The sequence below is a fragment of the Coregonus lavaretus genome, assembly GCF_964263955.1.
Source record: "Coregonus lavaretus genome assembly, chromosome: 3".
Lineage (NCBI taxonomy): Eukaryota > Metazoa > Chordata > Actinopteri > Salmoniformes > Salmonidae > Coregonus > Coregonus lavaretus.
Genome location: NC_139990.1, coordinates 41737577 through 41849416, shown reverse-complemented (window position 1 = coordinate 41849416; position 111840 = coordinate 41737577). Strand labels below are relative to the sequence as shown.

General features: G+C 45.2%; 3 protein-coding genes across 4 annotated transcripts; 2 read left to right on the top strand and 1 right to left on the bottom strand.

The window, feature by feature from the left end:
* The first annotated feature begins 3121 nt into the window (after nucleotides 1-3121).
* On the top strand, nucleotides 3122-43530 carry LOC311125758 (transcription initiation factor TFIID subunit 2). The gene is made up of 27 exons (XM_084158435.1): nucleotides 3122-3274; nucleotides 3417-3471; nucleotides 3836-3996; nucleotides 4359-4477; nucleotides 4801-4942; nucleotides 5232-5463; nucleotides 9942-10126; nucleotides 10652-10765; nucleotides 13638-13737; nucleotides 16105-16190; nucleotides 17134-17269; nucleotides 17857-18011; nucleotides 18485-18599; nucleotides 18793-18902; nucleotides 19053-19118; nucleotides 20782-20883; nucleotides 25487-25637; nucleotides 27044-27184; nucleotides 27434-27544; nucleotides 31381-31574; nucleotides 33212-33351; nucleotides 35217-35286; nucleotides 35663-35772; nucleotides 39998-40230; nucleotides 40626-40808; nucleotides 41670-41772; nucleotides 41952-43530. Exons 1-27 carry the CDS (start codon nucleotides 3210-3212, stop codon nucleotides 42224-42226), a joined length of 3654 nt encoding a protein of 1217 aa, XP_084014561.1. The 5' UTR covers nucleotides 3122-3209; the 3' UTR covers nucleotides 42227-43530.
* Nucleotides 43531-45448: 1918 nt separating this feature from the next.
* Nucleotides 45449-78293, top strand: LOC311108895 (autotaxin-like). 2 transcript variants are annotated; one of them, XM_084151688.1, is made up of 25 exons: nucleotides 45449-45582; nucleotides 45785-45890; nucleotides 48211-48366; nucleotides 48716-48841; nucleotides 48960-49020; nucleotides 49112-49209; nucleotides 49337-49416; nucleotides 49533-49652; nucleotides 52018-52073; nucleotides 56190-56255; nucleotides 56669-56741; nucleotides 57410-57518; nucleotides 62269-62397; nucleotides 62867-62898; nucleotides 63084-63211; nucleotides 64342-64429; nucleotides 64522-64609; nucleotides 64784-64953; nucleotides 67787-67832; nucleotides 68055-68194; nucleotides 71744-71879; nucleotides 72124-72201; nucleotides 75273-75405; nucleotides 76408-76561; nucleotides 77649-78291. In XM_084151688.1, the coding sequence occupies exons 1-25, from the start codon at nucleotides 45553-45555 to the stop codon at nucleotides 77817-77819; spliced, it is 2574 nt and encodes an 857-aa protein (XP_084007814.1). In that variant the 5' UTR covers nucleotides 45449-45552; the 3' UTR covers nucleotides 77820-78291. The 2 variants fall into 2 exon arrangements, with proteins under 2 accessions (XP_084007814.1, XP_084007813.1); XM_084151687.1 differs by having other exon boundaries at nucleotides 45512-45582; nucleotides 67697-67832; nucleotides 77649-78293.
* Nucleotides 78294-83621: 5328 nt separating this feature from the next.
* LOC311117090 (CCN family member 3-like) lies at nucleotides 83622-85813 on the bottom strand (the record flags this gene model as incomplete). The annotated part of the gene is made up of 5 exons (XM_084157482.1): nucleotides 83622-83915; nucleotides 84148-84374; nucleotides 84947-85201; nucleotides 85424-85652; nucleotides 85772-85813. The coding sequence occupies 5 exons, from the start codon at nucleotides 85811-85813 to the stop codon at nucleotides 83622-83624; spliced, it is 1047 nt and encodes a 348-aa protein (XP_084013608.1).
* Between the last annotated feature and the right edge of the window lie 26027 nt (nucleotides 85814-111840).

Below are 111840 nucleotides of genomic sequence, written 5' to 3'. Positions count from 1 at the left end.
CCTCTCTGTGCTAGTGATGGCTGTTTAACAGTCTGATGGCCTTGAGATAGAAGCTGTTTTTCAGTCTCTCAGTCCCAGCTTTGATGCACCTGTACTGAACTCGTCTTCTGGATGATAGCAGGGTGAACAGGCAGTGGCTTGGGTGTTAATTGTCCTTGATTATCTTTTTGGCCTTCCTGTGACATCGGGTGCTGTAGGTGTCCCGGAGGGCAGTTAGTTTGCCCCCGGTGAGGTGATGCGTTGTGCAGACCGCACCACCCTCTGGAGAGACCTGCGGTTGTGGGCGGTGCAGTTGCCGTACCAGGTGGTGATACAGCCCGACATGATGCTCTCAATTGTGCATCTGTAAAAGTTTTTGAGGGTTTTAGGTGACAGGCCAAATTTCTTCAGCCTCCTGAGGTTGAAGAGACGCTGTTGCGCCTTCTTCACCACGCTGTCTGTGTGGGTGGACCATTTTAGTTTGTCAGTGATATGTATGCCGAGGAACTTAAAACTTTCCACCTTCTCCACTGCTGTCCCGTCGATGTGGATAGGGGGGTACTCCCTCTGCTGTTTCCTGAAGTCCACGATCATCTCCTTTGTTTTGTTGACGTTGAGTGAGAGGTTATTGTCCTGGCACCACACTCCGAGATACCTCACCTCCTCCCTGTAGGCTGTCTCATCGTTGTTGGTAATCAAGCCTACTACTGTTGTGTCGTCTGCAAACTTGTTGATTGAGTTGGGAGGCGTGCATGGCTACGCAGTCATGGGTGAACAGGGAGTACAGGAGGGGGCTGAGCACAAATCCTTGTGGGGCCCCAGTGTTGAGGATCAGTGAAGTGGAGATGTTTCCTACCTTCACCACCTGGGGGCGGCCCGTCAGGAAGTCCAGGACCCAATATCGCCTATTATTGTAGGCCTCTTTATTAATCTAAGCCAGTTCATTCTGACAATTTCGTTGGCAAAATTATACTGAACAGAAATATAAAGGGAACATGCAACAATTTCAAAGATTTTACTGAGTTACAGTTCATAGAAGGAAATCAGTCAATAGAAATATATTAGGCCCTAATCTATGGATTTCATGGGTGGGCCTGGGAGGGCATAGTCCTACCCATTGTGGAGCAAGGCCCAGCCAATCAGAATGGGCTTTATTACAGACAGAAATACTCCTAAGCAACCCACCCCCCCAGACGACCACGCAGGTGAAGAAGCCAGATGTGGAGGTCCTGGGCTGGTGTGGTTACACGTGGTCTGCGGTTGTGAGGCCGGTTGGACGTACTGCCAAATTCTCTAAAACGACAGCTCTGGTGGACATTCCTGCAATCAGCATGCCAATTGCACGCTCCCTCAGAACTTGAGACATCTGTGGCATTGTGTTTTGTGATAAAACTGCACATTTTAGAGTGACCTATTATTGTCCCCAGCACAAGGTGCACCTGTGTAATGATCATGCTGTTTTATCAGCTTCTTGATATGCCACACCTGTCAGGTGAATAGATTATCTTGGCAAAGGAGAAATGCTCACTAACAGGGATGTAAACAAATTTGTGCGCAAAATTTGAGAGAAATACGTTTTTGTGCGTATGGGACTTTTCTGGGGACTTTTATGTCATGAAACATGGGACCAACACTTTACAGGTTGTGTTTATATTTTTGTTCATTATATATTAGAGATGGCCTTAGCCACTTATAAAGTCCATAAACGGCATAGAACACGCCCCCGACACGCCCCATGACTCCTCGGCCAATCAGAGCAATGCGTGGTCCTCTGTAGCTCAGCTGGTAGAGCACGGCGCTTGTAACGCCAAGGTAGTGGGTTCGATCCCCGGGACCACCCATACACAAAAAAAAAATTTATGCACGCATGACTGTAAGTCGCTTTGGATAAAAGCGTCTGCTAAATGGCATATTATATTATATTATATTATATATTATTATATTATTATATTATTATATTATATTATATTACAATGAAAAATTAGACTTGGATCTTGGCCCTTACGAGGTCCAGAAACTGCATAGGACACGCCCCAGACACGCCCCCCAGACTTCTCGGCCAATCAGAGCATCCATAGATTAGATTTGGCATTGGACCCTTACTAAATCCATCCCTACACTTACTATATGCTGGAGGACTGAGTGGAGCGCCCCCTAGAGGCAAAAACAGCATGTACACTTTGAAATTGGACTTCCATATTGGCGGTCCCATGACTACATTTATGTTAAGCACAGGCATGGATGTGACATCCAAAACCCCATTTTGCCATCCATTCCCACATCTATTTAATGTTAAAAAAGTCAAAAACCCTTACCTTAACCATTTTAAATGTCAAGTTCAATGGGGTAGGGAGTCCGAGGGACCCCAGATAGCACGGACCGAATCACAACCGGTTTCCACTAGATAGTACAGCCACAAAGTGTAAAACGGCTATATCGTTAAAATTCATCGTTAAAATTTATCGTTAAAAACCTTTTATGTTTGATCTTAATTTAAGGTTAGGGTTAGGTATAAGGTTAGCAGTGTGGTTTAGGTTAGGGTTGGGTTTAAAATCAAATTTTAAGAAGGTAAATTGTCGAAATGGGCGGGGTTTACGATTTTGTGGATTTGGTAACTAGTGACGACCGCTCAATGATCACAACACTTCGATCATTAAAGTGTAGTGGATTTACACTCCAGTCCAGTTGGTGGCGGTAATGCACCTTTTGGTTGTCAACAGCCATTTAAAAATCACAGAAGAATAATTACTTTGAGCAGTCGGACGGAGAGGATATAATTTAATGGTTTTGGAGCTCAACACTGACAAAATTGCTCATTTGAAGCCGAATTGATTCTTGCAAGGCTGAAAGTTAGTCTTTGGTGGCGTGCATGTCTGGAAAAAGCGTATGAGACACTGATAGCATTGCACAGACAGCTGGCGGGGAAGAATGTCTGGAAGTGTTGTGTTAGCTGTTATCTAGCTAACGTTAGCACTAGCCAACTGACTAGCTAACTAAATCGTCACATTCACTGAGCAGGAACTCATTGCCTTGGGATTTATTAGGACTGGAAATATAGCTAGCAAGATAGTCACTTAAATTATTACACTTGTCTTGCAACATTTAATTCGTGGAAACGTTCGAGCATCACTGGTGCTTTTTTTGTGGATACAGGAAGAACTTTCCAATCCACACGACCATTGCCTCAAACCTGTAGTTCACGAACATGATCAAATTCATTTACCGTATCAATGCATGAAATCAAGATGAACAGGAAGAAGGACAAGGGATTTGAGAGCCCGCGGCCTTTTAAATTATAAGTATTTTCTATTACCTTTGGCTTAGTTAGCTGTGCACACACGTTTGTCCGTAAGTTATTACTTGGCACATGATATAATACTGTAGCTAAGTTATATCTCAATGTGTTAACCTGTTATATGTCATGTTTATTCCTACACGACTCACCAGGTTGTCTGCATCAACAACATCAACTTCCAAAGAAAGTCTGTGATTGTAAGTATATCGTAGTAAATATACTCAATAACTATAGTTCCCCCGCAAGTACCTCAATAAAATGCTGTTTCTCATCACCATCACTTTGGTTAAATCTCGGTTGTTGTATCTGTAGAACCTAGCCGTAGGCTAAATCTTGGTTGTTGTATCTGTAGAACCTAGCCGTAGGATAAATCTCGGTTGTTGTATCTATAGAACCTAGCCGTAGGCTAAATCCCGGTTGTATCTGTAGAACCTAGGCGAATGTCTAAGAACCAAACATATTTCTACTAAGAGACATTGAAAACAACAGCAGAAATTGGCCATGTAGAACCACAGTCTAGTTTCTCATCCTTGTCAACTGACACACCCCTCTATTTGACAGGGCTATGTGGAGCTGACCATCTTTCCAACTGTGGTCAACCTGAACCGGATCAAGCTCAACAGCAAGCAGTGCAGGATCTACAGGGTCAGAGTCAACGACCTAGAAGCACCATTCATTTACAATGACCCTACTCTAGAGGTCTGCCACCATGAGTCCAAGCAGTAAGTGTTGTACTCATACACACATGGTCTAGTATTCATGTGTTGAACTTGGGAGGTCATAACTCACCATGAAGGAAACAGAAAACAGCAGTTCATCTTATCCTCCAATGCTCTCCTTGCTTCTTTCTGATGTTTTCAGAAGAAGCAACGACTAAGATATGTGGTTGTTTTATCTACCTTAGTTGAATGCACAGTAAGATAGATGCTCTGGATAAGAGTGTCTGCTAAATTACCTAAATGTATGTAAAGTCGAGGGAAGAGGACAGGAAGAATCAAGGAGAAGACTTGAGATTCACCCCTGTATTACACAGCTACTTGCAGTAACTTTTCACCTCTTCCTCTCTCTGCCCTGTCCCTTGCAGGAGGAACCTGAACTATTTCTCCAGTGCCTACACAGCAGCAGTCAGTGCTGTGGACCCAGACGCAGGACACGGGGAACTGGTCATCAAAGTGCCCTCTGAGCTGTGGAAGCAAGGAGACGGTAATACAGAACTTCATCTTGTTCAAGTGAAATGTTGTCTCTAAATTGGGTTAATCTACATTATGACCTTCGGTGAATGACTGACCTCTGTTGCATCTGACAGTGGTTCTTGGGTCTGTAGTTTGAATATAAAGGTTCAAGGCATATTCTGATAGCCTGGCTGGTCCCAGATCTGTTTATATGGCACAAACACACCTGGGACCAGGCTAATGTTCTGCAATGCTCTTACCTTAATGCATAGCATCGGAAGCTTAAAGTATTGTTTATGTACAATTTAACTTACTGCCCTCTAATAATTGACTGTTTCTATTTCTTGTCTCCAGAGATGAATGTGCTGAAGGTGTACATAGAGTTCTCTCTAGACCAGCCTAAAGGAGGCCTTCACTTTGTGGTGCCTGACGTAGAGGGGAGCATGGCTGAGAGAGGAGCACACGTCTTCTCCTTCGGATACCAGAACTCCACAAGGTGAGGAGGGAGACATTGATGGATGTCATATTGAGGCATTTATTCACTGTGCTGTCTAGGCTGGCCTAGTCTCTCTCTCTCTCGCTCTCTCTCTCTCTCTCTCTCTCTCTCTCTCTCTCTCTCTCTCTCTCTCTCTCTCTCTCTCTCTCTCTCTCTCTCTCTCTCTCTCTCTCTCTCTCATATTCACTTACTTACTTTCATATAATACGATCAGATATGTTATCACAAGCCTCATCCCTCCTTGCTACTTGACTACCTACACTGTTGTCCACCTGTCTTCCTCTCCCAGGTTCTGGTTCCCCTGTGTGGACTCGTACTCTGAGCTGTGCACCTGGAAGCTGGAGTTCACAGTGGATGCATCTATGGTGGCTGTGTCCTGTGGGGACTTGGTAGAGACTGTCTACACCCATGACATGAGGAAGAAGACCTTCCACTATGTCCTCCCCATCCCCACCGCGGCCCCCAACATCTCACTGTCTGTCGGGCCCTTTGAGATCCTGGTTGACCCCTACATGCATGAGGTACTGTGTGTGGAAAAGCATTGCATAGAAATCCAGCATTACCAATCACAATGTGTTCTGGAAGGAGAATGTGTTTAGTATAAGCCCATAGAGTAGTGTGCTCTGTAAGGAGAATGTATTTAGTAGAAGCCCATAGAGTCGTGTGTTCTGAAAGGAGAATGTATTTAGTAGAAGCCCATAGAGTAGTGTGCTCTGTAAGGAGAATGTATTTAGTAGAAGCCCATAGAGTCGTGTGTTCTGAAAGGAGAATGTATTTAGTAGAAGCCCATAGAGTAGTGTGCTCTGTAAGGAGAATGTATTTAGTAGAAGCCCGTAGAGTAGTGTGCTCTGTAAGGAGAATGTATTTAGTAGAAGCCCATAGAGTAGTGTGCTCTGTAAGGAGAATGTATTTAGTAGAAGCCCATAGAGTAGGGGTTCTTAAACTTATTCAGCCTGGGACCCAAATTAGAAATTCTGTGTTTTCCTGGGACCCAAGCTTATGAAAATATGCAACTATATGTAAATATTGGTACATTTCATTGCCCTTATGTCTAAAACAAATGCAATATAGACAAAAACAAATAACAATGAAATACCCATATAAATAAATAGCTGTTCATGTTTATTTTCCCCCCTTTAAAAACACTCTTACATATATGTCTAGGTTGGAACTGTTGCTGTTAAAATGCAAGAAATCATTTTCATTCTGAACTGGAATAAACTGATCACATCACACAGATGTGTAACAGAACACAGGCTGAGTTCTTGATAGTGCAACCTTAAGTTACAGTAGGGATGAAAGATGATCAGGCCTACTGTACATATTACTGTAGAAAGTATTGTTGAAAAAAGTCTACGTTGGATCTGTTGCTGTTAAAATACAATCAATATTTTTTATTCTGAACTGGAATAAACTGATTGATCAAATCACACAGGTTGAAGTTTTCTACAAGCATGTCTATTCTGAGCTCAGTTGTTGACAGTGCAACACGGAGGTCAAGCTCAGCGTTGAGTCTGTTTCCGTACTTGTTTTTTAAGTACGCCAGAGTTGAGAACCCTGACTGGCATTGGTATGTGGTGCCAAACTGGATCAGAACATCTACTGCTTCCTGCTGTAGATGAGCAACCCAGAACTGTGTGAGTGTTTGCCTCAAAAAACACCTTGCTTCAATCAGTTTATTCCAGTTCAGAATAAAAATGATGACTTGTATTTGAACAGCAACAGTTCCGATCTAGACTTGTTTTCAACAATAATTTCTACATTAAGATGTACAGGAGGTCTGATCATTTTTTATATTTTCTCTACTGTTACTTAGGGTTGCGCTATCAGTAGCTAGCTAGCTTGCTTTGGCTAACGTTAGCTATTAGCTGTGTACAAGGCCAGGGGATTGTTTGAAAGAGAAACTCACATCTACTACTATGAGAGATAGTACTCCCTTATTTCTGCTTATCATCACCTGTTATAAAATGACAACAATGTCTTGCTAGCTGACTTACTTTTCCACTGTCGAAGCACAGTTTCCTGAAGCATTGTGCCCTGTTCTGAAAGAACTCCCTGGGTTTACCGTCATGCTGTGGATGTTTGGTCAGGACGTGTCGTTTTATTAATTACAGTGAGGGAAAAAAGTATTTGATCCCCTGCTGATTTTGTACGTTTGCCAACTGACAAAGAAATGATCAGTCTATACTTTTAATGGTAGGTTTATTTGAACAGTGAGAGACAGGATAACAACAAACAAATCCAGAAAAACGCATGTCAAAAATGTTATAAATTGATTAGCATTTTAATGAGGGAAATAAGTATTTGACCCCCTCTCAATCAGAAAGATTTCTGGCTCCCAGGTGTCTTTTATATAGGTAACGAGCTGAGATTAGGAGCACATTCTTAAAGGGAGTGCTCCTAATCTCAGCTTGTTACCTGTATAAAAGACACCTGTCCACAGAAGCAATCAATCAATCAGATTCCAAACTCTCCACCATGGCCAAGACCAAAGAGCTCTCCAAGGATGTCAGGGACAAGATTGTAGACCTACACAAGGCTGGAATGGGCTACAAGACCATCGCCAAGCAGCTTGGTGAGAAGGTGACAACAGTTGGTGTGATTATTCACAAATGGAAGAAACACAAAAGAACTGTCAATCTCCCTCGGCCTGAGGCTCCATGCAAGATCTCACCTCGTGGAGTTGCAATGATCATGAGAACGGTGAGGAATCAGCCCAGAACAACACGGGAAGATCTTGTCAATTATCTCAAGGCAGCTGGGACCATAGTCACCAAGAAAATAATTGATAACACACCATACCGTGAACGACTGAAATCCTGCAGCGCCCGCAAGGTCCCCCTGTTCAAGAAAGCACATATACATGCCCGTCTAAAGTTTGCCAATGAACATCTGAATGATTCAGAGGAGAACTGGGTGAAAGTGTTGTGGTCAGATGAGACCAAAATGGAGCTCTTTGGCATCAACTCAACTCGCCGTGTTTGGAGGAGGAGGAATGCTGCCTATGACCCCAAGAACACCATCCCCACCGTCAAACATGGAGGTGGAAACATTATGCTTTGGGAGTGTTTTTCTGCTAACGGGACAGGACAACTTCACCGCATCAAAGGGACGATGGACGGGGCCATGTACCGTCAAATCTTGGGTGAGAACCTCCATCCCTCAGCCAGGGCATTGAAAATGGGTCGTGGATGGGTATTCCAGCATGACAATGACCCAAAACACACGGCCAAGGCAACAAAGGAGTGGCTCAAGAAGAAGCACATTAAGGTCCTGGAGTGGCCTAGCCAGTCTCCAGACCTTAATCCCATATAAAATCTGTGGAGGGAGCTGAAGGTTTGAGTTGCCAAACGCCAGCCTCGAAACCTTAATGACTTGGAGAAGATCTGCAAAGAGGAGTGGGACAAAATCCCTCCTGAGATGTGTGCAAACCTGGTGGCCAACTACAAGAAACTTCTGACCTCTGTGATTGCCAACAAGGGTTTTGCCACCAAGTACTAAGTTATGTTTTGCAGAATACTTATTTCCCTCATTAAAATGCAAATCAATTTATAACATTTTTGACATGCGTTTTTCTGGATTTTTTTTGTTGTTATTCTGACTCTCACTGTTCAAATAAACCTACCGTTAAAAATTATAGACTGATCATTTCTTTGTCAGTGGGCAAACTTACAAAATCAGCAGGGGATCAAATACTTTTTTCCCTCACTGTAGTTTGTTTTGAGAGACTCGTTACTAAGCACTTCCCGCACAAAACACATTGTGGGCACTCCTCCTTATTTCTCAACATTTGTATGAAACCAAGAGAGAGAAACTAATCGCTGTGTTTGCGTTTCATGACGATTGAGCTCAGTCAGAACTTGTGGCTAGTTTGAGTCAATTCGATGACAGTGGTAAGTGATGGCGAGTGGGAATGACAAGTCAGTGGCTGACAGCGCATCATCTGCTGCTGAACGACAACGCTGCAGCGTGTGGGACGCGGAGTGATCTACAGGAAAACTGCAGAAAAAAATATCTGGTAAACAGCGAAGCACACGGGCGTCTCCCACTCGCACAGCTGCCAAACTGATCTGAGACCGCTGCTAAGCAGAGAGCACAGCACACTGATCAGTGAGCGCAGTTGCACTTGGCCAAATCAATTCCAGTAATCAATTAAATAATTATACATTTACTCTGACACGTTGCGACCCACCGTTAACCGGGTCGCGACCCATACTTTAAGAAAGGCTGCCAGAGAGAGTAGAGGCAGGCAACCATGTAATGTAAAATATGTTGACATATACACTGAGTGTACAAAACGTTAGGAACACCTTCGTCGGGGCATGGACTCTACAAGGTGTCGAAAGCGTTCCACAAGGATGCTGGCCCATGTTGACTCCAATGCTTCCCACAGTTGTGTCAAGTTGGCTGGATGTCCTTTGGGTGATGGACCATTCTTGATACACACAGGAAACTGTTGAGCGTGAAAAACCCAGCAGCGTTGCAGTTCTTGACACAAACCGGTGCGCCTGGCACCTACTACCTTACCCTGTTCAAAGACACTTAAATATTTTGTCTGGCCCATTCACCCTCTGAATGGCACATACAATTGTCTCAAGGCTTAAAAATCATTTTTTAACCTGTCTCCTCCCCTTCATCTACACTGATTTGAAGTGGATTGAACAAGTGACATCAATAAGAGATCATAGCTTTCACCTGGATTCACCTGGTCAGTCTGTCATGGAAAGAGCAGGTGTTCCTAATGGTTTGTCCACTCAGTGTATATTTAAGCAGGTTTCCTTTCCACCTACGACCACTAGGTGGAGTATGACTGTTATTGTGAATCAGTCTTAAGAACCCAATGTGCTATGTTGACATATTGTCGAAGATGGTTCTCTTCAAATATACTTTTGATAGAATAGAATACAACAGAACAGAATAAGTGTATTTTTCCTAGAGGGAACTTCTGTACTGTTGCTTTACTGACACTTTAAATATAGTTTTATTTTTATTTTTCCAGGTGACCCACTTCTGTTTGCCCCAGCTCCTGCCCCTGTTGAAACACTCCATGTCGTACCTGCATGAGATCTTTGAGTTCTACGAGGAGATCCTGACCTGTCGATACCCCTACTCCTGCTTCAAGACTGTGTTTGTGGACGAGGCCTACGTCCAGGTGTCTTCGTACGCTTCTATGAGCATCTTCAGGTGGCTACAGTCTGGCTTGTCTAGTCCTAATACCGTTATTTTGTGGCTTTGCACATTTTAGTTTAGAACAATGTTTCACAACATTTAAATATCACATTGTATTGTGGAAACTTCTTGCTGTTTGTTTTAACGTTTCCATTTTCCATGCGTTTGTCATGGAAAATACCTCAATTGGTAGGCCAATTAAATTCAGATTTATTACGTCAACATTGATGCTGTTTAGATAAGACATGCACCTCAGGAGCTTTTGCAGTTTCCCAAAGAACAGCTCTCCTCATCCGTTCATTTCTCTCTTTCAGTTTTCATAATGCTGAGTTGTTTTGGCACAAGTCAAACTTTACCTCTCTCTTTACTCTCCCCCCTCTCTCTCTGCCCTCTCTCTCTCCCCTCTCTCTCCCCTCTCTCCGCCCATTCTCTCTCTTCCTCTCCTCTGCCCTCTCTCCTCTCTCTTTACTCTCCCCCCTCTCTCTCCCCTCTCTCTCTCCCCTCTCTCCGCCCATTCTCTCTCTTCCTCTCTCTCCTCAGTACTAATCTGCTGCACAGTGCCATGATCATAGACCAGACCCCCCTGACCAGACGGTGTTTAGCTCAGGCCCTGGCACAGCAGTTCTTTGGCTGCTTCATCTCCAGGATGTCATGGTGAGTAGTGGACTGAGTAATACCAGACAGAATATAGTGGAGTTGTGGAGAGATCTACAGAGACCACACACACATTTACACACATTTACACACACACACACTCACATACATTCACTCACACACACATTTACACACACACACACACATTCACTCACACACACATTTACACACACACACACACTCACTCACACACACATACTCACTCACATTCACTCACACACATTCACACACACTCACACACATTCACACACACTCACACACATTCACACACACACACACACATTCACACACGTCAAACGTGAAAATCACTCCTGGTTCAACCTTGGAGGTTGTCAGTGGTTTAGAGATTGTCAGTGGTTTGGATGTTGTTGGTGGTTTGGAGCTTGTCGGTGGTATTTTGATTTGTTGTTTCATAAGAACAGAGTGGTAACTGTGGGTTCCTATCCAGATTTCTACCTTGGAGTACAGAGAGATTATTGAAATTATATTTTGTCATCATATTTATTACCAGGCAGAAATTGAGCAAAGCTTTGGCCTAGCTGAGAGAATCTCAGCATGATAAATCTGTGCATTAGTGTTTGGCAACGTTTCTACAGCCAAGGTGTGTGTGTGTGTGTGTGTGGGGCCCTTGGCAATAGTGCGGCTGTTGTCAGTTGGGGAGGCTGAGGTTTCACGACGGCTTCAAAGGATCACTGCAAACAATGGACCCCCCTGTCTTATTAAGTGTTTAAAACTAAGTCAGATGTGGAAGCTTGACTTACTCTTATTTATTTGGCTTGTATAAGCCACAGTTGTGTAAGAGCACAGAGAAATCAAACAGACATTTCTCTTTTGATATGAAGACCCGTCACCTGCTTGCAATTAATTGTGTGGTTTAATTTCTGTTCAAGCCTGTAATTGAAGTCAGCTTGTTTTATGAAACTGAGCTCATGTTCAGCTTGTAGAGGTTTAGCACTTTCTGTGTGTTACAGCTTTACACATGATTTCATCTCTTAGTTGGGTCACTTCATGAAGCTACGGCCAGTATTCATTAAATTACTCTCAGAATTAAAAACCACCTACTACAGCCAGTATTCATTAAATTACTCTCAGAATTAAAAACCACCTAGGTTGAATAAAGTATCTTGTTTCTTTTTTTATGTGCAATAAATGGTAAGTTAGTAAACGTGTGCCAAACTGGTTAAACGTCATTACATTCAGGTGTTCTGCCAGCATGCCTGCTTTTTATACAAACTGTTGTTATGTCCTGTACAAGATCAGCTTACAAACTGTTGTTATGTCCTGTACAAGATCAGCTTACAAACTGTTGTTATGTCCTGTACAAGATCAGCTTACAAACTGTTGTTATGTCCTGTACAAGATCAGCTTACAAACTGTTGTTATGTCCTGTACAAGATCAGCTTACAAACTGTTGTTATGTCCTGTACAAGATCAGCTTACAAACTGTTATGTCCTGTACAAGATCAGCTTACAAACTGTTGTTATGTCCTGTACAAGATCAGCTTACAAACTGTTATGTCCTGTACAAGATCAGCTTACAAACTGTTGTTATGTCCTGTACAAGATCAGCTTACAAACTGTTGTTATGTCCTGAACAAGATCAGCTTACAAACTGTTGTTATGTCCTGTACAAGATCAGCTTACAAACTGTTGTTATGTCCTGAACAACATTTCCTTATATGTTGCCTGTCTGGTTGCCTTACCTGTTGTCTGGCTGGTTGCCTTACCTATTGTCTGGCTGGTTGCCTTACCTGTTGTCTGGCTGGTTGCCTTACCTGTTGTCTGGCTGGTTGCCTTACCTGTTGTCTTGCTGGTTGCCTTACCTGTTGTCTGGCTGGTTGCCTTACCTATTGTCTGGCTGGTTGCCTTACCTATTGTCTGGCTGGTTGCCTTACCTGTTGTCTGGCTGGTTGCCTTACCTGTTGTCTGGCTGGTTGCCTTACCTGTTGTCTGGCTGGTTGCCTTACCTGTTGTCTGGCTGGTTGCCTTACCTATTGTCTGGCTGGTTGCCTTACCTGTTGTCTGGCTGGTTGCCTTACCTGTTGTCTTGCTGGTTGCCTTACCTGTTGTCTGGCTGGTTGCCTTACCTGTTGTCTGGCTGGTTGCCTTACCTGTTGTCTGGCTGGTTGCCTTACCTGTTGCCTGGTTGGTTGCCTCACCTGCTGTCTGGCTGGTTGCCTCACCTGTTGCCTGGCTGGTTGCCTCACCTGTTGCCTGGCTGGTTGCCTCACCTGTTGCCTGGCTGGTTGCCTCAACTGTTGCCTGGCTGGTTGCCTCCTTCTGTTGTCTGGCTGGTTGCCTCCAACTGTTGTCTGGCTGGTTGCCTCAACTGTTGCCTGGCTGGTTGCCTCCTTCTGTTGTCTGGCTGGTTGCCTCCAACTGTTGTCTGGCTGGTTGCCTCACCTGTTGCCTGGCTGGTTGCCTCACCTGTTGCCTGGCTGGTTGCCTCACCTGTTGCCTGGCTGGTTGCCTCAACTCTTGCCTGGCTGGTTGCCTCCAACTGTTGTCTGGCTGGTTGCCTCCAACTGTTGTCTGGCTGGTTGCCTCCAACTGTTGCCTGGCTGGTTGCCTCCTTCTGTTGTCTGGCTGGTTGCCTCCAACTGTTGTCTGGCTGGTTGCCTCCAACTGTTGTCTGGCTGGTTGCCTCAACTGTTGCCTGGCTGGTTGCCTCCTTCTGTTGTCTGGCTGGTTGCCTCCAACTGTTGCCTGGCTGGTTGCCTCACCTGTTGCCTGGCTGGTTGCCTCACCTGCAGCCTGGCTGGTTGCCTCACCTGCAGCCTGGCTGGTTGCCTCACCTGCAGCCTGGCTGGTTGCCTCACCTGCTGTCTGGCTGGTTGCCTTACCTGTTGCCTGTCTTGTCTGTGTTCTGTAGGGCTGATGAGTGGGTGCTGAAGGGGATCTCTGGCTACATCTATGGTCTGTACCTGAAGAAGACCTTTGGAGTGAACCAGTACCGCCACTGGATCAAAGAGGTATGGAGTGAACCAGTACTGCCGCTGGACAAAAGAGGTAGGGAGAGAACCAGTACCGCCACTGGATTAAAGATGTAGGGAGTGGACCAGCACCGCCTCTGGATTAAAGAGCTTTGACCAGTACCACCACTGTATTAAAGAGGTAGGGAGTGAACCAGTACCTCCACTGGATTAAAGAGGTAGGGAGTGAACCAGTACCTCCACTGGATTAAAGAGGTAGGGAGTGAACCAGTACCTCCACTGGACAAAAGAGGTAGGGAGAGAACCAGTACCGCCACTGGATTAAAGATGTAGGGAGTGGAGCAGTACCGCCTCTGGATTAAAGAGCTAGGACTAGTACTGCCACTGGATTTAAGAGGTAGGGAGTGAACCAGTACCTCCACTGGATCAAAGGTAATATATACATTGCGAGATGCAGGTTACCTAAACATATGAGCATGCTTCTGCCTGCCCCTCCTCTCTCCCTCGCGTTGGCCTGCCTGCTCCTACTCCTTGCTAATGATGCAAGTGTGTGTACAGTCTAAGGTCTGTTTCGTGTAGAATATCCTAGCCACCGACGTCGCCTGCATACAGAGGTGTCTTCGGGCCAGTCTTGCGAGCACAGGGTAGCCTACTCTTTGTTTTTGCCTCATGAAATTACAGTTGGCTACCGGTAGCCTTTATCGATGACCCTTTTCAGATATAATGGAATGTGGCCCCTTGAAAGCGCCTCGGTTACGCCATGATTGGGTAGGCTACACTACGGATTTTTAAATGCTGACAGGAAACCTCTGGAGATTTGAACGTGCATTTTACTGGTCTGTAAAGGAATGATGCTTCTGAAGTGGGACTAACGTCCATCACTAGGCGACCAGAACTGTCAATCAAATAATCTTGAGCTGCTTTGCGCAGCCTGCCTACAGCCTGCGCACAGACCAATATCTCCTAAAAAAGTACTCTAAAGTTTGTTAATTACGCAACTTACCAATACATTTAATATAAATAAAACAGATCTAGCTACCATACCATAAACAACACATCTAGCTACCATACCATAAACAACACATCTCGCTACCATACCAGAAACAACGCTTCTAGCTAGCATACCATAAACAACGCTTCTAGCTAGCATACCATAAACAATGCTTCTAGCTAGCATACCATAAACAACGCTTCTAGCTAGCATACCATAAACAACGCTTCTAGCTAGCATACCATAAACAACGCATCTCGCTACCATACCGTAAACATCGCTTCTAGCTAGCATACCATAAACATCGCTTCTAGCTACCCTACCATAAACAACTCATTTAGCTACCCTACCATAAACAACTCATTTAGCTACCCTACCATAAACAACTCATTTAGCTACCCTACCATAAACAACTCATTTAGCTACCCTACCATAAACAACGCATTTAGCTACCCTACCATAAACAACGCATTTAGCTACCCTACCATAAACAACGCATTTAGCTACCCTACCATAAACAACGCATTTGGCTACCCTACCATAAACAACGCATTTGGCTACCCTACCATAAACAACGCATTTAGCTACCCTACCATAAACAACTCATTTAGCTACCCTGCCATAAAATACTCATTTAGCTACCCTACCATAAACAACGCATTTAGCTACCCTACCATAAACAACGCATTTAGCTACCCTACCATAAACAACGCATTTAGCTACCCTACCATAAACAACGCATTTAGCTACCCTACCATAAACAACGCATTTGGCTACCCTACCATAAACAACGCATTTGGCTACCCTACCATAAACAACGCATTTAGCTACCCTACCATAAACAACGCATTTAGCTACCCTACCATAAACAACGCATTTGGCTACCCTACCATAAACAACGCATTTGGCTACCCTACCATAAACAACGCATTTGGCTACCCTACCATAAACAACGCATTTGGCTACCCTACCATAAACAACGCATTTGGCTACCCTACCATAAACAACTCATTTAGCTACCCTGCCATAAACTACTCATTTAGCTACCCTACCATAAACAACTAATCTAGCTACCCTACCATAAACAACGCATTTAGCTACCCTACCATAAACAATGCATCTAGCTACCCTACCATAAACAATGCGTCTAGCTACCCTACCATAAACAATGCGTCTAGCTACCCTACCATAAACAATGCGTCTAGCTACCCTACCATAAACAATGCGTCTAGCTACCCTACCATAAAAACAACACATCAGCACATCAATCAGCAACGTTTATTGTTGTCAGGGAAACAATACAGAACATTTTAATACCGGAGCAGAATTCTACTTTTTTTAATTGTCTGAAAAGTTATGGTGGTCCCACACTGCCTAATAAACACATTACTATATGAAGTGTGGTTTTCTCTCAGGAACTGGACAAGATGGTGGAGTATGAGCTGAAGATGGGGGGAGTTCTGTTACACCCAACCTTCGGTGGAGGCAAAGACAAGGACAAGTGAGAGCAGCTCCCTGTTGGTTTAAAGATCATTTAACATGGATGATGTATTGCATGATAACCTCCTACTTTCAGTGTCAACACTCTTTGATATGTGGCTCCAATGAGGATGAATGTGTTTTCTGTTATACCAGTCTAAACCACCTAAGTAGCAAGTAAATGACAGGATAGACATTCCTGTTGCTACTGTTTTTGAGGGTCTTGGTCTACAAACCTACATCTCACACAAAGATGTGGTGTTCTAGTTTTAATTAAAAACTTATATATGCCGATGTGAAGGTTTCCAACTCCAAACACTGCTGCAGAGAAGAAACATGTGAAGAGTGGGTTTATTCATTCTAGCCCAATAAACCGCTGGCACCATCTCAAGTGTTTGTCTTAAATCAGACCTCTCTCTCCTCTCCTGGAGTGGGCTTGGAGAGCTATCCACACATTATGCAAACACTTATGCATGTTTGTGTGCTGCCTGTCAACGACTTGGCTAATAACTCCACGTTGTAGTTTATCTTAAAGTTGCTAGTGTTTGCAAGTTGAGGAGAGAGAGGATGGAAGATGGAGTGAGTTGTTGTTGAGAAGTTGTTGAGTTTTTTCTCTGATTTTACTCTTCCTCTCTCTCTCTTTCTCCCCACTCTCATCTCTCTTTCTCCCCCCTCTCATCTCTCTCTCTCCTCATACCTCACTCTCCTCATATCTCTCTCTCCCCACTCTCTCTCTCCTCATCCCTCACTCTCTCCTCATCCCTCACACTCTCCCCACTCTCTCTCTCTCTCCTCATCCCTCACTCTCTCCCCACTCCCTCTCATCCCTCTCTCTCCTCATCCCTCTCTCTCTCTCTCTCCTCATCCCTCACTCTCTCCCCACTCCCTCATCCCTCGCTCTCTCTCTCTCTCTCCTCATCCCTCACTCTCTCCCCACTCTCTCTCGCTCTCTCTCTGTCTCTCAGCCCAACCCCTCACCTCCACTTCTCCATCAAGCACCCTCACACCCTGTCCTGGAAGTACTACAAGATGTTCCAGTGTAAAGCCCACCTGGTCATGAGGCTCATCGAGAACAGGATCAGCATGGAGTTCATGCTGCAGGTGAGCAATTAATAATCAATTAATAATCCATCAATCAGCATCATCAATCACCTAGTATGCAGGCTGGTTCCTGTAAACATCTGGCCACACTTGAAGTCTATTTGTTTAAACACTAATACCTACAGGGATTCAACACTTGAGTTTATTATTACTGCACTACATTGTAGAGTCTGGGTCATTCCAGTTCAATTCCTAGCAGTTTCATGGAATTTCTCTAGAGCAGGGTTTCCCAATCTCGGTCCTCGGGACCCCAAGGTTTGCACGTTTTGGTTGTTGCCCTAGCACTACACAGCTGATTCAAATAATCAACTAATCATCTAGCTTTGATTATTTGAATCAGCTGTGTAGTGTTAGGGCAAAAACCAAAACGTGCACCCCTTGGGGTCCAGAGGACCGAGATTGGGAAACGCTGCTCTAGAGGAATACATTTAGAATCCTCAATTCATTGGACCACAGATCCGAGCACCACATTGACTCTTCCCCTGTTAAACTCCTGAGTCTGACCAGTTCAGCCTCCTCCCAGAAGTACCAGTCACACATGTGGAGCCAGATACATTAACTCCATTATTCTGTTTCCTATGTGCTAGGTGTTCAACAAGTTACTAAGCCTGGCCAGTACAGCCTCCTCCCAGAAGTACCAGTCACACATGTGGAGTCAGATGCTGGTATCCACCCACAGCTTCCTCAAGTCCATCTCCAACGTGTCGGGGAAGGACATAGGGCCCCTCATCAAGCAGTGGGTGTATCCTTTAACCTGGAGGGACTGGTTGTAACATGACTAAAACAATGTAATAGCAGATTAATAGTTAGTTAGGACATAGGGCCCCTCATCAAGCAGTGGGTGTGTCCGTTCAGCTTCCTCAGCCTGCTTAGCAGAACACTGGAGAGACCGGCCTGGTTAGAACACTGGTGAGAGAGTCTGTATGTAATATCAAGACTTTGGATGATTTAATATCCACTATACAACTAGAATTATAAACTGGGTGGTTCGAGCCCTGAATGCTGATTGGCTGACAGCCGTGGTATATCAGACCATATACCACGGGTATGACAAAACACTTATTGTTACTGCTCTAATTACGTTGGTAAGCAGTTTATAATAGCAATAAGGCACCTCTGGGGTTTGTGATATATGGCCAATACCATTGTGCCCCTGATTGTGATCAGTACTGTAATTGTTTCAGTTTAGATATTAGCCTTAATTCAAACCCACAGAGACCAGAGTGCAGTGGTGAAGTTCTTTGGTAGTTTTGCCTTCAACAGGAAACGGAACGTTCTAGAACTGGAGATCCGACAGGACTACACCTCCTCTGGAACACAGAAATATGTGGTAGGTCCTCTTTGAGCTGAGTTGGTTTAACTTTACTGGTGTGCAGGATGCGCGCAGTTAGCACTTTTGGGACTATTCCATTGGTTCCATTGTACCAGCAAAGCTAAATCAAGCTACCGCAAGTATTTGACATTTGTGTTTGACCCAAGTCTGAGGTTTAGTAGTAAGGTGATTCACTGTCTTTGTTCCGTAGGGCCCCATCAAGGTGACAGTCCAGGAGCTGGATGGATCCTTCAACCACACTCTACAGATAGAGGAGAACAGCCTGAAGCACGACATTCCCTGCCACTCAAAGAGCAGACGGTAAACTCAAGCTTGCATCTGTTTTTGTTGCTATACAAACACATTTCAATAAGCCTAATGCAATGCCATCTTAGCTGTAGTTTGGAGGATCAAGTTTTTGTCCCTCAGTTTAGCTCCACCTCCTTAGTTACTAATTTCTTCCTTCTCCAGAAACAAGAAGAAGAAGATACCTTTGATGAACGGGGAGGAGGTTGACATGGACCTGTCTGCTATGGAGTAAGACTTTATGCTGCTTTATACAGCTCCCACTCTCTCTCACTCACTCACCTGTCTGTTATGGAGTCAGACTTTCCACTGCTTTATACAGCTCCCACTCACTCACCTGTCTGTTATGGAGTCAGACTTTCCATTGCTCCCACTCTCTCTCACTCATCTCCTCAGAACTCTGAGGCCTCAGTGCTGCCCAGCCCAGGGTGTCTCTGTCTCCTGGCCCCGCCCCTCTGTTCAGTCTACCTCTGATCTGGTTTGATGTCTGACTGTCTGCTCACTGACTGTCTGCTCCAGCTTGTTTTCTCAGTGGCCAGTGAAGTAGAGGCAGGAACAGGGACAGCAGCACTGATACTACAGAGTTAGGGAGAACAACACTGATACTACAGAGTTAGGGAGAACAACACTGATACTACAGAGTTAGGGAGAACAACACTGATACTACAGAGTTAGGGAGAACAACACTGATACTACAGAGTTAGGGAGAACAACACTGATACTACAGAGTTAGGGAGAACAACACTGATACTACAGAGTTAGGGAGAACAACACTGATACTACAGAGTTAGGGAGAACAACACTGATACTACAGAGTTAGGGAGAACAACACTGATACTACAGAGTTAGGGAGAGCAACACTGATACTACAGAGTTAGGGAGAGCAACACTGATACTACAGAGTTAGGGAGAGCAACACTGATACTACAGAGTTAGGGAGAACACCACTGATACTACAGAGTTAGGGAGAACACCACTGATACTACAGAGTTAGGGAGAACAACACTGATACTACAGAGTTAGGGAGAACAACACTGATACTACAGAGTTGGGGAGAACAACACTGATACTACAGAGTTAGGGAGAGCAACACTGATACTACAGAGTTATGGAGAGCAACACTGATACTACAGAGTTAGGGAGAGCAACACTGATACTACAGAGTTAGGGAGAGCAACACTGATACTACAGAGTTAGGGAGAACAACACTGATACTACAGAGTTAGGGAGAACAACACTGATACTACAGAGTTAGGGAGAACAACACTGATACTACAGAGTTAGGGAGAACAACACTGATACTACAGAGTTTGGGAGACCACCACTGATAGTACAGAGTTAGGGAGAACACCACTGATACTACAGAGTTAGGGAGAACACCACTGATACTACAGTGTTAGGGAGAGCAACACTGAAACTACAGAGTTAGGGAGGGCAGCTATGGCAGTTACCGAGCAGTGAGAAACTAACCAACAACCCAGCAGGCAGTTACAACTGTCTACAACCCTCGTGCCAAGTCTTTGGCAACTTTAACATCGCTCCAGCCAGACAGGCCTCCTACATCCCCTCTGGTGTGGCTGCCTCTCTCTGCCTCTCTCTCCACTGTTTAAACTGCAGCGGGTGTTGGCTTCAGTCAATCACTTCTGTTTGGTTTAGATTTGGGCCATCCTACCCTCAGAGGGAACATCAGGTTGTGACATCATTTCAGACCTATATCACAGCCTCAGAGGGAACAAAGGATCTAGCCATTAAAATATAATAATCAACATTCTTCAGTGTTAAAAGTTTGTCAAATCAGTTCAATTCAGACAAGCCACTCTCATTAACAGAAAAGTATAACGTTCGTTCCATTCCACAAAGAAACTATAACTAACTAACTCTGTTTCTCACGCAGTGCGGATTCTCCCTTGCTGTGGATCCGGATCGATCCGGACATGTCCATCCTGCGTAAGGTGGAGTTTGAGCAGGCAGACTTCATGTGGCAGTACCAGCTCCGGTACGGGGCGCTTCACGTTTTACTTTTATGAATTTGCCTTTGCATGGATTTGTTTCTTCATGTATTCTTGCACACAAGTTAAAAAAGACAATCCTTATTTCCAAACATGAAAAAGATGACAACAGATCACACCACAGAGCCATGACAACTGATCACACCACAGAGCCATGACCGCAGATCACACCACAGAGCCATGACAACAGATCACAGCACAGAGCCATGACAACAGATCACAGCACAGAGCCATGACAACAGATCACAGCACAGAGCCATGACAACAGATCATACCACACAGCCATGACAACAGATTACACCACAGAGCCATTTTTCAAAAAAAAAAATTATGGCCAAGATAAAGCAAAGCAGTGCGATAAAAACAACAACACAGAGTTACATATGGGGTAAACAAAACATTAAAAAATACAAACAGAAAATATATATACAGTGTGTGCGAATGTAGTAAGTTATGGAGGTAAGGCAATAAATAGGCCATAGTGCAAAATAGTTACTATTTCGTATTAACACTGGAATGATAGATGTGCAAAAGATGATGCGCAAATAGAGATACTGGGGTGCAAATTAGCAAAATAAATAACAATATGGAGATGAGGTAGTTGGGTGGGCTAATTTCAGAATGGCTGTGTACAGGTGCAGTGATCGGTAAGCTGCTCTGACAACTGGCACTTAAATTTAGTGAGGGAGATAAGTCTCCAGCTTCAGAGATTTTTGCAGTTCGTTCCAGTCATTGGCAGCAGAGAACTGGAAGGAATGGCGGCCAAAGGAGGTGTTGGCTTTGGGGATGACCAGTGAGATACAGTGGGGGAAAAAAGTTTTAGTCAGCCACCAATTGTGCAAGTTCTCCCACTTAAAAAGATGAGAGAGGCCTGTAATTTTCATCATAGGTACACGTCAACTATGACAGACAAAATGAGATTTTTTTCCTCCAGAAAATCACATTGTAGGATTTTTAATGAATTTATTTGCAAATTATGGTGGAAAATAAGTATTTGGTCAATAACAAAAGTTTCTCAATACTTTGTTATATACCCTTTGTTGGCAATGACACGGGTCAAACGTTTTCTGTAAGTCTTCACAAGGTTTTCACACACTGTTGCTTGTATTTTGGCCCATTCCTCCATGCAGATCTCCTCTAGAGCAGTGATGTTTTGGGGCTGTCGCTGGGCAACACGGACTTTCAACTCCCTCCAAAGATTTTCTATGGGGTTGAGATCTGGAGACTGGCTAGGCCACTCCAGGACCTTGAAATGCTTCTTACGAAGCCACTCCTTCGTTGCCCGGGCGGTGTGTTTGGGATCATTGTCATGCTGAAAGACCCAGCCACGTTTCATCTTCAATGCCCTTGCTGATGGAAGGAGGTTTTCACTCAAAATCTCACGATACATGGCCCCATTCATTCTTTCCTTTACACGGATCAGTCGTCCTGGTCCCTTTGCAGAAAAACAGCCCCAAAGCATAATGTTTCCACCCCCATGCTTCACAGTAGGTATGGTGTTCTTTGGATGCAACTCAGCAATATTTGTCCTCCAAACACGACAAGTTGAGTTTTTACCAAAAAGTTCTATTTTGGTTTCATCTGACCATATGGCATTCTCCCAATCCTCTTCTGGGTCATCCAAATGCACTCTAGCAAACTTCAGACGGGCCTGGACATGTACTGGCTTAAGCAGGGGGACACGTCTGGCACTGCAGGATTTGAGTCCCTGGCGGCGTAGTGTGTTACTGATGGTAGGTTTTGTTACTTTGCTCCCAGCTCTCTGCAGGTCATTCACTAGGTCCCCCTGTGTGGTTCTGGGATTTTTGCTCACCGTTCTTGTGATCATTTTGACCCCACGGGGTGAGATCTTGCGTGGAGCCCCAGATCGAGGGAGATTATCAGTGGTCTTGTATGTCTTCCATTTCCTAATAATTGCTCCCACAGTTGATTTCTTCAAACCAAGCTGCTTACCTATTGCAGATTCAGTCTTCCCAGCCTGGTGCAGGTCTACAATTTTGTTTCCGGTGTCCTTTGACAGCTCTTTGGTCTTGGCCATAGTGGAGTTTGGAGTGTGACTGTTTGAGGTTGTGGACAGGTGTCTTTTATACTGATAACAAGTTCAAACAGGTGCCATTAATACAGGTAACGAGTGGAGGACAGAGGAGCCTCTTAAAGAAGAAGTTACAGGTCTGTGAGAGCCAGAAATCTTGCTTGTTTGTAGGTGACCAAATACTTATTTTCCACCATAATTTGCAAATAAATTCATTAAAAATCCTACAATGTGATTTTCTGGATTTTTTTTCCTCAATTTGTCTGTCATAGTTGATGTGTACCTATGCTGAAAATTACAGGCCTCTCATCTTTTTAAGTGGGAGAACTTGCACAATTGGTGGCTGACCTAAATACTTTTTTTCCCCACTGTATACTTGCTGGAGCGCAGACTATGGGTGGGTGTTGCTATGGTGACCAGTGAGCTAAGGTAAGACGGGGATTTGCCTAGCAGTGATTTATAGATGACCTGGAGCCAGTGGGTTTGGCGACGAATATGTAGTGAGGGCCAGCCAACAAGAGCGTACAGGTCACAATGGTGGGTAGTATATGGGGCTTTGGTGACAAAACGGATGGCACTGTGATAGACTACATCCAATTTGCTGAGTAGAGTGTTGAAGGCTATTTTGTAAATGACATTGCCGAAGTCAAGGATCGGTAGGATAGTCAGTTTTCCGAGGGCATGTTTGGCAGCATGAGTGAAGGAGGCTTTGTTGCGAAATAGGAAGCCGATTCTAGATCTAACTTTTGATTGGAGATGCTTAATGTGAGTCTGGAAGGAGAGTTTACAGTCTAACCAGACACCTAGGTATTTGTAGTTGTCCACATACTCTAGGTCAGACCCGCCGAGAGTAGTGATTCTAGTCGGGTGGGCGGGTGCAAGCAGCGTTCGGTTGAAGAACATGCATTTAGTTTTACTAGTGTTTAAGAGCAGTTGGAGGCTACGGAAGGAGTGTTGTATGGTGTTGAAGCTCGTTTGGAGGTTTGTTAACACCGTGTCCAATGAAGGGCCAGATGTATACAAAATGGTGTCGTCCGCATAGAGGTGGATCCGAGCTTCACCAGCAGCAAGAGCAACATCATTGATATACACAGAGAATAGAGTCGGCCCGAGAATTGAACCCTGTGGCACCCCCATAGAGACGGCCAGAGGTCCAGACAACAGGCCCTCCGATTTGACACATTGAACTCTATCTGAGAAGTAGTTGGTGAACCAGGCGAGGCAGTCATTAGAGAAACCAAGGCTATTTAGTCTGCCAATAAGAATGCGGTGGTTGACAGAGTCGAAAGCCTTGGCCAGGTCGATGAAGACGGCTGCGCAGTACTGTCTTTTATCGATCGCGGTTATAATATCGTTTAGGACCTTGAGCGTGGCTGAGGTGCACCCATGACCAGCTCGGAAACCGGATTGCATAGCGGAGAAGGTACGGTGGGATTCGGAATGGTCGGTGATCTGTTTGTTAACTTGGCTTTCAAATACTTTCGAAAGGCAGGGCAGGATGGATATAGGTCTGTAACAGTTTGGATCTAGAGTGTCACCCCCTTTGAAGAGGGGGATGACCGCGGCAGCTTTCCAATCTCTGGGGATCTCAGACGTTACGAAAGAAAGGTTGAACAGGCTAGTAATAGGGGTTGCGACAATTTCGGCAGCTAATTTTAGAAAGAAATGGTCCAGATTGTCTAGCCCAGCTGATTTGTAGGGGTCCAGATTTTTCAGTTCTTTCAGAACATCAGCTGTCTGAATTTGTGTGAAGGAGAAGCGGGGGGCGCATGGGCAAGTTGCAGCGAAGGGTGCAGAGCTAGTGGCCGGGGTAGTGGTAGCCAGGTGGAAAGCATGGCCAGCCGTAGCAAAATGCTTGTTGAAATTCTCGATTATTGTAGATTTATCGGTGGTGACAGTGTTTCCTAGCCTTCAGTGGGCAGTTGGGAGGAGGTGCTCTTATTTTCCAATGACTTTACAGTGTGCCAAAACATTTTGGAGTTAGTGCTACAGGATGCAAATTTCTGTTTTAAAAAGCTAGCCTTTGCTTTCCTAACTGATTGTGTATATTGGTTCCTGACTTCCCTGAAAAGTTGCATATCGCGGGGGCTGTTCGATGCTAATGCAGTACGCCACAGGATGTTTTTGTGCTGGTCAAGGGCAGTCAAGTCTGAGGAGAACCAGGGGCTATATCTGTTCTTAGTTCAGAATCTTTTGAATGGGGCATGCTTATTTAAGATTGAGAGGAAAGCACTTTTAAAGAACAACCAGGCATCCTCTACTGACGGAATGAGGTCAATATTCATCCAGGATACCCGGGCCAGGTCAATTAGAAAGGCATGACAACAGATCACACCACAGAGCCATGACAACAGATCACACCACACAGCCATGACCGCAGATCACACCACAGAGCCATGACAACAGATCACGCCACAGAGCCATGACAACACAAGCTGTAGATCTGACATGTCAACATGAAGCTCAAAGCAAACTAAAAAAGATACATTTTCCTGAAGAAGATGTGTGTGCTTGCTTGTCTTGAAGTATTTTTCATGGTTCATAACGATCTTTCTCAGGTATGAGCGTGACGTAGTGGCCCAGGAGGAGTCTATTTTAGCCCTGGAGAAGTTCCCCACCCCAGCCTCCCGTCTGGCCCTCACTGACATCCTAGAACAGGACCAATGCTTCTACAAGGTCCGCCAGGGTGCCTGCTTCTGCCTCGCCAAGGTAAGAAGTACACTTAGGCCACCCACCCATCCAACTTTAGCCCCCCATTGATTCATTACCCATGGTAGGATGTTAGTGTGATGACGGAGAGTTGAGCACACCAGTCCTTTATTCTAAGCCAAGGGGACTGCTGTGTCATTAGGCTATCCACCTTCCTAGTATTCATTCTTCTTTAAAACCCAATTCAACAACCCCTGTAGAACTTTTTTTGTTGTTGTTGCTTTATCTGTCAACCCCCCCCCCCCCCCATATCCGATTGATTTCCTACATTTATAATATTTTCACCTGAATCAATATTTTTGTAAAATCAAAATGAATGTGGAGTTACATCAGGCTCTGTTTGGTTTCGTTGGCTTCCAGAATTTAATGTAGCTAGTTGATGGTCTTTCAGACCACAGGATGTTACACGGGTAACCCTGATAGACTTGGCAGGCCAGTGATAGGCTGTCTTTGTTGAAAGAGTGGGAGCCGGCAGGAAAGGGGCAAGTCCAAGCAGAGTCCACACACCCACACTCGCATACACACACACACCCGTCCACCCCAGGGCCATGTGTTTACCTAGCTGAAAAATGACAACATCCTGACTGCTAGCCCCAGCGCTGTAGAGGGACATTCAGCTCTGTCTTTCCCCCTAATATCCTGCTGAGAGAGAGTAGGGAGACATTCAGCTCTGTCTTTCCCCCTAATATCCTGCTGAGAGAGAGTAGGGAGACATTCAGCTCTGTCTTTCCCCCTAATATCCTGCTGAGAGAGAGTAGGGAGACGTTCAGCTCTGTCTTTCCCCCTAATATCCTGCTGAGAGAGAGTAGGGAGACATTCAGCTCTGTCTTTCCCCCTAATATCCTGCTGAGAGAGAGTAGGGAGACATTCAGCTCTGTCTTTCCCCCTAATATCCTGCTGAGAGAGAGTAGGGAGACGTTCAGCTCTGTCTTTCCCCCTAATATCCTGCTGAGAGAGAGTAGGGAGACGTTCAGCTCTGTCTTTCCCCCTAATATCCTGCTGAGAGAGAGTAGGGAGACGTTCAGCTCTGTCTTTCCCCCTAATATCCTGCTGAGAGAGAGAGTAAGGAGTTCCCTCAGCTCAGTCACTTCCTCATGTAACAGGCCAGAAGCCAATTGTTCTGAACTCTAGAAAATCTAATCAAAGTCGCACTCTCTTGTCCCCTTGCAGTGAACTTTCAAATGAATAGCACAACACTTTGGCTAGGAAGCCTTATTCAGTGTCATGTGCCATCCTAGTTAGAATACAAGCTAATATGTCTATTATTTAGTATCTTCTGTGTCTAGATAGCAAACTCTCCTCCTCCATGAAGTCCCTGTTCACCAGGATAGCTAGCTATCGCACATCAACTCAAATTGAGCAGTAGGAGTCAGCTATATCCCGTATTTACTGATTTATATTTATAGATTGCTAACTCCATGATGAGCACATGGACGGGTCCTCCAGCCATGAAGTCTCTGTTCACCAGGATGTTCTGCTGTAAGAGCTGTCCCAACATCGTCAAGACCAACAACTTCATCAGCTTCCAGAGCTACTTCCTACAGAAGGTACTTAACCATGGCGCATCACCTCAACACAGAGCAGTAGACTAAGGCTGTTGGTTAAATATCTACCGTCATGGTGTACATGTTACACGCTGTGGACTGTTTCAGTTAAACCTTTAGGAGACAATGGTGGCAGAAATATGAATTAGTTTCCATGGAAATTGCAAGAAATATGTAAACATTGATGAAGCTGATTACTGTAGTAGAGTATTTTGACCTCTGTAATGACCTCTGTGTTTGATCTATTCCTAGACCATGCCTGTAGCCATGGCTCAACTCAGAGACATCCAGAACCTCTGTCCCAAAGATGTCCTCAACTTCATCCTGGACCTCATCAAGTACAACGACAACAGGAAGAACAAGGTGAGATGGGTTTGTTTTGTTGTGACCAGTGAATAAAGCACAGGACACAAACATATCACCCACCACCCTCCCTCGTCCCTCCACCCTATGGCAACCCTTCCCACAGAAATGAGCAGAAAGTAAAAAGTCATGAAAACTTAACACAGACTGTACAAATAAACTGAAAACAGATTGCCAGTATGATTGGTGGAGTTAATATAACGATTCAGTTAGTGAGCTGGGTTTCATAACTTTACTAGATTACATCCTAGCTGATGATTTGGTCCTGTGGGTTTCCCTAAGTCCTTATGGTTATGTTCAGAAACAGCATGACAACACCAGTGGAGAGGACAGGACAAGAGGACAACAGAGTTGTGTGTTAATGACTGTAATCTTGTTGTTCTCCATTTTCTATGTTTATACGTTGATTAGACATTTGGTAATGGGAAGTTGACAGGGTAAAGGAGAGGAACCGTTCAGAGAGTGGTGGACCAGGGTTCCCCATCGTTGGGAATACTGTCTGAGTGATCTGGAGTTGGCTTTGCCGACCACTAGGCCAGACTCTGACTGGTACTAATGAGTGATCTGGAGTTGGCTGTGCCGACCACTAGGCCAGACTCTGACTGGTACTAATGAGTGATCTGGAGTTGGCTATGCCGACCAGTAGGCCAGACTCTGACTGGTACTAATGAGTGATCTGGAGTTGGCTATGCCGACCACTAGGCCAGACTCTGACTGGCACTAATGAGTGATCTGGAGTTGGCTGTGCCGACCACTAGGCCAGACTCTGACTGGCACTAATGAGTGATCTGGAGTTGGCTGTGCCGACCACTAGGCCAGACTGTGACTGGCACTAATGAGTGATCTGGAGTTGGCTGTGCCGACCACTAGGCCAGATTCTGACTGGTACTAATGAGTGATCTGGAGTTGGCTGTGCCGACCAGTAGGCCAGACTCTGACTGGTACTAATGAGTGATCTGGAGTTGGCTGTGCCAACCACTAGGCCAGACTCTGACTGGTACTAATGAGTGATCTGGAGTTGGCTGTGCCGACCACTAGGCCAGACTCTGACTGGTACTAATGAGTGATCTGGAGTTGGCTGTGCCGACCACTAGGCCAGACTCTGACTGGTACTAATGAGTGATCTGGAGTTGGCTGTGCCGACCACTAGGCCAGATTCTGACTGGTACTAATGAGTGATCTGGAGTTGGCTGTGCCGACCAGTAGGCCAGACTCTGACTGGTACTAATGAGTGATCTGGAGTTGGCTGTGCCAACCACTAGGCCAGACTCTGACTGGTACTAATGAGTGATCTGGAGTTGGCTGTGCCGACCACTAGGCCAGACTCTGACTGGCACTAATGAGTGATCTGGAGTTGGCTGTGCCGACCACTAGGCCAGACTGTGACTGGCACTAATGAGTGATCTGGAGTTGGCTGTGCCGACCACTAGGCCAGATTCTGACTGGTACTAATGAGTGATCTGGAGTTGGCTGTGCCGACCAGTAGGCCAGACTCTGACTGGTACTAATGAGTGATCTGGAGTTGGCTGTGCCGACCACTAGGCCAGACTCTGACTGGTACTAATGAGTGATCTGGAGTTGGCTGTGCCGACCACTAGGCCAGATTCTGACTGGTACTAATGAGTGATCTGGAGTTGGCTGTGCCGACCAGTAGGCCAGACTCTGACTGGTACTAATGAGTGATCTGGAGTTGGCTGTGCCGACCACTAGGCCAGACTCTGACTGGCACTAATGAGTGATCTGGAGTTGGCTGTGCCGACCACTAGGCCAGACTGTGACTGGCACTAATGAGTGATCTGGAGTTGGCTGTGCCAACCACTAGGCCAGACTCTGACTGGTACTAATGAGTGATCTGGAGTTGGCTGTGCCGACCACTAGGCCAGACTCTGACTGGTACTAATGAGTGATCTGGAGTTGGCTGTGCCGACCACTAGGCCAGACTCTGACTGGTACTAATGAGTGATCTGGAGTTGGCTATGCCGACCAGTAGGCCAGACTCTGACTGGTACTAATGAGTGATCTGGAGTTGGCTATGCCGACCACTAGGCCAGACTCTGACTGGCACTAATGAGTGATCTGGAGTTGGCTGTGCCGACCACTAGGCCAGACTCTGACTGGCACTAATGAGTGATCTGGAGTTGGCTGTGCCGACCACTAGGCCAGACTGTGACTGGCACTAATGAGTGATCTGGAGTTGGCTGTGCCGACCACTAGGCCAGATTCTGACTGGTACTAATGAGTGATCTGGAGTTGGCTGTGCCGACCAGTAGGCCAGACTCTGACTGGTACTAATGAGTGATCTGGAGTTGGCTGTGCCAACCACTAGGCCAGACTCTGACTGGTACTAATGAGTGATCTGGAGTTGGCTGTGCCGACCACTAGGCCAGACTCTGACTGGTACTAATGAGTGATCTGGAGTTGGCTGTGCCGACCACTAGGCCAGACTCTGACTGGTACTAATGAGTGATCTGGAGTTGGCTGTGCCGACCACTAGGCCAGATTCTGACTGGTACTAATGAGTGATCTGTAGTTGGCTGTGCCGACCAGTAGGCCAGACTCTGACTGGTACTAATGAGTGATCTGGAGTTGGCTGTGCCAACCACTAGGCCAGACTCTGACTGGTACTAATGAGTGATCTGGAGTTGGCTGTGCCGACCACTAGGCCAGACTCTGACTGGTACTAATGAGTGATCTGGAGTTGGCTGTGCCGACCACTAGGCCAGACTCTGACTGGTACTAATGAGTGATCTGGAGTTGGCTATGCCGACCAGTAGGCCAGACTCTGACTGGTACTAATGAGTGATCTGGAGTTGGCTATGCCGACCACTAGGCCAGACTGTGACTGGCACTAATGAGTGATCTGGAGTTGGCTGTGCCGACCACTAGGCCAGACTCTGACTGGCACTAATGAGTGATCTGGAGTTGGCTGTGCCGACCACTAGGCCAGACTGTGACTGGCACTAATGAGTGATCTGGAGTTGGCTGTGCCGACCACTAGGCCAGATTCTGACTGGTACTAATGAGTGATCTGGAGTTGGCTGTGCCGACCAGTAGGCCAGACTCTGACTGGTACTAATGAGTGATCTGGAGTTGGCTGTGCCAACCACTAGGCCAGACTCTGACTGGTACTAATGAGTGATCTGGAGTTGGCTGTGCCGACCACTAGGCCAGACTCTGACTGGTACTAATGAGTGATCTGGAGTTGGCTGTGCCGACCACTAGGCCAGACTCTGACTGGTACTAATGAGTGATCTGGAGTTGGCTGTGCCGACCACTAGGCCAGATTCTGACTGGTACTAATGAGTGATCTGTAGTTGGCTGTGCCGACCAGTAGGCCAGACTCTGACTGGTACTAATGAGTGATCTGGAGTTGGCTGTGCCAACCACTAGGCCAGACTCTGACTGGTACTAATGAGTGATCTGGAGTTGGCTGTGCCGACCACTAGGCCAGACTCTGACTGGTACTAATGAGTGATCTGGAGTTGGCTGTGCCGACCACTAGGCCAGACTCTGACTGGTACTAATGAGTGATCTGGAGTTGGCTGTGCCGACCACTAGGCCAGACTCTGACTGGTACTAATGAGTGATCTGGAGTTGGCTGTGCCGACCACTAGGCCAGACTGTGACTGGCACTAATGAGTGATCTGGAGTTGGCTGTGCCGACCAGTAGGCCAGACTCTGACTGGTACTAATGAGTGATCTGGAGTTGGCTGTGCCAACCACTAGGCCAGACTCTGACTGGTACTAATGAGTGATCTGGAGTTGGCTGTGCCGACCACTAGGCCAGACTCTGACTGGCACTAATGACTTTAATATTGTTGTTGTCTTTTTCCTAGTTCTCTGACAACTACTACCGTGCTGAGCTGATTGATGCTCTGACCAACTCCCTGACCCCGGCCATCAGCATTAGTAACGAGGTCCGCACCGTGGACAACCTCAACGGAGACGTACGCCTCATCCTGGAGGAGATCACACGCTTTCTTAACATGGAGAAACTACTGCCCAGCTACCGCAACACCATCACTGTCAGGTAGAGATATCACTACTATAGATACCACTATACATTATACTATACACTATATAAACTAAACATCCTGGAGGAGATCATCACTACTGCCCAGCTACCACAACACCATCACTGTCAGGTAAAGATATCACTACTATAGATACCACTATACATTATACTATATAAACTAAACATCCTGGAGGAGATCGTCACTACTGCCCAGCTACCACAACACCATCACTGTCAGGTGTAACACAATTTAGGATGAAGTGGAGTACTAGTGCATGGTAAGTGCTGGTGGTAAATGCTGGTGCTTGGTGTCAGTGTTTTGATTTGCCGGTGTTAGTGGCTGGTTTTACATTGTGTTGATAGATAAAAGATTGACCAAATAGTGGTTGACCCAAAGGGTCATTGTTGAGCTGGCTGGCGTGGAAGCTTTTTGGCCCTTGTACCCTCTTCCCAGATATTTCCAAACACGTCCCGTACAAGAAGCTAGTTGAGTGCCAGGGTAAACTTTCCCACCTACATGATCTTATCAATGAAAATGCCTTAAAGGCACAATCTGCGACTTTGATTTCCAGTTGTAACACTCCAAATCTTTTTAACCCTAAAGGGTGTTGGCGTGTAAAAAATCATAGAGGAACTTTGATTTAGGGTTATAGATGAGTGATCTTTATCTCTCTCCTCCATCTCTCTCTCTCTCTCCCTCTCTCTCTCCTCCCTCCCTCTCTCTCCTCCATCTCTCGCTCTCTCTCTCTCTCTCTCCTCCATCTCTCTCTCTCTCCTCCATCTCTCTCCCTCTCTCTCCTTCATCTCTCTCCCTCTCTCTCTCCTCCATCTCTCTCCCTCTCTCTCCTCCATCTCTCTCCCTCTCTCTCCTCCATCTCTCCTCCATTTCTCTCCCTCTCCTCTATCTCTCTCTCTCCTCCATCTCTCTCTCCTCCATCTCCCTCTACCTCTCTCTCTCTCTCTTCCATCCCTCTCTCTCTCCTCCATCCCTCTCTCTTCCATCCATCTCTCTCTCCTCCATCCCTCTCTCTCCTCCATCACTCTCTCTCTCCTCCATCCCTCTCTCTCTCCTCCATCCCTCTCTCTCTCTCCTCCATCCCTCTCTCTCTCCTCCATCCCCCTCTCTCTCCTCCATCCCTCTGTCTCTCCTCCATCCCTCTCTCTCTCCTCCATCCCTCTCTCTCTCTCCTCCATCCCCCTCTCTCTCTCTCTTCCATCCCCCTATCTCTCTCTCTCTCTTCCATCCCCCTCTCTCTCTCTCTCTCTTCCATCCCCCTCTCTCTCTCTCTCTCTCTTCCATCCCCCTCTCTCTCTCTCTCTCTTCCATCCCCCTCTCTCTCTCTCTCTTCCATCCCCCTCTCTCTCTCTCTCTTCCATCCCCCTCTCTCTCTCTCTCTTCCATCCCCCTCTCTCTCTCTCTCTTCCATCCCCCTCTCTCTCTCTCTTCCATCCCCCTCTCTCTCTCTCTCTCTCCTCCATCCCCCTCTCTCTCTCTCTCTCCTCCATCCCCCTCTCTCTCTCTCTCTCTCCTCCACCCCCCCCCCTCTCTCTCTCTCTCTCTCTCCTCCATCCCCCTCTCTCTCTCTCCTCCACCCCCCCCTCTCTCTCTCCTCCATCCCCCCCTCTCTCTCTCCATCTCTCTCTCTCTCCAGTTGTCTCAGAGCTATCCGGATGCTTCAGAAGAATGGCCATATTCCCAGTGACCCCTCTCTGTTTAAGTCCTATGCAGAATACGGACACTTTGTGGATGTGCGTGTCGCAGCACTGGAAGCTGTGGTGGACTACACAAGAAGTATGCACCAAACTAGCAGTAGTGAAGTTAGTAGGACACACCCTATTCCCTATGTAGTGCACTACATTTAGCCAGAGCCACATAGGGTTATAATTAGTCAAAAGTAGTGGACTTGACTACAGTGCATTCGGAAAGTATTCAGACCCCTTGACTTTTTCCATAATTTGTTTCGTTACATCCTTATTTTAAAATGGATTTAAAAAATTCCCCCTCATCAGTCTACACACAATACCCCATAATGACAAAGCAAAAACTGGTTTTTAGATTTTTTAAAAACATTTATATACAAATAAATATCAAATTTACATAAGTATTCAGATCCTTTACTCAGTACTTTGTTGAAGCACTTTTGGCAGCGATTACAGCTTTGAGTCTTCTTGGGTATGACGCTACAAGCTTGGCACGCCTGTATTTGGGGAGTTTCTCCCATTCTTCTCTGCAGATCCTCTCAAACTCTATCAGGTTGGATGAGGAGCGTCGCTGCACAGCTATTTTCAGGTCTCTCCAGAGATGTTCGATCGGGTTCAAGTCCGAGCTCTGGCTGGGCCACTCAAGGACATTCAGAAACTTGGCCCAAAGCCACTCCTGCGTTGTCTTGGCTGTGTGCTTAGGGTCGTTGTCCTGTTGAAAGGTGAACCTTCGCCCCAGTCTGAGGTCCTGAGCGCTCTGGAGCAGGTTTTCATCAAGGATCTCTCTGTACTTTGCTTCGTTCATCTTTGCCTCAATCCGGACTAGTCTCCCAGTTCCTGCCGCTGAAAAACATGCTGCCACCACCATACTTTACCGTAGGGATGGTGCCAGGTTTCCTCCAGACGTGACGCTTGGCATTCAGGCCAAAGAGTTCAATATTGGTTTCATCAGAACAGAGAATGTTGTTTCTCATGGTCTGAGAGTCCTTTAGGTGCCTTTTGGCAAACTCCAAGCGGGCTATCATGTGCCTTTTACTGAGGAGTGGCTTCCGTCTGGCCACTCTACCATAAAGGCCTGATTGGTGGAGTGCTGCAGAGATGGTTGTCCTTCTGGAAGGTTCTCCCATCTCCACAGAGGAACTCTGGAGCTCTGTCAGAGTGACCATTGGGTTCTTGGTGACCTCCCTGACCAAGGCCCTTCTCCCCCGATTGCTCAGTTTGGCCGGGCGGCCAGCTCTAGGAAGAGTCTTGGTGGTTCCAAACTTCTTCCATTTAAGAATGATGGAGGCCGCTGTGTTCTTGGGGACCTTCAATGCTGCAGAAATGTTTTGGTACCCTTCCCTAGATCTGTGCCTCGACATAATCCTGTCTCGGAGCTCTACGGACAATTCCTTCGACCTCATGGCTTGGGTTTTTGCTCTGACATGCACTGTCAACTGTGGGACCTTTATATAGACAGTTGTGTGCCTTTCCAAATCCTGTCCAATCAATTGAATTTACCACAGGTGGACTCCAATCAAGTTGTAGAAACATCTCAAGGATGATCAATGGAAACAGGATGCACCTGAGCTCAATTTCGAGTTTCATAGCAAAGGGTCTGAATACTTATGTAAATAAGGTATTTCTGTTTTTAATTTTTAATACATTTTCAAACATTTCTAAAAACCTGTTTTTCACTTTGTTTTTATGCGGTATTGTGTGTATATTGCTGAGGAAAAACATTTATTTAATCCATTTTAGAATAAGGCTGTAACGTAACAATATGTGGAAAATGGGAAGGGGTCTGAATTCTTTCCGAATGCACACTACATGGAGACTAGCGTGCCATTTTGGACACACCCTAGTTCTCTGGGGTGAACACCTTGACCCGGGGGGGGGGGGGTGGGTGCCTGCCTGCCTGCCTGCCTGCCTGCCTGAGGTGTGTGTGGTGTGTTTTAACATGCTGTTTATTGCTAGTTGACAGGAGCTCCGTGGAACTGCAGTGGCTGCTCAACATGGTCCAGAATGACCCCGCTCACTACATCAGGTACTGTGTGTGTGTGTCAGGTATGTCTGTTGGGTTGGCTGCCTCATACATAAAGATACATCATAATTTATCTCTCTGGCTTCAGGATATGGGGACATTTTGTCAAAGTCAGCAAGAAAACAGGGTGGTTATTTATTTAGTGCTGTGTAAAAACAAGGAATGTCACAGTGAATTTATCAATTGATGTATTTATGTATTGTATACAAAATGTATTGATGATACTCAATGCTCAGCAGTTTGAATCTAAATACATGAATCCTGATTGTGTCCCAGGAAAGGTGTTTATGTTATGGTCTGTCCCAGGAAAGGTGTTATTGATGGTCTGTGGCTGTGAAGTAACAGGATGTTAACCTCCACTTCCTCTATGTTCATTCAGACACAAGATCCTGAGCATGCTGGGTAAAAACCCTCCCTTCACCAAAGCAGCCGAGTCTCCACTCTGCAACGAGGCTCTGGTTGACCAGCTGTGGAAACTCATGAACTCAGGTGAGACCTTAGTGCATCTTAAATGGCACCCTATTCCCTATGTAGTGCACTACGTTGGACCAGAGCCCACATAAAGCTTCCACATAGGGCTCTGGTCAAAAGTAGTGTACCATGTAGCGAATAGGGTGCCATTTCAGATAAGACATAACTAATCAAACCTGATGAGACATAGTACAGACAGAGACCCCCAGGCCTGGCTAGTCAAACCCCCACCTGGAACTGGTGTGATATCCACTCAGGCCTGGCTAGTCAAACCTCCACCTGGAACTTGTGTGATATCCACTCAGACCTGGCTAGTCAAACCCCCAACTGGAACTGGTGTGATATCCACTCAGGCCTGGCTAGTCAAACCCCCACCTGGAACTGGTGTGATATCCACTCAGGCCTGGCTAGTCAAACCCCCACCTGCAACTGGTGTGATATCCACTCAGGCCTGGCTAGTCAAACCCCCACCTGGAACTGGTGTGATATCCACTCAGGCCTGGCTAGTCAAACCCCCACCTGCAACTGGTGTGATATCCACTCAGGCCTGGCTAGTCAAACCCCCACCTGGAACTGGTGTGATATCCACTCAGGCCTGGCTAGTCAAACCCCCAACTGGAACTGGTGTGATATCCACTCAGGCCTGGCTAGTCAAACCCCCACCTGGAACTGGTGTGATTTCCACTCAGGCCTGGCTAGTCAAACCCCCACCTGGAACTGGTGTGATATCCACTCAGGCCTGGCTAGTCAAACCCCCACCTGGAACTGGTGTGATATCCACTCAGGCCTGGCTAGTCAAACCCCCACCTGGAACTGGTGTGATATCCACTCAGGCCTAGCTAGTCAAACCCCCATCTGGCGCTGGTGTGATATCCAGCTAGGGACAGAGTTACTGCTAGGGACAGACAGACAAGAGACGGCGATACTGCCAGAGACGGAGATACTGCCAGAGACGGAGCACTGTTCACAAATCAAATCCATATGTGTAGCTAGCTAACCCCAACAGTCATTTATCAATGTTTGTGATGGTAAGAGTTGCACAACTGTCTAATTCGATGTTTGCACTTTAACCTCATAGTTATTGTATCATTTAAAATCCAAAGTGCTGGAGTACAGAGCTAAAACAACAGAAAATGTGTCACTGTCCCAATACTTTTGGACCTCCCTGTATTACATTATGTCCATGGTCCTAACTTCAACTGTCTGTCTCTGACTCAATATTACACTACATGAAGAAACTAGGAACAAGTGTTCTGCGTCATCACGTTACATTTACATCCCCCAGCAGTCTTATATAAACCTTGTTTCAAAAGGTGCCAAACGTTGTGAAAGTCTTTCAAAGAGAGAACAGATTTCTCTAACAGTCGTAAACATCTGTTTCTCTCCCAGGGAAGAGAAGGATCATGTTTTATAATGTTTCTAGGTTTTTCCATGTCTTGGGGGATATCGGGGCCTGCTGGCACAGGCCTCAATACGGCTGTGTCCCAATATATATATATATATATATATATATATATATATATATATATATATATATATATATATATATATATACACACACACACACACACACACACACACACACACACACACACACACACACACACACACACACACACACACACAATGGGGGAAAAAAGTATTTAGTCAGCCACCAATTGTGCAAGTTCTCCCACTTAAAAAGATGAGAGGCCTGTAATTTTCATCATAGGTACACGTCAACTATGACAGACAAATTGAGGAAAAAAAATCCAGAAAATCACATTGTAGGATTTTTAATGAATTTATTTGCAAATTATGGTGGAAAATAAGTATTTGGTCACCTACAAACAAGCAAGATTTCTGGCTCTCACAGACCTGTAACTTCTTCTTTAAGAGGCTCCTCTGTCCTCCACTCGTTACCTGTATTAATGGCACCTGTTTGAACTTGTTATCAGTATAAAAGACACCTGTCCACAACCTCAAACAGTCACACTCCAAACTCCACTATGGCCAAGACCAAAGAGCTGTCAAAGGACACCAGAAACAAAATTGTAGACCTGCACCAGGCTGGGAAGACTGAATCTGCAATAAGTAAGCAGCTTGGTTTGAAGAAATCAACTGTGGGAGCAATTATTAGGAAATGGAAGACACACTGATAATCTCCCTCGATCTGGGGCTCCACGCAAGATCTCACCCGTGGGGTCAAAATGATCACAAGAACGGTGAGCAAAAATCCCAGAACCACACGGGGGGACCTAGTGAATGACCTGCAGAGAGCTGGGACCAAAGTAACAAAGCCTACCATCAGTAACACACTACGCCGCCAGGGACTCAAATCCTGCAGTGCCAGACGTGTCCCCCTGCTTAAGCCAGTACATGTCCAGGCCCGTCTGAAGTTTGCTAGAGTGTATTTGGATGATCCAGAAGAGGATTGGGAGAATGTCATATGGTCAGATGAAACCAAAATAGAACTTTTTGGTAAAAACTCAACTCGTCGTGTTTGGAGGACAAAGAATGCTGAGTTGCATCCAAAGAACACCATACCTACTGTGAAGCATGGGGGTGGAAACATCATGCTTTGGGGCTGTTTTTCTGCAAAGGGACCAGGACGACTGATCCGTGTAAAGGAAAGAATGAATGGGGCCATGTATCGTGAGATTTTGAGTGAAAACCTCCTTCCATCAGCAAGGGCATTGAAGATGAAACGTGGCTGGGTCTTTCAGCATGACAATGATCCCAAACACACCGCCCGGGCAACGAAGGAGTGGCTTCGTAAGAAGCATTTCAAGGTCCTGGAGTGGCCTAGCCAGTCTCCAGATCTCAACCCCATAGAAAATCTTTGGAGGGAGTTGAAAATCCGTGTTGCCCAGCGACAGCCCCAAAACATCACTGCTCTAGAGGAGATCTGCATGGAGGAATGGGCCAAAATACCAGCAACAGTGTGTGAAAACCTTGTGAAGACTTACAGAAAACGTTTGACCTGTGTCATTGCCAACAAAGGGTATATAACAAAGTATTGAGAAACTTTTGTTATTGACCAAATACTTATTTTCCACCATAATTTGCAAATAAATTCATTAAAAATCCTACAATGTGATTTTCTGGATTTTTTTTCTCAATTTGTCTGTAATAGTTGACGTGTACCTATGAAGAAAATTACAGGCCTCTCTCATCTTTTTAAGTGGGAGAACTTGCACAATTGGTGGCTGACTAAATACTTTTTTCCCCCACTGTATAGTGCACTATTTATGACCAGGCCTCTGTGTATTGCACTATATAGGGAATCAGGTGCCTTTTGGGATGCAGACCATGTCTTGGGGACATGGGTGCCTCCTGGCACAGGCTACAGTTTAGAATGAGGTCAAACACAGCTGAGAGAGCATCAGAGAACGCTAACCTGCTCAAACACAGTCTGTCAGGGGTGACCTGGAAACACAGAGCTGGGGGGGTTGAGTCTGAGACAGACAGACAGTGTGGCCAATGGACATGTTATGTGTTGTTGTTGCATCAATCCAGTTTGAGTGGTAAGCTGCGCCCCCAACAGAAATCTGTTACTTGGAAAACGTTTGGAAGAATTGGCACCTTTTGAAACGAGGTTTATATTTGAATGGACTGCTGGGGGATGTAGGTGTGAGGAGGCGGAACACTTGTTCTGTTTCTTATTGTAAGCATAATATTTCATATGTTTGAGTGTACTTCTGTGCTCTGAGATTGGCTGTGACTGTTGGCAGTGTAACGCCACTCTCGTTGCCAACCCAGTTTATGACTCACAGTAATAAACTGTTCATAATCTGTTGTTATTTTATTATTTCATGCAACATAACATCAGTGATTACGTTCACGCCACTTATTATCACTGGCTTGGCTTGGAAAACAATTGAGAAAGTCTTGCAATGATCTATTATGTTAAATTCAAACCCGTTAATATCAGTTAATCTCTATTTTATCAGATGTTATGTACATGATAACACGAACTATGACTGGAAACTGAATAAGATACTGTAGCTTTATGCACAATGGCATTTCTAGTTTTCTCAAAGCTTTTCTAAGACAAACTAAGACCCTATTCTTAAACCCCTTCCTCTGAGTTTTTATGGATTTAACTTGACACAGTATCAGTGATTACATTCATGCTAATGTTATTACTATCACTGGCTTGGCTTAAAAAACAATTGTGAAACTTTACAATGATCTGAACATGACTTTTGTCCAGCTGTAAAGTTGAATGTGTTTAGACCCTCTCGTTTCACTGTTCCCCCAGGTACGTCTCATGACTGGCGATTGCGGTGTGATGCGGTGAACCTTTACTACACTCTGTTTGGTCTGACGCGCCCCTCCTGCCTGCCCCTGCCCGAGCTGGGCCTGGTACTCAACCTCAAGGAGAAGAAGGCCGTCCTCAACCCCACCATCAAGCCTGAACAGGGGCCAGGCACCACAGAGATAACTGGCAACACCATGGGGGTTCACATCCCCGTCATGGGCTTTACTAGCAGTGTAAGGACCCCCTGATGCTGATAATAATATATTTTAGTTGGGACTTGGGCCTTCTTGTGTCTTAGTAAATCCTCACTAAGAATCTTTTTTGTCAACCTCATCTGAACTTTGTTATAACACTAATTTCTCTCTCTTCCCTCCCCCTCTCCCCCCCTCCATCTCTTCTCTCCCCCCTCCATCTCTTCCCTCCCCCCTCCATCTCTTCCCTCCCCCTCCATCTCCTCTCTCCCCCTCCATCTCTTCCCTCCCCCTCTCTCCCCCTCCATCTCTTCCCTCCCCCTCTCTCTTCCATCCCCCTCCATCTCTTCCCTCCCCCTCTCTCCCCCTCCATCTCTTCCCTCCCCCTCCATCTCTTCCCTCCCCCTCCATCTCTTCCCTCCCCCTCCCCCCTATAGCTGGATGAGGGCCTGATCGCCATGGAGACAGTGTCCAGCGTGTCTATGTCCAGTGGTGTCGCCCCACTTCCTCAGGGTCTGAAGAGAAAGTTGGACAGTGGAGTTGGACCACTGGGCTCCTCTCCACCGGAGCCAGGCCAGGTACTGCAGGAAGAGGACAGCAGTAAAAAATTCAAGATCAGAGTAAGGATCTGGAGCGCCGTGGGGAGGCTGGGGGGGATGCGCTTATACTTGTCTGGGCTTTCACTACAGGCTTTCACCAATAATGTGTGTGTGAACCATTTCAGGCTCCCCTGAGGACTGAAGCAGTGCCACTATGGACTCTAGTGTGTCTGGCTTAATCTAGCTCTTTGTTTTAAACTGATACAATCTAACTGGTGCAATCACAATCTAACTGGTGCAATCACATTGCTGATCGTATTTGAGTTAACGTGAATCACTGTGATTGAACAATCTTGTGAGGGTGTTGGATGATGTTTCAGTTCAACTCCATGGAGGAGGATCAGATCAGATGGTTATGACTGATGATGATGATTCAGTTCAACTCCATGGAGGAGGATCAGATCAGATGGTTATAACTGATGCAGTATGAAAAATGTATGCACTCACTAACTGTAAGTCGCTCTGGATAAGAGTGTCTGCTAAATGACTAAAATGTAAATGCTGATGACATTGTTTCAGTTCAACTCCATGGGGGAGGATCAGATGGTTATGACTGATGTTGTTTCAGTTCAACTCCATGGAGGAGGATCAGATCAGATGGTTATGACTGATGATGATGATGATGATGTTTCAGTTCAACTCCATGGAGGAGGATGAGATCAGATGGTTGACTGATGATGATGATTAAGTTGTTTCAGTTCAACTCCATGGAGGAGGATCAGATCAGATGGTTATGGCTGATGATGATGTTTCAGTTCAACTCCATGCATGAGAATCAGATCAGATGGTTGACTGATGATGATGTTTCAGTTCAACTCCATGGAAGAGGATCAGATCAGATGGTTATGACTGATGATGATGATGATGATAATGATGTTTCAGTTCAACACCATGGAGGAGGATGAAATTGACATGGAGAGTCCCCATGACAGTCAGGCGTTCATCCACCACCACCTCAACATCCTGGAGAGGCCTTCCACACCAGGTCAGCACCCCATCAATCATTGTCCTGCAATTATCATACTTGTTCACACCTGGGGTTGATTCATGCTTTCAGACAATCCTAAGAAATGATTCATTTTTGAAGAACATAACAGACTTCTAGATGATTTGCATTCAGTATTTTAAATCTGTCTCTTCCGGTCTCCTCTCTCCCTTCCTCAGGTAAGGAACCTCCAGTCGTGGACCAGGCTGTCCTCTCCCTGCCTGTCACCCCCTTACCTTCCTTCAGCAAAGAGTCCACTTCTTCCTCCAAACACAGCACTGACCACCACCACCACCACCACCACGAGCACAAGAAGAAGAAGAAGAAGAAGCACAAACACAAACACAAGCACAAGCACGACAGTAAAGACAAGGACAAGGAGAGGGACTCCCATGCCTTCAGTAACAGCCCTGCTAGTGGACGCTCCATGAGGTCTCCATCCATGTCTGACTAGAACACAGCGCTGCTTCCTGGTTGGTCCTTCAGTAACAGCCCTGATAGTGGACGCTCCATGAGGTCTCCATCCATGTCTGACTAGAACACAGCGCTGCCTCCTGGTTGGTCCAGAGCTATGAAACACAGTATCACCCGCAAGAGAGACTGAGCTGTAAAACATCACCCTCAAGACTACAGACTCCAGCTGTCAGTCAGTGTTCCAACTCCTCTGAATAGAGCTTACTGGTTTACTGCATGTCAGTGCACTTCAGTCGGCTAGCCTGGAATCCACACTAAATATTGTTCTGTTTCACTGTTTGAATCTGAGCTATATTTAGTTTGGATTTGGAAAATGGAGCAATATTCAGTGTGGATTCAAGGCTAGTCAGTGTAGGTGGAGGGGGAAACGTGTGTAGCCTAACCTACATTCTGTGACGTCATCATTAACCACACAGAGAGGCAGACCTGTGGGCCTCTCCAGAAGGAGCCCTTTAGTTTTAAAAGTCTCCCATCACCACACACACACACACACACACACACGCACACACTTCTGGCTATGCCTGAGCCTTTCTGTCTGCTACCATCATCAACAACATGTTCAGTTAGTGGCTGGGCTCACAAGGGAACCTCTTCAGCCTGTTGAGGACGTAACCGGTCTCAGACTGCCACTAGTCTTTCCCCAGGTTTTATAACGTCACCCTGGACATTGAATTACAGGTTTACTGTAATTAACCCTGCTATTAAACTAAGAGGGGAAATTCCACTCTTATTCAGAGAGCCAATCAATTCAAAGGTGGAAGAATCAAGAATGATAAACATTTAGGATGTAAAGTGTAAGCTGTCTAATTAGGCTGACCTGCGGTAGACCATGGCTGTCTGCGTTCTGAACAGTACCCTATTCCTTTCATAGTGCACTACTTTTCACCAGGTCCCATACGGCCCTGGTCAAAAAGTAGTGCACTTTATTGGGAATAGGGTGCAGTTTTGGATGCAGCCATGACTAATACCCTCATTGCTGGCCTGTATGACATGACCATACTGAAGAGTCATTGGGTTTTTCTATACTTTTTCTATTGCATTCATATGGCGCTGTTTCTAACCATGCATGTTTTAACTGTTCATGTTTTTATTGTTAAGTAGTTAGATTGTGGCCTCCTTGTCCCTGACCCAATCAGTAACTAGATTGTGGTCTCCTTGTCCCTGACCCAATCAGTAACTGTTCTATATATTCATTATGTACTGCAGTTTTGTTAGAACATTTTGTTTTTTGTAGGATAGGACTACATTATCATAAAGATGTTGGAAAATAAAGCTTCTGAAACCAAGAATGTGTGTTTTTATTCGTTTAACTTTTCTTCAATAACGCTCAATATATGATACCAATAAAGCTTTGAAATGTTTACATTTTGTATACCAAGAATGTAATAACAAAGAGCATAAACTTTGAATAATTGCACCTACCACAAAAGGCAGATGGACGTTTACCCTTACAACTGCCTCATTGCCAGCAGTAACAACTTCCTCATTGCCAGCAGAAACAACTTCCTCACTGCCGGTAGTAACAACTTCCTCATTGCCGGCAGTAACAACTTCCTCACTGCCGGCAGTAACAACTTCCTCACTGCCAGCAGAAACAACTTCCTCATTGCCGGCAGAAACAACTTCCTCATTGCCGGCAGAAACAACTTCCTCATTGCCGGCAGAAACAACTTCCTCATTGCCGGCAGAAACAACTTCACCTCCAGCCCAGTAACAACTTCCTCACCGACAGCCCAGTAACAACTTTCAGTGCTCTGTTTCTTGACCTAATCTCCTCACTGTGACCTGGCCTGGCCCTCCTCACTGTTGAATTTGGACCACATTGATGGGGTGTTTTTTGGGGGAATTATGCATTTAAGCAGCAACAAATGGTAATTCTAAACTGTTTAAAACATGTCCCTATTGGTGAGTTTCTTGTCATGTTTGCACCATTTCCATTTGAACTCAGTAATCATATTCTTGCCAGATTGAGCATAGTCTACTGTATGGAATGTTCCCATATCTGCAACAATATATTTATATTTTATGATTGTATCCCTCATCAAACCCTGGATGGCAAAACAAATATCTGCATTGGCAACAAACCAATGGCACTCCTGTCCTCCACTGACTCTGCTAAACCCTGTGTGGTCTGCCCGGGAGTCAGAAAGCACCAGGATTAGTTAGGGTTTAACTCACTCCGGGGTTAGTTAGGGTACAACTCACTCCAGGGTTAGTTAGGGTTTAACTCACTCCAGGGTTAGTTAGGGTACAACTCACTCCAGGGTTAGTTAGGGTAAAACTCACTCCGGGGTTAGTTAGGGTACAACTCACTCCGGGGTTAGTTAGGGTAAAACTCACTCCAGGGTTAGTTAGGGTAAAACTCACTCCGGGGTTAGTTAGGGTACAACTCACTCCGGGGTTAGTTAGGGTACAACTCACTCCGGGGTTATTAGGGTACAACTCACTCCGGGGTTAGTTAGGGTAAAACTCACTCCGGGGTTAGTTAGGGTACAACTCACTCCGGGGTTAGTTAGGGTACAACTCACTCCGGGGTTAGTTAGGGTACAACTCACTCCGGGGTTAGTTAGGGTACAACTCACTCCGGGGTAAGTTAGGGTACAACTCACTCCGGGGTTAGTTAGGGTACAACTCACTCCGGGGTTAGTTAGGGTATAACTCACTCCAGTCGAGCGGACTAGGTGCAGGCAGCACTCGGCAGAGGATCATGTGTCTTTGGAAACTGGTCCAGTAAGACAGCTCTTGCAAGGTTTCAAGATTCATGCAAATGCGTTGTGTGCGTCTGCATGTGTCCCTGTTCGTTTACAATGAGAACTTATGTTTTGCGAATAGGCTACCATGGCTATTATGCGTTTATTACTGGTTCTCAGACGTTTTCAGGGCTCTCAGCAAGGAGGTTTACTATCCTTTTTGTTTTCTAAAATCATTAACATTGTCATTTGCAGTACAAGGGGATGATGATCATTTCAAAGTGGCGACCCATTTGAAAAGTATCAAAGGGGATTGTTATGCATTCACCGGGGTGGTCTCCACTTGCATTCATTAATTAGTAGGCTGCCGTAGCCTACCGCGCAGTAAAATCAAACAGCAGCATACGCACATTTACTTGATTTATTGGATTGAGAGCTGGAAGGAAGCTCCCTTTGCACGGTGAACAGGTGTTAATCTGAAATCACAAAACTTGCCCACCACACCGCTCTGCGCGCAGTCTTGGTGATAGTCGGGTTGCAGTCGGGACGCACAGTCACGGACCGAATAGGGACTACTGAGATAAACACATGCATTCTGTAGGACGGACCTGACATAATGGGGAAATATAATGTATCATTTAAACAGGTATGATCGATATTACCAAAGATGGTTTAGAAACTCTGTGATATTACAATGTAGGATGTTCAATGGGTAATGATGGATTGTTCTGGCATGCTCCGTTATATTTATTGTGGGAGACTGTCGTCATCGCCTCATATCTTTCGCGTTTAATTTTGTACTTTTGTAGAATTGTATCATTTATCTGTTGTTTCATTCATTTCCTAAGATTTTCTGTGTCCTCTCCATCGTCTGTGGTTCGGATATCTGCTCGGGATATGTTCATGACCGTCCTAAAAGGTCTGTAGAGGAGGCTGCTTCATCAAGGACAGACAGTAAGTAAGATTGGACAACTATTTTGCATAAAAAATATATATTTTTGGGGACTACCATCTCTCTCTCACTCTGACAATAGTTGATGGGTATTATTGTAGTTTATTACAGTGAGTGCATTGTTCATTTTATTTTTTATTTTTATAATGACGTATTGGGACAAGTTGTTCTGCACTAACATTATGCATGGGATACTGCAAGCACAGCAGAATCATTTTCTCTGTAATTTAGTTCCTAAAATAAGCTTTACAGTATATTTTGGAAACGCCTTTATGTATTTTGGCTGTAAATGTATATAAAGCCAACTTTCCTTTTGCCATTTTAAACAAGTCAGACAAAAAACAGTCTTTGATTCCAGAGGTATTAAACTAAATCTTAAACTGACTTAGGGGCAAAGCAATCAATCATTCAACAATCTGTTGACTGACATGGAATCCATTTACCATCTAAATGATCATTGCTTTAAACATGAGTAACATGCATTATATGGAACTTACTTACTTTGTTCCCTTAGGTAACTGTAGCGATTGGAATTCAAAATTCCGTTTATTTGCAGATTATTTTCTATCAGATGTGTCTGCCTGTGCACACAAAACTAATAAGCAAAAGCATTTAAATGTAACAAACGATTACTGCTGCTGTCCTTTTCACCAGTGATCGGCCTGTTCGTGTATATTTGGGGTTTGTTTGTTCAGCTCTACCTTGTGTCAATATCAACAGAGCTTTTCAGCTGTTTCTGCTCCACATTTTCTGACCCGGTAAAAACGCAGAGGTTTGAATATACCACTGCACAGCTGTGAAAGGAAATTGTAATCTTTCTTTCACAGGTAGTTTGTTTCCTTTTATTCAGTTCATTCACTGTGTCTGGAATGGGTTTGACATCAAGTAAAGTATTTATTATATGCCTTAACTCATACAGCTATTCCTGTGCAGTAAACTGAGTTTGAAACTTCACAGAATTCTTCCACATGCTTCTCCTGGCGTTGCCCAGGTTTTCCTGCTGGAGGTTTTTTCCTGAATGCACAAGGAACATCTTGTTATGTACTGTATGTTACACAGGCTTAGTCCCCTCTGTTCCTCTCCCCAACCTCAGGGAAGTGTCCTCTCCCCAACCCCAGGGAAGTGTTTCCTCTCCCCAACCTCAGGGAAGTGTTTCCTCTCCCCAACCTCAGGGAGGTGTTCCTCTCCCCAACCTCAGGGAGGTGTTCCTCTCCCCAACCTCAGGGAAGAGTCCCTCTCCCCAACCTCAGGGAAGAGTCCCTCTCCCCAATCTCAGGAAAGAGTCCCTCTCCCCAACCTCAGGGAAGTGGTCCTCTCCCCAACCTCAGGGAGGTGTTCCTCTCCCCAACCTCAGGGAAGTGTTCCTCTCCCCAACCTCAGGGAAGTGTTCCTCTCCCCAACCTCAGGGAAGTGTTTCCTCTCCCCAACCTCAGGGAAGTGTTTCCTCTCCCCAACCTCAGGGAAGTGTTCCTCTCCCCAACCTCAGGGAAGAGTTCCTCTCCCCAACCTCAGGGAAGTGTTTCCTCTCCCCAACCTCAGGGAAGTGTTCCTCTCCCCAACCTCAGGGAAGAGTTCCTCTCCCCAACCTCAGGGGAGAGTTCCTCTCCCCAACCTCAGGGAGGTGTTCCTCTCCCCAACCTCAGGGAGGTGTTCCTCTCCCCAACCTCAGGGAAGAGTCCCTCTCCCCAACCTCAGGGAAGAGTCCCTCTCCCCAATCTCAGGAAAGAGTCCCTCTCCCCAACCTCAGGGAAGTGGTCCTCTCCCCAACCTCAGGGAGGTGTTCCTCTCCCCAACCTCAGGGAAGTGTTCCTCTCCCCAACCTCAGGGAGGTGTTCCTCTCCCCAACCTCAGGGAAGAGTCCCTCTCCCCAACCTCAGGGAAGTGTTCCTCTCCCCAACCTCAAGGAAGTGTTGGGTAGTAGAGACGTTTTTTTAACCCAAATGCAACTGTCTTAGTAGCAGCTTCGGATCCATAGTGACTGAATCCATACTCCCTTTTCAATAGTGAAACAGAGCATGGATTCAGAGTGTATTCCAAGCTACTATTGCAATACACTCTCAGAAAAAAGGTGCTACCTAGAAGTAGAACCATGAAGGGTCCTACGGAACCCTTTGAGAACCCCTTTTTTTCTCACAGTATACCTCCAGTAGATATTAACAGTTGTCTCTCTCTCCCTGCCAGCTCCCTCAGTAGATGTTAGCGGTTGTCTCTCTCTCTCTCCCTGCCAGCTCCCTCAGTAGATGTTAGCGGTTGTCTCTCTCTCTCTACCTGCCAGCTCCCTCAGTAGATGTTAGCGGTTGTCTCTCTCTCTCTCCCTGCCAGCTCCCTCAGACTCCCCGTGGATCAGCACGTCAGGATCCTGCAAGAACAGATGCTTTGAATTGGACGAGGCTGAACCTCCCAACTGCCGCTGTGACAACTTATGTAAAACTTATAACAGCTGCTGCCAAGATTTTGATGAGCACTGCTTGAGAACAGGTAAGCCTGAAGCCTGCCTGCCTGTCTGTCTGTCTGGGTTGGTGGTCCCCTGCTCCCTTTCATGTTCCCTCAACAAATTCAACCCCTCTCTCAGTCCAAGTTGAACATGTTCCAGAATGTTCAGTATGTTGTATTACATTAATGTAGGGTTCAAAATGAACACACACTTTACTACATACTTAATCACCATCACCATCTCTGTCAGTTTCTACCTCATGTATATGACCTTATGGTAACTTGACTCATTGCTGAATGGGACACTCTGATGCAGTTTTAATGGGTCGTTATTAGCTATGTAACATCCTCTCTCATTAATTTATTGATTGATTGATTGATTGATTGTGTCCAGAGGGTGGTTTTGAGTGCAGTAAGGAGCGCTGTGGTGAGACCAGGAATGACCAGCATGCCTGTCACTGTTCTGAGGACTGTCTGGCCAAAGGAGACTGCTGCACCAACTACAAAACACTCTGTAAAGGTTAGACAGTGAAACTAGATGTCTCTCAAGCTGATCTCTGGCTGTATACTACACAGTGGTATTGGAAGGTTTATTGAACCCTCACATGAACTCTAAATTGGACCACTTTCTTTGGAAGGGGACACTACTTGGTTGCAGGATGACTGTGAAGACATTAGAACCCATGAATGTCCTGCTGGGTAAGATACCTTTTTTACCTTTCACAACTATTTCACTGCGATTCACAAACGTGAGAACCTTGGAGATAGTCTAATGGTCTTTTCTCCCCAGGTTTGTCCGCCCCCCTCTCATCATGGTGTCAGTGGATGGTTTCAGAGCCTCCTACATGAAGAGGGGAAGCACAGTGATCCCCAACATCGAGAAACTCAGTAAGACATTCTGAATCATCCATAACAGGGCTTGAATACTCATTTGACTGGGTCTACTTACTGTATTCAAATGTATGTCCAAATGGTTTCCATTGCATCATATCTGTTTGTGCCTTTTTACCTCTAGGAGCCTGTGGTACCCATGCTCCTTACATGAGACCGATGTACCCCACTAAAACGTTCCCCAATCTATATACTCTTGCAACGGTACGTACTGGTCAATCATCCTTTTTCTTCCCTGTCTTCCTCGCTGAACTCAACTGAACATTTTAGCTTCAATTTTGCCCCAGAAGGGTTAACGCCTCAGTTCTGACCTCCTGTAGGGTCTGTACCCTGAGTCCCATGGCATAGTTGGCAACTCCATGCATGACCCCGTGTTTGATGCCAACTTTAACCTGCGGGGTCGAGAGAAGCTGAATCATCGTTGGTGGGGAGGTCAGCCGGTGAGTCCTACTCTCTCTGTTCTGTTCTGTGGTTTAGACATACATTACCTTCAGAAAGTATTCACACTCCTTGACTTGTTACACATTTTGTTGTGTTACAGCCTGAATTTAAAATGGATTAAATTGAGATTTTGTGTCACTGGCCTACACACAATACCCCATAAAGTCAAAATGGAATTATGTTTTTAGAAATGTTTACAAATTAATAAAAAATGAAAAGCTGTCAATAAGTAATCAAGTATTCAACCCCTTTGTTATGGCATGCCTAAATAAGTTCAGGAGTAAAAATGTGCTTAACAAGTCACATAATAAGTTGCATGGACTCACTCTTTGTGCAATAATAGTGTTTAACATGATTTTCGAATGACTCCCTCATCTCTGTACCCCACACATACAGTTATCTGTAAGGTCCCTCAGTCGAGCAGTGACTTTTAAACACAGATTCAACCACAAAGACCAGGGAGGTTTTCCAATGCCTCGCAAAGAAGGGCACCTATTGGTAGATGGGTAAAAAAATAAAATAAGCAAACAGACATTAAATATCCCTTTGAGCATGGTGAAGTTATTAATTACACTTTGGATGGTGTATCAACACATCCAGTCACTACAAAGATACAGGCGTCCTTCCTAACTCAGTTGCCGGAGCGGAAGGAAACCGCTCAGGGATTTCACCATGAGGCCAATGGTGACTTTAAAACAGTTAGAGAGTTTAATGGCTGTGATAGGAGAAAACTGAGGATGGATCAACAACATAGTAGTTACTCCACAATATTAACCTAAATGACAGAGTGAAAAGAAGGAAGCCTGTACAGAATAAAAAATATTCCAAAACATGTATCCTGTTTGCAATGAGGCACTAAAGTAAAACTGCAAAAAAATGTGGTAAAGAAATTAACTTCATATCCTGAATACAAAGCGTTATGTTTGGGGCAAATTCAGTACAAAACATAACTGAGTACCAATCTCCATATGTTCAAGCATGGTGGTGGCTGCATCACGTTATGGGTATGCTTGTCATCGGCAAGGACTAGGGAGTTTTTTAGGATAAAATAAACAGAATACAGCTAAGCACAGGCAAAATCCTAGAGGAAAACATGGTTCAGTCTGCTTTCTAACAGACACTGGGAGACAAATTCACTTTTCAGCAGGACAATAACCTAAAACACAAGGCAAAATATACACTGGAGTTGCTCACCAAGATGACATTGAATGTTCCTGAGTGGCCTAGTTAACGTTTCAACTTAAATCGGCTTGAAAATCTATGGCAAGACTTGACAAGAAAATGTCTGTCTAGCAATGATCAACAACCAACTTGACAGAGCTTGAAGTATAAAAATAAATAATATATTGTGCAAATATTGTACAATCCAGGTGTGCAAAGCTCTTAGAGACTTACCCAGAAAGACACACAGCTGTAATCGCTGCCTAACATGTATTGACTCAGGGGTATGAATACTTTCTGTATTTCATTTTCAATACATTTGATAAAATGTCTAAAAACATGTTTTCACTTTGTCATTATGGGATATTGTGTGTAGATTGATGACCAAAAAAAAAAGAATTCAGGCTGTAACACAACAAAATGTGGAATAAGTCAAGGGATATGAATACTTTCTAAAGGCAATGTAAGTCATTCTAGAAGCCCTCCCTCCCATTCTAGAAGCCCTCCCTCCCATTCTAGAAGCCCTCCCTCCCATTCTAGAAGCCCTCCTTCCCATTCTAGAAGCCCTCCCTCCCATTCTAGAAACCCTCCCTCCCATTCTAGAAGGCCTCCATCCCATTCTAGAAGCCCTCCCTCCCATTCTAGAAGCCCTCCCTCCCATTCTAGAAGGCCTCCCTCCCATTCTAGAAGGCCGCCCTCCCATTCTAGAAGGCCGCCCTCCCATTCTAGAAGCCCTCCCTCCCATTCTAGAAGCCCTCCCTCCCATTCTAGAAGCCCTCCCTCCCATTCTAGAAGCCCTCCCTCCCATTCTAGAAGGCCTCCCTCCCATTCTAGAAGACCTGCATCTGTGTTCTATTTGCACAGTAATGGCCTTACTTACAGCTGGCCAGGTTTGTCTCTCTCTCTCCTTTCATATGAGACTGTTTAACTTGGCTTTGAGCATGAATGTTATAAAACTAGTGAGTAGTGTTTCAATTTAATAACTGTCCATTTCAAGTTGAGACATTGGATTGAAAATGGCGTCAGCCTTGCAAGTGTAATGTAGTGGTTTGTCACAAATGCTTTTGAAGGACCTTTGTTAACGAAAAACGAACCAATTTTCCCAAAAAGTGTTATATGCCATTACACTACAAATTATATTGTCTTATATCACAGTTAAAAAATAATTTACAGTGGTTATATTCACTTTTATTCTTGTCCTAGATCTGGATTACAGCAGTGAAGCAGGGGGTGAAGGCTGCCACTTTCTTCTGGCCTGTGTAAGTCTCTCTCTCTCTCTCTCTCCCTCTCTCAATTCAATTCAATTCAAGGGGCTTTATTGGCATGGGAAACATATGTTTATATTACCAAAGCAAGTGAAATGGATAAAGAAAAGTGAAATAAACAATAAAAAGTTAACAGTAAATATTACACTCACACAAGTTCCAAAATAATAAATACATTTAAAATGTGATATTATGGCTATAGACAGTGTTGTAACGATGTGCAAATAGTTAAAGTAAAAAAGGGAAAATAAATTAACATAAATATGGGTTGTATTTACAATGGTGTTTGTTCTTCACTGGTTGCCCTTTTCTTGTGGCATCAGGTCACACATTTTGCTGCTGTGATTGCACACTGTGGTATTTCACCCAGTAGAAATGGGAGTTTATCAAAATTTGATTTGTTTTCAAATTATTTGTGGGTCTGTCTTATCTGAGGGAAATATGTGTCTCTAATATGGTCATACATTTGGCGTAGCTCAGTTTCCACCTCATTTTGTGGGCAGTGTGCACATAGCCTGTCTTCTCTTGAGAGCCAGGTCTGCCTACGGCGACCTTTCTCAATAGCAAGGCTATGCTCACTGAGTCTGTACATAGTCAAAGCTTTCCTTAATTTTGGGTCAGTCACAGTGGTCAGGTATTCTGCCACTGTGTACTCTCTGTCTGCCTCTTTCTCTCCCCTTCTCTCTCTCTCTCTGTCTACCTCTCTATCCCCTCTCTCTCTCTCTCTCTCTCTCTCTCTCTCACTCTCCGCCTACCCCCACCCCCGCTCTCTCTCTGTCTACCTCTCTATCTCTCTCTCTCTCTCTCTCTCTCTCTCTCTCTCTCTCTCTCTCTCTCTCTCTCTCTCTCTCTCTCTCTCTCTCACTCTCTGCCTACCCCCACCCCCTCTCTCTCTCTGTCTACCTCTCTCTCTCTCTCTCTCTCTCTCTCTCTCTGTCTACCTCTCTATCCCCTCTCTCTCTCTCTCTCTCTCTCTCTCTCTCTCTCTCACTCTCCGCCTACCCCACCCCCGCTCTCTCTCTGTCTACCTCTCTATCCCCTCTCTCTCTCTCTCTCTCTCTCTCTCTCTCTCTCTCTCTCTCTCTCTCTCTCTCTCTCTCTCTCTCTCTCTCTCTCTCTCTCTCTCACTCTCCGCCTACCCCCACCCCCTCTCTCTCTGTCTACCTCTCTATCCCCTCTCTCTCTCTCGCTCTCCGCCTACCCCCACCCCTCTCTCTCTCTCTCTGTCTGCCTCTCTCTCTCTCTCTCTCTCCTTCTCTCTCTCTCTCTCTCTCTCTCTCTCTCTGTCTACCTCTCTATCCCCTCTCTCTCTCTCGCTCTCCGCCTACCCCCACCCCCCCCCCTCTCTCTCTGTCTGCCTCTCTCTCTGTCTACCTCTCTATCCTTCTCTCTCTCTCTCTCTGTCTACCTCTCTATCCCCTCTCTCTCTCTCTCTCGCTCTCCGCCTACCCCCACCCCCTCTCTCTCTCTGTCTGCCTCTCTCTCCTTCTCTCTCTCTCTCTCTGTCTACCTCTCTATCCCCTCTCTCTCTAAACCACATCTGAAAAATGTCTGTTCAAGGCCATTTGTATCATATTCCCCCGTTTTCAATGCAAAGATAATATGTCCCACATGCTTTATCACCTCACAGCTCGTCAATATTCTCCTCAGAACTCTCAAGTAGTGCTGAGCGATTAACTGACATTTCGTAAATGTTTTCGGTTATTAAACAACTAATTGATCAACGTCGGTACAATTTCTTATATTCCATTTAGTTCGTTTTTTTTGTGAGCCCAATGCACTGTTTCTCTAGAGCTCCCGAGTGGTGCAGCGGTCTAAGGCACTGAATCTCAGTGCTTGAGGCGTCACTACAGACCTTGGTTTGATTCCAGGTTGTATCACAACCGGCTGTGATTGGGAGTCCCATAGGGCGGCGCACAATTGGCTCAGCGTCGTCCGGTTTTGGCCGGTGTAGGCCGTCATTGTAAATAAGAATTTGTTCTTAACTGACTTGCCTAGTTAAATAAATGTTAAAGAAAAAATTAAAATTAAAAATAAATCAAAATCATTCATGGGAGAAATCAAGTCAAGAGCTATGTGGGATGCTGGGTAGAAGGGAGTTGTAGTTTTCATTGAGCAAATATTCAACCTAGTTCAGCGCAGAAGCGTGGTAATTAACTACATTGACCATAATCCATTGCGCCTGTTTTTTCCCGGGGTCAGGCAGAGATGGATACACTTTTACCCCTGCTACATTAGGTAAGATACCCACAGACCGCATGAGAGAGGAATGTACACAACACAAAGAGAGCGAGAGGGATAGAGATAACATTAGATGGTCTGTCTGTTTGGCTGCTACTGCCTGAGCAGAGATGAGATGATGACTTTAAGGAATGAAAAATACTAAGTAATATACAAATATTGTATTATTTCATAGTAATTTCCTATTTTTTATTGACGTCTACCCAATGTGGACCTGACACAGACAATGGAATATTTCAAAGTTTTGGCAATTGAATGTTTACTATTTTTGGCTTGGGAATTTCCATTAAAAAGCAAAAAAATAATTGTTATGTCATTATTTCATAATGCATTTTCTTATATATTTATTTGTATCAAAAACGAAATCGATGTTGTTTTTTTATCAAACTGGAATCGACCTAGAAAAGCACTAGTCTCTCAGCACTACTCTCAAGACAAAACACAACAGAAACTGCTGCTATTATATTGTCATAACACTGTTGTGGATTTCAGGGGGAGATGGCTGGAAACTATATGGGCATGTTCATATTTAGTTGTACTCTGGCTAACCTAACACATGCAGGCTGCTAAAAAACAACAACGCCTCACACATTCATAAGACACAGAGGCCTTTGAGACAGACTTCAGTTCGGAGGCATAGAGCCCTAACTGTTTGGCTAGCAATTTACTCACATTGGCCTATTAACATAAAGTGGGGTGCCTGCCTGTGAACTTGGCCAGCTGGGGGACTCCTTCAAAACATAGCAGTACCAAAGTGCATTTCAAGGTGCACTTCCTGTGGTAGGCCCAGGGCACAGAGGAGGAGGAGGGGGGTTAACTTTACAGTACAGTAAAGACTGTATTATTTAACCATTGAGGTCTGGAAGAGAGGAGGTGACGGGGAGTTGTGATTGTAGCTTTGTGGAGGTCTCTGTTAAGACCAACTCCAGGGAGGTCTTAACCAACACCAGAGGGGTCGAGAAGAAGAGAAGCCCCCTGTAGAGATTTAGTGGGATAAGGTTTACCCCCTTCCATACCCCCAGGCACCCCCCAGCTCCCCCACATGTCAAGCCCCAGATAGAGAGGCAAACCATGGGGTTGATGGTTGGCAGCTGTGCCTGGTGGGCTGGAGGATGGAGGTCTGTAGGTGGCCCACCGCTCTACAAGACAAGAACAGGAGGGGAGGCTTTGCGGTTCAAAGGCTTACAGGGGGGAAGGAGAGTGTTGTATCCTATGACTTTATAGGGCTGTTATAATGTCTTTAATGGTTCTAATCTGGTGTATCCTACGACTTTATAGGCCGATTATAATGTATTTAATGGTTCTAATCTGGCAGCTTTCCTGGATGCAAACAGAGAGGATCAAATTAGGTGTTGTAATACACAGTAAAGCATTGATACACAGCACCCCAGACACAGTAAAGCATTGATACACAGCACCCCAGACACAGTAAAGCATTGATACACAGCACCCCAGACACAGTAAAGCATTGATACACAGCACCCCAGACACAGTAAATCATTGATACACAGCACCCCAGACACAGTAAAGCATTGATACACAGCACCCCAGACACAGTAAATCATTGATACACAGCACTCCAGACATAGTAAAGCATTGATACACAGCACCCCAGACACAGTAAATCATTGATACACAGCACCCCAGACACAGTAAATAATTGATACACAGCACCCCAGACATAGTAAATCATTGATACACAGCACCCCAGACACAGTAAATCATTGATACACAGCACCCCAGACACAGTAAATCATTGATACACAGCACCCCAGACACAGTAAATCATTGATACACAGCACCCCAGACATTGTTGGTGAATTACATTTTGTCCTCCACATAATGAACTCAGCTGATGTGTCTTTCCAGTTCCATCCCATTGGAGAGGAGAGTCCTGACCATGCTGCAATGGCTTCACCTGCCAGACGGAGAGAGGTAAATCAGCTTATTTTATTCTCTTCTTTAGGCTGTTGCTATCTGCAATGATATAACAGCAGTAAATCCCATTCTTTACATGAATACAATATATCCGTTCTATGCTTAGCAATCTCCATCTGACTTTGTAAGTAAGTAAGTTGTGACTTTGCTCCCATATCCTAGCCCTGTGTTGAGACCTGGGGGAGGTCTAGTATACAAGGCCAATCTAAGCTTCCCTTCCACCTGTGTTGAGACCTGGGGGTGGTCTAGTATACAAGGCCAATCTAAGCTTCCCTTCCACCTGCGTTGAGACCTGGGGGTGGTCTAGTATACAAGGCCAATCTAAGCTTCCCTTCCACCTGTGTTGAGACCTGGGGGCAGTCTAGTACACAAGGCCAATCTAAGCTTCCCTTCCACCTGTGTTGTTTCAGGCCATATGTGTATGCCATGCACTCTGAACAGCCGGATACGTTTGGCCACAAGCTGGGGCCCATGAGCACTGAGGTGAGCTGGGGCTGGGATTGGGGCTGGGGCTGGGGCTGGGATTTGGGATGGGGCTGGGGCTGGGTCTGAGGCTGGGTCTGGGGCTGGGTCTGAGGCTGGGTCTGGGTCTGGGTCTGAGGAGGCTGGGGCTTGGGCTGGGTCTGGGGGAGAGACGGTTGTGGTTGTGGTCCAGACTACCGGGACCTGAGCATGTGTTAAGCAGGACTCACCACAGCAGCGCTCACGACAGCAGCACTCACTACAGCAGCACTCACTACAGCAGGACTCACTACAGCAGCGCTCACTACAGCAGCGCTCACTACAGCAGGACTCACTACAGCAGCGCTCACTACATCAGCGCTCACTACAGCAGCACTCACTACAGCAGCACTCACTACAGATGTAGCTAGTTACATACAGAACACTCTACAGCACTGTAGCACAAACACTGGCTTTCTGTTTCAACTTTCCAGCCCTAGGAAGGCCCCAAACTAACCCAGGCATGTACATGCATGACCAGTACAGTGTGGAATTGATGAACCATTTTCTAGAGATTGTGATTGTGTTCTGTTAATTGTCTAATAATGATTAGGTATTTTGATGATCCGTACAGGGATCAATACTTCTATGATATTCCCTGATCATTGTGAATGCTATGTGAATATTGATCAGTGTATTCTGTGCTGCAGCTGAACAACCCTCTGAAGGAGATTGATAAGATCATGGGTCAGCTGATGGACGGCCTGAAACAGATGAAACTCCACCGATGTGTCAACATCATCATGGTGGGAGATCACGGTACTGCTGCACAACCGCCTTGCACCTTCTCAACACACACCAACTCTACCTACTCTATACACACCAACTCTACCTTCTCAATACACACCAACTCTACCTACTCAATACACACCAACTCTACCTACTCTATACACACCAACTCTACCTACTCAATACACACCAACTCTACCTACTCAATACACACCAACTCTACCTTCTCAACACACACCAACTCTACCTTCTCAACACACACCAACTCTACCTACTCAACACACACCAACTCTACCTACACTATACACACCAACTCTACCTACTCAACACACACCAACTCTACCTACTCTATACACACCAACTCTACCTACTCAATACACACCAACTCTACCTTCTCAACACACACCAACTCTACCTACTCTATACACACCAACTCTACCTACTCAACACACACCAACTCTACCTACTCAACACACACCAACTCTACCTACTCAATATACACCAACTCTACCTACTCTATACACACCAACTCTACCTACTCAACACACACCAACTCTACCTACTCAATACACACCAACTCTACCAACTCTATACACACCAACTCTACCTACTCTATACACACCAACTCTACCTACTCTATATACACCAACTCTACCTTCTCAACACACACCAACTCTACCTACTCTATACACACCAACTCTACCTACTCTATACACACCAACTCTACCTACTCAATACACACCAACTCTACCTACTCAACACACACCAACTCTACCTACTCAATACACACCAACACTACCTACTCTATACACACCAACTCTACCTACTCTATACACACCAACTCTACCTTCTCAATACACACCAACTCTACCTACTCTATACACACCAACTCTACCTTCTCAATACACACCAACTCTACTTACTCAATACACACCAACTCTACCTACTCAACACACACCAACTCTACCTACTCTATACACACCAACTCTACCTTCTCAATACACACCAACTCTACCTACTCTATACACACCAACTCTACCTTCTCAATACACACCAACTCTACCTACTCAATACACACCAACTCTACCTACTCTATACACACCAACTCTACCTACTCAATACACACCAACTCTACCTTCTCTATACACACCAACTCTACCTACTCAATACACACCAACTCTACCTTCTCAACACATACCAACTCTACCTACTCTATACACACCAACTCTACCTTCTCAACACACACCAACTCTACCTACTCTATACACACCAACTCTACCTTCTCAACACACACCAACTCTACCTACTCTATACACACCAACTCTACCTTCTCAATACACACCAACTCTACCTACTCAATACACACCAACTCTACCTACTCTATACACACCAACTCTACCTTCTCAATACACACCAACTCTACCTACTCAATACACACCAACTCTACCTACTCTATACACACCAACTCTACCTACTCAATACACACCAACTCTACCTACTCAATACACACCAACTCTACCTTCTCAACACACACCAACTCTACCTTCTCAACACACACCAACTCTACCTACTCAACACACACCAACTCTACCTACACTATACACACCAACTCCACCTACTCAACACACACCAACTCTACCTACTCTATACACACCAACTCTACCTTCTCAACACACACCAACTCTACCTACTCTATACACACCAACTCTACCTACTCAACACACACCAACTCTACCTACTCAACACACACCAACTCTACCTACTCAATATACACCAACTCTACCTACTCTATACACACCAACTCTACCTACTCAAAACACACCAACTCTACCTACTCTATACACACCATAACTATGCCTCCTCAATACACACCATACCTATGCCTCCTCTATATACACCATAACTATGCCTCCTCTATACACACCATAATTATGCCTCCTCTATACACACCATGACTATGCCTCCTCTATACACACCATAACTATGCCTCCTCTATACACACCATAACTATGCCTCCTCTATACACACCATAACTATGCCTCCTCAATACACACCATAACTATGCCTCCTCTATACACACCATAACTATGCCTCCTCTATACACACCATAACTATGCCTCCTCTATACACACCATAACTATGCCTCCTCTATACACACCATAACTATGCCTCCTCTATACACACCATAACTATGCCTCCTCTATACACACCATAACTATGCCTCCTCTATACACACCAACTCTACCAGCTGTGTTTTTAATCAATACTACTCAACCTTTCCCCTTATGAAAACCTGTTCTAACTCTTTGTACATGTGTATGTGTTTCGGAGGGTTGGGATAAAGTAGAAGACTAGTGTAGAGGGCATCCTGCAGAAGCTGCAGGTCCTGACGGAGATCATCGCGGCACGGTCAACCTTTTTCACGCTGCTGTTGGGAGCGAGCAGTCAGAGTCAGACAGACAGCTTTAGGATGAAAATATTTTTGTTGTCCCAAAGATTATTTGGAAATGGTTTTCTTTCTGCTTTGTGTGAGCTGGCAAGTGAGCTGCGTCGTCACATACGCCTAGAATAACATTGCAGTACTGCGGTTGGGTTCGGGACCAGTTCTTGCGTTAGCGGGTGGGGGTCGGACAGAAAGCCAGAGGGTGTGGGCAGGTGCGGTATAAAATGCTATGGGTGTGGGCGGGTGCGGTATAAAATGCTATGGGTGTGGGCGGGTGCGGTATAAAATGCTATGGGTGTGGGCGGGTGCGGTATAAAATGCTATGGGTGTGGGCGGGTGCGGTATAAAATGCTATGGGTGTGGGCGGGAGCGGTATAAAATGCTATGGGTGTGGGCGGGTGCGGTATAAAATGCTATGGGTGTGGGCGGGAGCGGTATAAAATGCTATGGGTGTGGGCAGGTGCGGTATAAAATGCTATGGGTGTGGGCGGGAGCGGTATAAAATGCTATGGGTGTGGGCGGGTGCGGTATAAAATGCTATGGGTGTGGGCGGGTGCGGTATAAAATGCTATGGGTGTGGGCGGGAGCGGTATAAAATGCTATGGGTGTGGGCGGGAGCGGTATAAAATGCTATGGGTGTGGGCGGGTGCGGTATAAAATGCTATGGGTGTGGGCGGGTGTGGTATAAAATGCTATGGGTGTGGGCGGGTGCGGTATAAAATGCTATGGGTGTGGGCGGGAGCGGTATAAAATGCTATGGGTGTGGGCGGGTGCGGTATAAAATGCTATGGGTGTGGGCGGGAGCGGTATAAAATGCTATGGGTGTGGGCGGGTGCGGTATAAAATGCTATGGGTGTGGGCGGGTGCGGTATAAAATGCTATGGGTGTGGGCGGGAGCGGTATAAAATGCTATGGGTGTGGGCGGGTGCGGTATAAAATGCTATGGGTGTGGGCCGGAGCGGTCTAAAATGCTATGGGTGTGGGCGGGTGCGGTTTAAAATGCTATGGGTGTGGGCGGGTGCGGTATAAAATGCTATGGGTGTGGGCGGGAGCGGTATAAAATGCTATGGGTGTGGGCGGGTGCGGTATAAAATGCTATGGGTGTGGGCGGGAGCGGTATAAAATGCTATGGGTGTGGGCGGGTGCGGTATAAAATGCTATGGGTGTGGGCGGGTGCGGTATAAAATGCTATGGGTGTGGGCGGGAGCGGGATAAAATGCTATGGGTGTGGGCGGGTGCGGTATAAAATGCTATGGGTGTGGGCGGGTGCGGTATAAAATGCTATGGGTGTGGGCGGGTGCGGTATAAAATGCTATGGGTGTGGGCGGGAGTGGTATAAAATGCTATGGGTGTGGGCGGGAGCGGTATAAAATGCTATGGGTGTGGGCGGGAGCGGTATAAAATGCTATGGGTGTGGGCGGGTGCGGTATAAAATGCTATGGGTGTGGGCGGGTGCGGTATAAAATGCTATGGGTGTGGGCGGGTGCGGTATAAAATGCTATGGGTGTGGGCAGGTGCGGTATAAAATGCTATGGGTGTGGGCGGGTGCGGTATAAAATGCTATGGGTGTGGGCGGGAGCGGTATAAAATGCTATGGGTGTGGGCGGGTGCGGTATAAAATGCTATGGGTGTGGGCGGGAGCGGGATAAAATGCTATGGGTGTGGGCGGGTGCGGTATAAAATGCTATGGGTGTGGGCGGGTGCGGTATAAAATGCTATGGGTGTGGGCGGGTGCGGTATAAAATGCTATGGGTGTGGGCGGGAGCGGTATAAAATGCTATGGGTGTGGGCGGGTGCGGTATAAAATGCTATGGGTGTGGGCGGGAGCGGTATAAAATGCTATGGGTGTGGGCGGGTGCGGTATAAAATGCTATGGGTGTGGGCGGGTGCGGTATAAAATGCTATGGGTGTGGGCGGGTGCGGTATAAAATGCTATGGGTGTGGGCGGGTGCGGTATAAAATGCTATGGGTGTGGGCGGGAGCGGTATAAAATGCTATGGGTGTGGGCGGGAGTGGGATAAATAAATAAATCCTCCGCAGACCTCTAGACCAGGGGTGTCAAACTCATTCCATGGAGGGCCGAGTGTCTGCAGGTTTTTGTTTTTTCCTTTCAATTAAGACCTAGACAACCAGGTGAGGGGAGTTCTTTACTAATTAGTGACATCAATCAAGTACAAGGCAGGACCGAAAAACCCTCAGACACTCGGTCCTCCATGGAATGAGTTTGACACGTGCTCTAGACAATGTCCATTTCTCTCTGACTATGGACAATCAAGTCACCTTCTTCTTCTTCATTCTGGAGTGATTTAAAGTCTGTTCTGAACATGTGTTCCTCAGGTATGGAGGAGGCTCACTGTGACAGGACAGAGTTCCTTAGCTCATACATGCCGTCCACTGTTGATGACATCATCCTGATCCCCGGCTCCCTGGGCAGGATCCGCTCCAGGTACCCCAACAACCCCAAATGTGAGCGTTGGTTTGTTTTTTTGATTGGTGTATTGATTGATTGATTGACTGACCATTTAAAAACCCAATACTCTATTGAAGAACATGCATTAATAAAATCATTGAGGATTACCCAACTAACCAACTACAAATCCCCAACTAAAATCAGAGACCTATTTCCATTGTTGTCCTCATAGGCTGCATTTAGACAGGCAGACCAATTCCTCCAGTTACTGGAAAGTCTGCAGTGAAAGACAGAGTACTGTATCTCAGTGACCCTGGCCTGACTGGGTCACATGGCCAGGTCAGGCGAGGCCAAAACAATAACATAACTTTACTGTGTATCTTTCTGCTCAGAAGAGCACGCCTCCTCCCCAGACTAGGTTGATGTGTCCCTACTGATCCAGTTGTGAACTGCGTCCTCAGTACAGTAGAATGAGGCACATTTCCTAACAGTCGACAGTAAATTAGAACACTTTGTCTTTTTCAGATGATGCAAAATCGGTTGTTGCAAATCTTACGGTGAGTATTATACACGTTGTATTTCCATGCACATTGTCTTCTCTAAGTCATTGTTCTGACCAATATTCATATCTGTGTTGTCGTGTCAAAGGTTAAGGTGAAAAATCCTGAATGATAGTTGATGAAATAGTGGTGACAGAGTTCTACTACAGAGCACCTGGAATCATGTTCTTCTGCCCCCTCAGTGTAAAAAAACGGACCAGCACTTCAAGCCCTATCTGAAGCAGCATCTCCCCAAGCGCCTTCACTACACCAACAACAGGAGAATAGAGGATATCCATCTGTTAGTGGAGAGAAAGTGGCACATCGCAAGGTTATTCTCTCGCTCTCTCCCTCCCTCTCTCTCTCCCTCTCTCTCTCTCTCTCTCTCCCTTACACTCTCTCTCTCCCTCTCTCTCTCTCTCTCTCTCTCTCTCTCTCTCTCTCTCTCTCTCTCTCTCTCTCTCTCTCTCTCTTGTTTTGAAATGGAAATAGACCACAGATGTTTTGCTACGGTGTGTCCTATTGGCGTGTCCTATTGACGTGTCCTATTGGCGTGTCCTATTGGTGGTGTCCTATACCTGGACAGACTCTGTATGTTTGTCATCATCAGTCCCAGTGTTGGTCAGACCCAGTGGAAGGTTCTCACTCCTAGTGTAAACCCATGAGGTAATGCCTGTCTGTCTGTCTGTCTGTCGCGGACAACAACTGAAAACAAATCAATGGTTGAAAGACGGAGAGGAGAGGGATGGTTAAGAATAAGCCAGCTCCATGGGGATGTCACCCTCTTTGAGTTGGCACGCCACAGAGCTAAATGAAAGAGCTCTTTGAGATCCCTCCTCCTGCCTGCTAAGATATAGACTTGTTTAATCACTGGCACCATGAGTTGTGAACTTAATGCTTTCTGAGTGAGAAATTCCTACCCTCCTGCAGTGGCAGCTAGCAGAGTAAAACAGTCTTTTAAATTAAATACCCAAATGAAGTGCAATATTTGTTAGCCGTTTTCCCTGCCGTTGGTGATTTTCCGGCTCTACGTGCTTGTGGGTTGTCCCTTACACAGACACCACTGACTGTAGTGCTTAATGCACGCTCAATAAAAAAGTGTCTGTTTTTCAATTACAGGGCTTTTGAGGGGAATGTGGTGGTGGTGGGGTTGGCCTTGCTGAACTGAATCCTTTAACTTGGGTCTATAAGGATTTCAGTGTGTTACTGTGTATGTAGGGCTGTATCTGTGTGGTCTGGTTTTAATCAAATCAATGTTATGAAAATCAGACACAATTTCCTTGAATGTTTATTTAGGCTGCACATTGTCTTCATCCTCTGTGAGGAAATTTAGATAGTTCATATTATTTAAACCATCAATTATCTGATGTTGGAAAATGTTTTTTTTGCATCATGCTTACTTGTCTTCATGTAACTTCAAAGCCTTTTTTTTGTATTTATGCATAACGCTGACTGTCACAGGAAGTCTCCAGAAGGAGGAAAGAGGCACCCTGGGAAATGTGGTTTTGCAGGAGATCACGGTTATGACAACAAGATAAACAGCATGCAGGTATGCTAGTTTTATTCTCATCTTGATTTATCAACAAGTGATTTATAACAATTAATTATTAATCATTACCTTATCCTGTTCTTGTTCTTTAGACCATTTTCTTGGGATATGGACCTATGTTTAAATTCAAGACCAAAGTGCCAGTTTTTGAAAACATTGAACTTTACAATGTCATGTGTGGTAAGGCATCTTTTCCATGTATAATTTTTTACTTGAGGGAGGCATAGAATTCGTCACCCCATACTCATACGTTATGGACAGTGAAGTTGCATTGAATTGACTTGAGATCTTACTGTAGTCAAACAATGTGATATGATACGATAAAATACTTTATTTTCCGTTTTCATGGAACAGATCTGCTTGGCCTGAAGCCTGCCCCTAACAACGGGACTCATGGCAGTCTGAACCACCTGTTGAAGAGCCCGGTCCACAAACCCACAATGCCAGAGGAGGTGTCTAAACCCACCCTCTCAGGTCCCATCATTACTCTGACCGATGACTTAGGCTGCAGCTGTGATGACAAGGTCAGCTACAAAACAGCACAGCTCTTATAGCCACAGAGATAGATACTGTATCACTGTAGAGATAGATACTGTATCACTATAGAGATAGATACTGTATCACTATAGAGATAGATACTGTATCACTATAGAGATAGATACTGTATCACTGTAGAGATAGATACTGTATCACTGTAGAGATAGATACTGTATCACTGTAGGGATAGATACTGTATCACTGTAGAGATAGATACTGTATCACTGTAGAGATAGATACTGTATCACTGTAGGGATAGATACTGTATCACTGTAGAGATAGATACTGTATCACTGTAGAGATAGATACTGTTTCACTGTAGAGATAGATACTGTATCACTGTAGAGATAGATACTGTATCACTGTAGGGATAGATACTGTATCACTGTAGAGATAGATACTGTATCACTGTAGAGATAGATACTGTATCACTGTAGAGATAGATACTGTATCACTGTAGGGATAGATACTGTATCACTGTAGAGATAGATACTGTATCACTGTAGAGATAGATACTGTATCACTATAGAGATAGATACTGTTTCACTGTAGAGATAGATACTGTATCACTGTAGATATACAGTGAGGGAAAAAAGTATTTGATCCCCTGCTGATTTTGTACGTTCGCCCACTGACAAAGAAATGATCAGTCTATAATTTTAATGGTAGGTTTATTTGAACAGTGAGAGACAGAATAACACAAAAAAAAAACGAATGTCAAAAATGTTATAAATTGATTTGCATTTTAATGAGGGAAATAAGTATTTGACCCCCTCACAATCAGAAAGATTTCTGGCTCCCAGGTGTCTTTTATACAGGTAACGAGCTGAGATTAGGAGCACACTCTGAAAGGGAGTGCTCCTAATCTCAGTTTGTTACCTGTATAAAAGACACCTGTCCACAGAAGCAATCAATCAATCAGATTCCAAACTCTCCACCATGGCCAAGACCAAAGAGCTCTCCAAGGATGTCAGGGACAAGATTGTAGACCTACACAAGGCTGGAATGGGCTACAAGAACATCGCCAAGCAGCTTGGTGAGAAGGTGACAACAGTTGGTGCGATTATTCGCAAATGGAAGAAACACAAAAGAACTGTCAATCTCCCTCGGCCTGGGGCTCCATGCAAGATCTCACCTCGTGGAGTTGCAATGATCATGAGAACGGTGAGGAATCAGTCCAGAACTACACGGGAGGATATTGTCAATGATCTCAAGGCAGCTGGGACCATAGTCACCAAGAAAACAATTGGTAACACACTACGCCGTAAAGGACTGAAATCCTGCAGCGCCCGCAAGGTCCCCCTGCTCAAGAAAGCAAATATAAAGGCCTGTCTGAAGTTTGCCAATGAACATCTGAATGATTCAGAGGAGAACTGGGTGAAAGTCTTGTGGTCAGATGAGACCAAAATGGAGCTCTTTGGCATCAACTCAACTCGCCGTGTTTGGAGGAGGAGGAATGCTTCCTATGACCCCAAGAACACCATCCCCACCGTCAAACATTGAGGTGGAAATATTATGCTTTGGGGGTGTTTTTCTGCTAAGGGGACAGGACAACTTCACCGCATCAAAGGGACGATGGACGGGGCCATGTACCGTCAAATCTTGGGTGAGATCCTCCTTCCCTCAGTCAGGGCATTGAAAATGGGTCATGGATGGGTATTCCAGCATGACAATGACCCAAAACACACGGCCAAGGCAACAAAGGAGTGGCTCAAGAATAAGCACATTAAGGTCCTGGAGTGGCCTAGCCAGTCTCCAGACCTTAATCCCATAGAAAATCTGTAGAGGGAGCTGAAGGTTCGAAGTTGCCAAACGTCAGCCTCGAAACCTTAATGACTTGGAGAAGATCTGCAAAGAGGAGTGGGACAAAATCCCTCCTGAGATGTGTGCAAACCTGGTGGCCAACTACAAGAAACATCTGACCTCTGTGATTGCCAACAAGGGTTTTGCCACCAAGTACTAAGTAATGTTTTGCAGAGGGGTCAAATACTTATTTCCCTCATTAAAATGCAAATCATTTTATAACATTTTTGACATGCGTTTTTCTGGAATTTTTGTTGTTGTTATTCTGTCTCTCACTGTTCAAATAAACCTACCATTAAAATTATAGACTGATCATTTCTTTGTCAGTGGGCAAACACACAAAATCAGCAGGGGATCAAATACTTTTTTCCCCTCACTGTAGATACTGTATCACTATAGAGATAGATACTGTATCACTGTAGATATATATACTGTATCACTATAGCGATAGATACTGTATCACTATAGAGATAGATAATGTAGATACTGTATTTATCTCTATTGCTCTCACCACAGAACTAGAATGAGAATGTATTTATATAGCTTTCACAGCCGTAGACAGATGGATATTGAGGCTTTTGATTTTATATCAACTTGATATATGCTTCAATAAAATTAATCAGATTGATTTCTGCATTTCAAGAAATAGACTACATGTTATTTTATTGATCTGTAATGCATGTGTGTTTGACCTATGATCTGACTGATATCTGTTGCACTAGGCATTACTACATGTTGTGTATTTAACGTGTTAAACTGGTTTCTGTGTCTGGGACTGATTGTTGTCTCTAATCAATAGCTGCTGCTATTCATTCTCATGCTTGTTTGTTTGATTCCTCTTCTTCTAACTTCTGTCTGTGAAGTCGTCTTGCTTCTGCACAGATTATAGATCTCTTGCAAGAGATTTTCACCTTCAATCTTTTGCAGTTACGTTCAAAAAATAGGGGGCAGAGAGCTTTGAAAGTCCCCCTTGTAAGAGGCTATAACCTGGAGTCACTGTGGCTCTGTTTCTTACAGAACAAAGTGGAAGAGCTTAATCAGAGACTGAGGCAAGCTGTTGATGGTACGTCTCTCTCTGGTCCATAGCGTTGGTCTTATGCCTGAGTAGTAGTAATGCTAATACCTGTGTAATAACGCTGTAATTACTGCACTAACAATGCTGTTATTAACATGTTATTACATAGAAATGTCAGTAGGGGTTGAAACATGACCTATTTCTCATATTACTATTGAATATCATCTTCAGAGTGTTGTTACAAGCTGGGGTTGTTGTCTTCTCCTCCAGACAGCAAGAACCTCCCTCATGGTCGACCTGCACTTCTGTTCCGTGCTAAATACAGCATTCTACACCACAGTGACTATATCAGTGGGTACAGTGAATCACTCGCTATGCCCCTATGGACGTCCTATACCGTCTCCAAACAGGTATGTCATACAGGACATAGCTTACAAGTTTCATACATCGTTTATGTTGATATTAGCTATATGCTAACTCCAACCCTGTTCCTGGTGAGATACCGTCCTGTAGGTTTTAACTCCAATCCAATCAAATTTTAATTGTCACATGCGCAGAATACAACAGGTGTAGACCTTACCGTGAAATTCTTACTTACAAGCCCTTAACCAGCAATGCAGTTTTAAGAAAAATAAGTGTTAAGAAAATATAAAATAAAAAAAATAAAAAAAGTATGATGATAATAATAATAATAATAATAATAATAATAATAACAGTAGCGAGGCGATATACAGCGGGTACCGGTACTGAGTCAATGTGCGGGGGTACAGGTTAGTCCAGGTCATTGAGGTAATATGTACAGCGCATTCGGAAAGTATTCAGACCCCTTGACTTTTTCCAAATTTTCTTACATTACAGCCTTATTCTAAAATAGATTAAATAGTTTTTTTTCCTCATCAATCTACACACAATACCACATAATGACAAAGCAAAAACAGGTGTTTAGAAATTCTTGAAAATGTACAAATAAAAAACAGAAATATCACATTTACATAAGTATTCAGACTCTTTAATCAGTACTTTGTTGAAACACCTTTGGAAGCGATTACAGCCTCGAGTCTACTTGGGTTTGACACTACAAGCTTGGCACACCTGTATTTGGGGAGTTTCTCACATTCTTCTCTGCAGATCCTCTCAAGCTCTGTCACGTTAGATGGAGAGCTTCACTGCACAGCTATTTTCAGGTTTCTCCAGAGATATTTGATCGGGTTCAAGTCCGGGCTCTGGCTGGGCCACTCAAGGACATTCAGAGACTTGTCCCGAAGCCACTGCTGTATTGTCATGGCTGTGTGCTTAGGGTTGTTGTCCTGTTGGAAGGTGAACCTTCGTCCCAGTCTGAGGTCCTGAGCACTCTGGAGCAAGTTTTCATCAAGGATCTCTCTGCACTTTGCTCCGTTAATCTTTCCCTCGATCCTGACTAGTCTTCCAGTCCCTGCCGCTGAAAAACATCCCCACAGCATGAAGCTGCCACCACCATGCTTCACCGTAGGGATGGTGCCAGGTTTCCTCCAGACGTGACGCTTGGCATTCAGGCCAAAGAGTTCAATATTGGTTTCATCAGACCAGAGAATCTTGTTTCTCATAGTCTGAGAGTCCTTTAGGTGCCCTTTGGCAAACTCCAAGGCCTTTTACATGTACATTTAAAAAAAAACATTTTTAGTCATTTAGCAGACGCTCTTATCCAGAGCGACTTACAGGAGCAATTAGGGTTAAGTGCCTTGCTCAAGGGCACATCGACAGATTTTTCACCTAGTCGGCTCGGGGATTAGAACCAGAGACCTTTCGGTTACTGGCACAACGCTCTTAACCACTAAGCTACCTGCCGCTCCTTTTACTGAGGAGTGGCTTCCGTCTGGCCACTCTACCATAAAGGCCTGATTGGTGGAGTGCTGCAGAGATGGTTGTCCTTCTGGAAGGTCCTCCCATCTCCACAGAGGAACTCTGGAGCTCTGTCAGAGTGACCATCGGGTTCTTGGTGACCTCCCTGACCAAGGCCCTTCTCCCCCGATTGCTCAGTTTGGCCGGGCGGCCAGCTCTAGGAAGAGTCTTGGTGGTTCCAAAATTCTTCCATTTAAGAATGGAGGCCCCTGTGTTCTTGGGGACCTTCAATGCTGCAGACATTTTTTGGTACCCTTCCCCAGATATGTGCCTCGACACAATCCTATCTCGGAGCTCTACGGACAATTCCTTCGACCTCATGGCTTGGTTTTTGCTCTGACATGCGCGGTCAACTGTGGGACCTTATATAGACAGGTGTGAGCCTTTCCAAATCATGTCCAATCAATTGAATTTACCACAGGTGGACTCCAATCAAGTTGTAGAAACATCTCGAGGATGATCAATGGAAACAGGATGCACCTGAGCTCAATTTTGTGTCTCATAGCAAAGGGTCTGAAAACTTATGTAAATAACGTATGTATTTTATTTTTAATACATTTGCAAAAATTCTAAAGAACAGTTTTCGCTTTTTGATTATGGGGTATTGTGTGTAGTTTGATGAAGAAAAAAAATATGTAATCCATTTTAGAATAAGGCTTTAAGGTAACAAAATTGGGAAAAAGGGAAGGATTCTGAACACTTTCTGAATGCACTGTATCTCTCCAGGAACAGGGTTGGAGTAAAAACCTACAGGAGGGTATCTCTCCAGGAACAGGGTTGGAGTTAAAACCTACAGGAGGGTATCTCTCCAGGAACAGGGTTGGAGTTAAAACCTACAGGAGGGTATCTCTCCGGGAACAGGGTTGGAGTAAAAACCTACAGGAGGGTAGCTCTCCAGGAACAGGGTTGGAGTTAAAACCTACAGGAGGGTACCTCTCCAGGAACAGGGTGGAGAGTCCTGCTCTAGTGTATTGTCAGTGACTACAGTCTACAGTGGTCTAATGTTGACTACAGTCTACAGTGTTCTAATGTTGACTACAGTCTACAGTGTTCTAACGTTGACTACAGTCTTCAGTGTTCTAATGTTGACTACAGTCTACAGTGGTCTAACGTTGACTACAGTGGTCTAATGTTGACTACAGTCTACAGTGTTCTAATGTTGACTACAGTCTACAGTGGTCTAATGTTGACTACAGTCTACAGTGTTCTAATGTTGACTACAGTCTACAGTGGTCTAATGTTGACTACAGTGTTCTAACGTTGACTACAGTCTTCAGTGTTCTTATGTTGACTACAGTCTACAGTGTTCTAATGTTGACTACAGTGGTCTAATGTTGACTACAGTCTACAGTGTTCTAATGTTGACTACAGTCTACAGTGTTCTAATGTTGACTACAGTCTTCAGTGTTCTAATGTTGACTACAGTCTACAGTGGTCTAACGTTGACTACAGTGGTCTAACGTTGACTACAGTCTACAGTGTTCTAATGTTGACTACAGTCTACAGTGTTCTAACGTTGACTACAGTCTACAGTGTTCTAATGTTGACTACAGTCTACAGTGGTCTAATGTTGACTACAGTGTTCTAACGTTGACTACAGTCTTCAGTGTTCTTATGTAGACTACAGTCTACAGTGTTCTAATGTTGACTACAGTGGTCTAATGTTGACTACAGTCTACAGTGTTCTAATGTTGACTACAGTCTACAGTGTTCTAACGTTGACTACAGTCTTCAGTGTTCTAATGTTGACTACAGTCTACAGTGGTCTAACGTTGACTACAGTGGTCTAACGTTGACTACAGTCTACAGTGTTCTAATGTTGACTACAGTCTACAGTGTTCTAACGTTGACTACAGTCTACAGTGTTCTAACGTTGACTACAGTCTACAGTGTTCTAACGTTGACTACAGTCTACAGTGTTCTAACGTTGACTACAGTCTACAGTGTTCTAACGTTGACTACAGTCTTCAGTGGTCTAACGTTGACTACAGTCTTCAGTGGTCTAACGTTGACTACAGTCTTCAGTGGTCTAACGTTGACTACAGTCTTCAGTGGTCTAATGTTGTGGTTGTGTTTTCCAGGTAGAAGTAACACCTCTACCAGAGCATCTGACTAACTGTGTCAGACCTGACATCCGTATCCCTCCGGCCTTCAGCCAATCCTGCTCCAGCTACAAGGCTGACAAACAGATCTCCTACGCCTTCCTCTACCCTCCACGTACGTCCTCAATGTTATCTCCTGTCAGATCTCATATTGTTTACCAGTGGCTGGTTGCACCAGTTTGGGGTACGCCTGATCCTAACACTACATTCGGCTTAGCATTTAAGACTAACTTTGGAACGCCCAGCTGATGCAACCGGCCCATGTACTATAGTTTACAATGTAGTAATAAGACATGAGGCAATCTAAATTGTACTGTACATTCAAGCATTGATCTTCCACCATTTTGTTTTATCTATAGAGCTGGCTCCGACCCAAGACGGCAAACTTGATGCAGTCCTCATCACTAACACCGTACCCATGTACCCAGCATTCAAAAGTAAGTCAAACTTTTTTTTAACTACATGGCATGTCAAATGTTCATAGGCCACATTCATATGTCATCACCAGTGAACAGAAATCACACTGACAAGATGAATTGATGTAATTGGGTCCTGGTTTACTCCTGTTTTCACTCAGTCTAAATTGAATGTTTGAGGAAGTAATTACTTTAACTAATGACCTGCAGACCCAACAACGAGAGAGACTTAAAAGGAAGACTGGGAGAGCGAATGTGCGTGTGAGTGTTAAAGTGTGTGTGAGAGTCAGAGTGTGTGTGTGTGTGTGTGTGTGTGTGTGTGTAAAGAGTCAGTGTGTATGGATAGCGTGTGGGTTCGACAGTTTAGGGGTGGTCAGTTGTATGACCTCAGATGTTAAAGTGGGCCACTGTGTGTGAGGGCTGCCTCTGTACTGGAAGAATGTCCACAACAATAATCCCTGCATAATTGCATATAGCTACGCACAACCCCACCTCCTCTCCATAATGTACACACTTCAAATATGTTGTTTTCACTCTGAGGTAGAGGCCTGGGTTGGAGATGAAAATCATGTATGGTTTCCTCATGGTTAGGGCTGTGTCCCAAATGGCATCCAATTCCCAATATATATATATATATATATATATATATATATATATATATATATATATATATATATATATACACAGTGGGGGAAAAAAGTATTTAGTCAGCCACCAATTTTGCAAGTTCTCCCACTTAAAAAGATGAGAGGCCTGTAATTTTCATCATAGGTACACGTCAACTATGACAGACAAATTGAGGAAAAAAAATCCAGAAAATCACATTGTAGGATTTTTAATGAATTTATTTGCAAATTATGGTGGAAAATAAGTATTTGGTCACCTACAAACAAGCAAGATTTCTGGCTCTCACAGACCTGTAACTTCTTCTTTAAGAGGCTCCTCTGAATCTGCAATAGGTAAGCAGCTTGGTTTGAAGAAATCAACTGTGGGAGCAATTATTAGGAAATGGAAGACATACAAGACCACTGATAATCTCCCTCGATCTGGGGCTCCACGCAAGATCTCACCCCGTGGGGTCAAAATGATCACAAGAACGGTGAGAAAAAATCCCAGAACCACACGGGGGGACCTAGTGAATGACCTGCAGAGAGCTGGGACCAAAGTAACAAAGCCTACCATCAGTAACACACTACGGCGCCAGGGACTCAAATCCAGGCCCGTCTGAAGTTTGCTAGAGTGCATTTGGATGATCCAGAAGAGGATTGGGAGAATGTCATATGGTCAGATGAAACCAAAATAGAACTTTTTGGTAAAAACTCAACTCGTCGTGTTTGGAGGACAAAGAATGCTGAGTTGCATCCAAAGAACACCATACCTACTGTGAAGCATGGGGGTGGAAACATCATGCTTTGGGGCTGTTTTTCTGCAAAGGGACCAGGACGAAAGGAAAGAATGAATGGGGCCATGTATCGTGAGATTTTGAGTGAAAACCTCCTTCCATCAGCAAGGGCATTGAAGATGAAACGTGGCTGGGTCTTTCAGCATGACAATGATCCCAAACACACCGCCCGGGCAACGAAGGAGTGGCTTCGTAAGAAACATTTCAAGGTCCTGGAGTGGCCTAGCCAGTCTCCAGATCTCAACCCCATAGAAAATCTTTGGCGGGAGTTGAAAGTCCATGTTGCCCAGCGACAGCCCGAAAACATCACTGCTCTAGAGGAGATCTGCATGGAGGAATGGGCCAAAATACCAGCAACAGTGTGTGAAAACCTTGTGAAGACTTACAGAAAACGTTTGACCTGTGTCATTGCCAACAAAGGGTATATAACAAAGTATTGAGAAACTTTTGTTATTGACCAAATACTTATTTTCCACCATAATTTGCAAATAAATTCATTAAAAATCCTACAATGTGATTTTCTGGATTTTTTTTTCTCATTTTGTCTGTCATAGTTGACGTGTACCTATGATGAAAATTACAGGCCTCTCTCATCTTTTTAAGTGGGAGAACATGCACAATTGGTGGCTGACTAAATACTTTTTTTCCCCACTGTAAGGCTAGTTGTGTTCTATAAGGCTAGTTGTGTTCTATAAGGCTAGTTGTGCTATATGGAAACTTCCTGAAAATAGGTTTTTTTTGCGCAACATCCAAGCTTGGCACAGCAGCTGGACAAAAAACCTGACCAATAATGTCTGTTGAAGCGTTGTTTGTTGGGTATTACTGAAAGCTTTATCAAGGTTTGTTGGGTCTCACTGAAATCTTTATCAAGGTTTGTTGGATATCACTGAAAGCTTTATCAAGGTTTGTTGGATATCACTGAACGCTTTATCAAGGTTTGTTGGGTATCACTGAAAGCTTTATCAAGGTTTGTTGGATATCACTGAAAGCTTTATCAAGGTTTGTTGGGTATCACTGAAAGCTTTATCAAGGTTTGTTGGGTCTCACTGAAATCTTTATCAAGGTTTGTTGGATATCACTGAAAGCTTTATCAAGGTTTGTTGGATATCATTGAACGCTTTATCAAGGTTTGTTGGGTATCACTGAAAGCTTTATCAAGGTTTGTTGGATATCACTGAAACCTTTATCAAGATTGTGGGAGCATCAACCAGTGAGCAGTCATCACCTTCTTCTATGGAAAGATCTGGCCATTCCAGGAGAGACTGACTTGTAGTGTGAAGAAAGATGCATCATATTCCCACCTCTCCTCAAGACAGGGGTGAAGGGCTGATCAAGTCTGTCCTCACAGCCCTAAACATACAGGGGTGAAGGGCTGATCAAGTCTGTCCTCACAGCCCTAAACATACAGGGGTGAAGGGCTGATCAAGTCTGTCCTCACAGCCCTAAACATACAGGGGTGAAGGGCTGATCAAGTTTGTCCTCACAGCCCTAAACATACAGGGGTGAAGGGCTGATCAAGTCTGTCCTCACAGCCCTAAACATACAGGGGTGAAGGGCTGATCAAGTCTGTCCTCACAGCCCTAAACATACAGGGGTGGGGATGTTGCCGAGTTGTGAAGTTTTCCTGCTGCTCTCGTAACAGTTTGCCTTTCTCTCTCTCTTCCTCTCTCTTTCTCTGTCTCTCCTTCAGGAATATGGAGCTACTTCCAGAAGACTCTTGTGAAGAAGTATGCCATGGAGAGAAATGGGGTCAACTTGATCTGTGGTCCCATATTTGACTACGACTACGATGGCCTGAGAGACTCGGCAGAGAAAATTAAACAGTAAGGGCTTTTGGTCTTCACTGCTAATACTTACATACAGGTTGCATCCCAAATAGCCCCCTATTTATAGTCCACAATTATAGTGCACTACTTTTGACCAGGGCCCTTATTCCCTTTATAGTGCACTACTTTTGACCAGGGCCGGTCAAAAGTAGTGCACTTCAAAAGGAAATAGGGTGCCATTTGGGATGCCTCCACAATACTGCATAGTACTGTACTTCTCAATGGAAAGTAAATGGGAAGTCAAACCCGACCTTGTTTAGCATCTTAACGATTTGGAACAGTCAATGTTTCTCTTTCCTTTCCTGCACAAGGCCAATATTGTATTTAGTATTTTACTAATTCAGCACAAAGAGGCAAATTTGTGTATTGTCCAAGAAATTATCCAGCAAAATGTAAAATGCAGTTTTAGGTCCACCTAGTGGCCAAGATCTGTCATTACAAATATATGTATTTCTGGCTCTTTTCAATCATTTACATTTACATTTACATTACATTTTTAGTCATTTAGCAGACGCTATTATCCAGAGCGACTTACAGTTAGTGAATACACATATATATATATTTTTTTTATACTGGCCCCCCGTGGGAATCAAACCCACAACCCTGGCGTTGCAAACACCATGCTCTATCAACTGAGCTACATCCCTGCCGGCCATTCCCTCCCCTACCCTGGACGACGCTGGGCCAATTGTGCGCCGCCCATGAGTCTCCCGGTCGCGGCCGGCTGCGACAGAGCCTGGATTCGAACCAGGTTCTCTAGTGGCACAGTTAGCACTGCGATGCAGTGCCTTAGACCACTGCGCCACTCAGAATCATCACCATCGTAATGTCACTGAACCTCACATAGAGCCTTTATGTGATTGAATGTGTGTTCTCTGTCTGTGGGACTATGCTGTCTCATAGTTACTGACTGTCCCCTGGCTACATATAGTCTACCATGAACAAATATTCAACCTCCTTTGGTGATCTTCACATGTATTTCTCTACTGTCTCCCACAGGTACGTAAGTGGTTCAGGATCTATCCCAACCCACTACTACTGTGTGATAACCAGTTGTCTGGACTTCACTCAGGCTGAGGACGTTTGTACTGGACCTCTTAGCAGCTCTGCCTTCATCTTACCACACCGCTCAGACAACGACGAGAGCTGCAATGTGAGTCCCTGGCTACGTCCAAAATGGCAGCCTAACCCCCATATAGAGCACTAATTTTGGCTAGAGCCCCATAGGGCTGCTACATAGGGCTGCTACATAGGGCTGCTACATAGGGCTGCTACATAGGGATGCTACATAGGGATGCTACATAGGGCTGCTACATAGGTCTGCTATATAGGGCTGCTACATAAGGCTGCTACATAAGGCTGCTACATAGGGCTGCTACATAGGGCTGCTACATAGGGCTGCTAGATAAGGCTGCTACATAAGGCTGCTACATAAGACTGCTACATAGGGCTGCTACATAGGGCTGCTACATAAGGCTGCTACATAAGGCTGCTACATAGGGCTACTACATAGGGCTGCTACATAGGGCTGCTACATAGGGCTGCTACATAAGGCTGCTACATAGGGCTGCTACATAAGGCTGCTACATAGGGCTGCTACATAGGGCTGCTACATAGGGCTGCTACATAAGGCTGCTACATAGGGCTGCTACATAGGGCTGCTACTTAGGGCTGCTACATAGGGCTGCTACATAAGGCTGCTACATAGGGCTGCTACATAGGGCTGCTACATAAGGCTGCTACATAGGGCTGCTACATAGGGCTACTACATAGGGCTGCTACATAGGGCTGCTACATAGGGCTGCTACATAGGGCTGCTACATAGGGCTGCTACATAAGGCTGCTACATAGGGCTGCTACATAAGGCTGCTACATAGGGCTGCTACATAGGGCTGCTATATAAGGCTGCTACATAAGGCTGCTACATAGGGCTGCTACATAGGGCTGCTACATAGGGCTGCTACATAAGGCTCTGATCAAAGGTAGTGTATTATGTAGGGAATAGGGTGCCATTGTCACACACACAGACACACAGACACACACACAGACACACACACACATACATACAGACCCACACACACACACACACACAGAAACACCAAGATAAATTGTGAGTGAGAGAGACAGAGGACAGAGAGCGACAGAGAGAGAGAGAAAGAGAGAGAGAGAGAGATCTCAGAGCATCATCAAACTTGCAGGTAGCTGATGTTCTCTTGTGTGATGTTGTCTTCGTCCCCCAGAGCTCTGAGGAGGAGTCTAAGTGGGTGGAGGATCTGATGAAGCTGCACACGGCCCGGGTCCGAGACGTAGAGATCCTCACGGGCCTGGACTTCTACCGCCGGACCACCCGGAGTTACCCTGAAATCCTCTCACTGAAGACTCACATGCACACGTACGAGAGCGAGATCTAAACCACTGTCTGTCTGTCTACCCTGCCCTGTCTTCACCACAGCTCTGATGGTCTGGTGTATATTTTGAACATGTCGTGTTTGTTTTCACATGTATTATTCTGTTTATTAATGGCTGTTCTGTTCCTCTGTAATGTAACACATTTCCTGACCATTTTTGTTTTTTGTGATTAACAAGCATGAATTGAATTGCCTTATTTTTGTTACTTGTATTGATAATGTGATGCTGTGTGTGTTGTTGTATGTGTTGGTGAATTGAGAGTGTGATGTTTCTGATGAATGTCTTGCTGGTGATGGCTGAGAGTATTGAGTGTGTTAATAATAAGCTCTGTCTGTACTGTACTGTGCACAATAATAATACTGAACCTGTAGTGTTGATATCCTTTTAAACATGTACCGGACACTTGTGTGATCAACTTATTTATGCCTAATGTAGAGTCCTGACATGTCAATACAATAAACCTTTTGTACTACCTCGTCTGTCCAGAGGTCATTGCTGCTCACCATTGTTGGTTTGATTACAGTTGTTTCCAACTGCTTACACACAAATTATTTTCATGTCACACGATTTTTGAAACCTCTCACTCAAAGTGCAAAACTACACACCAAATCTCCAAAACCATAAGCTATTTCTCAGCCTTTGACTCAGTTGTCAATTGCATAAAACACTTTTTTCAAAACACTACACACAATTCTCTACCTAAAACACAAAAATCTAACAGGAAGTGACTTGCTTTCCTTTTCCAAACACAACCAATCAAAATGCTACACTTATTCACCAGGTCACACACACACTTCTCACATGTGCAAACACAAATTGCTTAACTGATCACTAACCAATCACTGCTTTACTGTAGTATAGGCCTATAAATAGGTCAAAGGTCAGATGTGTTTGAATTCTGTACAGAGTGGAAAGGCAAAGACATCATGGAGGACGAGGACGCTTGTTTACAGATGTACAAGAGACTGCAATTATAAATATGGTTTTGGCCAACAATGCAATTAGGATTCGAGAGATAAGAGAGCATATCTTGAATAATGACACCATATTTAACAACATCAATGCTGTAAGCCTGTCGACCATACAACGCATCCTCCAACCGCACCAAGTGACGATGAAACAACTTTACAAGGTGCCATTTGAGAGAAACTCTGACAGAGTCAAGAATCTGCGACATGACTTTGTAGAGGTATGTATGCAACACTACTTCCAGTACTTCAGACATACCATATTTACTCATCTGTATATCCTTTTGTCTGTTACAGAGAGTATTGGAGATGGATGCCCATGTAATTCGCCATGAATTTATTTATGTGGATGAGGTTGGCTTCAACCTCACCAAAACCAGGCACCGCGGAAGAAATGTAATGGGACAGAGGGCAATTAGCAATGTCCCTGGACAGCGTGGGAGTAATATAGAGTGGGGAGAACAAGTATTTGATACACTGCCGATTTTGCAGGTTTTCCTACTTACAAAGCATGTAGAGGTCTGTAATTTTTATCATAGGTACACTTCAACTGTGAGAGACGGAATCTAAAACAAAAATCCAGAAAATCACATTGTATGATTTTTAAGTAATTAATTTGCATTTTATTGCATGACATAAGTATTTGATACATCAGAAAAGCAGAACTTAATATTTGGTACAGAAACCTTTGTTTGCAATTACAGAGATCATACGTTTCCTGTAGGTCTTGACCAGGTTTGCACACACTGCAGCCGGGATTTTGTCCCACTCCTCCATACAGACCTTCTCCTTCTCTGCTGTCAAAACAACGCGCTCTGTGAAGCAGGTAGAATGTCACATTGACACAACGCGGATGGAAAAGCAACGCGAAACTTCCAGTGGAGCTGAAGTGTAACGTGCTGTACTTTTCCATTTAGCTCTACAGACCACCAGGACCAGACACTGTGCCGACCAGGGCCACTGCAGTTATGGTCATGGTTGACCAATTAGCTCTACAGACCACCAGGACCAGACACTGTGCAGACCAGGGACACTGCAGTTATGGTCATAGTTGACCAATTAGCTCTACAGACCACCAGGACCAGACACTGTGCAGACCAGGGACACAGCAGTTATGGTCATGGTTGACCAATTAGCTCTACAGACCACCAGGACCAGACACTGTGCAGATCAGGGACACTGCAGTTATGGCCGTGGCTGACTTTTACTCCTTTAGGAATAACAATAGAAGTAATGTGTCCTTATACTCTGCTGCACTTATTAAATAGTCCACAAGGTGTCGCTGTTGGCTGGATAGTGATTTTATGCACCAGCTCTGGGAGAGCTTTGCGCATTCAGTAATTTCACTGACTTGTAAAGAAGCGAGTATTGGAAGTTAGAGCACACCATAATCTCTTACTAATGGTCATAAAGCATGTTATGTCACATACATTAGACGGGTTGTCTCTAAACTATGCATTAACCTACAGTACCAGTCAAAAGTTTGGACACACCTACTCATTCAAGGGTTTTTCTTTATTTTTACTATTTTCTACATTGTAGAATAACAGTGAAGACATTAAAACTATTAAATAACACATATGGAATCACGTAGTAACCAAAAAAGTGTTAAACAAATCAAAATATATTTTATATTTGAGATTCTTCAAAGTAGCCCCCCTTTGCCTTGATGACAGCTTTGCACACTATTGGCATTCTCTCAACCAGCTTCATGAGGAATGCTTTTCAAACAGTCTTGAAGGAGTTCCCACATATGCTGAGCACTTGTTGACTGCCTTTCCTTCACTCTGCGGTCCAACTCATCCCAAACTATCTCAATTGGGTTGAGGGCGGGTAATTGTGGAGGCCAGGTCGTCTGATGCAGCACTCCATCACTCTCCTTCTTGGTCAAATAGCCCTTACACAGCCTGGAGGTGTGTTGGGTCATTGTCCTGTTGAAAAACAAATGATAGTCCCACTAAGTGCAAACCAGATAGGATGGTGTATCGCTGCAGAATGCTGTGGTAGCCATGCTGGTTAAGTGTGCCTTGAATTCTAAATAAATCACAGACAGTGTCACCAGCAAAGCACCCCCACACCATCACACCTCCTCCTTCATGCTTCACGGTGGGAACCACACATGCAGAGATCATCCGTTCACCTATTCTGCGTCTCACAAAGACACGGCAGTTGGAACCAAACATCTCAAATTTGGACTCATCGTGTTTCTTGGCCCAAGCAAGTCTCTTCTTCTTATTGGTGTCCTTTAGTAGTGGTTTCTTTGCAGCAATTCGACCATGAAGGCCTGATTCACGCAGTCTCCTCTGAACAGTTGATATTGAGATGTGTCTGTTACTTGAACTCTGTGAAGCATTTATTTGGGCTGCAATTTCTGAGGCTGGTAACTCTAATGAACCTCTGCAGTAGAGGTAACTCTGGGTCTTCCTTTCCTGTGGCGGTCCTCATGAGAGCCAGTTTCATACATTTACATTTACATTTTAGTCATTTAGCAGACGCTCTTATCCAGAGCGACTTACAGGAGCAATTAGGGTTAAGTGCCTTCATCATAGGGCTTAATTGTTTTTGCGACCGTACTTGAAGAAACTTTCAAAGTTCTTGACATTTTCACTGACATTTAAGACTGACCTTCATGTCTTAAAGTAATGATGGACTGTCGCTTCTTTTTGCTTATTTGCTGTTCTTGCCATAATATGGACTTGGTCTTTTACCAAATAGTGCTATCTTCTGTATACCACCCCTACCTTTTCACAACACAACTGATTGGCTCAAACGCATTAAGAAGGAAAGAAATTCCACAAATGAACTTTTGACTAGGCACACCTGTTAATTGAAATGCATTCCAGGTGACTATCTCATGAAGCTGGTTGAGAGAATGCCAAGAGTGTGCAAAGCTGTCATCAAGGCAAAGGGTGGCTACATTTTTACATTTACCAGACGCTCTTATCCAGAGCGACTTACAGTTAGTGAGTGCATAAAACATTTTCATACTGGCCCCCCGTGGGAATCGAACCCACAACCCTGGCGTTGCAAGCGCCATGCTCTACCAACTGAGCTACAGGAGGCTACTTTGAAGAATCTCAAATATAAAATATATTTTGATTTGTTTAACACTTTTTTGGTTACTACATGATTCCATATGTGTTATTTGATCGTTTTGATGTCTTCACTATTATTCTACAATGTAGAAAATAGTAAATATAAAGAAAAAACCCTTGAATGAGTAGGTGTGTCCAAACTTTTGACCGGGACTGTATATGAAAGGTGTTATGCCATTCTTGTGTTATGCAGTTTTAGGTCAATCTAATGTACATCCTCTGTTGTCCAACAATCTATCTACACAATATATCATGATGGTTGGAATAAAGACAAACAAATCAGAAGTTATAGAAAAAAATACATATTTAATATGAAATAATGAGTAAGCACAGTATTATTATAATGACAGAAAAGGCTGGGTGAAACACAACCAGAGTACACATACAGACACTAAATAGAATTCATATTTACATTAGGTTTACAAAGACATACAGACACTATATAGAATTCATATTTACATTAGGTTTACAAAGACATACAGACACTATATAGAATTCATATTTACATTAGGTTTACAAAGACATACAGACACTGTATAGAATTCATATTTACATTGGGTTTATATAGACATACAGACATTGTGTATTTAATACACGCTCATACCAACTATACAGTAAGTATTTACAGAACTTGTGTCTTTCTACAAGAGACTACTGGAAACAAGCCTTTGGAAAAGACCACACAGGAGTAGAAAATTAACGTTCTGTTTTAGGAAAATCTACATTGCATTGCAGTCAATGAAAGTCTATCAGATCTGGGTGACATACCTATGTCAAAGACTTTGGAGGTGCACTTGACTTAGCTTGCCCTGTACAATGGAACCAACGGAACAGTCTCATCAACTGCCAACTCAAGTTAAATCATCTCAAGTATTTGACACATGTATTTGACCCAGGTCTGACGTGTATTGGGGGGCTAGTGGTCCAGGCTGCTGTAGAAAGCAGGAGTACGTTATGAGAACAACCTTTGACCTGGCTGTTGACATGACTGTTGTGTGGGCCAAGACCAGGTTGATTGGAGAGCCTGGGAGAGAGCAAGAGTCTGGAATGTCTAAAAGGTAAACGGTCAGAGGTATGAGGGGAATAGAAACACAAGGTTTTCACCTGAACAAATACAACAGTGAGCAGGTGTTGCTTTCATGAGAACATTTTTTGTGACGTGCAGCTGGAAAATTGTTGGATGTGCATACATTGCACTTGAAACGATTGTAGGTAGCTTAACCGCTATTTTCGTAAATACCTCTGGAACAGCCAGAGGATGTCTAAAACTGACCTAGGAGCTCTGCATGATCACTGAGGCCGTTTGCAGCAAGCAGAAAAGGACAACTCTGCCGTTGTGATACACTAAAGCACAACGTTTCCAGCTGTATCAGATGCAGAAAGCTCATCTATTCTGTAAAGTTAGCTAAGGGCTGACTGTGAGAATCTCAATTGCATACTCCTCGCGTCCTCTCTCCTCTCTCCTCGCCTCCTTCTCAAAATCCATTGGAAGAGAATGTCAGAGGGGAGGGACATCTGGCTTTTTCATCCAATGGGTTTTGAGAAGGAGGCGAGAGGAGGCGATAAGGATGCGATTGAGATTCTCCCTCTGAGACCAACCATACACCGTCAGGGATATGGCGTCATGAAAAAAATATCGCCACCAGATGGCGATATAGGGTCATCTTACTACAGTACAGTACAATACTACCGTCACAGATGAACAGGAGAAACTTCAGTTGTAAGTATCTGCGGTACAGTATTATAACCTGTAGCCACTGTAGACCAGGTCTGATGGCTGATACACAGCGTTGTCTCTGGGACAGTGGTAGTGGCAGGCGCAGGTGTTGATGAACATCATGGGTTTCTTGATGGTTTTACCCTGAGCGCACTGGAACTCCACCTGCACTGTCTTGGTGCTGTGGGGTGTGCAGCAGCGGCCGTCAACACACACGCCACAGTACCGGGGCTTGTAGGTCTGGACGCTGGTGCAGTTCTTATAGCTGAACTGGACGGGTTTCACCGCCTTCTTCATCCTCAGGCACTTGCTTCCTCTCTGAGGATTTAGAAGAAGAAATTATTGTCAGTGGGTGAACACCGTAATACGTCTTTCATGTATTTTGTCAGAGCTCTTGTGAGTTTTGTTAGTTAGAAGATTTTCAATGCATTTAGTCCGAATGGCAAAAAAAATTATATATTCTGCCATTTAAATTCTTAATGTATTTTCCTTCTACAACTGTGATTTGGTATATATTATTAATACAGTAAGAGTTGGTTGGGTAGCCTACCTTAGGAACATAATTCTGCTGAAGCTGCTGGTGCTGTTTGCTACAGGGCCTGACGATGCACAGACGCGTCTGCTTGACCATCTCACAGTGGGTGTTCTTGTTGGTGACCCGGGTGGAGATGCCCATGCCACAGGTCCGAGAGCAGGCGCCCCACTCCGTAGTCTGCTCTATGCAGTTAGTACTGGGGTCCCACGAGTCAAACCCCACTGTCTCCTCCTGTCTGTAGGCTGTACGGGGGACAGGGAGAGATACACCGGATGAGACAGATGTTGTGACGTGGGAAATGCAGATGCATGCTAGATTGATTGATGGACATGAGAATTGCTGGGCAAAAGTGCATAAGATGTTAGACAGGCATTGGGATCTGTGTGGTTTGCATGATTGATACACCTGCATTGGTGTATAATCGGTATACAGGTAATCAAATTCACAGTTCTATCGGAATCTATTTCTTTAGGTGCCTAAAGTCCATTAGTCAAATATTAAGAACGATCCAAGGTACATCACATTCCAGAGCACAGGAAATTGAATGTTTTGGCTGGCTACGGAGGTCTACACAGAGGCTTCCTGGGATAAGTCAACTTGTCTCTCTCTGTACTCAGAGGCATTCAGCATTTCCCTTCACACAGAGCCAGCCAGGTCAACCCAGAAGCATGCAAGAATCCGTCTCTTGACTTTGTGGCTTGCACCAGAGTACCAGTCACGTCAGAAGCAGAGAGAAGTAGAGAGAGGGTCTGCGTCCCACATGGCCCCTATTCCCTATGTAGTACACTAGAGAGCAGAGAGACTGAGTGCTTACCAGCCATGGCGAAGCTTCCCAGGGCACTGGCCTCCGGTTGGGGCTCACACACCCACTTCTCACAGCACTCCCCTGGGACCGCCACCTTCCTGGGCAGAGGGCAGTCGGGGCCCGGCAGCATCACGTCCAGGTTGCAGCGCGGCACGCAGGCGATCTGGCCGTCCCTGCATGTGCACTGGTACTTGCAGCTGGGGAAGAAGGTCTCCCTGTTCCGGTACACTGAACCGTCCAACAGGCAGATGTCTCCCTCGTGAGCTGTGAAGAGAGGAGGACACAAGAAAAGCATAAATCAATATTTAAAACGTTTAATTTCCAATACTCATATCTGGATAAAATCTACAATTTCATATATTTAAGTGTGTGTGTCTTCAAATGAATGTGAATTGTAAAAACAAGGAGTTCTCAAATAATAGACAAAATACATCATCATCATCATCATCATCATTGATAGCTCTTGGATAGGGGCAAATGACTCACCGACACAGACACCTGTCCTCTGGTGTACATCGGCTGTGTAGTCGCAGTTCAGACCCTTGTGTGTATCACAGGGATTTATTTCCGAGCACACCTCTCCTTTCTGCCTCGCACAGACCAGACAGCATGCACAGTCATCCAGAATCAACTGGACCCCGGGGGCGCACATCGGAGGCTCCTGCGGACAGAGGCACCTTGTCGGACACACCTGCGCCAATATCTGGGAGCAAATCTGAAAATAAAAAGGTTAAACTGTTCAAATGTGATTTTTTTCAAAGTTGTTGCTTTCAAATTCTTAACATGATGTAGTTTGGATTAGCCTACTCTGTAACGTTAACTGAATGTATTTACCTGTGTTGAAATGCAGAAAATGAAAAGTGCAAGCTTAGACATCCTGATTCAGTGAACGGTCGTTTTCTCTTGGTAGAATCGTCCCTCTTCTGTGTCTTGCTGAAGCTCTGTAAATCCCTTTGGCGCGCTTCAGACGTGTGTGCAGAGGCATTTATAATGGTCCTGTCTAACGACATGGTGACGAGTGAAGGAGGGATGGAGGAAGGAGGTGACGGAGGGATCACCCCCCTGGCCCTGGTAGAGTCTGGGAATTCTGACATCTGATTGGATCAGGATGAGACTCACATTTTCCTGTTAGATCCTGAGTTCTTCACACACAGAGGAAGGCTACAGTACTAACAGTACGCTACATAATGATATACATATTTCAGTGAATCTATGTTTATTAAGGCGATCGATATATAGGACACATAAGATCATTTTTACAGTTTTATTGCTGCTATTCATATCAACAATCAACATTTTTCATGATCATTCAAATGAACCTACTTCAAACTAGTTCCTCCATTCCTTGATCTTCATTATTGTGATCATTACATATCTGGAATGAAAACATATCTAATTTGGCTGCAGAATAGATATAACACTGGTCGATCTAACTTGGCTGCAGAATAGATATAACACTGGTCGATCTAACTTGGCTGCAGAATAGATATAACACTGGTCGATTTAACTTGGCTGCAGAATAGATATAACACTGGTCGATCTAACTTGGCTGCAGAATAGATATAACACTGGTCGATCTAACTTGGCTGCAGAATAGATATAACACTGGTCGATCTAACTTGGCTGCAGAATCGATATCACACTGGTCGATCTAACTTGGCTGCAGAATAGATATCACACTGGTCGATCTAACTTGGCTGCAGAATAGATATCACACTGGTCGATCTAACTTGGCTGCAGAATAGATATAACACTGGTCGATCTAACTTGGCTGCAGAATAGATATAACACTGGTCAATCTAACTTGGCTGCAGAATAGATAAACCAGTAAAGCCCCTCTTGCATGATGGTGATTCCTTACATGTCAGTCAGCAGTCAGTGGGCAAGAGGTTTTCCCTTTGAAACGTTTGCTGGCTGCATAATTACAAATCTAGGGGGAAACTTAGATGGCTACTCCACCTGGGTTTTATCTAACAAGTTATGATGTGGTGGGTGCCTCTGCCTGAAGTAGGACAAATGAGGCAACTGGCTGAATGAGCCCACATGAGTGACATCACCACTATGTTTACCAGTGTTTTAAATACCACATCTGCGTCCCAAATGGCACCCTAGTGTCTTCCAGTGTTGTTAAGCCTGAGCATGTTCTTTTGACGCCCCTCTGTTTGAGATATAGGTTGTTGAGATTTGTGTCAGGGATTTGGGCAGTTGGAGACGGTGATTTGGGCAGTTGGAGACGGTGATTTGGGCAGTTGGAGACGGTGATTTGGGCAGTTGGAGACGGTGATTTGGGCAGTTGGAGACGGTGATTTGGGCAGTTGGAGACGGTGATTTGGGCAGTTGGAGACGGTGATTTGGGCAGTTGGAGATGGTGATTTGGGCAGTTGGAGACTGTGATTTGGGCAGTTGGAGATGGTGATTTGGGCAGTTTGAGACGGTGATTTGGGCAGTTGGAGATGCTGATTTGTGCAGTTGGAGACTGTGATTTGGGCAGTTGGAGACAGTGATTTGGGCAGTTGTAAAAGTATTGGGCTGTGTAGTGTGGACGTCACTGAGGACCTTGGTGGTGTAATATAAGAGGGGAGTTCATTGGCATTGTCTGTGGCCCAAATGGCAGCCTACTCCCTATATAGTTCACTATTTTTGACCAGAACCCTATGGACCTTGGTCGAAAAGTAGTGAACTATGTAGCAAATAGGGTGCCATTTGGGACACACATTGTGTGTGCCTATAAGTCAGCACGATGAGCTTATTTTGAATGGTGGCTGTGCAGTGTGCTTTGTAGAGGCCGACCGCTATGTTTATTTGGGTCCGATCTTTGGAGGGACAAAACTTACTGGTACCGATATACAGGTATCTGCCGACATACTGTTTTACAGTTGGGAAATGAAAAAGTGAAATTTTTCCACACTGAAATTGCCATCCAAAAGAGCAATTGTCCAAGAAATATACTTCAAATGTTGAATTCTTATATTGTGACAATAATGACAATAGTGACGCATCATGAGAATGGCTAAGTGTTCAGATCAGCATGAGAGTCCCCTTTCTCCTCCTATTTATTGAATATCGGTTATAAGTGGAATTATCGGTCGATATCGATATACACTACACGGCCGATCATTTCGGTGAAATGATATATCACTCGGGCTCTAGTGCTTTGTATTCATAATTCAGACTACACCTGCCGATATGTCAACTGTTGACTGTTTGATTCAATTCATATTTTGGAATCCAGTTCTGCATTCCTCCCATTTTTGCCATTCTCTCCATGGAACATTCTTTCCATTCCCCATTTATCACCAGTCACAACAATCAATGAAACATCTCGGCTACCTCCCCTAGAACTAAAACAATGCATGCTGCGTCCAATCCTTCTATCCCTGCTTGCGTCCCAAATGGCACCCTACTCCCTATATAGTGCACATAATTTGACCAGGGCCCATATATATAGGGCTCTGGTCAAACGTAGTGCACTATATAGGGAATAGGGTGCCATTTGGGACGCAGCCCCTATCCATGCTCCCGCCAGAAGGAGCAGCTGCTGGAAAAGCACCTTATAAATGACCTGAGATTCAGAGCAGCTCTCTCTGCTGCCAGTGACATGATTCACTGCTGGTCAAATAGTGTTCGCTCTGGAAGTTGAAAAATGTCAGACTTCACAGTTGTGTGTTTGCTGACTGGGTCTGGTGCATTCCTCTGGAGCGAGACCATGAAAACTCTGCGTCAAAGCCATCCATACCGGGAGACAAACGTTTTTGATGTGCTTTTTCTTTTGACTTGGAGAAATGTAAAATATGATTGTATTATGATTGAAAATGTAAATAGAATCGAAAATACATTTTCTAGCTGATGTATTTTGATGCCCTGGCCTAGCTCTTCTGTATTTTCTATGCTGTAATACAGTAAAAATGTATTAGCAAAACAACAGAGCAAAGCGTTTTTGATGTACTCCTTCACTTGGATAATTACCCTTGAATTATTAACAAAATAACCTACCAAAAATAGAACAGAAAGGTCATGGTTTGTTCAGTGTCTCTATCTTAGGCCTATGCATTTTCGTGAGCTACTGTATTTCCCATGCCCCTTTTCCCCCTACTGTAATAAGAAACAATTACAATACCAGAAAAACCCAGAGCAAAATCAGTTTGATCTCGTTATGTAAAATCTAGTGAATTTGTGAAGCAGTCACATACAACATTCTATCCTGTGGTCTCTAGAAATCAAACTCAGTGATAGCCCTTCCAACCAAATCCCTTTTGAACGTTTGTTTCCCCCAATCCCACTCAGCCAAGAAAATAAAGATTAATGCGTCCGAATTCAGAGCGTAATTCCAGAGAGTGTGGTAGGAAGTCTACCTACGCACATTAACGTAACCTGTGAAATATTTCTGCCCTCCGCTATGCACCTTTGGCCCAGCAGACGGACAGGGCAGACAGGGCAGGTACTGTGAATGATGGACAGGCCATCCAGGCCCCTATATCCTACATAGTGCACTACTTTTGACATTTACATTTTAGTCATTTAGCAGACACTCTTATCCAGAGCGACTTACAGTTAGTGAGTGCATACATTATATATATTTTTTCATACTGGCCCCCCGTGGGAAACGAACCCACAACCCTGGCGTTGCAAACGCCATGCTCTACCAACATCCCTGCCGGCCATTCCCTCCCCTACCCTGAACGACACTGGGCCAATTGTCTCCTAACCTATTTCACAGCCTGTATAATGCGATCTGAAAACATGCGGTTCAGAGTTAGTCATAACTGGGTTGACATTATAGTGCTAATGATGTGGGTTTGACAGAACACTGGCCACGGTCTCTGTGACATTTGGGGCTGCTCACTCACTGGCCTGCAGGGCTGAGGTCAATACAACTTCTGAAGCTCAGTGCAGCCTCATTGCCAAACGTGATGGTTGGAATTCTAACGCCAGTTTAATAAGGATAAAGAGGTCAATAGTTAATAAAATGTATTTGCTTTGTTCAGCCTAGATTTCCTCATGCTCCATTGACAATGTTTTTCCAAACCTGAATGGCTTCTGCAGAGGGACCAGTTGATACCTGCTACTCACTACATGGGATATAGTGGAGCTTGATTGTTTTCTCCAAGACAGAACAGATGTAGTTGGAGGAATAATTCAAGGGACAAGTTTGAAAGGAAACACTCAGATAATTGAAGTTTTCCATCAATCAATGTTTTTGAGGTTCTGAGGACTCCAATACTTCCCACTGCCATTAATCAATCTTTCATCTCACATAGCTACCTGTCAAGGGACTTAAACCCGCAACCATCCGTATGTCAGTCCAACCTCTTGATGTACGTGCTGGTGTTGTACAAGGACATTATAATGCATCTTCACAATCTTTAAACTGTACAGCCTCTATTTTGTCAGCAGAGTAGTAATCTGCTTCTCAGACACTTCTGCCCAAAGAGTCTGGTGGACCAATGCCTTCGTTAGCCAATAGAAAGACAGTGAGAAACCTGTGCATAGGCATTGGCTTAATTGTCTTAATCTACCAACCCAAACATCTCCAACAACACCTTCCCCCTAACACACGTCTTCGATACGTGTCTTGCCTCCATTTGGAACCATGCCTCGCAGTCGTGTGATTCGCAAAATGTAATAATGACAAATACAGTGCATTCGGAAAGTATTCAGAACCCTTCACTTTTTCCACATTTTGATACGTTACAGCCTTATTCTAAAATAGATTAAATAAATACAAAATTCTCATCAATCTACACACAATACCCCATAATGACAAAGTGAAAACAGTTATTTCTAAAAAACAGAAATACCTTATTTACGTAAGTATTAAAACCCTTTGCTATGAGACTCCAAATTGAGCTCAGTTGCATCCTGTTTCCATTGATCATCCTTGAGATGTTTCTACAACTTGGAGTCCACCTGTGGTAAATTCAATTGATTGGACATTATTTGGAAAGGCACACAACTGTCTATACAAGGTCCCACGGTTGACAATGCATGTCAGAGCAAAAACCAAGCCAATAGGTCGAAGGAATTGTCCGTAGAGCTCCGAGACCGGATTGTGTCGAGGCACAAATCTGGGGAAGGGTACCAATAAATGTCTGCAGCATTGAAGGTCCCCAAGAACACACTGGCCTCCATCATTCTTAAATGGAAGATGTTTGGAACCACAAGACTCTTCCTAGAGCTGGCCGCCCGGCCAAACTGAGCAATCGGTGGAGAAGTGCCTTGGTCAGGGAGGTGACCAAGAACCTGATGGTCACTCTGACAGAGCTCTAGAGTTCCTCTGTGGAGATGGGAGAACCTTCCAGAAGGACAACCTTCTCTGCAGCACTCCACCAATCAGGCCTTTATGGTAGAGTGGCCAGACGGAAGCCGCTCCTCAATAAAAGACACATGACAGCCCGCGTAGAGTCTGCCAAAAGGCACCTAAAGACTCTCAGACCATGAGAAACAAGATTCTCTGTTCTGATGAAACCAAGATTGTCAGTTCTGGTCTGCTTAAGGGGGTAACTCTCCCATAGGCACCAATGCTTTAGCAGCTGGGACTGGTCTGCTTAGTTCATTGACTGTATATGAACCAGAAAAAACTAGAGAGTGGGATGTCTTGCGTCCTATTCCATCTCTGGTATTTATGGTTGTGAAATAGTAGTGGTAGTGTTAGTAGTGATAGTGGTAGTAGTGATAGTGGTAATGGTAGTAGTAGTGGTAATAGTAGTAGTAGTGGTAATGGTAGTGACAGCAGTAATAGTGGTAGTGGTGGTAGTGGTGGTAGTAGTGGTGGTAGTAGTAGTCAGGATTGAGGGAAAGATGAACAGAGCAAAGTACAGAGAGATCCTTGATGAAAACCTGCTCCAGAGCACTCAGGACCTCAGACTGGGGCGAAGGTTCACCATCCAACAGGACAACGACCCTAAACACACAGCCAAGACAACGCAGGTGGGGCTTCGGGCCAAGTCTCTGAATGTCCTTGAACCTGATCAAACATCTCCGGAGAGACCTGAAAATAGCAGTGCAGCGATGCTCCCCATCCAACCTGACAGAGTTTGAGAGGATCTGCAGAGAAGAATGGGAGAAACTCCCCAAATACAGGTGTGCCAAGCTTGTAGCGTCATATCCAAGAAGACTCGAGGCTGTATTCGCTGCCAAAGGTGCTTCAACAAAGTACAGAGTAAAGGGTCTGAATACTTATGTAAATATTTCAGGGGGGGTTTTGGAATACATTTGCAACAATGTCTATAAACCTGTTTTTGCTTTGTCATTATGGGGTATTGTGTGTAGATTGATGAAGTAAAAAAACGATTTAATCAGTTTTAGAATAAGGCTGTAACGTAACAAAAATGTGGAAAAAGTCAAGGGGTCTGAATACTTTCTGAATGCACCATATGTAAGAATACTGTTCATTGACTACAGCTCAGCATTCAACACCATAGTCCCCTCCAAGCTCATCACCAAGCTCATCCTGGACTTCCTGACAGGCCGCCCCCAGGTAGTGAGGGTAGGCAACAACACATCCGCCACGCTGACCCTCAACACGGGGGCCCCTCAAAGGTGTGTGTTTAGTCCCCTCCTGTACTCCCTGTTCACCTACGACTGCATGGCCGCACACGACTCCAACACCATCATCAAGTTTGCTGACGACACGACGGTGGTAGGACTGACGACACAACAGGGGTAGGACTGATGATACGACGGTGGTAGGAATGATCACCGACGACGATGAGGCAGCCTATAGGAAGGAGGTCAGAGACCTGGCAGTGTGGGTAAAAGATCAAGGAGCTGATCGTGGACTACAGGAAATGGGGCTGTAGTGGAGCAGGTCGAAAGCTTCAAGTTCCCCTGTGTCCACTTCACTAAGGAATTAACATGGTCCACACTCACCCACACAGTTGTGAAGAAGGCCCTCAGATCCTCAAAAAGTTCTACAGCTGCACCACTGAGAGCATCTTAACTGGCTGCATCACTGCTTGGTACGGCAACTGCAAGGCACCCGACCGCTAGGTGCTACAGAGGGTGGTGAGTACGACCCAGTACTTCACATGGGCCGAGCTCCCTGCCATCCAGGATCTCTATACCAGGTGGTGTCAGTGGAAGGCCCAAAAAATTGTCAAAGACTCCAGCCACCCAAGCTATAGGCTGTTCTCTCTGCTACCGCACAGCCAGCGGTACCAATACACCAAGTCTGGAACCAACAGAACCCTGAACAGCTTCTACCCCCAAGCCATAAGGCTGCTAAACAAGACTGCTAAATAGCTAATCGAATATGCTACCCGGACTACCTGCACTGACCCTATTTTGCACTAACTCTCTTGTACTGACTATGTGCACACACACTGGACTCTACCCACACAGTCAATCATACTTACACTGGCAACCCAACCCAACACACACACACATACACCTACACACACACACACACACACACACACACACACACACACACACACACACACACACACACACACACACACACACAGACACACACTTTTACACTCACCACATACTGCAGATACTGTCTATTATCTATCCTGTTGCCTAGTCACTTTACCCCTACCTATATGAACATAGCTACCTCAATTACCTCATACCCCTGCACATCGACTCGGTACTGGTACTCCCTGTATATAGCCATGTTATTACCTCGTACCCCTGCACATCGACTCGGTACTGGTACTCCCTGTATATAGCCATGTTATTACCTCGTACCCCTGCACATCGACTCGGTACTGGTACTCCCTGTATATAGCCATGTTATTACCTCATACCCCTGCACATCGACTCGGTACTGGTACTCCCTGTATATAGCCATGTTATTACCTCATACCCCTGCAGATCGACTCAGAACTGGTACTCCCTGTATATAGCCATGTTATTACCTCATACCCCTGCAGATCGACTCAGAACTGGTACTCCATGTATATAGCCATGTTATTACCTCGTACCCCTGCACATTGACTCGGTACTGGTACTCCCTATATATAGCCATGTTATTACCTTGTACCCTTACACATTGACTCGGTACTGGTACTCCCTGTATATAGCCATGATATTACCTCATACCCCTACACATGGACTCAGTACTGGTACTCCCTGTATATAGCCATGTTATTACCTCATACCCCTGCACATCGACTCAGTACTGGTACTCCCTGTATATAGCCATGATATTACCTCGTACCCCTACACATTGACTCGGTACTGGTACTCCCTGTATATAGCCATGTTATTACCTCATACCCCTGCACATCGACTTAGTACTGGTACTCCCTGTATATAGCCATGATATTACCTCGTACCCCTGCACATCGACTCGGTACTGGTACTCCCTGTATGTAGCCATGATATTACCTCGTACCCCTACACATTGACTCGGTACTGGTACTCCCTGTATATAGCCATGATATTACCTCGTACCCCTGCACATCGACTCAGTACTGGTACTCCCTATACATAGCCATGATATTTTTACTCTTTATTGTCATTCGTTATTCACTGTGTATTTATCTGTAACTCTGCATTGTTGGAAAAGGACCCATAAGTCATTTCACTGTTAGTCTACACCTGTTGTTTATGAAGCATGTGACATATGAAATTTGATTTGATTTGTCTAGGGGATTGTTAGTTCTCAAGGATTATATTATTTAAAAATCTATATGTCCATGATCTTTTCTACATACTTTATATCTGGTTTTAGTTGTTTATAGGGATAGTTCACCCAAATTACAAAATGACATATTGGTTTCCTTGCTCTTTAAGCAGCCTATGGATAAGGTATGACAGCAATCCATGCTTTGGTTTAGTTTCCCTGCCACTGTTTACAAATGCTAACGTTTTAGCATTTGTGGTACAAATACCATTCAAGTCATGGGACCATTATTAGCCTTTTTCACGCATCATAAGTATCTAGAATTGACTTATAATAATTTGAAAATGATGCGCGAAAAATGCTAATATCAGTCCCATTACTTGAATGGGATTTCTGCCACAAATGCTAAAACGTTACCATTTGTAAATAGTGCCAGACACTGCCAGTGAAACTAAACCAAAGCATGGTTTGCTGTCATACCTTGTACATAGACTGTTTACAGGGTAAGAAAACCAATGTGTCATTTTGTAATCCCTTTAAGTTTACACTGAAACCATTTTGTTTTTTTACAGTGTTTGGGCTTAGGCAGCCTGCCCAAGGATTTCAATGGCAGAAGAATCCCTGAAATATGTCCAATATGTTCACTGAGGCCGAGCTCCCTGCCATCCAGGACCTCCATACCACAGGAGGCTGCTGAGGGGAGGACGGAGCAAATGGAATGATATCAAACACATGGATACAATGTGTTTGATGTATTTGATACCATTCCACTTATTCTGTTCCAGCCATTACCATGAGCCCGTCCTCCCCAATTAAGGTGCCACAAACCTCCTGTGCTCTATACCAGGTGGTGTCAGAGGAAGGCCGAGCTCCCTGCCATCCAGGACCTCTATACCAGGCGGTGTCAGAGGAAGGCCGAGCTCCCTGCCATCCAGGACCTCTATACCAGGCGGTGTCCGAGCAAGGCCGAGCTCCCTGCCATCCAGGACCTCTATACCAGGCGGTGTCCGAGCAAGGCCGAGCTCCCTGCCATCCAGGACCTCTATACCAGGCGGTGTCATAGGAAGGCCTGAACATTTTTCAGATACTTTACTATATAGATTTCCCCCCCCATCCCTATTCAAATTATATCCAGAAACTCAGTGACTACTTTTCTCATGTTATCGGTTTGTCAAGCTGTCTGTTGTTTTCATGGCAAGAAAATCATTTTAAAAACCACTTGGAATAGCAGCTGATGGTGCCTGTCAAAGGAAGTAAGTCCAGTTGAATAACTTGAATAATTTGAATGAATAGGTTTATGGTGCAACTGTTTCTCTTGTGAAAGTATCAGTTATTTCTGATGATTAACTAACTCAGCTTCTAGACTTTTGAAATAACCCCAATGGCACTTAACCCTGTGACCGTCTGCGTCCCAAATCTCACCCTATTCCCTATATTGAGCACTACTTTTGACCAGGGCCCATATCGAGTCTGGTCAAAAGTAGTGCACTATATAGGGAATAGGGTGCCATTTGGGACTCAGTCAATGCTATTGGTTTCCATTATGTGTCCAGTAAGGAATTTTAATCACTGTTGAACCCTTCTGCAAGATACACAATAGACACATCTCAGCTTTTATGGGCCAGCTAAAGTATAGCAGATGTTTTAATAGGGCATGGATATTTTGGACAGTTCCCTGACTGTGTTCGGTTCATGTCAGACGATGGGCTGGGTTCACATGAAGTTTAAAGGTCCCAGAAAATAGCTCATTGTGGTCGAGGCTGATGCCCCTTTATAACGCCAGGAAGACCGCTGAGTTTCTGTACCCTGTGTGTGTGTGTGTGTGTTCTGTGTCTGTGTGTGTGACTGTACCTGTGTGGGTTTGTGTGTGTGCGCGTGCGCGTGCTTGTACGTACTTGTGTGAATCCTTTAGTTTTAGCAATCAAGTTCTCTGCTTTGCGAGTTCATTTCAGGCAACTATTTGGGTTCACATGGAGTTCAAAGGTCCCAAAAAAGAGCTCCTTGTAGTGGATGCTGCTGCCTCCTCACTCTATCAAAACCATGGAGCCATACTCAACCATACATAACCTGCCTTCCCTGGATCTTCAGACGGTGCCCTGGTCAAAAGGTAGTGCACTATAAAGGGAATAGGGTTTCATTTGGGACGCAGACAGGTCTGTCTCTCCAGTCCAGTGGGTGTTGAGTAAACAGCTTCTGCTTCCAGTCATACTTCTTCATACTTCGTACTTCATACTTCTCACCTGTAGAGAACCATCTCAGTGGAGTGGATCAACAAGCTAGCAGAGTCCGGTTGGTATAAGAGGCTACATTTCTCTGATATGAGAAGGACAGAGAGACCAACAGGATTGGTCAAAGGCCTATCTAATTGGTTGGCTATCTAACCAGGCTGTAGGCTACTTTTCATTAAAACGTTTTCAATTAATAACTGGAATAATCATTGTTTCACTCAGAAATCTTCCCATTTTAGCTTGTCTGAACAAAACAAAATCCTTCAGCATGACTTGGAAACAGACTTATTTGAATGGTCGTACACCATGGGTACGTCCCAAATGGCACATGGCTTATTCCCTATATAGTGCACTACTTTTGACCAGAGCCCTAGCTCCACTATATAGGGAACAGGGTACCATTTGGGACGTCGGACACCATGCTGTTTTCTCTCAGCGTGTGACAGGTTTATGGAACATGGGACAGGCTGTCTTGCAGTTTGTTTTTAGTAGGGCCTGTGGTGTAGTGTGGTCCTTAACACATGGATTACTTTTCCATGAAAACAAAACCAAACTAATTTAGGATTTAAGATTTACAGGTGATTATTTTTTGTTTTAAAACAAACAGAACAGACCCGGGGAAGGAGGGAGGAATAGAATGGAAAGAAAATAAGAAAAGCAGACTAATTATTCTTCCAGAAAAGAGGATCAAAGCGTTTTGTGACCCATCCTCTCCCCTACCAGATCAGCCCCCTCTCAGCTGGATCTGTTATGGAGTCAGGCTGCATCCTCTCCCCTACCAGAGCAGCCCCCTCTCAGCTGGGACTTTTAGAGAGTCAGTCTGCATCCTCTCACCTACCAGAGCAGCCCCCTCTCAGCTGGATCTGTTAGAGAGTCAGTCTGCATCCTCTCCCCTACCAGAGCAGACCCCTCTCAGCTGGATCTGTTAGGGAGTCAGTCCGCACCCTTTCCCCTACCAGAGCAGCCCCCTCTCAGCTGGATCTGTTAGGGAGTCAGTCTGCATCCTCTCCCCTACCAGAGCAGCCCCCTCTCAACTGGATCTGTTAGAGAGTCAGTCTGCATCCTCTCCCCTACCAGAGCAGACCCCTCTCAGCTGGATCTGTTAGGGAGTCAGTCTGCATCCTCTCCCCTACCAGAGCAGCCCCCTCTCAGCTGGATCTGTTAGGGAGTCACTCTGCATCCTCTCCCCTACCAGAGCAGCCCCCTCTCAACTGGATCTGTTAGGGAGTCAGTCTGCATCCTCTCACCTACCAGAGAAGCCCCCTCTCAGCTGGATCTGTTAGGGAGTCAGTCTGCATCATCTCCCCTACCAGAGCAGCCCCCTCTCAACCTGATCTGTTAGAGAGTCAGTCTGCATCCTCTCCCCTACCAGAGCAGCCCCCTCTCAGCTGGATCTGTTAGGGAGTCAGTCTGCACCCTTTCCCCTACCAGAGCAGCCCCCTCTCAGCTGGATCTGTTAGGGAGTCAGTCTGCAACTTCTCCCCTACCAGAGCAGCCCCCTCTCAGCTGGATCTGTTAGGGAGTCAGTCTGCATCCTCTCCCCTTCCAGATCAGCCTCCTCTCAGCTGGATCTGTTAGGGAGTCACTCTGCATCCTCTCCCCTACCAGAGCAGCCCCCTCTCAACTGGATCTGTTAGGGAGTCAGTCTGTATCCTCTCCCCTACCAGAGCAGCCCCCTCTCAGCTGGATCTGTTAGGGAGTCAGGCTGCATCCTCTCCCCTACCAGATCAGCCCCCTCTCAGCTGGATCTGTTAAGGAGTCAGTCTGCATCCTCTCCCCTACCAGAGCAGCCCCCTCTCAGCTGGATCTGTTAGGGAGTCAGTCTGCATTCTCTCCCCTACCAGAGCAGCCCCCTCTCAGCTGGGACTTTTAGGGAGTCAGGCTGCATCCTCTCCCCTACCAGAGCAGCCCCCTCTCAGCTGGGACATTTAGGGAGTCATGGTGCATCCTCTCCCCTACCAGAGCAGCCCCCTCTCAGCTGGATCTGTTAGGGAGTCAGGCTGCATCCTCTCCCCTACCAGAGCAGCCCCCTCTCAGCTGGATATGTTAGGGAGTCAGTCTGCATCCTCTCCCCTACCAGAGCAGCCCCGTCTCAGCTGGATCTGTTAGGGAGTCAGTCTGCATCCTCTCCCCTACCAGAGCAGCCCCCTCTCAGCTGGATCTGTTAGGGAGTCAGTCTGCATCCTCTCCCCTACCAGAGCAGCCCCCTCTCAGCTGGATATGTTAGGGAGTCAGTCTGCATCCTCTCCCCTACCAGAGCAGCCCCGTCTCAGCTGGATCTGTTAGGGAGTCAGTCTGCATCCTCTCCCCTACCAGAGCAGCCCCCTCTCAGCTGGATCTGTTAGGGAGTCAGTCTGCATCCTCTCCCCTACCAGAGCAGCCCCCTTTCAGCTGGATCTGTTAGGGAGTCAGTCTGCATCCTCTTCCCTACCAGAGCAGCCCCCTCTTAGCTGGATCTGTTAGGGAGTCAGTCTGCATCCTCTCCCCTACCAGGGCAGCCCCCTCTCAGCTGGATCTGTTAGGGAGTCACTCTGCATCCTCTCCCCTACCAGAGCAGCCCCCTCTCAGCTGGGACTTTTAGGGAGTCAGGCTGCATCCTCTCCCTACCAGAGCAGCCCCCTCTCAGCTGGGACTTTTAGAGAGTCAGTCTGCATCATCTCCCCTACCAGAGCAGCCCCCTCTCAGCTGGGACTTTTAGGGAGTCAGGCTGCATCCTCTCCCCTACCAGAGCAGCCCCCTCTCAGCTGGATCTGTTAGGGAGTCAGTCTGCAACTTCTCCCCTACCAGAGCAGCCCCCTCTCAGCTGGATCTGTTAGGGAGTCAGTCTGCATCCTCTCCCCTTCCAGATCAGCCCCCTCTCAGCTGGATCTGTTAGGGAGTCAGTCTGCATCCTCTCCCCTACCAGAGAAGCCCCCTCTCAGCTGGATCTGTTAGGGAGTCAGTCTGCATCCTCTCCCCTACCAGAGCAGCCCCCTTTCAGCTGGATCTGTTAGGGAGTCAGTCTGCATCCTCTTCCCTACCAGAGCAGCCCCCTCTTAGCTGGATCTGTTAGGGAGTCAGTCTGCATCCTCTCCCCTACCAGGGCAGCCCCCTCTCAGCTGGATCTGTTAGGGAGTCACTCTGCATCCTCTCCCCTACCAGAGCAGCCCCCTCTCAGCTGGGACTTTTAGGGAGTCAGGCTGCATCCTCTCCCTACCAGAGCAGCCCCCTCTCAGCTGGGACTTTTAGAGAGTCAGTCTGCATCATCTCCCCTACCAGAGCAGCCCCCTCTCAGCTGGGACTTTTAGGGAGTCAGGCTGCATCCTCTCCCCTACCAGAGCAGCCCCCTCTCAGCTGGATCTGTTAGGGAGTCAGTCTGCAACTTCTCCCCTACCAGAGCAGCCCCCTCTCAGCTGGATCTGTTAGGGAGTCAGTCTGCATCCTCTCCCCTTCCAGATCAGCCCCCTCTCAGCTGGATCTGTTAGGGAGTCAGTCTGCATCCTCTCCCCTACCAGAGAAGCCCCCTCTCAGCTGGATCTGTTAGGGAGTCTGTCTGCAATCCTCTCCCCTTCCAGAGCAGCCCCCTCTCAGCTGGATCTGTTAGGGAGTCCGGCTGCATCCTCTCCCCTACCAGATCAGCCCCCTCTCAACTGGATCTGTTAGGGAGTCAGTCTGCATCCTCTCACCTACCAGAGAAGCCCCCTCTCAGCTGGATCTGTTAGGGAGTCAGTCTGCATCATCTCCCCTACCAGAGCAGCCCCCTCTCAACCTGATCTGTTAGAGAGTCAGTCTGCATCCTCTCCCCTACCAGAGCAGCCCCCTCTCAGCTGGATCTGTTAGGGAGTCAGTCTGCACCCTTTCCCCTACCAGAGCAGCCCCCTCTCAGCTGGATCTGTTAGGGAGTCAGTCTGCAACTTCTCCCCTACCAGAGCAGCCCCCTCTCAGCTGGATCTGTTAGGGAGTCAGTCTGCATCCTCTCCCCTTCCAGATCAGCCTCCTCTCAGCTGGATCTGTTAGGGAGTCACTCTGCATCCTCTCCCCTACCAGAGCAGCCCCCTCTCAACTGGATCTGTTAGGGAGTCAGTCTGTATCCTCTCCCCTACCAGAGCAGCCCCCTCTCAGCTGGATCTGTTAGGGAGTCAGGCTGCATCCTCTCCCCTACCAGATCAGCCCCCTCTCAGCTGGATCTGTTAAGGAGTCAGTCTGCATCCTCTCCCCTACCAGAGCAGCCCCCTCTCAGCTGGATCTGTTAGGGAGTCAGTCTGCATTCTCTCCCCTACCAGAGCAGCCCCCTCTCAGCTGGGACTTTTAGGGAGTCAGGCTGCATCCTCTCCCCTACCAGAGCAGCCCCCTCTCAGCTGGGACATTTAGGGAGTCAGGGTGCATCCTCTCCCCTACCAGAGCAGCCCCCTCTCAGCTGGATCTGTTAGGGAGTCAGGCTGCATCCTCTCCCCTACCAGAGCAGCCCCCTCTCAGCTGGATCTGTTAGGGAGTCAGTCTGCATCCTCTCCCCTACCAGAGCAGCCCCGTCTCAGCTGGATCTGTTAGGGAGTCAGTCTGCATCCTCTCCCCTACCAGAGCAGCCCCCTCTCATCTGGATCTGTTAGGGAGTCAGTCTGCATCCTCTCCCCTACCAGAGCAGCCCCCTTTCAGCTGGATCTGTTAGGGAGTCAGTCTGCATCCTCTCCCCTACCAGAGCAGCCCCCTCTTAGCTGGATCTGTTAGGGAGTCAGGCTGCATCCTCTCCCCTACCAGGGCAGCCCCCTCTCAGCTGGATCTGTTAGGGAGTCACTCTGCATCCTCTCCCCTACCAGAGCAGCCCCCTCTCAGCTGGGACTTTTAGGGAGTCAGGCTGCATCCTCTCCCTACCAGAGCAGCCCCCTCTCAGCTGGGACTTTTAGAGAGTCAGTCTGCATCCTCTCACCTACCAGAGCAGCCCCCTCTCAGCTGGATCTGTTAGGGAGTCAGTCTGCATCATCTCCCCTACCAGAGCAGCCCCCTCTCAGCTGGGACTTTTAGGGAGTCAGGCTGCATCCTCTCCCCTACCAGAGCAGCCCCCTCTCAGCTGGATCTGTTAGGGAGTCAGTCTGCATCCTCTCCCCTTCCAGATCAGCCCCCTCTCAGCTGGATCTGTTAGGGAGTCAGTCTGCATCCTCTCCCCTACCAGAGCAGCCCCCTCTCAGCTGGATCTGTTAGGGAGTCTGTCTGCAATCCTCTCCCCTTCCAGAGCAGCCCCCTCTCAGCTGGATCTGTTAGGGAGTCAGGCTGCATCCTCTCCCCTACCAGATCAGCCCCCTCTCAGCTGGATCTGTTAGGGAGTCAGTCTGCATCCTCTCACCTACCAGAGCAGCCCCTTCTCAGCTGGATCTGTTAGGGAGTCAGTCTGCATCCTCTCCCCTACCAGAGCAGCCCCCTCTCAGCTGGGACTTTTAGGGAGTCAGGCTGCATCCTCTCCCCAAAAGAGCAGCCCCATCTCAGCTGGATCTGTTAGGGAGTCTGTCTGCAATCCTCTCCCCTTCCAGAGCAGCCCCCTCTCAGCTGGATCTGTTAGGGAGTCAGTCTTCATCCTCTCCCCTACCAGAGCAGCCCCCACTCAGCTGGATCTGTTAGGGAGTCAGGCTGCATCCTCTCCCCTACCAGAGCAGCCCCCTCTCAGCTGGATCTGTTAGGGAGTCAGTCCGCATCCTCTCCCCTACCAGAGCAGCCCCCTCTCAGCTGGATCTTTTAGGGAGTCAGTCCGCACCCTTTCCCCTACCAGAGCAGCCCCCTCTCAGCTGGATCTGTTAGGGAGTCAGTCTGCATCCTCTCCCCTACCAGAGCAGCCTCCTATCAGCTGGAACTTTTAGGGAGTCAGGCTGCATCCTCTCTCCTACCAGAGCAGCCCCCTCTCAGCTGGGACTTTTAGGGAGTCAGTCTGCAACCTCTCACCTACCAGAGCAGCCCCCTCTCAGCTGGATCTGTTAGGGAGTCAGTCTGCATCCTCTCCCCTACCAGAGCAGCCCCCTCTCAGCTGGGACTTTTAGGGAGTCAGGCTGCATCCTCTCCCCTACCAGAGCAGCCCCCTCTCAGCTGGATCTGTTAGGGAGTCAGTCTGCAACTACTCCCCTACCAGAGCAGCCCCCTCTCAGCTGGATCTGTTAGGGAGTCAGTCTGCAACCTCTCCCCTACCAGAGCAGCCCCCTCTCAGCTGGAGCTGTTAGGGAGTCAGTCTGCATCCTCTCCCCTACCAGAGCAGCCCCCTCTCAGCTGGATCTGTTAGGGAGTCAGTCTGCATCCTCTCCCCTACCAGAGCAGCCCCCTCTCAGCTGTGACTTTTAGGGAGTCAGGGTGCATCCCAAATGGCACCCTATATACTATATAGTGCATTACTCTTGGACAGAGAGAACTCTATGGGTCCTTGTCAAAAGTTGTGCACTATATAGGGAGGGAATAGGCTGCCATTTGGGACATAGATACTGTATGCATGAGACTTCAAATAGAAGAGAAATGGGCTTACAATGTAGGCCCTACATATTGCTTTGTGAGCCCTTTGTGACTGTTTTATGAGGACATGCATTAAAGACATTCAATGACACTTAGCTGGCTTGCTGCTGATTATTGGAAACCACTGATGTTCTTCATAAAAGCATTTGGTTATAGAGAAATGAAATTAATTCATATTCACCTTGGTCAAAAATAGTGCACTATACAGGGTCCGACTTGGGATGCAGACAAACACCTCTGTGGTGTGTTATCTAGCTCCCTCAGTGTGTCCTCATTCCCGTTCTTGACTTGTTGACGTCGTAGTTAGTTCCATTTGAGGCTTTCCTGTTGGGGCTTCAGGCCAGTCTCAGCCAGAAATTTGAACTGTGAACAGCAGCCACTTGTTCTCTGAGCTGGCAGAGAGAGAGAGAGAGAGAGAGAGAGAGAGAGAGAGAGAGAGAGAGAGAGAGAGAGAGAGAGAGAGAGAGAGAGAGAGAGAGAGAGAGAGAGAGAGAGAGAGAGAGAGAGGAGACAGAGGGCCAAGGCCATGACTTGTCTTCTCTTCAGGTGTCTTTACTCTTTCAGTATTGATTTATTAAATGTATTTAACTTTTATTTAACTAGGCAAGTCAGTTAAGAACAAATTCTTATTTACAATGACGGGCCTACCAAAAGGCAAAAGGCCTCCTGCGGGGATGGGGGGCTGGGATTAAAAATAAAAATATAGGACAAAACACACATCACGACAAGAGAGACACCACAACACTACATAAAGAGAGACCTAAGACAAGACAAATAGCATGGCAGCAACACATGACAACACAGCATGGTAGCAACACCACATGAAAACAACATGGTAGCAACACAACACGGCAGCAGCACAACACGGTAGCAGCACAACATGGTAGCAGCACAAAACATGGTACAAACATTATTGGGCACAGACAACAGCACAAAGGCAAGAAGGTAGAGACAACAATACATCACGCAAAGCAGCCACAACTGCTTGATGATAGGCTTCCATCAGACCACCTCATCTAGGTCAGGTCAGAGGGGTTTATCGCTAAATAATTACATGGAACACTTGTTTTAATTATAGGATCTCTATTTGGATTGCTGTCTGGACAGAGGAATCAGCAGTTGCTGAGATGAGTTGCAACACCGATTGATTGATTGATTGATTGATTGATTGATGCAGATAGATAATGAGACCTTTAACAATAACCACCTCAAACTAAATTAGGCTAAGTCTACAGATGCTTTAGTAGGCATACTATGTGTTATTGAATCCAATATGCTGATACTAGAGAAGCGTCTGGATAATTTTGTATGATTTATTTTTTATTATGATTTGTTTTTAGCTGCCTGGAGAAAAAGCTGATAATTCCTACCATTTTTCCATGTATTGGAAGACAGGGTGGAAAAAGATTACTCTAAACATGAATTTTCCATGGACCTTCGTCAATTAACTTTGACATGCAACGCTAAATTGCTACTTACTCTTCCATGATATTGCCTCTGAGGCCCCCAGTGAAGTTGAAAGGTTATAGGCCTACTATTTTTAAACTACACAGAGGACATTGTTCTAAACCAGTGTCCTAAGAACCTGTGTGGTCAGTATAACCCTTTTCATAATGTAATGTAGGCTTATTTCTAACTGATCTTTCTATTTGACGCCACACATCCTAAAATACTTTCTAGAACAACTGGGACCTTCTAAGAAACCAATCCTCAAAGACTGGTCCATTTGTTTCCTTTTTGTCAATTTTTGTAATTACTTTGTACATTGCTTTCCATTTTGAGCATTTTATTGTGTTTACAGAAGCCCAAGAATGCAGTGTGACGCACCAAAGTAGTTGTAGGCCTGTCTGATGTTTGTCTCCAGTTATGAGAGATAATAGGTCAAACCAGGCTAAATAACCAGAGTTTATAGTGGTACCTTTACTACCTTTACAATGGAAGGGTCCATAGAATGTTGTATCATTACAATGGAAGGGTCCATAGAATGTGGTATCATTACAATGGAAGGGTCCATAGAATGTTGTATCATTACAATGGAAGGGTCCATAGAATGTTGTATCATTACAATGGAAGGGTCTATAGAATGTTGTATCATTACAATGGAAGGGTCCATAGAATGTTGTATCATTACAATGGAAGGGTCTATAGAATGTGGTATCATTACAATGGAAGGGTCTATAGAATGTTGTATCATTACAATGGAAGGGTCTATAGAATGTGGTATCATTACAATGGAAGGGTCTATAGAATGTGGTATCATTACAATGGAAGGGTCTATAGAATGTTGTATCATTACAATGGAAGGGTCTATAGAATGTGGTATCATTACAATGGAAGGGTCTATAGAATGTGGTATCATTACAATGGAAGGGTCCATAGAATGTTGTATCATTACAATGGAAGGGTCTATAGAATGTTGCATCAATACAATGGAAGGGTCTATAGAATGTGGTATCATTACAATGGAAGGGTCTATAGAATGTGGTATCATTACAATGGAAGGGTCTATAGAATGTTGTATCATTACAATGGAAGGGTCTATAGAATGTGGTATCATTACAATGGAAGGGTCTATAGAATGTTGTATCAATACAATGGAAGGGTCTATAGAATGTGGTATCATTACAATGGAAGGGTCTATAGAATGTGGTATCATTACAATGGAAGGGTCTATAGAATGTTGTATCATTACAATGGAAGGGTCTATAGAATGTGGTATCTTTACAATGGAAGGGTCTATAGAATGTGGTATCTTTACAATGGAAGGGTCTATAGAATGTGGTATCATTACAATGGAAGGGTCTATAGAATGTGGTATCTTTACAATGGAAGGGTCTATAGAATGTGGTATCTTTACAATGGAAGGGTCTATAGAATGTTGTATCAATACAATGGAAGGGTCTATAGAATGTGGTATCATTACAATGGAAGGGTCTATAGAATGTGGTATCATTACAATGGAAGGGTCTATAGAATGTTGTATCATTACAATGGAACGGTCTATAGAATGTGGTATCTTTACAATGGAAGGGTCTATAGAATGTGGTATCTTTACAATGGAAGGGTCTATAGAATGTGGTATCATTACAATGGAAGGGTCTATAGAATGTTGTATCATTACAATGGAAGGGTCTATATAATGTGGTATCTTTACAATGGAAGGGTCCATAGAATGTTGTATCATTACAATGGAAGGGTCTATAGAATGTTGTATCAATACAATGGAAGGGTCTATAGAATGTTGTATCAATACAATGGAAGGGTCTATAGAATGTGGTATCATTACAATGGAAGGGTCTATAGAATGTGGTATCATTACAATGGAAGGGTCTATAGAATGTTGTATCATTACAATGGAACGGTCTATAGAATGTGGTATCTTTACAATGGAAGGGTCTATAGAATGTGGTATCTTTACAATGGAAGGGTCTATAGAATGTGGTATCATTACAATGGAAGGGTCTATAGAATGTTGTATCATTACAATGGAAGGGTCTATATAATGTGGTATCTTTACAATGGAAGGGTCCATAGAATGTTGTATCATTACAATGGAAGGGTCTATAGAATGTTGTATCAATACAATGGAAGGGTCTATAGAATGTGGTATCATTACAATGGAAGGGTCTATAGAATGTTGTATCAATACAATGGAAGGGTCTATAGAATGTGGTATCATTACAATGGAAGGGTCTATAGAATGTGGTATCATTACAATGGAAGGGTCTATAGAATGTGGTATCTTTACAATGGAAGGGTCTATAGAATGTGGTATCTTTACAATGGAAGGGTCTATAGAATGTGGTATCATTACAATGGAAGGGTCTATAGAATGTGGTATCTTTACAATGGAAGGGTCTATAGAATGTGATATCTTTACAATGGAAGGGTCTATAGAATGTGGTATCATTACAATGGAAGAGTCTATAGAATGTGGTATCTTTACAATGGAAGAGTCTATAGAATGTGGTATCTTTACAATGGACGTTAGCCTACAGGTCCTGTGAACTAAATTCTACTCTTTGCGAATGCTGGGCTATCCTAGGAGAAGGCCAATAACGTACCCCACCAAGCAGAAATTGATATTTCAGGGCTACAATTTACAGCCACTACCCTTATTTGCTGTTTACTCAGCATCCACTAAGTTGTGGCAGCAGGGAAGAATGGAGTTGGTGGAAAAAGAGAGGATTTATTGGTCTGTTGTCTGCGCCGGGAAGAGTATGGTGCCACTGCCTCTATAAATTACCCCAATACAGGGTGGCGTCCCAAATGGCACCCTACTGCCTGTGTAGTGCATAGGGCTCTCATAGGGCCCTGGTCAAAAGTAGTGCACTATATAGGGAATAGGGTGCCATTTGGGAAGCGGGCCAGAGAATTGCCACTGATGTTTTTGGCCTTGCACTGGTTCCGGAAGGAAACATACACAGAGCCTGTCTAACAGTGATCTAGTCTTAACACACACAGAGCCTGTCTAACAGTGGTCTAGTCTTAACACACAGAGCCTGTCTAACAGTGATCTAGTCTTAACACACAGAGCCTGTCTAACAGTGGTCTAGTCTAAACACACAGAGCCTGTCTAACAGTGGTCTAGTCTTAACACACAGAGCCTGTCTAACAGTGATCTAGTCTTAACACACACAGAGCCTGTCTAACAGTGGTCTAGTCTTAACACACAGAGCCTGTCTAACAGTGGTCTAGTCTTAACACACAGAGCCTGTCTAACAGTGGTCTAGTCTTAACACACAGAGCCTGTATAACAGTGGTCTAGTCTTAACACACACAGAGCCTGTCTAACAGTGGTCTAGTCTTAACACACAGAGCCTGTCTAACAGTGATCTAGTCTTAACACACACAGAGCCTGTCTAACAGTGGTCTAGTCTAAACACACAGAGCCTGTCTAACAGTGGTCTAGTCTTAACACACACAGAGCCTGTCTAACAGTGGTCTAGTCTTAACACACAGAGCCTGTCTAACAGTGGTCTAGTCTTAACACACACAGAGCCTGTCTAACAGTGGTCTAGTCTTAACATACAGAGCCTGTTTAAAAGTGGTCTAGTCTTTGCTGTGGTGTCGTTCGCTGGAATGGTGTGGCTGCCCTTGCCAAAACCAATGTTCAGGATCATCATGGAGTAAAAGTAATCATGTCAAGTCAAGGCTGACTGACTGAGGGGAAGACAGAGGATGCGTCCCAAATGGCACCCTATTCACTACCTACCCCAGAGGTCAAAAATAGTGCACTGTATAGGGAATATGGTGCCATTTCAGATGTAGACAGAGTGAGTGGACAACGTAAGACTTGAAGGAGCACGAAACGTTGGCGTTTCCATGGTGGAGTGATGTGATGGGTCAGTGGCCAGCTGTGTGTCCTCTTCCTGCTGGCCGGAGGTGCCAGGGTTTTAAGGCCCAGACAGACAGCTCAGTGTGTCTGCAGTAACACACTGTCTGCGTCCCAAATGGCACCCTATTCCCTATATAGTGCGCTACTTTTGACCAGGGCCCATATATGACGCCCCTATTGGCCATGGTCAAAAGTAATGCACTATATAGGGACTAGGGTGCCATTTGGGATCCATGTATTGTCTGTTCCTAACAGCAGGCCTGCTCTGCTCAATCTGGATACACACAAACGTTCAGGGGCGCTGAGCTTGCTGCCAAAAAGCAGATCAATGTCTTCATTGCCTCCCTCCTACAATGGAATGGCAGGAACTATAACAATTTTTTATTTAAACAAACAAGTTGTATCGATGTTTCTCTTGAAATTTAAGCTCACCTTTACATTTCAATTCCTTCAGTCCTCCACTCAAGATGTCCTCTTGGCAAATGTATTTAAGATATTTCAATATTCAATTTGTGCACTATATATACAAAAGTATGTGGACACCCCTTCAAATGAGTGGATTCAGGTATTTCAGCCACACCCGTTGCTGACAGGTGTATAAAATCAAGCACACAGCCATTTAATCTCCATAAATAAACATTGGCAGTAGAATGGCATTACTGAAGAGCTCAGTGACTTTCAACGTGGCACCGTCATAGGATGCCACCTTTCCAACAAGTAGGCCACACAAGCTCACAGAACGGGACCGCCGAGTGCTGAAGCACGTCGCGCGTAAAAACCGTCTGTCCTCGGTTGCAACACTCACTACCGAGTTCCAAACTGCCTCTGGAAGCAACGTGAGCACAATAACTGTTCGTCGGGAGCTTCATGAAATGGGTTTCCATGGCCGAACAGCCGCACACAAGCCTAAGATCACCATGCGTAATGCCAAGCGTCGGCTGGAGTGGTGTAAAGCTCGCCGCCATTGGACTCTGGAGCAGTGGAAAAGCGTTCTCTGGAGTGATGAATCATGCTTCACTATCTGACAGTCCGAAAGATGAATCTGGGTTTGGCGGATGCCAGGAGAACGCTACCTGCCCCAATGCATCGTGCCAACTGTAAAGTTTGGTGGAGGAGGAATAATGGTCTGGGGCTGTTTTTTATGGTTCGGGCTAGGCCCTTTAGTTCCAGTGAAGGGAAATCTTAATACAATGACATTCTAGATGATTCCGTGCTTCCAACTTTGTGGTAACAGTTTGGAGAAGGCCCTTTCCTGTTTCAGCATGACAATCCCCCTGTGCACAAAGTGAGGTCCATACTTGACTTGTTATGATGGAAAAGAGCCCCTTAGTTAGGCCTAAACTGCCACAACACACATAGAACGGTTCAGAAGACTATAGGCTTTTGCTTACATCTAATGTGGGTCAGAGAAGCCACAGAGGTCAAAAAGGTGGAGGTGTGTTAAAATTGACAACACACTGTCAATGCCATAGGTTGCACATATCTGAGAGGTTCCTAAGTTTCCCCCCAAGTATGGGGCTGTGTCCCAAATGGTACCCTATTACTCCCTACAGATGGTACCCTATTACTCCCTACAGATGGTACTCTATTACTCCCTACAGATGGTACTCTATTACTCCCTACAGATGGTACCCTATTACTCCCTACAGATGGTACCCTATTACTCCCTACAGATGGTACCCTATTACTCCCTATAGATGGTACCCTATTACTCCCTACAGATGGTACTCTATTACTCCCTACAGATGGTACTCTATTACTCCCTACAGATGGTACCCTATTACTCCCTATAGATGGTACCCTATTACTCCCTACAGATGGTACTCTATTACTCCCTACAGATGGTACTCTATTACTCCCTACAGATGGTACCCTATTACTCCCTACAGATGGTACCCTATTACTCCCTACATATGGTACCCTATTACTCCCTATAGATGGTACCCTATTACTCCCTACAGATGGTACCCTATTACTCCCTACAGATGGTACCCTATTACTCCCTATAGATGGTAACCTATTACTCCCTACAGATGGTACTCTATTACTCCCTACAGATGGTACTCTATTACTCCCTACAGATGGTACCCTATTACTCCCTACAGATGGTACCCTATTACTCCCTACAGATGGTACCCTATTACTCCCTACAGATGGTACCCTATTACTCCCTACAGATGGTACTCTATTACTCCCTACATATGGTACTCTATTACTCCCTACAGATGGTACCCTATTACTCCCTACAGATGGTACCCTATTACTCCCTACAGATGGTACCCTATTACTCCCTACAGATGGTACCTTATTACTCCCTACAGATGGTACCCTATTACTCCCTACAGATGGTACCCTATTACTCCCTACAGATGGTACTCTATTACTCCCTACAGATGGTACTCTATTACTCCCTACAGATGGTACCCTATTACTCCCTACAGATGGTACCCTATTACTCCCTACAGATGGTACTCTATTACTCCCTACAGATGGTACCCTATTACTCCCTACAGATGGTACCCTATTACTCCCTACAGATGGTACCCTATTACTCCCTACAGATGGTACCCTATTACTCCCTACAGATGGTACCCTATTACTCCCTACAGATGGTACCCTATTACTCCCTACAGATGGTACTATATTACTCCCTACAGATGGTACTCTATTACTCCCTACAGATGGTACTCTATTACTCCCTACAGATGGTACCCTATTACTCCCTACAGATGGTACCCTATTACTCCCTACAGATGGTACTATATTACTCCCTACAGATGGTACTATATTACTCCCTACAGATGGTACTATATTACTCCCTACAGATGGTACTATATTACTCCCTACAGATGGTACTCTATTACTCCCTACAGATGGTACCCTATTACTCCCTACAGATGGTACCCTATTACTCCCTACAGATGGTACTCTATTACTCCCTACAGATGGTACCCTATTACTCCCTACAGATGGTACCCTATTACTCCCTACAGATGGTACCCTATTACTCCCTACAGATGGTACCCTATTACTCCCTACAGATGGTACCCTATTACTCCCTATAGATGGTACCCTATTACTCCCTACAGATGGTACCCTATTACTCCCTACAGATGGTACTCTATTACTCCCTACAGATGGTACTCTATTACTCCCTACAGATGGTACTCTATTACTCCCTACAGATGGTACTCTATTACTCCCTACAGATGGTACCCTATTACTCCCTACAGATGGTACTATATTACTCCCTACCTACATGTAGTGCACTACATTTGACATTTTAGTCATTTAGCAGACG

Bases quoted from the DNA above. Each gene is read 5' to 3' on its own strand.
- LOC311125758 (XM_084158435.1), top strand. From the start codon at position 3,210: ATGCATGAAATCAAGATGAACAGGAAGAAGGACAAGGGATTTGAGAGC. The intron at 4,478-4,800 runs GTAATACAGAAC...TCTTGTCTCCAG, and splicing joins GCTGTGGAAGCAAGGAGACG to AGATGAATGTGCTGAAGGTG. The intron at 4,943-5,231 runs GTGAGGAGGGAG...TTCCTCTCCCAG, and splicing joins GGATACCAGAACTCCACAAG to GTTCTGGTTCCCCTGTGTGG.
- LOC311108895 (XM_084151687.1), top strand. From the start codon at position 45,553: ATGGGGAAATATAATGTATCATTTAAACAG. The intron at 56,742-57,409 runs GTGAGCTGGGGC...TCTGTGCTGCAG, and splicing joins TGGGGCCCATGAGCACTGAG to CTGAACAACCCTCTGAAGGA. The intron at 76,562-77,648 runs GTGAGTCCCTGG...TTCGTCCCCCAG, and splicing joins ACAACGACGAGAGCTGCAAT to AGCTCTGAGGAGGAGTCTAA.